The sequence below is a fragment of the Sciurus vulgaris genome, assembly GCF_902686455.1.
Source record: "Sciurus vulgaris genome assembly, chromosome: 5".
NCBI lineage: Eukaryota > Metazoa > Chordata > Mammalia > Rodentia > Sciuridae > Sciurus > Sciurus vulgaris.
This window is the reverse complement of record NC_136465.1, coordinates 78504434-78648612: the sequence shown is the minus strand read 5'-3', so window position 1 is coordinate 78648612 and position 144179 is coordinate 78504434. Positions and strand designations below refer to the sequence as shown.

Below are 144179 nucleotides of genomic sequence, written 5' to 3'. Positions count from 1 at the left end.
GTGTCTCTGGTTTTACAGTCCTTTTGGGAGAACCTTACCCGGCAGGGATGACTCGCCCGGTGGGGCGGTCTCGCTGGTCAGTTCCCCTCCTAGATGTTCTGTTCAATTCACAACTACCGCCTGGGCTGGGCAGCCTTCTTCTGCAATGTTCCCAGGGACCCGGACCTACCTCCTGGGCCTGGAAGCCTCGCCCTTCACAGACGAGTCTCCTTAGGCTGCCTCTCCTCAGAGAAGCTGCCTGCAGTCCTGGAGCCTTCGCTCCGCCCCTCAGTTTGTCTGTGCGGCTCTTCCACCAAGAAGCCGCCTAGGCCCTGGGACCCTGCTCTGCACCTAATCGCCTGGCTATGCGGCCCCTCCTCTGAGCAGCCACCTGGAGCCCCTTACAGTTGCTCCGAGTCCCAGTGACCCGCCACACGCCTTTTCCTCCAGCAGCCACCTGGTGTTCCGTGTGGTCGCTGTAAGTCCTAGTGACCCACCACACACCTCCTTCTCCACCAGGCAGTCACCCAGAGATCTGGTGCGTTTGTCTCGAGTCCCAGGAACTCACTGTGCACCTCCTCGTCCCGACTGCCACCCGTAGCCCTGGTGCAGTCACTTTGAGCCCAAGCACCCCGCCGTGCTCCTCCTCCTTCTCCAGACAACTCCCCTGTGTTTAGGAGCGCTTGCTCTGAGTCCAAACCACTCACCACGCAGCTGCTCCAAGTCCAAGCGACATGCCGAGCCCGTATTTCTCCTTCTCTTCTGGGCAGCCCCCTGTGTTGAGGGGTGGTCGCTTTCAGTCCAAACAGCTCACTGCGCACCCTCTCCTTTGGGCAGCCTCCCAGAGCCCGGGTGGGTTGCTCTGAGTTCCAGCACTCTGCTGAGCGGCCTCCTCTCCGATGCTCCCAGTTGTCCGAGTTCACTGCTCCAGCGGGGGGAGGGGTGTCTCGCTGGGCAGCTCTACTTCACAAAGATCCCTGCATTCGGGGCTACTGCCCCGTCCGGGACGCCTCCCCAATGGGAGAGACTCACCCGGCTGCTTTGAGTTGGTCCCAAGTCTCTCTATATCCCCTCTTTTTGAGTCCTGAGTCCTGGAGCAACACGAAACGCAGCCACCCTCTAGTCCGCCATCTTGAATCCCCCCGGGGAAGATTTTCTTAAACTCATCTTTGGGCTGTGTTCTATTTCACGCTGCTACCATCTCCAATAATTTGATGCTTCTGTAATTATATTTTGTCCTATGTTATTAAAATGTTTTGTTTGAAACACTGTTGTAATATTACTTTAAAAATGTACTTTAATTTCATTCATCTGGTTTATCATCCTAATATGCTCTTGCTTTCATATAATTTCAAATCACTTTCTTGCAGGTCAACCCTGTTCCAGGTACTGTGCTAGGTACTGGTGATTCTAAGAAGATATTGCATTTTATTTTTTGTTGATGTTTACTGCCATGCTTTCTTCATTATACTGAAACATTCTCAAAACCAGAAATTATACCCAAACACCTGTCTTGGCACATATGAGATCCAAAAGGAGGTCAGTGTGGGTAGAGATGATGGGAGTATGGAGAGTCACAGAAAAGGAAGCTAAAGAAGCAAAGACCAGATAATCAGGTAATCATGGATATGTATCTTACATTCAAAGGAAGTCATTAAAAGCTTTTAAGGTGAGGGGAGAAAGAGAAAAATTAAAATTTTAAGAGGATAGTCTGGCTACTCTGTGAAGGCTATATTAGATGAGGGTGAGCAGGTATAATCTGAAATTTCAATATTGTGTGAGGTATTAAAGTGGTTATGAATCTCATACTGTAGGAAAAGTAGGCAATGGCGACCTCATTTGTTAAATAAATATAAAATAAAATGGACTGAAGTTAAAAAAAAACAAAACAAAACACTGTGACTATAGAATGACTCCATCTCCCAGGCTGCTCACTTTTTAAAAAATGACAAGATAATAGGCATTTTTGCTTACTTCACATTTACGAGCTCTAGTTCAAAGCTTTCGGACACTAATATTGTAGGCTTTTTAAGAGTACTAGGAGTCTTTGAAATTCAGTTGATTTCGTGTATCAAGAAGGGAAAAATTAAAGTTGGATCAGTAATATGTTCTACTGTTATTAGAAAATAAGGAAACATTTAAGACAAAGCGTGCTGCTGTCAAATTTAAAAAGATGAATTGGTGCAATTAATGGAAGGATGAAGGATAGTTCTACAGAAGAGTAAAAAGTTATAAGAATAACAAAAAATGAAGTTTAGAAACTATCATATTTAGGATTAAGTATACTCCATTTATGTGTGATTTATCAAAATGCATAAATGCATTCTACGGTCATGACTAACTAAAACAAATAAAATTTTAAAAGTAAGATATTTAATAAATATTGTAATGATTTCTGTGTGTGTGTGTGTGTGTGTGTGTGTGTGTGTCTGTATGTGTGTGTATTTTTGGGGGGCAGGGGCAGAAATTGAACCAAGAGGTGTTTTACCATTCCTAGTCCTTTTTCCTTTTTGTTTTGAGACAGGATGTCACTAAGTTGCTTAGGGCCTTGCTAAATTGGTGAGGCTGGCTCCAACTTGAAATTCTCCTGTATCAGCCTCTTGAGCAGCTGGAATTATAGATGTGGGCCTTTTGCCTGTCTGCTAGGTCCTCTCTAAATTGTTGTGGCTGGCCTTGAAATTGCCATCCTCTTGCCTCAGACTCCCCAGTCACTGGGATTATAGGCTTGCGCCACTGCACCTAGCATACTTGGATGTATTTGTAAATTAACATGCATGAGGTATTCAAAAGAGTTAGTTAAACTAAACCTTGATTGCACTTTTAATTTTGTAGAAGACTTCATTAGAGTTATGGAAATTAATGTTCAAATGTTTGAATATGTTTCAAATTCTTTTAAATAAGGAATTTGTTAGCTATTTCTTTGTAGCAAATTATCCCAAAAGCTATCTCACACCTTTCATGGATCAGGTAGCCAGACAGGACCGAGTTGGGTGATTCTGAATTAGGATTTTTCACAAGGCCATCATGGAATGTGGACGAGGGTTACAGCCATCTAAAAATTCTGTTAGGAGGGATCTGCTTCCAGCCTTGCTGGCGTACTATATTGGCTTTTCTCAGGTCCTCACCAGGCTATTGATGGGAGACATAAGTTCCTTTGCCTTGTCAACCTCTCTCTGGTATTATTTACAATCATGATTGATTGTTTGCTGTGTGATGGGGGAAAAGACAGAGACACACACAGGCTTGTAGGATCAGACTTCTGGGAAGAGGATTAGTAAATATTATTTTGTATTTGCAAAAGATTTTGGTCAAGTTTGTAATGACAAATTTGCTTTTTTGTATCCTCATTAAGCTTTAAAGTCCTTAAGGCCACACACTGAGTTTTCCTTCAACCCTGAATAGAGTATCTACCATATGAACTTGGGGGTGCTCCAGAAATTCAGTTGAATAGATGAATAAGAGTATCACGTGAAACTGTTTGTAAGCTTTATTTCACATGACTTCTGAGAATTTTAAAAAATTCAAATGTGAGGAATATCGTATGTAAACTTTAAAAACCTGGGCTATTTGCTTTAACTTTAAATCATGTTTCCAAAACATCTTTTCTACTTCTGATGTTGTCATTTTGTAGTGTGACCAGCAGATGGCATCACCACATAAACCAAGCTCCTCAAAGCTCTTAAATTTGAAGTCTTAGTGGTCAGAATAAATTAATAAATATATTCTCATAATATATTGTTGGGAATATTAGAAAAGCATTCATTGCACATAAATTTAGAAAAATATATTGGTAGCTTTAAAAATGGTAGTATTTTTTGAGCCAATGATTCTAAAATTTCTAGAAATCTATCTTTAGAAAATACTATATGTGGACAGATGCCACATATTTTTGATGTTTAATTAATAAATTATTTGAATTGCTAAATTCCAGGTTAAATCTTGTGTCCAACAATAGTGGAAGGGTTAAATATATATGGTATGATCCTAACTGAAAATATGAAAACTTTAAAATGACTATTAAGTATTCAGAGATGTGAGAAATACTTCTGATATGATGCTAATTTGCTAATTAAAAATGGAGTCATAAAATAATGTGATATTACTACTGTATACATAAGACTTTTTCCACTAGAACTCAATGTTTCAGCACAATAAAGAGCACATGTGAAGAGGGAGAAGAGCACGTGTACGCAGCTATTTATGAGTGGAGGAAGGAGCTTTAGTAAGTTGCCTTTTGAGATGGTTTTCTTCTTTTTAGAAGCAGATGATTGAATTATGTTGAAAATATGAAATTTGAGAAGCTCTGGGCTAAGGACTTTGTTAGGACTTTGCACTGTGGACTTAGAGGAAGTTTTGGAGAAAATGATATCTCTCTCTCTCTCTCTCTCTCTCTCTCTCTCTCTCTCTACCTCTCTCTTTTAAGATCTCCTTTTTAAATGCTGAATTTATGATGAGGGTCTGGTCCAGAGCTCTCAGCTGGCTAATTATAAAATAATTAGTGCTGACAAGAGGGACATTGAGTAATCATTCTGAAGCTGAAAGGTGAGTGGAAATGCTTCAATGGGGCAATGAGAGTGAACATGCTTCCTTATTTTGGCAGCAAAATGGTGCTAGAGGTTAGTGGATCTCTCTTCATTTTTCATAGGTTTTCCACCAGGAAACTCCCAATCTGCTTAATTTTCAACCCTTATACTGTCTACTACCACTCTCCTCATTCATTTATTGTATCATTCTGGACTCATATTGGCCATCTGAAGGAAAAAATGTGACCTCTTCCTGTATTGTCCCTGTTTCTCATAATTAAATTTTGTGCATGCTATTATCTTGAATGTAAAAGACAAAGTGATTTTATGGAAAGACCACAAAATTAATCTCTTCTGATATTAATTACAGTAAGACAAGAGTCAACACATTATTCACCCTTATTCCTCATCCATAAAAGTATATTTGAGTACCAAAATATACTGCATAAATGCATAGATGTGCATTCGTCACCCCTTTGGGAATCACCTAATATCCCTAAATCTGTTTTTTTTTTAATCTGAAAAATGAGGATATAGGTCTTATGCTCAGTTTATTGAGGATTGGATGAAGTGATTTATGTCAAACAGTAACAATAGCAATGGCACCCCAGCCCCCAAAACAATACTTGGCATATGAATTCTTTACCTATTGGTTTGCCTCAGTTAGTAAGCAATGAAATTCGGATGACAGCAACAAGAACCTGCACTCATTTTTATTTACTATTCTGTTTATTGTTGAATTATAAATGTACATATTAGTAAAATTCATTGTTACATGTTCATATATGCATACAACATAATTTGGTCAGTTTCATTCCTTGGTCTGAACTTACTTGTGAAGAGAGTCAGTAAAGATTAAAGAAGTCATTTATGTTCTCACTTTCAGTATATAAAACAAAGTAAATATCTAACAAAAATCTAGAACCTAAAGTTCCCATGACTATGATAGATTGTAAAAAAATACAGAAACAAAACAAAATAAACTCCCACCACCCTCAAAAAAACAAAACAGAACAGAACAAGTTTTGGAGCTGAGCACTATATTTTAAATCATCAGACCCTTTAGTACAATATCACATTCTCATGTGACTGTTTGTTAGAGGAAACATACTGGACAATCTATATTCAGGAGGCCAAATTTAAAGTAAACCAAGGAGTTAAAGGTAAATCTTGAATCAATGTTATTTCTTAAAATTAAATTTCTCCTTGTTCCTGGCCCTTGGATTCAGGGAGGAAAAAGGGAAGGTCCTTGTCAAAGTGACCCTGTCTAATACAGTGAAATGTTCTCTGCTGGTCTTGTGTTGTACAGTAAGTGAACTCACAGTGAGACTTCCTGTGTGTTTTTAGTTGAGATACCCCAGGTAGCTCCAACCACTTCTCTTCCTCTGCTGGGCTAGATGTGTTGTTAACCTCTCAGGAAGTGCCTGGGTCTATTTTTATGTTTTATTTTTATAGTGCATTGTTTAAAATGTTTTATAATAGATTTCTGATTCTCATGATGGTGGAGGGTTGGGTTGGCATAGGCAAGCAGCGGTACTCTAGAACTCATTCATGTGTTATTTAATTATATTTTATGTTTTACTATCGATTTGAATATACTTTGACAAAACAATATCGATTGTTGGCATTTGCTGAGTTTTAACTAATGAAAGTCCAGTGAAAGTAGGACAAGAATGGTGAGGTGCCAATAGGAAGCTAGTTGGGCATGAAAAAGATGCTATGTAAATCCAGTAGGTCATTGGAACATGTATCATTGAAAAAGAGTTCAGAGCCACACCTCTTTCTAGGCTATGAGCTGACTCCCTCTAGTCCGTGTCCCTACTTGTGGTACTATTACCTTCAGGGTAGGGGTGATGCTCTACTAGCCTAGACCTGGAGATTATCTTTTTCAGGTATCAAAAATTGGGATGAATGTCAGGCACTGTGGCACATGCCTGTAATCCCTGCTGCTCGGGAGGCTGAGGCAGGAGGATCATGAGCTCAGAACCAGTCTCAGAAAATTCGCGAGGCCCTAAACAACTCCATGAGACCCTGTCTCTAAATAAAACATTAATAAGGACTGGGAGTGTGGCTCAGCACCCCTGGGTTCAATCCCTGATACAAAAAATAAAAAAAAAATTGGGGTGAGGGAAGAAACACATACTTCAGTCTGGTTTTCATTCTCTAAAGAAATCCTGCTACTTGTGACAAATGGATGAACCTGGAGGACATTATGCTAAGTAAATCAAGTCAGGCACAGGAAGATACTGCATAATCACCCCATCATCTTACTTATGTGGAATCTAAGGAAGTGAACTCGTGGTATCAGGGAGTAGAGGGTAGGCTATTAGGAGTTGGAGAAAATGGGAGCTGTTGGTCAATGGCTAGAAACTTTTAGTTACAAGATGAATAGGCTCTGGAGACCTAATGTTCAGCATATTGACTAGTTATAATAATGTATTATATACTTGAAATTTGCTAAGAGTAGATTTCATGGGTTTTCATCACTCATATACGTGAGAGCTAAGTGAAGTCATAGATATGTTAGCTTGATTGTGGTGATCACTTCATAACATATATGTATATCGAAACTTGTACATTGTAAATATATAGTTTTTTGTCAATCATACTTTAATAAAGCTGGAAAAACAGTGAGCTATCATGTAAATGAATCAACACATTCCCATTTTGTATTTAGATTAAGAAAGTATTTTACCTCTAGCTACATCCTTATTTCTGAATTGTGGTCAACCTCTGATATTTAAATTGCTAGTTTCTCAATTTTTTATTTGTTCCACAGCAGGGTTTAAAATTGGGATTAATCACAGCTGTGATTCATTTCTTCCAGTGCCCATACCATTGGATTTCAAACTTTAGTTTGCATTAGAAACACCTGTAGAGCTTGTTAAACTACAGATTATTGGGACCCACCTCAGTTTATGATTTAGTGATTTGCATTTTTAATAATTCCAAGATGATGCTTACGCTGCAGGTAATGGAACCACACGTGAAGAATTTCTGGTCTATTTTATTTTCCATTATTTTACACTGAGAGTACAATTAAGATCACCAGTAACTTTGGTCAATCTGAGAATTCCTTTGTTCGAATTGTTTTCTCTGTCATGAGAAAGTGCTGTTAGTTTTCTTAAAGTCCCAGTTGACTTTTTCTTTCAAAATCATAATTTCTGGTCAATTTTTTTTTTCCAGTAAAATCATCTCTCATCCTTCATTAGGGTTCCCCCTTTCTTCTGCAGTAGTGACAGAAGTCTTGTTGTCAGTTTATATAAGAATCCCACACGTGAACAAGGAGTTTCAGTTCAGTTCCATCCTGATCAGGGGCATCACTGTCTTTTTGTGATTTCCAACCCCACCTGGGTGTCCAAGTTTCCTACCATCTCTTGAGTGGAGCTTAAAAATGTGTGGCACTGTTAACTGACACATTGTTCATAGGCGACAGACAGATGGTAGGAAGTACATGACCAGGACAACTGGGCTCTTTCCTGCTCTCTAGAGGTTCTACTGTGTTCAAAGTTTCTCTGTTAGCGTCTACTCCCATTTCACCTCCTATTCTGCTTCTCTGCCTTCCCTTCTGGAGTGTCTGGGTAGAAACGTCTGGTTCAGTAAGTGAGCATCTACTTCAGACTCTGAAAGTAGAAGAGTGCAAATTAATTCCAGTTTCTGAGAGAAAGAGTGCCTTTCTGGGGTATGAGTGGGAGGGAGGGAAAACCCTGAGAAAGAAAACAATCAGAGTGATAGCTCTATTTATATACTAATACATATATATATATATATATATATATATATTAGTTCAATCACAATTCTTTTTGAGCCCTGCCAGTCTTCTGCTAACTGCCCCTTCTCCTCACCCTCCCCCCCACTATTTTTTTGGCAGGGGGCATGCTGGGGATTGCACTCAGGGCTTTGTGCATGCTAGGCTTGCACTTAACCACCATTTTTTGCTTTGGGTATCAGGAATTGAACGCAGGGGTGCTTAATTACTGAATCACTTCTCAGCCTTTTTTATTTTATTTTTTAAATTTCGAGACAGGGTCTCACTAAGTTGTTTAGGGCCTAGCTAAATTGCTGAGGTTGGCTTTCAATTTGTGATCCTCCTGCCTCAGCCTCCTGGGTCACTGGGATTATAGGTGTTTGCCACCATGCCTGGCTAACCACCACTTTTAAAAGAAGATAAATTCTCCTCCCTTTGTAGTATTTTCTAATTGAATTGAAATGATATACATTAAAAGATACATATATATGAAATGTGTATATTCATATTAAACATATATTTAAATGTGGACTAGTGTTTTACTCAGCTTTTTCACTTCTGTGACCAAAAGACCCAACAAGAACAATTTTAGAAGAGGAAAAGTTTATCTGGGGACCCACCGTTTCAGAGGACTCAGTCCATAGACAGCTGGCTCCATTCCTCAGGACTTGAGGTGAGGCAGATCATTATGGAGGGAGAGTGTGGTGGAGGGAAGAGGCTCAAGAGCCCTCTGCTCAACAGGGACAAAATATATACCCCAAAGGCATGCCCCCAGGGGCATGCTCTTCTTCCAGCCCCACCCTACCTGCTTACAGTTACCATCCAGTTAATCCCTAGCAGGGGATTAATGTACTGATAGGTTAAACCTCTTATAACCTGACCATTTTACCGCTAACCCTTCTTACATTGACTTACACATGAGCTTTTGGGGTACACCTGATATCTAAACCATAGCAGACTATTTTAAGATATATGTACTGAGTATGTTTAGCATATATGTCATTTAGGCTTTGTTTTTATTCTCTAATCAAAGATGATATAGTATGAATCCATGATACAAAGGTACACCTTTGAGGAGAGATGGGTTTCACAAAGTGTTTCACAGCATAGGAAGCTGCCACAAAAGTAAGATAAAACTGCTAAAATTTTTAAAAACTCTTTCAGGCTAATTGTGGGTTTTCCAGAGCCACTGAGAGTCCTAACTGCAGCACAAGTCCATGTTCACTCTCAGGGTCTCTTTGACAGGCCTCCAGAGGGACTCGTTAGAAAGGTCAGGGCAGGACAGAGCCCACAGAGGACCCACAGTGACTCAGAGGCTTCAAGCCTCCCTTTCCCAGATCCTTCTCTCACAAGAAGCAAATGCTTTAAGATGCTAAGAGAGGGTCAAGATAGACTCCTGCTCCCAGGAACCAGGCCAAGTTTGAAAGTTTGACTGCTTTGGGGAAGAAGGTAGAAGCAAAAGCTGCCCCCCCCACCCCAGTTTGGATGACGTGGGATAATCCCTCTGTTTTTCTTGGTCTTAGAGAAAATAAAATGATGCTGAGAGAGGGCTAGAAACAAAATCTCTTTGTGACTGAGAAAAGGGGAGGAAACCCACTGTTGCTTCCTCCTCGCACTAGTTACCAACGGTCTATTTCCCAAGGAGGGTCAGAAAACTCTCACCACTGGCCCCAATGTGGACAGCAGGCCGTGCCCTGCTCTGAGTTGCTTCATGATATATACAGCAGTAGTTTTCAGGATGTGCCTAACCTCGAGCCATTCCATTTTGTAAAGCAGCAGTTTTCCACAGGTTGTTCCATTTTGTGTACAAGTGCCAAGGTGGAATGACTGATAACACCTTGTTTGCACAAGAAACAACCACTGTGCTGCCTGGCACAACCATAAGGCATGGTGATAAATCATTGTTAAACAGGACGACTTATCAAACTAAACCAAGGAGTATGTGCTCATGTGGAGATCCCAAATCACATCAGGAACACCCAGCAAATAAGTGTATCAGTGTCACCAGACACAACACCCTCATATAAGACCCATAAAAGGAGGAGCCTACCAAGCCTGGACATGTCAGCACACTGACCCCATCAACTGATCACTCATCACAAGCTTTGCCCAGGAAAATCACCACAGTGACCAACTTCAAATTTCCAGTCCTTTTGGGCACAGTGTGGTTTCTGCTGCCCGTGACGACTATGCAACCCACTTCAAGCTGACACTTCAAGCTGACACTCTACAACGGAAACTGATGACTGTTGAGACCCTCTGCTCTGAGAGTCTTATGGAACTGGTTCATTAAAACCATTATCTGACCACCTACAGTGACTCTTGGACTCTTTGCATTTATCTCTCTCTCTCTTCACCTGTGCTCTTTGCACAGTAACCCTGTGCCACCTTAACCTTTAACCTTAGGTCTTTCTGTGATCTAAATATGTGTGTGTTTATGTATATCACTATCTCTATCTCTATAATTGTGTAAAGTATGTTATGTGACTTTATTGCTAAGATATTAGAAACTGGAATAAAAGAACTTGTGATTGCCCAACTTATGACAATCAGATGACCCACAAGAACTCAGTGAACTGCAGTTAAAGAAAGTGATGTAAATTTATTGTGACTTTATTGCTTCTCAATAAATTTTGACATTGTAGGAAGAGACAGAGGTGTTTTATGTTAATGGCATAGTTCACTTGTGACACCTTGATACAAACCTTCTGTATTGAGTAAAGGGGAAATGAAAAAGATGCTCTCCAATGAAGGAGGGGCAAGAAACCATTGATACAAAGATAGAGATCCCATACTGATCCAAGATAGAGATCTACTATGCCTATGGAAGAGAGATTCTTTCCTGCAGGAGACTCCCCACAGGTACAAGGATGAGTTCAGCTGCGGGGGACATGTGGAGACAGTCCCTCTCCAAAGGTCAAGTCACACAGGGCTGCCCACGACTAAGGAGAGACCAAGGGAACTCAGAATTTCTTGTCCAACACTATCACACTTCATGCAGCAAGTCACAGAAGTGTACCATTGGCAGAGGGGCAAGAGTTTAGGGAGAGAATCCATTCAGAGTGCAGGTGTGCAGGACCTACTAAGTTCAGTGAGTGGAACAAGAGCACGACAGAAAACTCTCCAACTCCCCAGAACCTGCACTGAGTGCAAGGTAGCAGCACATAGCTGGGAGAATTTGAAGTCTGAGGTATACTGAAGGTGACCACAGAAACAAGGAAGTATAGACCAGCTCAAAGTTCCACGCTGAAAGACATACAGAAGAGTTGTGCACTTCTGACTTGACATACAATGTTTGCCATTCAATAAAATGTTATTAGAGAGAAACACAAAAAGCAAGAAAACGATCCAATGTCAAAGTAAAATGGAAGAAACAAAATCAAGTATGTTCAAGATGTTGGAGTTTTAAGTAATATGTTTGAATTTTTAAAATATCTTTTTTTTAATTTGTCAAAAAACTTAGGAAAAATTTTTAAAAAGACATGAACATAAGGTGGAAATTTTCAGAGGTCAAAAACTATATAAAAATAGAAACATTGGGGCTAAAACTATGATATCAGAAATAAAAAATTCCTTCTATGGGCTTATTGGAAAACTAAACAAAGCCTAGGGAAAACAACCCAAGTGAAGAAAGATTAACAGAAATCATCCCAACTATCCCACAATGAATTTAAAAAAGAGTGAAAAGCAATAGGCCATGTAGGAGCTTTACCACTATAAGAATTATGTTCGTCATTATCTAGGCAAACCAGAAGATGATAAGGTGATATCTATGTTGCATCAACTACTGCTAGAGAAATAAAGGATCAATGCAATAAGTGGCGTGCAATTTCAAATGTTTGTACACCTAATAACAGACTGCAATACATATAAAGCCCAAACTGATAGAATTGAAAGGAGAACTAATCAAATTCTTAGCCATAGTTGTACACTTCTACATGCCCTTCTCAGCATTACCAGAATACTTAGACAAAAAAATCAGTAAAGATAGATCAAATTGATCTAATTGACATTCAGAGAGGATACTGCTCAATAAAAGAAGACATTTTGTTCAAGTATACATGGAATATTTACTAGGATAGAACTTAATTTGGGGAAGAAATTCCACAAACCAAATAATTTAAATCAGTTAGAACCTATTCTCTGACCATAGCCAAAGAACATAAATATTAAATAACATATTTAATAAAATATTTAACAGCAGAAGATATCTGAACCCTCCCATATGTGGAAATTAAGTAATATACTTATGAATGACACATGGGTCAGAGAACAAATCATAGTGGAGATTAAAAAAGATTCTAAAATAAATGAAAGTTGAAGCACAACATAGCAGAATTTGTGCCACTAGCTGGGCCAGTGTTTAGAGGAAAATAATAAAATGCTTTTCTTAGAAGAGAGGTCAGAAATCAGTGATCTGAGAATCTATCATTAGAACTAGAAAAATAACAAATCAACCCCAAAGACAGCAAAGAAAGGAAGAAATAAAGACAAGAACAGAAATCAAAAAATTATGAACAGCAAACAGTACAGAAAAGTAACAAAAACTGGTTCTTTTAATATAACAGAGCAGTATTATTCCAAAAGAAGTGAGAAGACACAGATTATCAAAATCAAAATTGATAGTAGGGATGTGAGTACAGATGCTACAGACATTAAAGAGCAAGTGAATATTATTAACAGATTCCTGCTAATAAATATAGCAACATAAAAACTATACAAGTTCCTGAAATACACACTTCTCAAGTCCCCTTAGATGACAATTAACCTCACTAGCTCCATATTAAAGTAATTCAATTTATAGTTGTAAAACCTTACCACAAAGAAAACTCCATACTTCACTGGGAAATTATGACAAATATTTAAGGAAATCGTAACTCCAATTCTACCAGAAATTAGTTGGGGAATACTTTCCAAATATTTTTATGAGGTCAGGATTATTCTGATACAAAAGTTGATACACATTTTAAAAAACCAATACTACAGACCCATATACCCCTAAATAGAGACAATATTTTTTTTTTCATCTGTTGAAAGACACCTAGGTTGGTTGCATAGCTTAGTGATTGTGAACTGAACATTGATTTGGCTGCATCACTACAGTATGCTGATTTTTTTTCCATTTTTTAATTAAAAATCATAAATTTACATAGGACAATGTTGTTTGATTCATTCTGTTATTTTTCCCTTCCCCCACCCCTCCCACCCTCTTTTCCCTCTATACAGTCCTTCCTTCCTCCATTCTTACCACCCTCCATATCCCTAACCCTAAACCTAACCCTAGCCCTAACGCTAACCCCTCCTACCCCCCATTATATGTCCTCATCCACTTATCAGCGAGATCATTTGTCCTTTAGTTTTTTGAGATTGGCTTATCTCACTTAGCATGATATCCTCCAGTTTCATCCATTTGCCTGCAAATGCCATAATTTTATCATTCTTTATGGCTGAGGAATATTCCATTGTATATATATATACCACAGTTTCTTTATCCATTCATCAATTGAAGGACATCTAGGTTGGTTCCACAGTCTGGCTATTGTGAATTAAGCAGCTATGAACATTGATGTGGCTGTATCTCTGTAGTATGCTGATTTTAAGAACTTTGGGAATAGGCCAAGGAGTGGGATAGCTGGGTCAAATGGTGGTTGCATTCCAAGTTTTCTAAGGAATCTCCACACTGCTTTCCAGAGTGGCTGCACTAATTTGCAGCCCCACCAGCAATGTATGAGTGTACCTTTCTCCCCACATCCTCGCCAACACCTGTTGTTGTTTATATTCTTGATAATCACCATTCTAATTGGGGTGAGATGGAATCTTAGGGTGGTTTGATTTGCATTTCTCTTATTACTAGAGATGTTGAACATTTTTCCATATGTTTATTGACTGTTTGTAGATCTTCTTCTGTGAAGTGTCTATTCATTCCCTTAGCCCATTTGTCGACTGGATTATTTGAATTCTTGGAGTAGAGTTTTTTGAGTTCTTTATAGATTCTGGAGATTAGTGCTCTATCTGAAGTATGATTGGCAAAGATATTCTCCCACTCTGTAGGCTCTTTCTTCGCATTGCTGATAGTTTCCTTTGCTGAGAGAAAGCTTTTTAGTTTGAATCTATCCCAGTTATTGGTTCTTGCTTTTATTTCTTGTGCTATGGGAGTCCTGTTAAGGAAGTCTGGTCCTAAGCCAACAAGTTGAAGATCTGGACCTACTTTTTCTTCTATAAGATGCAGGGTCTCTGGTCTGATTCCGAGGTCCTTAATCCATTTTGAGTTTAGTTTTGTGCATGGTGAGAGATATGGGTTTAGTTTCATTCTGTTGCATATGGATTTCCAATACTCCCAGCACCATTTGTTGAAGAGGCTATCTTTTCTCCATTGCATATTTTTGGCCCCTTTGTCTAGTATGAGAAAATTGTATTTATTTGGGTTTGTGTCCATGTCCTCTATTCTGTACCATTGACCTACCTTTCTATTTTGGTACCAATGCCATGCCATTTTGTTACTATTGCTTTGTAGTAGAGTTGAAGATCTGGTATTGCAATACCCGCTGTTTCACTCTTCCTGCTAAGGATTGCTTTAGCTATTCTGGGTTTCTTATTCTTCCAGATGAATTTCATAATTGCTTGCTCTATTTCTGTAAGGTACGTCATTGAGATTTTAATTGGAAGTGCATTGAATTTGTATAGCACTTTAGGTAGTATGGCCATTTTGACAATATTAATTCTTCCAATCCAAGAACATGGAAGATCTTTCCATCTTCTAAGGTGTTCTTTAATTTCTTTCTTTAGTGTTCTGTAGTTCTCATTGTAGAGGTCTTTCACCTCTTTTGTGAGATTGATTCCCAAGTATTTTATTTTTTTCGAGGCTATTGTGAATGGGATAGTTTTCTAATTTCTCTTTCTGAAGATTCATAACTTATGTATAAAAATGCAATAGATTTATGAGCATTGATCTTGTAACCTGCTACTTTACTGAATTCACTTATGAGTTCTAAGAGTTTTCTGGTGGAATTTCCAGGTTCCTCTAAATATATAATCATGTCATCAGCGAACAGGGATAGTTTGAGTTCTTCTTTTCCAATTCGTATCCCTTTAATTTCTTTGGTTTGTCTAATTGCTCTGGCTAGAGTCTCAAGAATGATGTTGAATAGAAGTGGTGAAAGAGGGCATCCCTGCCTTGTTCCAGTTTTTAGGGGGAATGCTTTCAGTTTTTCACCATTTAGAATGGTATTAGCCATGGACTTAGCATAAATGGCCTTTACAATGTTAAGGAATGTTCCCACTATCCCTATTTTTTCTAGTGTTTTGAGCATGAAGGGGTGCTGTATTTTATCAAATGCTTTTTCTGCATCTATTGAAATACTCATGTGCTTCTTTAAGTCTATTGATATGGTGAATGACATTTATTGATTTCTGGATGTTGAACCAACCTTGCATCCCTGGGATGAAACCCACTTGATCATGGTGCACTATCTTTTAAATATGTTTTTGTATGCGATTTGCTAAAATTTTGTTGAGAATTTTTGCGTCGATATTCATTAAGGATATTGGTCTGAAATTTTCTTTCCTTGATGAGTCTGTCTGGTTTAGGTATCAGGGTGATATTGGCTTCATAGAATGAGTTTGGGAGGGTTCCCTCCTCTTCTATTTCATGGAATACTTTGAGAAGTATTGGAATAAGCTCTTCTTTAAAGGTTTTGTAGAACTCAGCTGAGAACCCATCTGGTCCCGGACTTTTCTTTGTTGGTAGGCTTTTGATGACTTCTTCTATTTCAGTACTTGAAATTGGTCTCTTTAAATTGTATATGTCCTCCTTGTTCAGTTTAGGCAATTCATATGGCTCTAGAAACCTGTTGATGTCTTCGAAATTTTCTATTTTGTTGGAGTATAGATTTTCAAAATAGCTTCTAATTATGTTTTGTATTTCAATCCTGTCTGTTGTGATATTTCCTTGTTTATTCCAAATTTTAGTGATTTGGGTTTTCTCTCCTCTTTGTTAGTGTGGCTAAAGGTTTATCAATTTTGTTTATTTTTTTTTGAAGAACCAACTATTCATTTTCTCAATTTTTTGTATTGTTTCTATTGTTTCAATTTCATTGACTTCTGCTCTGAGTTTAACTATTTCCTGTCTTCTACTACTTTTAGTGCTGGTCTGTTCTTCTTTTTCTAGGGCTTTGAGCTGTAGTGTTAGGTCGTTTATTTGTTGAGTTTTACTTCTTTTATTAAGTGCGCGCCATGAAATAAATTTTCCTCTAAGTACTGCTTTCATAGTGTCCCAGAGATTTTGATATGATGTGTCTTTGTTCTCATTTACCTCTAAGAATTTTTTAATTTCCTTCCTAATATCTTCTGTTATCCATTCATCATATAATAGCATATTGTTTAATCTCCAGGTGTTGGAATAGTTTCTGTGTTTTACTCTTTCATTTATTTCTAACTTCAATCCATTATGATCTGATAGAATACAAGGTAGTGTCTCTATCTTCTTGTATTTGCTAACATTAGCTTTGTGGCATAATATATGGTCTATTTTAGAGAAGGATCCATGTGCTGCTGAGAAGAAACTGTATTTGCTCTTGGTTGGATGGTATATTCTATAAATGTCCGTTAAGTCTAAATTATTGATTGTGTTATTGAGATCTATGGTTTCTTTGTTCAATTTTTGTTTGGAAGATCTGTCCAGTGGTGAGAGAGGCGTGTTAAAATCACCTAGTATTATTGTATTATGGTCTATTTGGTTTCTGAAATTGAGAAGGATTTGTTTGACATACATGGATGAGCCACTGTTTGGGGCATAGATGTTTATGATTGTTATATCTTGCTGTTTTATGCTTCCCTTAAGCAGTATGAAATGACCTTCTTTATCCCTTCTGACTAACTTTGGCTTGAAGTCCACATTATCTGAAATGAGGATGGATACCCCAGCTTTTTTGCTGAGTCCATGTGCATGGTATGTTTTTCCCCATCCTTTCACCTTTAGTCTATGGGTATCTTTTTCTATGAGGTGAGTCTCTTGTAGGCAACATATTGTTGGATCTTTCTTTTTAATCCAATCTGCCAGTCTACGTCTTTTGATTGATGAATTCAGGCCATTAACATTCAGGGTTATTATTGAGATATGATTTGGTTTCCCGGTCATTTGGTTCATTTTTTAAATTTTATTTATTTATTTGTTTGACACAACTTGTTTCCTCCTTTATTTGACAATTCCTTTAGGATAATTCGTCCCTTTGCTGATTTGCTTCTTTGTTTTTCATCTCTTCCTCATGGAATATTTTGCTGAGAATGTTCTGTAATGCTGGCTTTCTTTTTGTAAATTCTTTTAGCTTTTGTTTATCATGGAAGGATTTTATTTCATCGCCAAATTTGAAGGTAAGTTTTGCTAGGTATAGGATTCTTGGTTGGCATCCATTTTCTTTCAGGGCTTGAAAAATGTTGTTCCAAGCCCTTGTAGCTTTTAGGGTCTGGATTGAAAAATCTGCTGATATCCGTATTGGTTTCCCCCTGAATGTAATTTGGTTCTTTTCTCTCACAGACTTTAAAATTCTTTCTTCGTTTTGTATGTTAAGTATTTTCATTATAATGTGCCTTGATATGGGTCTGTTGTAGTTTTGTGTATTTGGAGTCCTATAAGCCTCTTGAACTTGATTTTCCATTTCATTCTTCACATTTGGTAAATTTTCTGATATTATTTCATTGAATAGATTGTTCATTCCTTTGGTTTGTTTCTCTAGGCCTTCTTCAATCCCAATAATTCTTAAATTTGGCCTTTTCATGATATCCCATAGTTCTTGTAGATTCTGTTCATGATTTCTTACCATCTTCTCTGTTTGTTCAACTTTGTTTTCCAGGTTAAATATTTTGTCTTCAATGTCTGAGGTTCTGTCTTCTAGGTGTTCTATCCTACTGGATATGCTTTCTATGGAGTTCTTAATTTGGCTTATTGTTTCCTTTATGTCAAGGATTTCTGTTTGTTTTTTTTTTTCAATATCTCTAACTCTTTAATGAAATGATCTTTTGCTTCCTGTATTTACTCTTTTAACTGTCAATTGGTGCGATCATTCAATGCCTGCATTTGCTGTTTCATCTCATCATTCAATGCTTGCATTTGCTCTTTCATCTCATCGTTTGCTTCCCTGATCATTTTAATTATGTACATTCTGAACTCCTTTTCTGTCATTTCTTCTGCCATGCTGTCATTGGATTTTATTGATGTAACATCTAGATTTGTTTGCGGCATTTTCTTTCCTTGTTTTCTTATATTGTTCAGGTATCAGTGGACCGCTGAGATATTGCAGATTTCCTCTGTTGACTTACAATGTCCCTGAAGATTTCTATATATATCCCCTCTTAGCCTTCAGTAGGCTGAAGTCTTGGAGGAAGTTGATAATGCGGTGCTCCACAAGGAAGCTGCCTCTCTAGGAGTGGTTACCTTCAGGTGGGGTATATTCCCTGCTAGTGGGCAGAGGTGCCTCCACTTGTTGACCAATGGTCATCCAAAGGGGAACTAGGCTGCAGGCTGAGGCAAGGCCTGTTTGGGCCTGTGTCTCTGGTTTTACCGTCCAAGTGGGGAAACCTCACCTGGCAGGGAAGACTCACCCGGTGGGGAGGTCTCGCTGGTCAGTTCCCCTCCTAGAGGTTCCCCTCAATTTACAGCTACCGCCTGGGCTGGGCTGCCTTCCTCTGCAAAGTTCCCAGGGGCCCGGTCCTACCTCCTGGGCCTGGGAGCCTCACTGTTCGCAGATGAATCTCCTTAGGCTGCCCCTCCTCAGAGAATCTGCCTGCAGTCCTGGAACCTTCGCTCCGCCCCTAACATGTCTCTGTGCGGCTCTTCCACCAAGAAGCCTCCTGGATCCTGGGACCCTGCTCTGCACCTAATTGCCTGGCTATGCGGCCCCTCCTCTGAGTAGCTCTCTGGGGCCCCGTATAATCGCTCTGAGTCCCAGAGACCCGCCACACGCCTCTTCCTCCAGACAGCCGCCCAGTATTCCGGTGCGGTCACTAGGAGTCCAAGCAACTCACTGCGTGCCTCCTCCTCCCACCAACCGCCTGTAGCCCTGGGCAGTCACTCCAAGTCCAAGTGACCCGCCCTGTTCCTTCTCCCCCTCCAGGTCACCCCCTGGGTGTTCAGGAGCGGTTGCTGTGAGTGGCTCTGAATCCATGTGACCCACTGCACGCCTTCTCTGGGCAGCTGCCCGGAGCTCTGGTGCAGCCACTCGAGACCAAGCGACCCACCGTGCTTCTCCTCCAGGCAGCCCCCCGGTGTTCAGGAGTGGTCACTTTAAGTCCAAACAACTCACCAATCGCCTCCTCCTCTGAGCAGCCGCCTGGAGCTCTAATGTAGTCACTGCGAGTCCAAACGACCCGCCTCGCTCCTCCTACTCCTTCTCCTACTCCTCCGGGCAGGCCCCGGTGTTCAGAAGCAGTCGCTCTGAGTCCAAACAGCTTGCCACGCCGCTCCTCTGGCAACCGCCTGTAGCTCTCGTATAGTCACTCCGAATCCAAGTGTCCACACTCCTCCTCCTCCTCCTCAGGGCAGGCCCCCGTGTTCTGTGTCCACGCAGCTCTCCTCGCCGCTCCTCCCCTGGGCAGCCACTGGAGCCCCAGTGGTTGCTCCGAGTCCCAGCGCTGTGCTGAGCGGCCTCCTTACGATGCTCCCAGTTGTCCGAGTTCACTGCTCCAGCGGGGGGAGGGGTGTCTCGCCGGCAGCTCTACTTCACAAAGTTGCCTGGGTTCCGGGACTACCGCCCCATCCGGGACGCCTTCCCAACGGGAGAGACTCACCCGGCTGCTTTGAGTTGATCCCAAGTCTCTCAATATCTCCTCTTTTGAATCCTGAGTCCTGGAGCAACATGAAATGCAGCCACCCTCTAGTCCGCCATCTTGAAAACCCTCATTTTTGTTTTTTGACATGATTTGGTTTCTCCTTTATTTGGCTATTCCTGTAGGCTAGTTCCTCCTGTTGCTGATTTACATTGTTGTTTTTCATCTCTTCCTCATGGAATATTTTGCTCAGAATGTTCTGTAATGCTGGCTTTCTTTTTGTAAATTCCTTTAGCTTTTGTTTATCATGGAAGGATCTTATCTCATCATCAACTCTGAAAGTAAGTTTTGCTGGGTATAAAATTCTTGGTTGGCATCCATTTTCTTTCAGGGCTTGGTAAATGTTGTTCCAGACCCTTCTAGCTTTTAGGGTCTGGATTGAAAAATCTGCTGATATTCTTATTGGTTTCCCCCTGAATGTAATCTGATTCTTTTCTCTCGCGGCCTTTAAAATTTTGTCTTTATTTTGTATGTTAGGTATTTTCATTATAATGTGCCTTGGTGTAGGTCTGTTGTAATTTTGTATATTTGGAGTCCTATATGCCTCTTTTACTTGGATTTCCATTTCATTCTTCAGATTTGGGAAATTTTCTGATATTATTTTATTGAATAGATTGTTCATTCCTTTGGTTTGTTTCTCTAAGCCTTCCTCAATCCCAATAATTCTTAAATTTGGCCTCTTCATGATATCCCAAAGTTCTTGTAGATTCTGTTCATGATTTCTTACCATCTTTTCTGTTTGGTCAACCTTGTTTTCAAGATTAAATATTTTGTCATCAATATCTGAAGTTCTGTCTTCCAGGTGATCTATCCTTTTGGATATGCTTTCTATGGAGTCTTTAACTTGGTTTATTGTTTCCTTCATTTCAAGGATTTCTGTTTGGTTTTTTTTTTCAGTATCTCTAACTCTTTATTGAAATGCTCTTTTGCTTCCCATATTTTCTCTTTTAACTGTTGATTGGTGCGTTCATTTAATGCCTGCATTTGTTCTTTCATCTCCTCATTTGCTTCCCTGATTGTTTTAATTATGTACATTCTGAACTCCCTTTCTGACATTTCTTCTGCTGTGCTGTCATTGGGTTTTATTGATATAGTATCTAGGTTTGTTTCGGTCATTTTCTTCCCTTGTTTTCTCATATTGGTCAGATGTCAGTGGGACTCTGTGATATTGTAGATTTCCTCTATTGGCTTATAGTGTCCCTGTAGATTTCCAGTGTATCACCTCCCAGCCTTCAGTAGTCTGAATTCTTGTATTAACTTGATAATATAGTGCTTCCGAAGAATGCTGCCCCTAGCCCGGTACTGGTTCCAGGGAGAGAGATCTGGAGAGGTCTCTTGCTGCCCAGCCCTGGTCCCAGAGGCTGCTTCCAGTTCAGAGGTCTCCACTGGCTTGGGGACTTGTAGCTGGCTCTGTGTAGACAGGCTCTCACTGGGTAGTCTGCCCCGAGAAGGTAGCCTAGTGAGGCGCTTCCCGCCGGAGGGGGCTGGGCTGCTTGGAGAAGTCTCTGGCGCCCTGTGCTGGTCTCTGAAGCAACCTGCGGGAGGGCCAGAGCTGGCCTCGCTGCTTCTGTGCAGAAAGGCTCTCACTGGGGGCCTGCACCGCGAGGCTGGAGAATCTGTCCCTGTGGGAGGAGCCCACCGCCAGAGTGCTCAGAGCTGCCTGGGGGAGACTCTATTTGCCCTGTCCTACTCTAATAAGCTGTTCAAATCTGGGCCTGCTGCCCAGCTGAGCTTCACTGGGTGGGGGAGACTCACCCCGTGGTTCTATTTTAGTCTGATTCTCTCAATGCCTCCCCTTTTTGAATCCTGGCTTCTGGAGTGACTGGAGATGCAGTCACCCTCTTTTCCGCCATCTTCGATCGCCCCGTGAAAAAAGCCTGCAGCTGGAGGGGGGCAAGGCTGCCTGGAGAGGTCTCTGGCTGCCCAGCCCTGGTCCCAGAAGCTGCTTGTGGGTTGGAGGTCTCCGCTTTCTTGGGGACTTGTGGCTGGCTCTGCGTCGAAAGGCTCTCCGAGACAATATTCTTTAACAGAATGTTAGTAAATCAAATTCTGCAATATAAAAAATGCTTAATGGTTTATGACCAGTTGAGCTTTTTCCTAGAAATTCTCAGTTGTTTTAATACTTGAAAATTAATTCTCTATTTCAGCATAACAGCAAATCCATATCTTTAACTCTTTACATGTAGAAAAAAATATGTGACTATATTTGACATCCTGTCCTGTTAAAAGCTCCTTAAATCTAAGAATAAAATGTAACTTTCCTCAACCTACTAAAGGGCATCTAAAAAACCTACTTAAAGGTGCAAGATGTTTTACCTCTAAGATTGGGAAGGAGGCAAGGATATGCCAATTTTTTTCAATCTCATACCAAGTGTGTGAGCCAGTATAGTCAATAAAAAATAAGAGAGTGAACACATAGAGTTTAGAAAAGATGAAATATAATTTGTTTTTCCACTGGGGATTGAACCCAGGGTCTCACACCTCTAAGCTACCACTGAGCTACACTCAACCTCAGCCTGGAAATAAAATCTTCTTTATATGCATATAGCCTGTTTATATATAAAGTTTTTACTCGAAGGATCTACAGAAAGCTATGATAAGTAACATGTAATTGTATGAAGTTTATAGGCCCTGTAGTCAAATAAAATTATATTTCTATGACTGCAGTAGGCAGCCTCTGAAACAGCCTCCAGAATTGCTGCCTCTTCCTGTTCTTGTCCTTGTGAAATTCCCCAACCTTAAGTATAGGTTAGATTTAATTTCTGTCTTCTAAGGATAGCCTATAGTCAGAGTAATGGTATTTCACTTCTGTAATTAGGTTTCAAAAAAAGCATGACTTCCATTTTTGATACTCACACTTTAACTTGCTATGAGGAAAGCCAGATGCCATGTGTGAGCTGTCCTGGGGAGAGGCACACATGGAAAGAAATTGATCACATGTTTATATAAATCTCACTTGTAAATAAATGATTTAATAGGTACTTAACCAAAGATGGCAAAATTGTCACAAAAAAATCATGGATTATTAGGGAAATGAAAATTAAAATCACAACAAGTTTGCATACATCCAGTAGAATGGTTAAAATAAAAAAAAAGATAATATCAAGTGCTGGTAGAAAGAATATATGAAAACCCTCACATGAATGTGGAATTGTATAACCATTTTATGAAACCACTGGAAATTTCTTAAGAAGTTCAATATATACGTTCCATATGACACAGGAATCACAGGTATTCATGAAAGAGAAATGAAAACACCCAAAGACCTATAAACATGAATGTTATGGCTTCTTTATTAATAACCACCCAAAGGAATAAGCAACCCAAAGTCCTCTAACCAGTAAGTGAATAGCTATTCATGCAATGGAATAATTCTCAGCTCTAAGGAAATGAACTACTGACACATGATAAATCTCAACTAAGAATTCATAATCAGAAACCTACATGCTGATAGAAGAAAAAGTAGTCCCAAATATTCATCATGTTGGCTTAGAACCAGACTTCCTTAACCACTCCTAGAGTGCAAGAAACCAAAGCAAGAATCAACAAATGAGATGGATTTAAACTAAAAAGCTTTTTCTCAACAAAGGAAACAATCAATAATGTGAAAAGAGAGCCTACAGAACAGGGGAAAATCTTTTCCACATGCACTTCAGATAGAGCACCAATCTCCAAAATTTATAAAGAACTTGAAAAACTTTACAAAGAACCCAATCAATACAAAAATACAAAGAACCCAATCAATACAAAAATATAAAGAACCCAATCAATAAATGGGCTAAGGAACTGGGCAGACACTTCACAGTAGAAGATATATATAAACAATCAACAAATATATGAAAAAGTGTTCAACATCTCTAGTAATTAAAGAAATGCAAATCAAAACATCCTAAGATTTCATCTCACTCCAATTAGAATGGCCATTATCAAGAATATAAGCAATAATAGGTGTTGGTGTGGATGTGGGGGAAAAGGTACACTCATACTTGTTGGTGAAGTTGCGAATTGCAGCCACTTTGGAAAGCAGTATGGAGATTCCTCAGAAAAGGAATTGCCCTTTGACTCAGCTATCCCACTCCTAGGTTTATACCCAAAGGACTTATAATCAGCATACTACATTGATGCAGCCACATCGATGTGTATAGCAGCTCAATTCACAATAGCTAGATTGTGCCTGCCCTTCAATAGACAAATGGATAAAGAAACTGTGGTATATACACACAATGGAATGTTATTCAGTCATAAAGAAGAGTAAAATCATGGCATTTGCAGGTAAATGGATGGAACTAGAGAATATCATGCTAAGTGAAATAAGCTAACCCCCCCAAAAAACGAAAGACCCAATGTTTGATAAGTGGATGATGATACATAATTGGGGGGATGGGTTAAGGGAAGAATGGAGGAAGATTGAATTGTGTAGAGGGAATTGGGTGGGAAGAGGGCGGGAGAATGAAAGATAATGGAATGAGACAAACATCATTACCCTATGTACATGTATGATTACACAAATTGTGTAGAGGGAATTGGGTGGGAAGAGGGCGGGAGAATGAAAGATAATGGAATGAGACAAACATCATTACCCTATGTACATGTATGATTACACAAATTGTGTGACTACATTGTGTACAACCAGAGAAATGAAAAGTTGTACCCCATTTGTGTACAATGAATCAAAAAAAATTTTTTTAAAAACCTACATGCCTTATGAATTCATAAATATGACCTTACAGAGAAGACAAACTTTAGAGAAATAAATAAAGTAAATGGTTTACAGTAGTGGTTCAGGGCAAAGTTGGTGTAAGGAAACCATCTAGAAAGGGGCATGAGATAGCTTTCTGGGAGATAAGTATTCTCTAATCTCAATGACACATGTAAGTATAGAGTATATTTGTTAAAACTCATCAAACTGCTCTCAAAATGGGTAAAATTATTGTATGTAAACTATAGATCAATTAAATATTTCATGTAGGGAGAGCCTTCAATCTTTATATTAAAATCTTTATAACTTTCTAGGCTTAACTTTGATCTAAACTAGGCAAAGATATAAGTTTGACAAGAGACCTATTTCAGGTATAAAGAGCCAAAGACCATGTAGCCCTGTCCACATTTTGCTGTGATGCTGAGTAAACTTTTTAATTTCTCCGAGCTCAAATACAAAATTCTTTGCCAACAAAATTTATAAAACCAAATTGGGAGAATATCATGTTAAGTGAGATAAGCCAATCTCAAAAATCCAAAAGAGGAATGTTCTCACTGATAAGCGGATGATGACACTTAATGGGGGTTGGGAGTGGGACAAGAATGGAGGAAGGAGGGACTGTATAGAGGGAAAAGAGAGGTGGGAGGGGTGGGGGGGAAGGAAAAAATAATGGAATGAATCAAACATCATAAAAAAAAACCAAATTGGTTTTTCATTTATTAGATAGCTCAACATCTATTTATTTAGTGTTCAAAATGTGCCTGATACTATGACTGATAGGGAGCAAGAAATGAGTAAATTAGATCTTAAATCTCATGGGTCATACAATTTAATGGGAACAGTTAGTAATAGTGCTGGTGCATAATATTTTCATGTTAGGAAATATGTGGAATAACAGGGACATATAGCTTAAGAGTATAACCTTGCTTAAGAACCAATGAAAGATTTTTTAAATAAGCAATTGAGTTTTTTAGCTACAACTGGAAAGACAATGAACCAGTTGTAGTTTATGAAGAGAGAAGAAAGAAGAGAGAAAGGGTGGTAAATGGGACAAGAGCTTGGACTTAATTCATGACAGTGGATTCAATTAAAATGAATGCAAAAAAAAAAGTAATGGAAGAAAAAAAAAAAAGGGCCTAGGATAGCTAGAGTTGTAAGTAAGGACCTAACAAATAACTTACAAAATGATATCTAACTCACAGACTTAAAACACTTTGTTATAAACCAGACTACCTACATGTATTTTGATCTATTTCTCTATAATTTTGATTTGTCTTTTACTGTGTATCGGTTTTATTTTTTCTATTGTTTGCAGTACTGGGGATTGAATTCAAGGCCTCACACATGGTAGGGAAGTGCTCTACCACTAAGCCACATCTCCAACCCTTTTTCTTTCTTTTGAGACAGTCATACTAAGTTGCCTGAGCTGGTCTTGAACTCATTATCCTGCTGCCTCAGCCTCCCAAGTAATGGGATTACAGGTGTGCACCACCATGCCTGACTCAAAGTTTTATTTATCGTCTAAATCCTAAGCATATGGGCATTTTCTAAATGTATCTATTAAATTATTACTTATATAGTGAATAGTAAAACATGGTTTCTGCTCTGATGCATATTTGAACTTGTGATCTCCTCTCATATCTTATAATACTATTGAAATGTTTCCTTCCCAAAAAAAACCTTCTACTATTAATTGCATACTCCTTTTCACCATTTTTGGCCAATATATGTCTCCTCTTAGCTTTTATTACAATTTAACATAGCACATGCTTGACTTGTTTATTGTCTTTTATCCTCCTGTAATGTAACCTCCATGAACATAAAGGTATTTACTTGTTATGGATGTTGACTGTTATATCCCTAGCTTCTAGAACATAGGTTGGTGTAAAATTATGCACTCCATAAACACACATTAAATGAATGAATATGTTATGTTCATTAAAAAGAAAAAAAATTTACCTGCTAGAATTTTTTTTGTTTTATGTTGAAAGTCACTTAAAAGTGTACATCTGCATTCTTAAAATTGGCCAAAACACTGAGAAAAATGTAAGATTTTGTACCTTAACTTGTTATACCTGTTTTCATAGCTCAGTACCAATAGGTCATAGATTCAAATGTGCCAGTTGAACACAGGTTTGTGTTATCTGAAGTTGTGTAGACTTTATAGGTTTTGAAGGACAGTACCCTGAATGTGAGTCTGAGAGACTTCCTGTGTAAGGTTTAGCTGCAATTGGATTCTGCTTTCTGTTTTTATGCTTCTTTGCTAGCCATGGGTTGGTTAGACAGACTTCTTGCTCAAGGACTTAATAACAACCCATGAGACATAAACCATGCAGAGGTGAGAAGATCTTAAGATAACTGACTACAAACATAATCTACTAATTTATTTTACCCTCTTGAGAATTGCTTTATTCTATGTGTTTGGTAGTAAACTTAATGTTCCATAAAGTACACATCTTGGGGCAAGGATGAAATTGATAGTAATTGAGAAATGTTTGGGATTCTTCTTTTTGAAGTTTAATGAATTTGTTCCACAAGCTTATTTATATGCATATACTCACACATGCCAGAGACAAACAATGCACAGGAAGTTTTTGAAACAATTCTCCTTATTTGCATTAATCATAAATTTTCTACCAAAAACACATAAATGTATTTATATATCTTGTGCAATATTCTTATTACATGCATTTGTAATTCCTTATACGAATATATAGTTAGGTAGATTTCCTATGCTTTTTTGTGCCTCAATTTCCTCTTCTATGAAATGAGAATGCATAACTTTATAGTTTCTATCATCTGGAGTTGTCATGAGACGTACACAAACTAATGTAGATAAATACTTGGAATAGCGTCTGGTCCATAGTTAACCTGAATGAAATAGGCAGTCACTGATCAGCCTAAAAATGATGGCACTGGGCTGGGGAGATAGCTCAGCTGGTAGAGTGCTTGCCTTGCAATCACAAGGCCCTGAGTTCAAGCCCCAGTAACGCAAAAAAAAAAAAAAAAAATGATGGCGTGACAGAAACCATTAGCTACCAAAATTAGATTAAATGGATGAATGTAAAGACCCTAACGCAATCATAAACCCAGATATTGAATTATTTTATACAATAAATATAAAATAATTTTATTTATTGAGAGATTTTTTTTGGGGGGGGTTATTGTTTAGCTCTCAAGCAATATAGAGAGAGCTGTGTGTTTTGAACAGAATTTTGAGCTTGATGGTGGGCTGACCTTTTCAATTCCTTCATAAATGTTCCCTTACTATGTTCCTAGGTAAATGCAGTTCTAGGGGCTTCCACTTGGCCTTTCCTTCATTCCACCAGCCAGGAAGCTAATGTGATGATTTTCATAAGTCTATTTTTTTGAATTATGCATTAAGGAGCTGGAGAATTAACCACAGGATGGGAAAGGGCTGTGAGACAGAGTTGCTTGAAAACTCCACTGACTACCACAAAGCACTACTCTGATGAACCACAGTGATGTTTTTGGTCTCCTGGAATTAGCGTCAGGTCAGAGCAAGTGTGCTTTAGCCTCCCGCTTCCCCAAAGATCTGATCATTCCTTTTCTCCAATGTAGGTACTTTGGTAAAAGTCAGAAACCCAGTGGTAATAACTGTACAGATTTTTGGCAGTGTGCTGGGATTCAAGGGGATTCAGTTTTCCTTTCATTTAAAGTGTTTTCAATGTGTAAATTGGCTAATGCTGGGAATTTATTAATAAGCTGTGATTTTGTTTTTATGAATAAGGTTAGACTTTTGTTCACTGACCTACAAAATTTCAGTTTCTACAGATCAAGAAAGAGTTCAGCAGGCTTCCTATCTATCTCACTTCCATCTTGTGAACACCATGGTCCATCAGCCCATGTCACAGGTCTGTGCAAGCCAGACTGCTGCTTTGACTCTGCTGTCATTATGCTAGCCATGTCCACCTTACCTGTGGTGAGCGAGTGCTGGCACTTGGCTCCTATTCCATTGCATTTGGGTTTCCCAATTCAGTGCTGGCAGTTCTCATTGTGAAGTTTGGGCTACAGATAAGTTAGAGTGCTTTTTAAGAATGATTGGGATCCACTCAAAAACTTTTTTTCTCACAATAGCAGTGAAAGCCTGGATCCTGGATCTTCCTAGTGTGGTTGAGTATGTCTTTTTAATTTAATTTAATTTAAAATTTTTTTGAGAAAAGAGATAAAGGTTTATTGCTTAGCTAGCAAAGGAGAAACACAAGAATTTCTGTCCCAGAGACTGTGATTCTGCCCGTCAGCAGAAACAGGGGGCTTTTGAAGAGGAATTCAAAGGCTACATTCCATGTGTTCTCTTATAGAGTTGTAATTCATTTGTTAATTTGGGAGAAAGTCATTTCTGAGATCTTCAGGGGCCATCCCCAAAGTCTGGATTACTTCCTTCCTATGGAGGGTGTGTACTCAGGGACAGATAACTCTGCCTAGGATGGGGAAGGTTGAGTGTGCTATAACGACTAACATGCTCTAATATTCCAGTCTCCCTAATCTCCTCATCTACATTATATCCATGCAGATCTAGGCATAACAAATTAAAAATTTAACTATTTTTAATAATTTAATAATGTATCTATTTTTGGAGTATGAGGGATGTTATGATACATTCGGAAATGTTTAAATCAGGCTAATTAATATGCCATCACCTTATGTGTTTATCATTTTTTTTGTAGTGAGAAAAACCTACTCATTTACAGACTTTAAAATATACAATATATTACTATTAGTTATAGTCATCATGCTGTGCAATAGATCCCTAGAACTTATTCTCCTCAGATTTTGTGACTTTTACTAACATTTCCCTTTCTAACCTCCCACCTTGCTTCTTGTCTTCCCCGAGGCTCTGGTCATTGCTATTTTACATTTTGCTTCTGAGTCTGACATTTTTAGATTCTGCCTATGAGTGAGATCATTTGGTATTTTTCTTTCTGGGCCAAATTATTTCACTTAGCATAATGTCATCACATTTATCCATTTGTCACAAATGACAGTATTACATTCTTCTAGCTAAATAATATTCCACTGCCTGTATATAGCATATTTTCTTTGTCCATTCATCTGTTGATAAGTACTTAGGTTGTTTCCATGTCTTCACTATCGTGGATGATGCTGCAATGAACTTTGGAGCACAGATAACTCTTTCACTCCCTTTGGATTGATGCCAAAAAGTGGGATTATATAATTCTGTTTTTACTTTTTTTGAGCAACCTCTATATTGCTTTCCAAAATGCTATAGTGACTTACATTCTCACCAAAGTTTCTCTTTTCTCCATGTATTTACCAACACTTGTCTCTAATTTTTTACATAATAGTAATTCCAGCAAGTGTTAAATGATATCTCATTGTGGACCCTTATCTCATCTTATCTATAAAAAATCAACTCAAATTGGATTAAATACAGACAAAAGACCTGAAACTGTAAAACTACTAGGAAAAGCACAGGAGAAAACTCCATGACATTGGTCTGGGCAATGATTTCTTGGGTATGATCCCAAAAGGACAGGCAAGGAAAGCAAAGATAGACAAGTGGGATTGCATCAAACCAAAAAGCTTATGAACAGAGAACTAAATAACTAACAGAGTGAAAAGACAGCCCATGGACTGGGAAAAAATATTTGTCAATTATGCATCTGTTAAGTGGATAATACCCCAAATATACAAGGAATTTAAAGTGTTCAATAACATATTAAAATGGGCAAAGGACCCAAATAGACATTTCTCAAAATAAGATTTACAAAAGATGAACAAATTAGTGACCATCAGGAAACCCACATTGCTAACCATCAGGAAAATACAATGGTCACAATAAGATATCACTTTGTGGTGTTCTTTGTCTTTGTCTCTATCTTTTAGCCTTCCTGTAAATGGAAGTTAGTTTGAAAAGTCTTAATTAGACTCAGTTTCAATGTTTTTTGGCATGGCAACTTTAGAGCTAACACTGTGAATTTCCTATTGCATTACACTAAGTAATATAGAAATCTGTTCTTTAAATTTTAGTGATATTAAGATTGGCTAGTGGTTTCAGGTGGTGACTACCTAATCTATCATAAATTGGATTTTGATTAGTATTTCATTAGGGGTTCCCTGATGAATTTCTAACCCAGTCATACTTTCGATGGTTATTTGTATTTGTGTGTGTGTGTGTGTGTCTGTGTCTGTGTGTGTTACTGGTTATTGAACCGGGGACCTCACACATATTAGGCAAGCAGTCTACCACTGATTTGCATTTAAATTTTATTTTGAAACAGGGTTTCTTTAAGTTGCCCAATCTGGCCTCCAACTTGTGATCCTCCTGCCTCGGCTGCCCGTCAGTTGTGTGTCTGATCAATTTAGGCTATTTGGTTACTTTGGAATACAGCCAGTACAGGAAAGGAAAGACAGATACTTAATATTTTTACATTGTCACTTTTTAGAGTGAGAAATTGGTGCCTTAATTACTTTTAGTGGTATACTATGAATTGCTTTTATTTTCTTATTTCAAATATAATTTTGAACTCAATCTATGTTACATATTTAATAACCTACAGTCTTTGCCTAATTTTGCTATCCAAACTGATAAGGTTTTTGAGAACTGGATCGTCTGCCTGTTAAATCCTGTGTCTGTATTTTTAGAAGGAAAAGCAAGAAAGCAAGAGTGTTTAGTGACTGAGGGTCACTATTTCTACATGAAGTAGCAGAGAGACCATCTTCTGAGAGGGAGAGTCATGGAGATGCAGAAGGTAACTTAGGAAAATATTAAATACTGGACAGAGCTGTTGAATTGAGGAACAGTTGTGAACGAGTAAGAATGCTATAGTATGCTAAGGAACTAACTAATGATGAAAGCTGTGCGTTTGGAGCAATGTTAGTCTGCATCTGTGAAGTTTTGTGACGCTCATCTTTGTTTCAGAAACTTAGGTGAAAAAGACGAGATAATAAGTACAGAATGTTCCAGAGCTGGCTGTTTTTAGAGTTACATGTGCACAGAGTATGATACAAGATTATTAGATGGTCTTCTAAAATTAGGGTTGCTATGCTGCACTCTTTGGATTTGGATAGGCAATTAGGAAAGGAGAAAGGAGTTGGTCACAAGAAAATGTAATATTTGGAAATGAGAGGTCATTGATGTGTCTTTTACATTCAGAACCTGAACATCACCATTGGAGTAGTTTGCTAAATCCTGGCAATAGTTACATTCATTGTGTTTGTAAAGACTGAAACTATGCAATTGGTGTTAGCTTTTCATAAGTAGGCAATGAATTTGAGTAATGGTGAGTAGGAGCAGAATTGGAAATGAAGAGACTTTGTTGTATAATAAATTCTTGATGGATTTTAAAAATAGTTATACAGTTGGTATTTTTATATTTTTATGCTTTACTTTTTGGAATAGATGGCTATTTCTTGCAAGGAATTTTAGCTTTCCTTTTCACAAGTTTATTAGAAGTGGCTTGTTGAGCTCTTTCATTGTACACATTCAATGAATCCATTATAAATTTGAAGTAAATATAGAAGCAAATCTCTTTAAAGGTAAATGTTAAAGGAATTGCAAACTTAGAAATCATTATTTGAAGTTAGAGGTCATAAACCAATTAATATTTTCTTCTTTTCAGTTCCTATTGTCTGTTTTATAAATGTGGGTTGCTATTTTATGTACTTTTTAAAGTATGTTACAAATTATAAACATTTGTGTTTAAAAATTCCTTTTATTGTCTAGGACTTCAAAACATTTTAACCTTACATTTATCTTATGTACTTTCATTTATTTAGCATCATTGACTTTGTTACTTTGAATTACAGTAAATGATCATAGTAGAGTGATCTCTTAAAGCTGTTATGGTTACCATTTCTTCATTATAGGTAACACATGAGTTTCACTTAGGAAGCCTCTATAATATTGTCATATTGATGTGATTACTTAATGCTTGTGGACTTATTTTCCTCAATAGTGAACCCTGGAGATTAATGTGATTCCCATATATCCATTTTGATGGGTTTCTTTTTGTGGGTACTACTGCTTAATCGTGGAGCAGTTTGTAGCTGAGACAAAAAGATTTGTCAGTGAAGTCTTCACAATGATCCTGGGTCTGATAGTATCTGTGTCCACATATTTATTCCTAGGAATTTGGCAGAAGAGCTCTTCTCAACATTTAGACTTTCAAGATCGAAATAAATCATTTCTCTCTGGTCATTGAATCTGAAGCAATAAGTGAAATATGTCAAAAGTATATGTCTTAAAATGGGATTGGGGATAATGGTGGTTTTTGTTTACAAAAATTAGTCTGGTATATGCCAATGAAAATGGTCCTGCTTGTGGAAAGAACGGTTACTATTTTTCAGAAGAAGAGAATACATGGGACAAGAGATACAAGTTATGCCAAAACCTGGATTCTAGCCTCATTAAGACTGAGAACAAAGAGGAGCAGTATGCTCACAGTGTTAAAGCAGAGTAAGTGCTTCATGAGAAGCACTCAAGGGCAGATGGCTTGATTAGGGTAATTATTTATGCTTTTTTCCAGTCTTTTTCCCATTTGGTAGAAGCATTTGTATGTAATACTACAGGCTTATCTATAGAGGAGACACAGGCATAAAAGAAACATGGAAGAAGCATTTTTTTTAAGCCAAGAAAAGTTGATATGGGTGCCATGGAATGATTTGCAGTCTATGTGGTGTGTGTGTGTGTGTGTGTGTGTGTGTGTGTGTGTGTGTGTATAATTACATATGTTGCATTTTCACATTTTAGCGTACCATAGTCTGTTCAGGATTTAGCTTCTCAGTGTTGATGTAAAGCTAAAAAAAGGAAAACTCTCTTTGATGAAATGCGTAGTCTAAAACAGCTGATTTATTGAGTTCCATTCTTCCACCATCCATGTTTGGGAAAGATCACCCTTCTGGAGGGAAAATGAATACCTTACTATCATTGGCCATGGGTAAAAATCAGATGAAAAGTAAAGAATTAAAGAAATAATAATATGGGTGGAATGGTTCTTTACAAATAAATTTTGGTTGACCTGTGATCCAGAATGACAGAAGCTTTCCTTTTCTTGGTCTATCACATTTATCATCATTTATAAAGTTTGGGAATATAAAATCAGTCCAACTGATTTTGCATTTATTTCCAATGATTCAACTTAGGCATTGAATTCTATTTATAATAGTTAGTCTTAAGAATGTTATTTCTAATAGGGTCCTATGAAGGATGTGTAAAAAAGATTTGTGTTTGCTAGTTTACAAAATATCAATATTGTATGCTACTAATACCCAGCAAAAATATCTAAATTAATGAATTAGTGGGTACTTAATTTGAGCATTTCTTTAGAGACCAAATGCACACTCACACACACACTCACACTCACAATACACACACACTCACACATACATACACACCTACACACACACATGCACACACTCATTCACTCATACACATACACACACATACACATATAAAAACATACACTCAAGCACATACACACACATACATACATACACTAACACACTCAAACCTGAACACAATTAAGCACACATTCATACACACTCACACTCACACACACTCAAATTCACTCACATACACACCCCCAGACACACACACACAAATACAAACTCACATACACTCACACACACACTCACATGCACTTGCACATACACATGCACTCAAACACATACACAAACATACACACATATACATTCACACACTCACATATATACTCACACATACACAGACACACATTAACTCAAATATACACACACACAGTCACACCCACTCACACACACTCAGTCACACACATACACACGCTCACATTCAAACACACACTAACAGACACACACAAATATACTGACTTACACACTCACTCACAAACACACTTGCACACACACATGCTCACATATACACATGGGCTCACACACTCACACCCAGCCATACACCCACAAATGCACACACATTCACTCACTCACATACACACATACACTCACAAACACACACAGTTATCTCTCACACACACATGCATTTTCACACATGCTCACCCACAAACACATGCAAATGCTCACACATACTTGTACACATACTTTCACACAAACTCACACTCATACACATGCACTCACACACTCACATATACACTCATTTAAATGCACTTAAGATACCTAATCTACTGAACTGCATACTTAACATAGTATATTGTAAAGCATTGACTGTTCTTTTGTATTGAATCTAGGGCCTTGTGCATACCAGGCCAGCACTGTACCACTGAGCCACATTCCCAACCCAATAAAGTATATTTTTAACATGCTTCTATAATACTCATACATTTTCTAAGTATTACAGGTTTTCTCTTCTAAAGGTTAAATATAGTGGAAAATGTTGATATGTGTGTGTGTGTGTGTGTGTGTGTGTGAGAGAGAGAGAGAGAGAGAGAGAGCAAGACAGAAAATAAATATGTTTTTTAGGGAAGAAAATAATTCATTGCTTCTTCACATTGTAATCTATATGAAGATATTTGAAGTGAACATGATATGCCACTTGGAATAAGGATTACAAATTATTATAAATATTTTGATGTTTACAATATTTCAGACCTATGCAAGTTTAATATCAGTGCACAAAATCTTCAAAAAAGCATGATTCCCATTTTACAGATAAGGAAAATGCTCAAGGAAGACAATTCACTTGTTTATATATAGAATAAATGACACAATCTAGTTTAAAGTTTGTAGCTCTTGTTTCTTAATTTTCACTGCTATATGAAATTCCATACTATGTATGTATCTTATTTATCCATTCTCTACAGGATGGGAATTTTACTAGTTTGCTGATTAAACGTTCTTAAACATGTATTCTGTGTAAGACTTTTGCATTCTTTCTTATTATCACAAATCACCCTACTAGTAGGATTATTGGGTAGCAGGGTAGGCAAAAATTCAACTTTAAAAAATAATGCCAAATTATTTTTCAATATGATTTTAGCAAAATATTTAAATACATTCTTTTGATCCCTACTTCCTCAAAACTTCTGTTGTCAGTCTTCTTAATTTGTGCCATTTGGTTTAAAATATCTCCTTAGAGACTTGATTTTCATTTACCTAGTTCACTGTCCTTTTTCCATATTTATTGACCACATATATTTATTTATGTGAAATATCTATTATTGATTTTAACCATTTCTTCCTATTGGATAATTTTCCTATTGACCTGTTTATTTGCTTTTTAAACTACATTACTGTTTATATCTCCAAATATGAGGCTTGATTTTTTTTTTTTTTAAATACTGATGCTTTATTTTGGAGGTACAAACCCTAGACATTAGGAGTGAGAAAATGGAAGTGAGGCAGGGATAAATGGGAGGTAATGCAGTGATTACTTCCAAGTTGGGCACTGCTTCATGACAAGCCCTGAAGAGGCCCAGCATGCTTGTGCACTGGCTACTCAGGAATCTCCCTAGAGGCTACACTGTCTGGGAGAAACAATGTCTTATAGTAACTCATAGAAGAGAGAGAAGATAGAATTCATCTGCATGGCTTTCTCCTATCTGCCATTTCCCATTAGTCAAAATTTTCCCTTGTGAGCATTAATTGCCCCACACTTCAAGGTTCCTGTGGCTACATGGGATACCAGACCCCATGTCCTATGGTGGGACATTTCATGAGTCTGGCAGGAAGAGACAAACTCTGAGCATGTGGATGGTAAGTGACAAAGAGAATCTGATGCAGCTGGGTGTGGTGGCACATGCCTGTAATCCCAGAAGCTTGGGAGGCTAAGGAAGGAGGGTCTCAAGTTCAAATATAGCCTCAGCAACTTAGCAAGGTCCTAAGTAACTTAGTGAGACCCTGTCTCAAATTTTAAAACATGAACGAAAAAGGGCTGGGGATGTGGCTCTGTTGGTTATGCATCCTGGGGGTCAATCCCTGGTACAAAAACACCACCAAAAAACAAGCAAAGAACCTGAGAATCTGATGCAATACATATGACATGTCCAATACAGGCCAGTACTGTCTTTCCAGTTTTCCAAAAGGGGAAATAAGGTATAGTGATCACAGATCCTTCCTAAGGTCACATGGCTAGTGAGTGGAAAGTTCATGATTTGAATAGTCTGGCTCTGGAAACTGTGGAAGACCAAACCTTGGATTTTTATATAGCAGCAAAGGAGAGTGACTAAAAGGTTTCCAGCCCTGGAGTGACATGATAAAGAACCTTTAAATAAAGCTCTCAGTCTCTACAGTGCTCATCTTTCTGTCTGGGAAAACTTCAAAAGTAGGTGTCCCCAGAGAGGTGAGGGCATTCTAGACAACCTTTGAGCATTTTGAGGAAACTCTGATGGCGTCCAGAACTTCATCTGGGCTTTGACACTGCCTCTTAACCTTTGTCTTCATCTGGGCCTGCTCCTACGGAGAGATGAGCTGGTTGGAGGCAGGCAGCATCCGGGTAGAAAAGCAAACATGAGAGGAGGAGATGAATCTAAAGACCAGGATCAAGAGGACCATCTGTCTGTCCCCTGCTGGCCTGTGGGTCTGGAGATTCTGGCAGCCACTGATGAATCCTTTGGTGTTGCCTGAGATGGTCAGACCTCATGAACTGTCGGCCACACTGATCACATCCATATGGTCCATACCTGATGTGTATCCGCATATGTCGTCCAAGCTCATCAGAACGAAAAAAAGACCATGTGCAGCCTTCCCAGGTGCATCGATAGGGCTTCTCACCTGTGTGTTTGCGCTGGTGACTCACGAGGTGAGAGCGCTTGGTATAAGCTTTTCCACAGTTCTTATGCTGACAGCAATAAGGCCTTGAAAGTGGGGACTCCCTCCTGGGTGCCCCTTGCTGGACACTAGAGTTCTCTGCTCTCCCTGGAGCCTGGGTTGGCTGCTCAAGTAGGAAGCTGTCTTCCTGGCCATCTGACTGGTTCACAAGAGAGTCATGGGATTCTAAAGTCGGCAAAGACTGGGACTTGTCTGAGGGCATGCCAAGGTCATAGGGATCTCTAGGTGGCAACCTATGAACGATGGAGGGGAGCACAGCCTGGGTCTCAGTGGAGGGCATGTTTGGGGCCCATAACATTTTAGGAGTTAAAGAGGCTCTGATAGAAGGTACTAATTGAGGATCAGAATAAGGCATTGTTGGGGCACTGGTATGGGACACCGAGATGCCACTTGAAGCTGAGACTGGCAGCCCTTTGGGGGGTATCCTTAGATTCTCACTGAAGGTCCTGGCCATTCCTGGAATACTGGGCTCTCCTAAGGGCATCACCATCTGGGGTTCCTTGCACATCATTGTCCCTCATTGTCCCTGGCTGGGAGAGAGACACTCCCTGAGAGTAAGTCTTCTGGGAAGGAATGAAAGTGGCTTGGGGGCAACAGTTCACACAATGCTCAGGTAGTGTCATGCTGAACTGTGGCCCCACTTCACCCATATTCTGCCCAGGTGCCTCAGCAGACACCATAAAGGTCCTCAACATCTCTGTGCCCTGAGGAAAGTGTTGAGTGTCTGGTAGGCCATGGTTCCAAGAGGTGTGTGCTCCACTACTTCTGGAAGGCAGAGACATATCCAAGATGGACGTTGCTTTCTCGTTATCCGGGACCGGCTGGTGCGCAGTCTGCCACTGGCTCAGCTCCTCAGCCTCCTGCTCCATCTCAACCCGGGACCAGCTGCACCCTGGACTATGAGGGATCCAGACTCACTTCAGGCCAGGGCCGAGGCCAGACGCAGCGGCAGGCTGGTGTCCCAGCACCCGCACGCCACAATCGCTTGGTTGAGCGTCTACTTACCCCGCCGCGCCAGGGGGCCGAGGCTTGATTTTTTAAAATTTTTATTTATTTTTATTTTTACAGGTTGAATTTTGATTCATTGTACACAAAGGTACACAACTTTTCAATTCTCTGGTTGTACATGATGTAGAGTCACATCATTCGTGTAATCATACATGTACCTAGGGTAAGGATGTTTGTCTCATTCCACTATCTTTCCTTCCCTCACTCCCTCCGCCCTCATTTCCCTCTACACAATCCAAAGTTCCTCCATTCTTCTCTTACATCCCCCCCACATTTTGTATCAGCATCCACTTATCAATGAAAACATTTGGACTTTGTTTTTTTGGGATTGGTTTGTTTCATTTAGTATGATGTTCTCCAACTCCATCCATTTACCTGCAAATGCCACAATTTTACTTTTCTTTATGGCTGAATCATATTCCATTGCGTATATATACCACAGTTTCTTTATCCATTCATCTATTGAAGGACCTCTATGTTGGTTCCACAATTAAGCTATTGTGAATTGAGCTGTTATAAACATTGATGTGGCTGTGTTACTGTCATATGCTGATTTTAAGTTGAGGCTTATTTTTTTATGTGCTCTTTAAAATGTCTTTGGAAGAAGAGCAATTTTAAATTTAGTGCAGCCATATTTACCTGTTCTTCAGTATTTTTTAAGAGTCCTCTATAAATAAAATGATATCACTGATATTGTGAGTAATATTAGAAGTTCTAATTTCTTCACAGAATTTCATTTGATCACAATTGAAATACGGTTATTGGGTTGGATTATGTAAAAAGAAGGTAAATATCAGCAGGCATGGCAGGATGGCTCAAAACATTCTTGGATCCTGTAAGCTGTGTTTCATATTCTTATTCATTTTTTTTAGTAACTGCTTCATAGATTATAAGCTAAGAATGTAAGTAAAATACTTTAGGACTTGATAATGCCCTTAATTTCATTTGATCTCACTTCTCAGGCAACCAAATGCAAACTTTGGAGTCTCAAATAATCAGACACAAAAAGTATAATTTCTTTCCAGGTCACTTAATGGAGGGCCTATCTAAAAACAATTAAATACATTTTGCCTTTGTGTATCTTTTGTGTAGTGTATTCTCTGATATTAGTTGGGTCGATGGTTTGTTTAGAAAAAAGGGGGAAATATAACCATGAAAGAAAAGTTGTGTCTAAACAATTCCTCCCTGTAAGTGATGTTAGTAATTGTTTACTTGGTGTCATTTAATAATATTAAAAAATCCATTTCCAAGTAAATCATCCACTAATGAACTTTTAATAAATATACTATCTTTCATTCCATTATTTTGCACAAGTTGACATAATTCCTGGTAGTCATCTCTTTGTAATAAGTTAGCATAGATTTGTTGTCCAGAAAGCTCCTCTAGAAAATGATAAGAAAAACTATTAGAAGTATCAGTGGGGAACAATATGAGAGGAATGGTCTTTATAGCACAATTTTTATTGAGTGCCCACTATGTACTATGCACTATTTTAGGTATGGAAGCTACAGCAATTAATAGAAGATACAAACATATCTTGTTCTTATGGATCTCACATTCAAGTGCAGACGCGGTAGCATTGGTTGGGTAGGTGATGATAGACCAAATGAGGCAGGGAAGTTATGTAATATATTAGAAGATGATCGATATTGTGAGATGCTATGAAATCCCTTAATTCCTGCTCTAGCAAAGAGTACCCCTTTGTGTATGGGCATGAGAAGAAGAGATTTCACTGTTTTAAATAAGGTAGTCAGAGAAAAAGTCACTTTGGGCACTGTTTTGACATAGACTTTGTGTTTTGGGGGCAGAGATTGGAATGCAGTGTATAAGATGATAATGGCTTGTTGAGATTAGGTCGGTGAAATATGACCAGAGAATTCAGGAATGATTCCAAGGTGTTCGGTCTAGTAACTGTAAGAATTGTGACACCACTGACTCTCGTAGGGAATATTTGGAGTTCAGTTTTAGATGTGGGTCTGACATCTGTGAGCATGCCACATAGGCATTTGGCATAAGATTATAAAGTTTAAACGAGAGGTGTATTCTAGGGATGGAAACCTAGCATGTGTCAGTGTATAAATGAAGACAATGTGAGCTCCAGGAATTCTGAGGTCTAAGTCCAAATGCTGACGATGACTAAGATAACCAGAACATATTTCTGCAAAAAAATAGGAAGATGGGAGAAATACTATAAAAGATCAATTTAGAATAATGAAATATCTTTAAAAAGAACACTAGAGAGATAACAAGAATTTAAACGGTTGATGACTTCTTGTGAATAATAGTTTTTGATACATAAAAAGATGACTTTCAAATTCATATGTTCTTGGAGGAAAATTAAAATTATGTATGTTTTCTTTTGAATGTTTTAACCTAACCTTAAAAATGCATCTTCCCTGTTCTCATTGCTCAATTCCACAAAATATTAATGCCATACTTGTTGTGCAAGATATTGGGCTCAGAGGGGGCATAAGTATACTTAGGAATGAAGTGCCAGATACCTCTTTTTATGCTGAAAGTGATCATTGCTAACAATTTCACTTTTTTTTTGCACTGAGGATTGAACCCAACAGGTGCTTAACCACTGAGCCACATCCCCAGTCCTTTTTGCCTTTATTTTTAAATTTTGAGACAGGGTCTTGCTAAGTGGCTTAGATCCTCCCTAAGTTACTGAGGCTGGCTCTGAACTTGCAGTCCTCTTGCTCAGACTACTTCACCTTTTTAAAGTACTTAGTTATCAACTTCTTAATAAAGACTGCCTGAGTAACCCTAATCAAACTGCAACCTGTGTATTAGTATCCCCCAAACACCCTGAGTACTCTCAGGCCCTTTGACCTTGTTCTAACTTTTCACAGCAAATGTCACCTTCTTACATTCCATATAGTTTCCACGTATGCTGTTTGTTTTTATGTCCTATATATATGAATTTGGGGATATTGGGAAGAAGTACAGTATTTCTCAACCAGAGAGTTTGGGCCTTTTTTATAGTTTTATGTGTCTGTTGTTAAATTGCTCGCCAGAAACAATGCATTAGAGGACTTTGGCAAAAAACATATAACAAGCTGTTTCATCAGAGTTGAATAATGTTTCAAAGTTTTGATAATTTTAATAGCTAAATATTTTTATTTTGTTTTTTTAATGGATATCACTTTGATGCTAAGGCTGTTTTTCCTATAACCTGTATAAAATCTTTTGCCCATTTCTTCATATTTATCTTTTTTTGGAGTATGAATTTCTTATGTATTAAGCTTGTAACCTCTCTTTCAGGCATGTCTTGCCATTTTTTCTTTGGTAATTTGTCTTTTAGTTTCACTGTTTCCATTAAGCGAGCAAATATTTAACATTTAAATAGTCCAAAATTGTCTTTATTCATTTGAAATTGTGTGAGAGAGAAAGCTGAACTAGCTATGTGTGCATGCATATACAGATGGAGTTCTGTAAATATGTACATTGCAATTAAGTAATCCATTTTCGGAGTATGGTTTAAATGATTCATTTTTCTTTCCCCACTTATTTTCATATTATTTGCATCATACACTAAAAATTAATTCTTAAGCAATTTACATCATTTTATATGTAATTTAAATATTTCATAACCTGTGTAAATAGCTGTGTAAACATACTTGGTTATTTTCCTGAACTTGTATACTATTGCCTTAAGTTATGAATTGAATTTTCCTTTCATGGTAGTCATTTTACTTCCGGGAGTTCTGTTGTTTGATAGTTCTCCTGCCCTTTTAATCTTCCACAGTATTTGGGACACAGAGCCCTCAACATTCCTCTCCTCCCCCTCAGACCATAGTTTGAGAGGCTGCATTGCCCCGTCCTGACAGGAGAGGACACTCTTGCCTAGGAATCCCACAAAGTGCCCCAAATGTCCCAGTTCACAAAAACCTTTTTCATCTGCCTGATGATACTATGGGAACAACACAGAAAATAAGAATCAAAACATTTAATTCCTTAATAAAAAACAACCATGAAACACAAAAAAATGTAAAGCCGCACTACAGACTGACTTATAAGACAAATAGAAATTTAGACACATGGACCAAAAATTCACAAGGAAAAAAAAAAAAAAATTCACAAGGACCAAAGTTCATAAATTAGAAAGAAATGTAACAATTGTTTTTTACACCAATTTTACTCACCTATTATACTTTTTAAATCTAAATAATAGGTTTGAACTCTCTGTATTTCATTTCCTTTTCAGTATCAGTTTTTCCCACATAAATTTTTATTAAATTCATTCTCATCATCAGGCAATTTTTTTCTAAAAGCATGCCACATCAAGTTATTTCCAATCTTAATATATTTTCACTTTCAGAATTTTAAAAATATCTATCATATGAAGTGATGTTTTTGCATCCTTCTAACTATAAGCTCTTTCTAATTTGCTCTTTTTGTATGTGTGATAACAATATTCCTTGTAACCCAGTCCTTCATGCAATTGATTATAGAGGAATCTTTCCTAAAATATTGTAAGTTCTGCTTTTCTGGAATTTACTGGCAAAACACAAAGACTGAGAAAAAAATAAGACCAATGAAACAGTAAATGCTCAAAGTCAGATTGTCAAGATTATACACAACCTGAAAAACAAAGATAGAAACCAACTATGGTCCTGAGATTTGAGGAACTAAGTTTTTATCTTTAATTTTTGAAAGAATTCCTAATACAGTTTCAGTAAAAAGGATTCTGTTTGTTTGCTTTGATAAATAATCATGAAATTTTTGTAGTTTTTCCTTAGATGGATATAATTCTTTAATTTGTCTTTAAAAAAGCATTATCTTGTCTTAAACATAATTTACCAAAATAAAAAATATGATAGGTATATAAATCTATGTTTCCTATTACAACTATTTCTTCTTATGTTCTTTGGCTACATTATAATTATACGTAATAGTGGGGTTCCATACGACCTGTTTGTTACCTGTACTTAATTTGATCAATTTCTTTACCCAGGACTTTCTTTCCCTTCCCCTCTGCCTTCCCTCTGATTCTTTTCTTTTACTACTCTCCCCTTGATTTTATTTTTATTAGTCTATTATAATTATACATAAAAGTGGGATTCATTGTGATATATTTGCACATGCACATAGCATAATTTGGTCAATTACATTACCTAGAAACTTGCTGTTTCTTACCCTCTTCCCTTTCTCCCCCTCAATTCCCTCTCTATTCTACTGGTCTCCCTTCTGTAGAAAATTACTTCTAAGACTGGGTATACTCAATGGGGGAGCACACACTTAGCATGCTTCAGGCTTGAGCTCAATTCCTAGGACTAAAAATAATGCACACATACATATATAAAAATATAATTCAAAATTAACAAAATACATAGAACCTGAGTTCAGTCCTTGGCTAAGAGAGGAAAAAAAGAGAAAATTACTTCTTAGTAATTTTTTTCATACATAATTAAGTATAGAGTGCAAAGAACTTATTATTATTTTACTTGCTTTATTCTCTCATAACTAGTTTCAAGAGATAAGAAAAATCAAAATAAAGAAAATTATTAAAATGAAAAATAATGTTTATTTTCATTTATATGCCGACAAACACTATTTAAAAACTCTTATCTTTACTCAGGAAGAATTATTATTTTTCCTTGGAATTTAAGAAATAGCAAAAGAGAAGAAAATATTGCAGAAAAATAGTTTTCTCCTTAAAATTGATAAAGAATTTCTAATGTAGACTCTTCCACTTAATTTCTCTGTATTATTCCACTCAGGGTATTATCTTTGACTAAAATTCTGTTTTTACCTGTCTATATTCTTTCTTTTAAAAAACCTTTAATTAGCAGGTTTTTAATGTTCTTTGAACATAATTAATGTTATATATTTATTTTGTTGGAGTAGTTATTTAACACAAAACAAGAATCCAAATCTGAGGGGAGAGGAGAAGATGGCAGATTAGAGGAAGGATGCCCTTCCCAGAAATCCCTTAGCACCAGACTTACAAAGCAGGGAGACTGCTCCTCCGCAAGGTGAATAATGAACTCACTGAAACTTAACACTGGAGTGTAAAAGAAACTATGGGGACATAGAAAGTCAGAAGCATTGAACAGAATATAAGAAATAATAAGTTAGAGATGTACCAGATTGGCTGGCAATGGCCACTGAGGGTAGAGGGAAGTGCAGAGACAGAGAGAGAGGAAAGCATGGCAGATGGCAACGAGAGCAACAACAATTAAAAAATGTTTTTGGCTTGGAGGAACCTGTGGATTACAAAGGAAGACTGATCCTAGTGAACACAGAATCACTGGAGAAAGTGGTTCAGTGAAAGCAACCCCAAATTGCTCAGACCCTGGGACAGATAGTTTGGTAGGAACTAAGATCACCGGCCATTGGTGTGACCCAGGGACTATCTTTATAGTTCTATATCTATAGAGCAGAGACAGAAGATCAAGAGCATGTAAAAGAAGTTGCCAGCAGTCCCACATTATAACCTGTAGGGTGTGCCTGAATCAGAGTGACTGAAACAGGCGCTAAAAGAATCATACCTGGCTCATACAGGCTTTGGATACCAAAGCGAGAAAGCTCCATTTGTTGCAGGCCCCCTTAAGAGTTATTCGGAAGATACCTATGGTGGCCACACAGGACCATCTATACCCAGGGTAGATACTGGCAATTCACATTCATAGCAGTGAAGTGAAAACTGTGGAGGGTTAGTTCCTATGCCCTAAGAGTGGATTTCACCAGAGGCTCCACAGTCCAGCCATCCAGCAGAGACCAGCATCTCCCCAGCAAGAGTGGGGAGGTGTGTGGATCAAATCTCAAATACCCATCAATATAGTTCCAAAGCTCACCCACGACTAAACCCAAACTACTGGAACTTCCAATTTAGAACTCCGTATCAGCCCTGCTACAGGATTACACAATTCATCAACACTCCCCAGGCTATCCCCACCTTACATTGGGAGACCGGTCACTGAGAGCTACTGCGCCTGGCTGGTAGCTAGGTGAGGAACACAACATTGTACTTAAAACCCCTCAGCACTGGTTCCAAGGGTTACAGAGCCAAAAAGAAATATAAAGAAAGAAACTTCATCCCTGCCAACTGTTTTGACCACCACAGTGGAAACAAGTCCTTTAATTTTCACTAAGGATTTTTTTCTTCTTTTCTTTCCTTAGTTCTGCTTTTCCCTTCCTATTACCATTTTTAACTTTTTCATTATTTTTTTCTAAATTTTAACTTAAAATTTCTTAAATTTCAACTTAAAATTGTCACACTATATTGTTTTTACTTTTTTCATTATGTGTATGTATGCATGTGTGTGTGAGTTTTCTCAATGTGCACAAAGTTTGAAAAAGATATGTATTCATATAATTAACTTCACATTAATTTCTTTCTTCTGGCTTGTTTATTACTTAGCCTTGGTTTGACTTAGGTGAGGTACATTTCCATGAGTGTTTGAGTTGTTTTGATCTTACATTTGCTATTTGCTCATATGTTGGTTATTGTTCCTCTTATTTGTCCTTATTCACTTCCCTCACAAACAGCCAAACTTTCCTGTTCCCTCTTCCTCCCTTTAGACTATTTTCAGTTAAGTTTTATTCCTTCTTCTTTACAGTGGACATCAGCTACCTATCTCCTGCCTCTCCTCTGATCACTTTTTGAAAAATTTCAAACTTTCTCTTACCTTCTTACCTAATTTTCTCTATACTTAATAAACTATAATAACAATAAATAATAGAATTATATAGTTTATGTATTTCCTACCCCATTCACATTGTAATTATTCATACAGTGGATGAAATAGTAAACATCTGCTGTCAAATTCCTGATACAGTTCACAAGATTTTATTGTTGATACTGATGTTAAATGTTAAATGCTGACCCCACCATTCCTATAGAGGGGGCAATTAGTGTTATAGTTAGTCAGTATGTCTGTTGCTGACATTAATGCTATTCCTGGCTCCCCCTTTCTCTAAGAGGAGCTGAAAAGTTATTAGGATATTAGATATCACAGAGTAGAAATGCTGGTGCTAATAAATACAGCTCAGTCAAGCAACAACAAATCTCACCTCACACATGATTGAGGCCCATCTGAGCCTTAATAATACTTAGATTCAGCAAGGCACAGCGGTACATGCCTGTAATCACAGTGGCTTGGGAGACTGAGGCAGGAGGATCACAAGTTCAAAGCCAGCCTCAGCAAGTTAGTGAGGCCCTAAGTCACTTAGCAAGACCCTGTCTTAAAATAGAAAATAAAAAGGGTTGGGGATATGGCTCAGTGGTTAAGCACCCCTGGGCTGAACTTCCAGTAACACACACACACACACACACATGCACAAATAATACTTTGACTCATAGAATTGGGGAGAGAAACACCCTAAACCAACAACCAAGCCCCAAGGAGGACCAACCTTCTGAAATTCAGAGGATCGCTAGACAATATTTTGAAAATTTATATGCCAATAAACTAGAAAATTTAGAAGACATTGACTGATTTCCAGACACATGATCAGCCTAAATTGATGCAGGAAGATATAGAACACCTAAACAGACCAATATCAAGTAATAAAACTTAAAAAGCAATTAAAATCTTCCAATAAAGAAAAACCAAGGACCTAATAGATTCTTAACTGAGTTCTACTAGACCTTTAAAAAAGAACTAACACCAGTCTCTCAAATTATTGAAAAATATGGGGAAAACAATCCCCAATACATTATCACTCAGCCAGTGTCACTCAGATATCAAAACCAAAGACACATTAAGTAAAGTAAATGTGGTGTATATATACACAATGGAGTATTACTTAGCCGTGAGGAAGAATGACTTTATGACTTTTGAAAGTAAATGGATGAATCTGGAGACTATCTTGCTAAGTGAAATAAGCCAATCCCCCAGAAACAAAGGTAGAATATTTTCTCTGATATGTGAAAACTAACCCACAATAAGGGAGGAGGAGAATAAAATTTCAGTGGAGTAGAGAAAGAATGTAGGGAAGGGAAGAAGGAAGGGAAGAGGAAAGACAGTAGATGAACCTGATATAACTTTTCTATGAACACATATAAATGTACCACGGTTAATTTCATCATCATGTACATCGACAAGAAATTAATTTTAAAAAATCTGTGGGTGCTGAGGGATCCAAGATGGTGAACTAGAGGGAGGCTGCGTTCCTTGTTGTTCCATAACTTAGGTTTCAAGCACAGGAAATTCTGTTTCTCTGTGAGGCAGTCTTTGTGGCTCATAGATCCTCTGCTGTTTACCCCATTTTTCCACTGTGATCACCTGCTCTCTGTCAGCATATCACCTACTTTTGGAGTGCAGATAGCTCACTGACTGCTGCCTATCATCTGCCATTTGCCCATTTGCCTGCCTCTTGCCTGCCCATTGCCTGCCCATTGCCTGCCCATTGCCTGCCCTTCACCTATCCATCACCCCCACCCCTGAGGTCCACTTACTGATGGTCTGCTGGTAGTCTGCAGACTGCTCCCAGACTGCCAGCAGATGGCCTGTGGCCCGCTGTTGCTTGGAAGTCCATTGTCACAGTACCCACAGGTTTGGTTACGCATGGCTGTTGCCATTTTGGGACAACCACCAGGAACTGCAAGACCCTGGCTCAACCAGGACCTCCAGGACCCCTGGCGTGAGCCACCCCACACGGACTTGGCACTCGTGCCCCACACTGCAGCTCCCCATTTGCCAACAGGTTTGGACGTCAGTGTGGCCATCTTGGATTATCCTGCAAGCAGAAGCTGCTGTCTTTAGGTGGGGCAAATCCCATCCTGAGATGCCTGATGGAGACTGGAAGCTCATTGTCAGGTACCTCATATGCATCAGGTTACTGAAGACTGGGAGGTTTGAATAGTATATGACCGTCATAGTGGAGTTTTTCTTTTTTTTTTTTTTTTTTTTCTTTTTTCTCCTTTTTGAAAATTTTAAAATTTTTATTTCTTTATTTTTCTCACTCTATTTTCCTTTCGTTTAACTGTTTCCTCAGTCTCTTTCTCCTTTTCTCATGCTAACAACCAACTTCTTGATTTCTGCTTTCACTCTTCCTATGATCTAGTACTTCTTTTTTATGTTTATTTCTTTTTTTTCAATCTAGTACTTCTATATACTCTTTTCTTATTCCATTAACAGTTACATCCTATGCCCCTCTCCATCCTCTTTGTCCACCACTAGAAACTGTAGACCTCACTGCAAATCTATTGGTTATACTGTAGATAATAATTGAATTCATCCTGTTTATATGACAATGCTGTTAATGTCTTCATAGGGGCTATTTGGCTTAGTGCTGCACATTATCTGTACTGGGTCCTGCTAATATTGATATCCCCCTCAAAGAAGAAGTTTTGGAAACTGTGGGGTCACTATAAACTTATAGGAGGAAACTGCAATACCCCAGGTATGCACTGCTAGAGGGGAAGATACATGAACAACATGAAAAAACAAGGGAAGAAAATGATACAAACAAACCTAGATTCTATATTAATAGAATCCAATGGCAGCATGGTAGAAGAAATGTTAGAAAAAGAGTTCAGAATATACATAATTAAAATGATTCATGAAGTGAAGGATGAGATAAGAGAGCAAATGCAGGCAATGAATGATCCTTCTAATAAGCAGTTGAAAGAGCAACTGCAAGAAGCAAAAGATCATTTCAACAAAGAGTTAGATTCTGAAAAAAACAGAACACAACCCAGAAATCCTTGAAATGAAGGAAATAATAAGTCAAATAAAAAACTCAATGGAAAGCATCACCAGCAGACTAGATCACTCGGAAGACAGAACCTCAGACAATGAAGACAAAATATTTAATCTTGAAAATAAAGTTGACCACACAGAGAAGATGGTAAGAAATCATGAACAGAATCTCCAAGAACTATGGGCCATCATGAAAAGACCACATTTAAGAATTATTGGGATTGAGGAAGGCACAGAGATACAAACCAAAGGAATGAAAAACCAATTCAATGAAATAATATCAGAAAATTTCCCAAACCTGAAGAATAAAATGGAAAATCAACTACAAGAGGCTTACAGAATACCAAATGTACAAAATTACAACAGATCCACACCAAGGCACATTATAATGAAAATGTCTAACATACAAAATAAAGATAGAATTTTAAAGGCTGCAAGAGAAAAGTATCAGATTACATATAGGGGGACACCAATACAGATATGAGCAGATTTCTCAGTCCAGACCCTAAAAGCTAGAAGAGCTTGGAACAACATTTAATATTCTGAAAGAACATGGTTGCTAACCAAGAATCTTATACCCAGCAAAACTAACCTTCAGATTTGAAGACAAAATAAAATCATTCCATGACAAACAAACGTTAAAAGAATTTACAAATAGAAAGCATGTGCTATAGAACATTCTTAGCAAAATATTCAATGAGGAGGAAATGAAAAAAAACAATGAAAGTCAGCAAAGGGAGAAACTGCCCTAAAGGTAAAGCCAATCAAAGGAGAAATTGAGCCAAGTTAAAAACCAAAAATAAGCCAAAATGACCAGGAAAACAAATCATTTCTCAATAATAACCCTGAACATTAATGGCCTAAACTTATCAATCAAAAGATATAGACTGGAAGATTGGATTAAAAAAGAAAGACACAAAAATATCCTGCCTTCAAGAGACTCACCTCATAGAAAAAAAAATCCACAGATTAAAGTTGAAAAGATGGGAAAAAAAAAAATACCATGCACATGGACTCAGTAAAAAAGCAGGGGTTTCCATTCTTATGTATCAGAAGGGATAAAGAAAAACATTTCATACTGCTTAAGGAAACCATAAATCAAGAAGACATAACAATCATAAATATTTATGCCCCAAACAATGGCACATCCATGTATGTCAAACTAATCCTTCTCACTTCCAGGAACCAAATAGACCACAACACAATAATTCTGGGTGACTTTAATACACCACTGTCATCACTGGATAGATCTTCCAAACAAAACTAAACAAAGAAACCATAGAATTCAGTAACACAATCAGTAATTTACACTTAGTAGATATATATAGAATATTCAATCTATTGATGAGCAAATACACTTCCTTCTCAGCAGCACATGGATCTTTCTCTAAGATAGACCATAGATATGCCTCAAAGCAGCCCTTAATAAACACAAAAAAATAGAGATGCTATCAGATCATAATGGAATTAAATTAGGAATCAATGATAAAATAAGAACAAAAACTACTCCAACACCTGGAGACTAAATAATATGCTACAGAATGAAGCATGGATAACAGAAAACATCAGGGAGGAGATAAAAAAATTCTTTGAGGTAAATGAGAATGAGGATATAACATATCAAAATCTCTGGGACACTGAAAGAAAGAGGAAAATTCTTTGCATTGAACTCATTCATTAAAACAATACAAAGTCAACAACTAAATAACCTAACATTACATCTCAAAACCCTAGAAAAACAAGAACAGAACGACACCAAAAGTAAAAGACAGGAAATAATTAAAATCAGCTGAAATGAATGAAATTGAAACAAAAGAAACAATTTAAAAAATTGACAAAAGAAAAATCTGGTTCTTTGACTTCCTACACTTCTTTTATAAATCTTTCAACACAAGGAGATGCTGTTTTTTTAAAATGATACCCATTAAATCTATTAGTGTGACCTCAATAATAGAACCGAAGGCCAAATGCATTTGACATATGCTAGCATAAACACATTAAGCAGGTTTCTTTGCTGTGGGAGTTTCCCGGTCCCTGTGTCCACTGCAATTTCCAAAGGGATAGGATAGAGATTATAGTATATCATTTCCCTCCTAATATGTGTATGCAAAGTTTTTTGTTTGTTTTAACATCTTACAAGATAGTCATTCCATGATGCTAGCCTTTCGAAATCCTGAGGTGGAAATTCCAGACACATTTTACATAATTCACAGTGTTTAGGAATTGAATATTAATTACAATGGACTGTATCTTATTTGGTGGGCAAAGTCCAATACTAACTTGAAGTTGAGAATTGTTTCTTGAGTCAGCAGTATGTGAGCAGAACCCTGAACCTTTCTTTGCTATATGGCCATTTTCTCACTTGGTATTAATGAGGTTTACTTACTGTGAAATGAAGGAGTGGCTTTTCTAAAGTTATCTCATTTACCAGTTGGATTTTAGAAAACTTTGTTGCCTTGTTCTTGTTTTCCATAGCATGCTGATGTTTTCAGATTGTGTATACATATCTATCTGTGATGGACAGTAGTTTTAGAACAAAAATATCTGTATCAAAGTTTTGTCCACATTCATTACCTTTGCGAACTAATTTATCCCTTTCTTTTCTCTTTCAAAGTCACTATTTTATCCTTTTCATGGAGTTGCATTAAAAAATGGCGTGAATCTAAAAAAAAAAAAAAAAATCTATGGGTTCTGGGCATGGTGGTGCACACCTGTAATCCCAGAAGATTGTGAGGCAGAGTCAGGAGGATTTCAGGATCAAAGCCAGCCTCAGCAATTTAGCAAGAGTGTAAGCACCTAGTGAGACCCATCTCAAAATAAAATTAAAATAAATACTGGAGATGTGGTTTAGTGACTGAATACCCCTGGGTTCAATCCCTGGTACCAAAATAAATAACAAGTTCACCAGTCCATCACTGGTGGTCTACAAAATAATTGACTAACAAAGAGCATTATTGAGCTTATGAAGTCATTTTATTCATTCTATCTCCTATACTCTTAATTATTTGGCTTTGTATTTATTCTCTAATATGTAATGTTATAATTATTGATGTTTGCACTGCATGTATCCATCATAATGTCATCAAATTTTGCTGTGGATTCTACCTATTGGAAAAAATGTTTATGGCTTCTTAATTTTAGACATTACTCTCTGAATGCTAAAATATGTCACTGAAAACTCAATTATTAATAGTATACCCTCATGAATAGCATGTTACTATGTTCTCATCTCCACATAGCTTATTTTCTATGGTATCAAAATGTATATACATATATTTTTTCAAAATATATGTATATACATTTTTCAAAATAGATTTCAACTTTAAAAACTTAAATAAATAAATAAGAACAACAACAACAACTATGGCTAAATGAGAGAAAGATCAATGAGGGAAGGGTGCAGGAGTAGGGGGAAGAAAGGGGAAGGAGAGATACTGGGGGCTTAATTAGAACAAGATATATTTCATGTGTTTTTATAATTATGTTAAAATGGATTCTACTTTTGTGTATAACTAAAACAAACCAATAAAAAAAAACTAACCTTTTCCTCCTCTAAAAAACAAAAAAAACTTCAGACCAATAGCTCTGATGAACATAGATGCAAAAATTCTTAATAAAATATTGGCAAGCCATATTAAAAGAAATCAAGCAGAAATCCTTGAATTGAAGGAAACAATAAGCCAAATTAAAATGTCAATGGAAAGTATCACCAACAGACTAGACCACATAGAAGACAGAACCTCAGGCAATGAAGACAAAATATATACTCTTGAAAATAAAGTCCTCTGTCCAGAGAAGATGGTAAAAAACCATGAAGAGAACTTCCAAGAAATATGGGATAACATGAAAATACCAAATATAAGATTTATCAGAATAGATGAAAGCATGGAGACACAAACCAATGGAATGCAAATATTTTCAATGCCATAATACCAGAAAATTTTCTAAACCTAAAGAATAAAATGGAAAATCAAATACAAGAGACTTGCAGGACCCCAAATGTACAAAATTACAGCAGACACACAGGGAGGCACATTATAATAGAATGACTACAATACAGAAGAAGATAAACTTTTAAATGCTGTGAAAGAAAAAAATCAAATTACATATAGGAGCAAATCAATTTGGAGCTCAGGTAATTTCTCAACCCAGACTCTCAATGCCAGGAGGTCCTGGAATAAGACATATCAAGCTCTGAAAGAAAATGGATACCAACCAAGAATTTTATATCCAGCAAAACTAACCTTGAGATTTGAAGATGAAATAAAAACCTTCCAAAATAAACAAAAGTTAAAAGAATTTACAACTAGAAAACTTGCACTACAGAACATTCCCAGCAAAATATTCCATGAGGAAGAAATGAAAAAAAAATAAAAATAAAAATAAAAACCAGCAAAGGGAGGAACTACTCTAAAGGAAAAGCCAATCAAAGAAGAAACCAAGTCAAGTTAAAAACCAAAAATAAATAAAAATACAAATCATATCAAAATAATAACCCTGAAATTCATCAATTAAAAGACATAGTCTGGCAGGTTGGATAAAAAAAAAAAAAAAGACCCAAGGATAGTCTTCAAGACTCACCTCCTAGGAAAAGACATCCACAGACTGAAGGTGAAAAGATGGGACACACATGGACTGCATAAATAATAGGGATTTCCATCCTCTTATTAGATAAAGTGGACTTCAAACCAAAGTTAGAAGGGATAAAGAAGGACATTTCATACTGCTTAAGAGAATCATATATCAACAAAACATAACAATCATAAATATATATGCCCCAAACAATGGAGCATCTACGTACACCAAACAAACCCTTCTCAATTTCAAGAATCAAACAGACTACAACACAATAATACTGGGTGATTTTTAACACACCTCTCTCACCACTGGGAAGATTTTCCAAACAAAATCTTAACAAAGATACCATAGGACTTAATAATACAATCAATAATTTAGACTTACAGACTTATGTAGAGTATTGTATCTATCATTAAGTGAATACAGTTCCTTCTCAGCAGCACATGTATCTTTCTCTAAAACAGACCATATGTTATGCCAAAAAGCAAGTCTTAGCAAATACAAACAAAAAAAATGAGATATTACCCTACATTCTATCAGATCATAACAGAATGAAACTAGAGATCAATGATAAAATAAAAAATAGAAGCTACTCCAACACCTGGAGAGTAAATAATGTGCTATTGAAGGATGAATGGATAGCAGAATACATCAAAAAGGACATAAATAATTTCTTAGAAGTAAATGAGAACTCTGATGAAGATATCAAAATCTCTGGGACACTATGAAAGCAGTTCTAAGAGGAAAGTTCACTGCATTGAGCTCATTCATTAAAAGAATAAAAAGTAAACAAATAAATGATCTAATGTTACATCTCAAAGCCCTAGAAAAAGAAGAAAAATCAAAACCTAGAACAGTTGAATACAGGAAATAATTAAAATCAGGGCTGAAATCAATGAAATTGAAACAAAAAAAAATTCAAGAAATTGACAAAATGAAAAGTTGGTTCTTTGAAAAAATAAAATTGATAAACCCTTAGATACACTAATGAAAAGAAAAACTCAAATTACTAAAATTCATGATGAAAAAGGAAATATCACAATGAACACTACTGAAATACAAATGATAATCATAAAGTATTTTGAAAATTTTATACTCCAATAAAAGAGAAAATCTTGAAGACATTGACAGATTTCTAGAGACATCTGATCTACCCACACTGATTCAGGAGGACATACACAATTTAAACAGATCAATTTTAAGCAATGAAATAGAAGACACCAACAAAAGCCTACCTACAAAGAAAAGTCCAGGACCAGATGGATTCTCAGCTCAGTTCTACAAAACATTCATAGAAGAATTAACATCAATACTCTCAAATTATTCCATGCAATAGAAAAGGAGGGAAACCTTCCAAACTCATTCTATGAGGCTAGTATCACCCTGATACCAAAACCAGACAAAGACACATCAAGTAAATAAAACTTCAGACCGTGTGTATGATGAACATAGATGCAAAAATTCTTTTTTTGCTTTCAAACAACAGAAATTTATTTATTGCTCACAGTTATGGAAGATCAAAGTGTAAGCAGAATGAATTTCTCTTGAAAAAAATTCTTAACAAAAACACTAAAAAGATAATGCAACATGATCAAGTGGGGTTCATCCCAGGGATGCAAGGAAATCAATAAATATAATTCATCACATCAATAGACTTAAAGACAAGAATCATTATTATCTCAATAGATGTGGAAAAGAAAAAAAATCTTTGATAAAATACAGCACCCCTTCATGTTCAAAACACTAGAAAAACTAGGGCTAGTAGGAACATACCTCAACATTGTAAAAGCTATCTATGCTAAGCCCAAGGCCAACATCATTCAAAATGGAGAAATATTGAAAGTATTCCCTCTAAAAACTGGAACAAAACAGGGATGCCCTCTTTCACCAATTCTATTCAACATACTCCTTGAAACACGTGCCAGAGCAATTAGGCAAGAGAAATTAAGGGGATATGAATAGGAAAAGAAGAACTCAAACTATCACTATTTGCCAATGACATGATTATATATTTAGAAATACATTCTATCAGAAAATTTTTAGAACTAATAAGTAAAATCAGCAAAGTAGCAGGATATAAAATGAACACTCATTAATCTAATGCATTTCTATTTGTAAGTGATGAATCCTCTGAAAGAGAAATTGGGAAAACTACCCCATTCACAATGGCCTCAACAAAAATAAAATACTTGGGAATCAATCTAACAAAAGAGGTGAAAGACCTCTGCAATAAAAACAACAGAATGCTAAAGAAGGAAATTGAAGAAGACCTTAGAAGATGGAAAAATCTCCCATGTCTTAGGCAAAATTAACATTGTCAAAATGGCCGTACTACCAAAAGCATTTTACAGGTTTAATGTAATTCCATTTAAAATCCCAATGACATTCCTCATAGAGAGAAAAAGCAATCATGAAATTCATTTGGAAAAATAAGAGACCCAGAATAGTCAAAGCAATCCTTAGCAAGAAGAGTGAAGAAGGAAGCATCACTATACCAGACCATAAGCTATACTATACAACCATAGTATTGGTATTGGCACCAAAACAGACATGAAGACCAATGGAACAGAAGACACAGAGACAAATCCACATAAATACAATTATCTCACACTAGACAAAGACACCAAAAACATATATTGAAGAAAAGAGAGGCTCTTCAACAAATGGTGCTGGAGAAAATGGAAATCCATATGTAGCAAGATGAAATTAAATATCTACCTCTCTTCCTGCACAAAACTCAATTTCAAGTGGATCAAGAGCCTAGGCATTAGTTCAGAGACCCTGCACCTAATAGAAGAAAAAGTAGGCCCAAATTTTCATCATGTTGGATTAGAAACTGACTTCTTTATTAAGACTCTCAAAGCTCAAGTAGTACAATTAAGAATCAATAAATGGGGGATGGATTAAAACTAAAAAGCTTCTTCTGAGTGAAGGAAACAATAAAGAGAAGAGTGTGCCTACAGAATGGGAGAAAATCTTTACAACATGCCCCTCTGATAGAGCACTAATTTCCAGGATCTATAAGGAACTAAAGAATCTTAACACCAACCCTTCCAATAATGCAATCAATAAATGGGTTAAGGAACTGAGCTGATACTTCACAGAAGAAGATATAAAATCATTCAACAAATATATGAAAAAAATGTTCAACATCTCTAGTAATTAGAGAAATGCATATCAAAACTAAGATTTCATCTCACCCCAATTAGAATGTCTGTTATCAAGAATACAAGCACATGTGTTGGCAAGGATGTGGGGCAAAAGGTACACTCATATGTTGCTGGGGGGTGGGTTGCAAATTGATGCAGCCACTCTGGAAAGCAGTATGGAGATTCCTTAGAAAACTTGGAATGGAACCACCATTTGACCCAATTATCCCACTCCTTGGCCTATAACCCAAAATCAGCATACTACAGTGACACAGCCACATCAATTTTCATAGCAGCTCAGTTCACAATAGCTAGATTGTGGAACCAACCTAGATGCTCTTCAATAGATGAATGGATAAATAAACTGTGGTAAATATACACAATAGAATATTACTCAACCCTAAAGAAGAATGAAATTATGGCATTTGCAGGTAAATGGATGGAGTTGGAGAACATTATGCTAAGCAAAATAAGCCAATCCCAAAAACTGAAGGCCAAATGGTTTCTCTGATATTGAATGCTGGTCCATATTGAGGTGTGTGTGGTGGGGGCAAGGGAATGATGGAGGTACTTTAAATTGGGCTGAAGGGAGTCAGAGGAGGTTGGGGGTATGAAGATTCAAATGATGGTGAAATGAGACAGACATTATTACCCTGTGGACATGTATGATTGCATGAATGATGTGACTCTATATCCTGTATAACCCGAGAAATGAAAAGTTGTACTCCATTTGTCTACAATGAGTCAAAATGCGTTTTGCTGCCATTTATAACTAATTGGAACAACAACAAAAAGAATATATATTGAGGTATAACTTTTTTCTGACCAATATTTAGAGATTTCTCATGACCAAAGCAAAGGAATTATTAAGAAAAGTACTGGAAAAAGAAAAAAAAAAAAGTAGGTGGCATGTCTTTTCAGAGTTATTCTGAGACATTATTTAAGAAACTTACCCAAGGATTACATTATTTGGAGGGGAAATGTTTGACTTTGGTGTTTACCACTTGATCAGAATCAAAACACCATAAAGTCACTTGCTATCTTATAAATTTTCTTCTGATAGAAAAGATGACCCTTGTGGTTATTACGGTTTTATCGCTCCATATTCTATTATATGGAATTCTGGTGTCTTCATCATTCATTTGCTAAGGCAGGTAAACTAATTCAAAGCTGTTTGAAAGGTAAATGCCCTTATGTATGGGCCAAATTGCACAGAGGTGAGAAAAGTATTTTGGCATCTCATTTGGATGAGAATAAGGTCACTTTCTATCCTCCTCTGAATACTCATACTCTTCTGCACAACTAAGGAAACAAGAGCATGAAGAGTGTGCCTACAGAATAGGAAAAATCTTTGCCAATTGCTTCTGTGATGGGAGATTAATATCCAGAATATATAAAGGCTGAAAAAACTCAAAGCCAAAAGATAAAAATAACCCAGTCAATTAAAGGGCAAAAAACTAAACAGATAGTCCTCGAAAAAAAAAAAAAAAAAAACAACTACAAATAGTCAACAAATACATACATACATGTATGAGGTTCAACATCTCTAGCAAATCAGGGAAACACAAATCAAAATTACTCTAAGATTTCATCTCATGCCAAACAGAATGGCAATTTTCAAGAACAAAAATAATACATGCTGGTGAAGATGTAGGAAAAAAATACGCTCATACATTGTTGGTGGGACTATAGTCTTGTTCAACCATTCTGGAAAGCAGTATGGAGATTTCTCAAAAAACTAGGTATAGAGCCACCATATGATCAAGCTATCCCACTTCTTGGTATTTATCCAAAAGAAATAAAAGCAGCATTTTATAGCATTTTAGTCAGACTTTTAATTGTTGTGACCAAAAGACCTGACAATAGCAATCAGAGGACGAAAAGTTTATTTAGTGGCTCATGGTTTCAGAGGTCTCACTTCATAGATAGGTGACTCCATTCTTTGGGGTTTGAGGCAGAATATCCTGGCAGAAGAGTGTGGCAGAGGAAAGCAAGTCATGACATGGCCACCAAGAAGCAGAGAGAGAGGTGAACTTAGCTCACAAAGTATATACCCAAAGCCATGCCCCCAGGGATCCATCTCCTTCAGCTACACCCTATCTGCCTACAATTAACACCAAATTAATCCTATCAGGAGATTAATGTTATGATTAGGTTAAACCTCTTATAACCCATCATTTCATGTCTTAACTTTTTTGTATTGTCTCACACATTAGCTGTTGGGGGACACCTAATCTAAACCATAGCATATAGTAATACAGCCACATCAATGTTTATAGAGCACAATTCACAATAGCCTAATTATGGAATCAACCCAGATGCCCATCAATAGATAAATGGTTTACAAAACTGCAGTAAATGTACACAATTGAAATTTATCCAGTCATAAAGAAGAATGAAAGTATGGCATTTGCTGGTAAATAGTTGGAAATGGAGAATATTGTGGTAAGTAAAATAAGTCAGTCTCAAAAATATCAAGGATCAAATGTTTTCTCTAATATATGGGATCTAGAGCTAAATAAGAGAGATAGAAAAAGAAACATTAGACATCATAAAGATATAGGGAAGATCAGTAGAGTAGAAGGAAGAGATTGAGAGGAAGAGAGGAGGAATAGTGAAGGGGAGAAAATTTAGAATTTATTTAAAATATGTTATGTGCATATACAAATAAACCAAAGAGAATTTCATCTTTATGCATAATTAGAAAGAACCAATAAACAATAAATAAGTAGATGAGCAAAGGAAAGATGAGTCGAGTAGAAGAAGGAAAATGGGGGAAGGAAAGATGAGAGGAAAAAAGAAGGGGAAAATGTGAATGGAAATCAAATGCCATGCATGTATGACTTTTCGGGAATGAAGCTAACTACTGTGTATAACTATAATGCTTTAATATGAAAAAGAAAGGAAAAAAAGCCAAATTGAGACAATTAAAATTATTTGGAAGAATTTCTTCTTTAAGGTATGGTGGAGAATCTTACAATAATGTATACTCTTATCAAGAAAATAAATAGATAAGTCAGTTAAAATGTAAAAAGGAAATTCATATTGGAAAAATTAATCAAATGACAAACTAAATCTAGAGGACTTTCAAGTTTTCACATTTTTGCTTCAGAATACTCCTTATGCTTATAGAACTTAGGTGGAAGAAATCTGTAAGTCTAATAAGGAGCAGGAGGAAAGCAGAAACTTAGGGAAGTTGTTTTTTTTTTTTTTTAAGCTATCACAGAAATGAGCCAAAAAAAATTGTTTAATAAATCTACCTGCCTCCTTTGCTGAACACATAACTACACACATGCAGGGACGATCTGAAGGAACCCCAAGGAAAATGGGACAAATGGAGAGAAATGAGTGGAATTCCAGTGGCCCCACAAAGCTGTGGAGAGGGGGAGTTTGACTCCAGTTATGTTAACTGATTCTAATGAGATTCAACCTTCAGAATAGCATAAGAAAATATACATTTTTTGGAACAGATCATACTAATACCCAACTCTGAATTTAAAAAAAAAAATCAATAAACATGTAAGTAAATGTGAAAATAGGAACCAAATTTTAAAAACTATTCTTAAAACCAGGTTCAATGGTGCAGGCCTAGAATCCCAGATACTTGAGAGGCTGAGGCAGGCCTGGGAATCATAGAAAGACACTTTCTTTATATGAAAATAAAAAGGAACATAAATGTATCTCAATGGTAGTGTTCATGAAGTCGTAAAAGATTGCAGATGAAAGCCAAGATCATTATATTAAGCAAAATTATCCTTCAGAGTCAAAGATGAAATAAAAACCTTTAACAATAAGCAGAAACTAAAATAAATAATTGCTAAATCAGCATTATAAATCATAATAAAATATTTCATGCAGAAGAAATGAAAAATAAATATCATAGCCAGTGTGTGGATGAATCTCCCTAGAAGGCTAGTCAATTAAAGGGTAATCAAGTCTACAGTAAACATTAGAAATAAATCAAAATGGCGGGAAATAAAAATCATTTAACACTGAATGTAAATGTGTAAACTCCAATCAAAAGACAGAGTTTGGCTGATTTGGGTTTAATTGATTTTCTCCTTTTACTTTCCACTTTCACTATTTTTTAAAAATTTATGCTTAAAAGTTTCTTTTCTTCTGATTGCTTAGTCTTACATTGTTTTTCTTTCTTTAGTTTCCAAAGACAGAAGATTAGATTTTTCATGCTCTGTTTTTCTATTATATGTAGGTCAGCTAGAATTTTCCTTTCTAAGCACTGCTTTTACTGTACTGTTTTTCCATTAGACTTCTTTGATGGACTTGTTTTCTATTGAATCTCCACATATTTGTGGATACTCCAACTCTCTTTTGTTGATTTCTGCATTTATTTTAAAACAGTCTGGGAAAATGTTTTGCAATGTTTATATTATTTTAAATTTCTTAAGGTCTAGCTTAGGACCCAAAATGTGATCTGTCATGTCAACTAAATACTTAATGATTTTCTTCCTGCTGGATCTGTCAATTACTGACAAAATATGTTGATACCTAAAATTATAATAATTTGCTTCTTCATGCATCTCTATCAGGTTTGCCTCATGTATTTTATGCACTGTTTTTAGTAGTTACACATCAAGAATTTTTATGTCTTCTTGGATACTTGACACCATCATTTTTGCTTGTCCCTATGTATACTTGATAAAGTTCCAAGTTTTGATAATGTTATAAAAAGATCATATCTATATAGTGACAGTGAATTTTATATTTGTTAAATTTGTTTTAAAATATGCTAAATTTTTATTAATTGAAAAAATTAAAAATGGATTGTTTGCAGACTCTACAGTTAAGTTATACTTCACTTTTAGTCCTTCTTAACTGCATTTCTTAATTTGACTGCAATTTGACATCAGCATATTTTAGTTTGGATTGCATAATGCTAAGTCTAGTATTGAGGAGAGCTGCCAGTAAAAGTAAAAATGGTAGAAATTCCAATGCAGTAAATACCTTTTTTCAAATGGTTTATTTTTAAAATATCAGATTCTAATTGTTTATATTTTGTATGCCTTTCATAAAATATTCCTTTGTTCTTTGTGTTATTTAAAAGTTGTGAGAAAGTTATAAAAATTTACCTTAATTGTATCTTAAATATCATTTTGTCTTTTCTATTTGAGGTTGTAGAATAATATAAATTGTATATCATGTTTTTGTTCACTGAAATCACACGTTTGCTTAGGCTATCATGTGACCAGTTACTATGGTAGTCTGAGGATTACAAAATAAGTATGCATAGTCCATCAAGGTACTTGTAATGTATGGAGGGGCAAGACATAGGAATTACAATGCAGAGTAATACAAGATGATAAATGTGAGCCTGGCTGTGACAGGGGCATGAAAAATGGACCTTGTCACAATGAGGAGTCTGTGGAAAGTTGACACTTTTGAAAATAGTTTTTCTAGGATATTTAATATTGAAGCGAATGAAAGTAGTAAAATAATACTTCAGACAAAACAGCATGTTCTAGATATATGATTTTTAGTTTCTATGTTTTTCATATACCCCAGAGAGCAAAAACAAAACAAAACAAAATAAGTAAAATATATTTTGGCTCTTAGAGGCTATTGAAACAGAGAAAGAAGTTGGTATAAATCCCATACTCAGGAAGAAGTGGTAAGTGAAATACAAACAATAATTTGGAATATATACAAAGATGAATGTATATATAGCAGAACAGCAAATAGAAAGATTAATTATGTGAGTGGTTGGGTGCTTGTGGTGGGCATTACTTCTCACACTTGTAGCAAGCACTCTGCTGCTAAAGCTGTGGTGGAATCTGTGACTTTCAGGGGATGTTGTTCAGCCTAGGAGCTCAGCATGGTCAAAGGTGCTACTTACTACATGTATATATGGCTGAAATACTGGCCTGAATTATGTGTGAACTGTTTGATGGAAAGGTGTAAAATCAAGCTGTTTGTGCAAACATATTTCTCAGAACAGAAATGTACAAAGATCTGAGGAAATGGGAAACCTTTCTGGGCAATGAGGTGAATAAGTCACCTGTAGATAAAATGTGATTGATCTAAAGATATGCATAAATTAGAAAAGAAGAAAGAAGAAAGCTGAGCTCATACAAGCACATTTGACCATGAATGTATTATGTGGATGGAACTCCGAATGCTCAGGAATTAAGTTGACATGACTTATATCAAAATTAAATCCATTTCATTAGAAATATTAATATCTATTGATATCATGAATTTATGCATTATCACTGATTACATCTTCTGGTACAATAATACAAATGTAAAATTTGTTATAAAGTGGATTTTCTAGAAAAGAATTTAAATCTGTGATTGTGAGTTAATAACTTAAAAGTGGATTTACAAATCTCTTGCTAATATTTAATATTGTATTCCACTGAAATGTGATGTTTTCTCAAAAATAATTTCCTAATTAAGTATATGGGGTAGATTCAGTGGTCCAAAATACAAATACCTTTGTTTTATAAACACATATGATACTACCATCAGTTCTAGATTAGGAAAAAAAGGTTGTAAATACTGCTGGTGGTGGTGGTCTTTGAAACTTTTGTTTTCCCAAAACTCTCATGTGCAATTTCTGCAGGACACCAGGCCAATTTAATGGAAGTTTATTGTGTCCTCCATGCTGATGTTAGTATAAATGTGACCTATGATCATATTTCTTGTCACATTTTCTGTAATTCAATTCACTGTACAACTTTTGTACATCTTTATAGAACATAAGCACTTAAGAGGACAAAATATAAAATAAAGAAAATTTTCTGTATAGTTTCATGTCATTAATAATGGTTAATTTTGGACTGGGGATATAGCTCAGTTGGCAGAATGCTTGCCTTGCAAGCACAAGGCCCTGGGTTCAATCCCCAGTACCACAAAAAAAAAAAAAAGTTAATTTTAAGGCATTGTTTCTTTCAGTTAAAGCTCAAAAAAAAAAAAAAACATGAAAATGCTTAATCCATAAAAAAGAAATTAGTAAACAATATACTATCATACTATATATATGGAAATACAGAAATGTAATACAGAGAAAAGGAATTGCTTAAAGTAGGTTCAAGAAAATTCAGAAAACTTTGGGGTACTTCACTGCATATTTTTATAGATTATATATGCTGCTTTCATTTGCACCTTCAAATCCTAGGAGCTGGCTTCAGAAAGTTGACACATTTTTAGGACAGAAAAGAGACTGTCTCAGAATTTTGCATTTCTTACCCTATCCATTGGTACTCTGCAGGAGGAAGAGTTGATATTTAAGTCTTGTCCTTTTTTTTATTTATAGTGATTTTAAAAAGTAGAAAAGGCTACCTTTCTTATTCCTGCTTCCTGTCAAATTCAGTAGATATTATTGTGTACACCCGAACTTTGAATACTGAATATTCGATGTCAAAAATTATCCATCATGCTATTCTGTAGGCAGTAGACAACCAAATCTTTCCTTATGTTGTCTTTAATGTCTGTAAAATTAGACTGAGATACTATTAGTTATGTGGGTTGACATTTAACATTAGCACAAAATCATGTATGATGCCCTCAATTTGACAAAATCTTATCAGTGAAACTTTTTCCCTGATGGAAGACTAGTTCCTTGAACTTTTATCTATCGTTTTAGAAAAAAAAAATAGGGTCTTTGGCTCAGAAATGTTTGAATTTCACTGTGTTCAAATTGAGTCAAGACTGGATGGTTTAAAAAGTGTTAGCAGTAAAATTCTGCTGAGCTCTCATCATCTTCTGTGTCTTGAGGTTTTGGTGGTTTGATGGTGGACCTTAGATATTTGCATTTCATAGCAAAATGTGTAAATTAAATATCATTATAAAGGCTGTGAATAGCACAATGATTAAAATGGGGTTTTCACCTGTGGGGGCATTAGCTGAAATGTAAGCTTTCACTAGTGTACATTATGTCATGAATATTTGGGGGTTTAGTACATGTGAACAGTGGAATGATTTCTGTTTAAGGTCTGGCTGTTGACCAAAGAAAACTTCTATAGATCTAAGAATCTTAGAAATGTAATTTTAAATAATTATTTCTTCATGGTCTTTCATGTTTGATTTCAATTTGTTTTTTTCAAAGTGATATTAAAATATTCTGAATGCTATGTTGGCTATTACCAGGGGATCTTGAGTTATAAAAATAATTTTTAATGATTGTGAATTCATAGGTAAACTATTGGGCATGTAAAAGTAAGCAGCAATATAGTAGCTTTGATAATTTGGCTATTAGATTAATATGTATGATAGATGATTAGATTTAAGATAAGTGTTCAAAAGCCTAGGTTATAATAAGTTGATACAATCATTAAGGGTCCTACCTCTGTTGATCTTCGTCTCTTCTCTTCCATGCAGTAAGTATTCTGTGATTGCAAACCCAAGTTGACAGAAGTCATGTGAAAAGGCATAGTCAAGAAATTATAAAGTGATTTGAAAAATGAGTATAGATCACTATAAAGATACCATCCTAAGAAAGTCTGCATAGAAAAAAATTCAAGTTTGTAATTCTGTAACATGAACTTATATGTAACATGAATCTGCATACAATAGCTTCAATATTTCAAGTTAATAGAATCTTCAGGGCACGTGAGACTAAATTGAGATACCCAGTCAGAAAGCTCATTCACTAGAAGGTATAATATAAACTTGGTAGATTGAATCATAGGTCATGTAAAAAACTGAAAAATCAATTAAATGGTTTCTTTGGAAGGTTTGTATATTGTTTGATCAGGAAGACTCGTATGGTAGACAATCTTATTGTATTAGTGGAAATAGTATTTATCTCTTCAGTCCAAGCAGTTTTATCCATAACCTCTGATGCCTCCAGCACTACAATCACTGCAATCATTACCTGCCAGGGGAACATCTTAGCCCAGAGCTTCTGTGTGCTCAGTGCCACTGATCAGTCATTATTTCCCTAACTCTTGGCTGAGGAAGAGAAATGGATGGTGGAGGGCAGTTGCTGATGCTGCAGGTCAAAATGTACTTGGGTGGCATCACTGTTCCCAATCCTAGGCTCCAGCTTGTGTGGCATCTTCTTCCTCAACAACTACATCCTCTGTCTACAACATGCCTTCACCTCCATCACACCTCCCACTCTCTTTCACTATTGCTAACCCTACCATTTTGGGATCAGCCGTTCATCTATTTTTAGCTCAATTTCGGAGACAACTTAAATAAAAACATAAACTTATTAATTAAAAACTGAATTGGGGGGTTGGGGATATAGCTCAATCTGTGGAGTGCTTGCCTTGCAAGCACAAGGCCCTGGGTTCGATCCCCAGCACCGCAAAAAAAAACAAACAAACAAACAAAAAAAAACTGAATTGGGGAAGTGACATGAAGATGACTGAATGACAAATTCCAACCATCACAACTCACACAGAAATACTAACTTGTTATTATTCATGGATTTCAAAAGAGCTCTGAAGTCTAGGTTAGAAGTTATAGCACCTCAGTGGAACACAGAAATAAGAAAAAATGCATTGCCAAAGTAAGAAGAACAATTTCATTTTTCCTACATCACCTCTCCCCCAATCCATTGCAGCACCAAAAAAGTTTCCTTTGATCCAGGAATTTTCTCATGGAGTAAAGGGAGAATGTAATAAACATCCAACTTTGCTGGCGACAGTGGCACCAGGCACATTCTGGTGGACTCAATTCCAAACCCACCCTCATGAACCCTGGCTCCAGTCACATCTACTTATTACCCTGGAACCAGACCCATCCACCTTATGCTAGGTAACTTATCCAGAACCTCTGTCCAGACTAACTAGTGAAATGACCCTGCTGAAGCTAGTTTGGAAGGACTGGAAGAATTGACTACCTGTTCAAGTGTCCAGGTGCCAATACCAAACTGCAAGGATCCTAAAGAATCAGGGAAACATGACAACACTGAAGGACTATAATAAAGATCTGATAACCAACCCCAAATAAAAAGAGATCTGCAAACTACCTGACAAATAATTAAAAATAATTTGTCATCTACAAATGAACCAAAGAAATCAGAAAAATAAAAATGTAAAGTTTTCAGCAGAGGTAAAATCTATAAAATAGAAGAAAACAGAAATACTAGAGCAGAAAAATACAATGACTAAAGTTAAACATTTATTAAAGAGCTTATACAGTAGACATAATTAAGCAGAAAATAAAATCAGTAAACTCAAAGACCATTTGAAATTACCCAAGGAAACAAAAAGAAAAATGAATGAAAAAGAGTATCAGAAGATACATGGTTCAAATAACTGAATCCATATGTGCATTATAGAAATCCTAGAAGGAGAAGATAAAGTCAGAAAGATTATTTAAAGAAATAGTCACTAAAAACTCCCCAAATATGGAGAGGGTTATGAACATGAAACCCAAATGAACCAAAGATGTGAAATCTAAATAGATCTACACTAAAATACATTACAATTGTTAAAAGTCAAAAATAGATTATTTAAAATGTAGCAAGAAAAAGTGATTCACCACATACATGGGCACCTCTGTAAGACTATTAATATATTTCCAGCATAAATCTCACACACCAGAGAAAAGCAGGGTGATATTATCAAAGCGCTGAAAGAAAGCATAGACTGCCAATCTAGAAAAATAATCTTCACAAAACTGTTCATTAAAAATGAGTAAAAGGAAAAGAAGATGCCAGAGTGGATCTGGGCAGCAACTCTTGACTCCTTCATGGCCCAGAAATGGAGCAGTGAAAGAACAGCTGACCAGCAGACCAGATGAGTAGGTAACAGCTTGAGATATTAAGGGACTTGGAATTTGGTTACTGGAACAGAAAATTAGGGAATTCCTTGACCCTAAATCCTGACCAGGGTGGTGTCAGGGATGAAGGATAACAAAGAGAGAAGGATGAAGAGGAAAAGTCCATGGGCTTATTCCTCAACAACTATTGGACAGATAAGCAGACCAAATTAAAACTGTAGAGAAGCATCAAAGGCAGTGAAAGATTGTACAGTTTAGCCCAAAATGTGACAGCTATGTCAGGCAGGGCAGCCACTTTGTAGAGTCCACAGCTATCCAGTTTCCCTAGAAAAAAATTAAATCAATACAGCATATTCCCATGTACCTGTCATAACAAATGAAACCAGAGGAAATGACTTTGAAACAGGGTGTCTCAGTAATCTATCTAGAAGGAAGTTGAAGAGGGATTGTTACTACTGAAAACCTTCTCCCTCACCACAGACAAGAAGAATGGGGTGGAACAAATCACTCCTAGGGAGTTCTGACCCCAATTCAGTGCTCTCCGTAGCATCTACAAGAGCTCAGGTAAAGAGGGGTGAACTGACGACCTACCCCTCTTCATGGTGATGGGTAAAATCCTGGTGATCTCCAGAAACCAGAGTGGAGGCTTCGGTGCAATGGACAGTTCACATAGAGCCTGCACCCACAGGACCCACAGTGCAGTACCCATGGAGAAGTCCCACCGGAGGGGTGCCGTCACTCAGGGATTCACAACCCCCAGTCATAGGAGCTCAGATGAAGGCAGACCAACTGACATTCCACTCTAGTCATGGAGACAGTACCCTGGTGACCTATGTTAACCAGAGTGCAGAACTCTGTGCTACAGACCATCCACAGAGAGCCTTTATTCATGGACCCCACAGTTGCAGAAAGCCATCAAGCTCTATGCCACTACAAGGAAGCCTACTGAGAGCCGCTGCTGTTTTTCAACGGGCTGCTTCAAGCGGCTCCCGTTAGGGAGGAAAACCGCCGCTGCTTTGCCCGGCTTGCTCCAAGCGGTTCCGCGGCAGCTTCTTGCTCTTCTCGCTTACCTAAAACCACCTCTTCTCGCACTTATGGCCCGACCAGCGGGACAGAAGACACATACGCTTCAAAGGTTCATTAAGCAGCTTCCCCTTTATTCAAATAACACCCTCAATATATAAGCAGGCTCATGCATAAGCAATTGTAACCAGATATGTCCATCCAATCCTGTTAAAGGTCAAGCAATCACTCGCTGGAACATACATGTAAAGTATATCTGTCCACGTGCTAGGCAGCTGAACTGATTATAATACAGCCAATTGTAAATGCTTCCTGCCTTTCTCCATGCATAATCAGAACACCGTTTGCTCTCTGCCAGTCGCCATCTTCGGATGCACGTGGCGAAACCCTGGGCCCCAGGTTCTGCCTGCCACAGAAGCCCCTACAGATGGGAGTGGGTGCTCAACATCCCACAGCAATCAGTGACAGCCCTGAGCTCTGCGCCCGTGCCCTGACCTAACAGAAGTAGCCAGCAGACAGCATCCTACAAGCATGCAGACTTGACCCTGTGAGCTGACAAGTGCCATCTGCTGAGAAGACCCTATCAACAAGGAAATATCTCCTGTGCCTTATCACCTCTAGGAGGGTCCACAACTGTAAGTCCCAGAGTGTCCAGTTGATTCAATCTTATTCAGATGCATGGAACCGCAAAAGGAAATTTCTGAGGATGACCCCTACAGCCAACAGAGAACCTTATGCATTAACAATGATGGGGTACACCACAAAGGGACTTACAGAGCAGCATCACAAGACAACAGCCACTACCCAGTGAACCCAGATATGAGTCCATTGACCTGCAACCTGTGTACTCCAGAGGACTCAGCAGACCTACATCCCCATCAAGGGCCACCCAACACATCAAACAGACCATAGTATCTCTCATGTGGTACATCATATAGAGTTAAAATTGTCGTGTTTTCATATATGAGCATAGGAAAGTTATGCTTGATTTAGTCTACTGTTTTTCCCATTCCCATCCCCCCACCATTCCCCTGATTCCCCCCTGTTCAATTCAGTGAATCTTCGTTCCTCCTTCCCCCCTACTTATTGTGAGTCAGTATCCACATATCAGACAGAACATTTGGTCTTTGGTTTTTTTGTGGCTGACTAATTTCACTTAGCATGCTAGTCTCCAGTTCCATCCATTTACTGGCAAATGCCATAATTTCATTCTTCTTTATGGCTGAGTAATATTCCATTGTGTATATATATTACATTTTCTTTATCCATTCATCTGTTGAAGGGCACCTAGGTTGGTTCCATAGTTTAGCTATTGTGAACTGAGTTGCTTATGTACAGTGATGTCCACATCACTGTGGTATGCTGACTTTAAGTCCTTTGGGTATATGCCAAGGAGTGGGATAACTGGGTCAAATAGTGGTTTCATTCCAAATTTTCTGAGGAATCTCCATATTGCTTTCCATGCACAAATTTGAAGTCAGCTGGGTGATTTCAATACACCTCTGTTACCAATAGATAACTCCTCCAGAGATAAGTAAAGACTCTTCGGAATGAAATTATACTATTAACCAAATGAAACTGCAGATATCTATAGAATATTTCATCCATTAACAACCATATTTACTTTCTTCTTAGTGACTCATGCAATATTCTCTAAAATAACTATATTTTAGGACACAAGGAAGTCTTAGCAGATATAATAGTAATAATAATAATAATAGAGATAATTTCTTCTTTGTATCCTATCAGATCACAATGGAATGAAATTAGAAATCAATAACATGATAAAAAATCCATTTTAAAATCTGGAGATTAAATAACACACTTTTGAATGAGAAACATCATAGAAGAAATGAGGGGGAAAATAAAAAAAAAACTTAGGAACAAATAAAACAGATAAATTGCTGGAATATTATGAAGGCAGTCAAAAGAGAAAAGTTTAACCATTGAGTACATGCATAAAAATCAAAAGCAGAAAGATTCCAAATAAATAATCTAATGTTGCTCCTCAAGGCACTAATAAAGGAAGAGCAAACTATTCCCAAAATTTGTAGAAGACAGAAAATAAGAGCTGAAATTAATGGAATTAAAATTAAAAAATACAAAGGATCAGTGCAACAAAGGGTTAGTTCTTCGAAAAGACAAACAAGATGGATAAACCCTTATCTAAACTTAGCAAAAGAAAGAGAGATGACTAAAATAACAAAATTAGAGATGAAAAAGAAGATATTACCACAGACACTTCTACTTTTCAGAAGGTCATTAGAGAATATTTTGAAAATATATACTCCAATAAACTGGAAAGTCTAGAAGATATTGACACATTCATAGACAAATATGATCTCCCTAAGTTGAATGATATGCTTATGGAAGACCTAAGTAGACCAATACTAAACAATGAGATTGAAGCAGAAATTAAAAGTCTCAACAAAGAAAAGCGCAGGATGAGATCTGAAATAGAAAAGGAGAAAATACTCTTGATTCCATTCTTTGAAACCAGCAACACCCTGATCCAAAACCAGACAAAAACATATCAAGGAAGGAGAACTTCAGACTGTTGTCCCTGGCATACACAGATGCAAAGATCCTTAATAAAATATTGACAAACCACATTCAAAAGCATATTAAGATGATAGTACACCATGATCAGCTGGATTTTATTCCAGGGATGCAAGGTTTGTTCAACATATGCAAATCAATAAATGTAATTCTCCATATAGATAGAAATAAGGACAAGAATCACATGATCTTCTCAATAGCAGCCAAAAAGACTTTGACAAAATCCAGAACACATTCATGTTTAAAACACTGGAGAAACAAGGAACATGAAGAATGTAACTTAACAATGTGAAAGCTATATATTACAAACCCAAGGGCAACATCATACTGAAAAGAGAAAAACTGAAAGCATTTCCTCTAAAATCAGGAACAAGACAAGATGTCTACTCCTATTCAACATAGTTCTTGAAACTCTAGCTAGAGCAATCAGGCCAGAGAAGGAAATTAAAGAGACACAAATAGGAAAAGAAGGAAGTCAAATTATCTCTCTTGACTGATGACACGATCCTATATTTAGAACACCCAAACCTCCACCAGAAGACTTCTAGAGCTAATAAAGAAATTCAGCAAGAATCAAGTATCAGTACAAGATTAGCCTTCACAAATCAATACTTCTCCCATACTCCAATAGTGATTCTGCTGAGAAAGAAATCAGGAAAATGAACCCATTCACAACGGCCTTAGAAAATAAAAGGAAGAATAAAAAGAACATAGGAAAAACCAAGGAGATGAAAGACTTCTACAAGGAAAAGTATAGAACACTGAAAAAAGAAATGGAAGACCTTAGCAGATGGAAAGATCTCCAATGTACTTGGATAAGAAGAATTCATATTTTCACAATGCCCACACTACCCAAAGCATTACTAAAAATTCAATGAAATACTGATCAAAGTGTCAACCAATGACATTCTTTACAGAACGAGGAAAAACAGTCCTAAATTCATTTGGAAGAATAAGGGACCCAGAACAGCCAGGTCGATACTGAACAAGAAGAATGATGCTGACACATCACAATACCTGATATCAGAGCAACAGTAACAAAAAAAAAAAAAAAAAAAAGCACGGTACTGGTGTCAAAACAGACAAGAATTCTGGTGGAATAGAAGACACAGATACAAACTCATATAAACTCATATATATAGAATTATGTGATACTTTGAAGTGCCAAAAACATATATTGGAGAAAATATATTCTTTTAAACAAATGAAGCTGATAAAATTGGAAATCCATATATTGAATAATGAAACTAGATCTCTATCTTTCACCATACACAAATGTCAACTCAAAGTGGATCAAAGACTTAGGAATTAAACTAGAAACATTGCAACATCTAGAAAAAACATAGGGCCAACACTTCAGCATATTGGTTAAGGCATTGAATTCCTTAACAGCTCAAGAAATACAATCAAGAATCAATAAGTGGGATGACATAAAATTAAAAAGCACCTGTACAGGACAAGAGACAGGATCATGAAGAGAGAACCTAACGGAATGGGAGAAAATCTTTGCCCGGCACTCTTCTGACAGTGGATTAACATCCAGGCTATATAAAGGACTGAGAAATACTTATTACTGGAAAAACAAACAATCCAATCAGTAAAAGAGCAAAAGAATGAAATAGATATGTTTCTTAAGAAGAAATACTTATGGCTAACAGATATATGAAATGTTATTCAATATCCCTAGCTATCAGGGAAATACAAATCAAAAGTACATTGAGATTTCATCTCACTCCAATCAGAATACAATCAAGAAGAATACAAATAAAAACTGCTTTAAGAATGTGGGTAAATGGTACCTTCATACTTTGTTGGTGAGACTGTAGCATAGCACAGTCATTTTCTAATTAAAAAAAAAAATCTGTTCTTATTGCAGCCAGAACATAAGCAATATAGGGTGTATGTATGTGTGTGTGTATTTGCCATTCAGAACTTGACACTTATCTTAATAATTATATTAAGCAAAAAGTAAAGCAATTAACAAAATAATTTACACTTATTAAAACCAGCACATCAGCATTATGATGGTTTGATTTTTACTGAAACTGAATTTTAGTCTTAATAATCCTATTATAAATAGTCCTTTAATTGCCATAATTTGTCACAGTATTTTCTAGTGGAGAAGAACAAAGCAGAAAAGCCTCACTTCTTGCAATTATATCTTCTAACAATGATGGTGAGTATTGATTTTCTGTCTAATATTTCCTTCTCCCTTAATCTTTAGTCTTACTCCCAAGAGTTAAGTGCTCTTAGCTCTTAAAGCTTTTCCTTACTGCTTGGATATTTAAAAAATAATGTGCTTTTTGTTGAGTTATTTATTTTAGATAATTCGAGTTATTGTTTGAGTTACTGATTAACAAGAACTCAGTGGACATAGCTCTCTTTTCTCCTACTTTGTCCTCCAGGTGTATCATGGTCCTGAGATGACCTCCTATATCTCTGTGGTCCCCGTCTTACATATGGTTTAACCTCTTTCAACTTCAGATTTCTTTTCCCAATCTTCTGTTATGTTTCCTGCATGGATTTCATATTTTCCTTTTTGGCAGGTTTATTGCACTATCACTTTTTTCTTTTATCTACTATTTATTTTAGTTGTCAATGAACCTTTATTTTATTTTATTTTATTTTATTTTATTAATGTGCAGTGCTGAGAAACAAGCCCAGTGCCTCACACATGCTAGGCAAGCACTCTCCCACTGAGCTATGATCCCAGTCCCCTGTCTTTTTGGGGACAAAAATTGAGTGACTTTGTAAAATCGTTCCAAGGGACATGAATTAGAGTCTTGGACTATCTCTTCAATGTTCTCCATTTTGTTCTCCTACTTAATATTGAAAATTCTTGATTAAAATACATTTAATAAAATATTACTTCAGTATTTTCTTGCTTTCAGTATGAATATGGACAAGTGTTTTATTTAAACTTTTGGGGAAGTTTTAAAACTTGCCTTTTAAAAGTTTTCAGCCCAGTGAGAGCCTCTCGACGCAGAGCCAGCCACAAGTCCCCAAGCCAGCGGAGACCTCCGACCCGCATGCAGCTTCTGGGACCAGGGCTGGGCAGCCAGAGACCTCTCCAGGCAGCTTTGCCCCCCTTCAGCTGCAGGCTTTTTCCACGGGGCGATCCAAGATGGCAGACTAGAGGGTGACTGCATCTCCAGTCGCTCCAGAACCCAGGATTCAAGAAGGGGAGGCATTGAGAGACTCGGACTAAAATAGAACCACGGGGTGAGTCTCCCCCACCCAGCGAAGCTCAACTGGGCAGCAGGCCTGGATTCGAGCAGCTTATTAGAGTAGGACAGGGCAGATAGAGTCTACCCCAGGCAGCTCTGTGCACTCTGGCGGTGGGCTCCTCCCACAGGGACAGATTCTCCAGCCTCGTGGAGCATGCCCCCCAGGGAGAGCCTTTCTTGCACAGAAGCAGCGCGGCCAGCTCCCGCCCGCCCCGATCCCAGCTCCGGCCCACCTGCAGGTTGATTCAGAGACCAGCACAGGGCGCCAGGGACTTCCCCAAGCAGCCCAGCCTCCTCCGGCGGGAAGCACATTTCTAGGCTAGCTTCTCAGGGCAGACCGCCCAGTGAGAGCCTCTCGACGCAGAGCCAGCCACAAGTCCCCAAGCCAGTGGAGACCTCCGACCCGCAAGCAGCCTCTGGGACCAGGGCTGGGCAGCCAGAGACCTCTCCAGGTCTCTCTCCCTGGAACCATTAGTGGGCTAGGGGCAGCGTTCTTCGGAAGGACTACATTATCAAGTTAATACAAGACTTCAGGCTACTGAAGGTTGGTAGGTGATACACTGGAAATCTACAGGGACACTATAAGCCAATAGAGGAAATCTACAATATCACAGAGACCCACTGACATCTGACCAATATGAGAAAACAAGGGAAGAAAATGTCCGAAACAAACCTAGATACTATATCAATAAAACCCAATGACAGCACAGCAGAAGAAATGTCAGAACGGGAGTTCAGAATGTACATAATTAAAACAATCAGGGAAGCAAATGAGGAGATGAAAGAACAAATGCAGGCATTAAGTGAACACACCAATCAACAGTTAAAAGAGCAAATACGGGAAGCAAAAGAGCATTTCAATAGAGTTAGAGATATTGAAAAAAAAAACAAACAGAAATCCTTGAAATGAAGGAAACAATAAACCAAGTTAAAACCTCCATAGAAAGCATAACCAATAGGATAGATCATCTGGAAGACAGAACCTCAGATATTGAAGACAAAATATTTAATCTTGAAAACAAGGTTGACCAAACAGAAAAGATGGTAAGAAATCATGAAGAGAATCTACAAGAATTATGGGATATCATGAAGAGGCCCAATTTAAGAATTATTGGGATTGAGGAAGGCTTAGAGAAACAAACCAAAGGAATGAACAATCTATTCAATAAAATAATATCAGAAAATTTCCCAAATCTGAAGAATGAAATGGAAATCCAAGTACAAGAGGCTTATAGGACTCCAAATATACAAAATTACAAAATTACAACAGACCTACACCAAGGCACATTATAATGAAAATACCTAACATACAAAATAAAGACAGAATTTTAAAGGCCGCAAGAGAAAAGAATCAGATTACATTCAGGGGGAAACCAATAAGAATATTAGCAGATTTTTCAATCCAGACCCTAAAAGCTAGAGGAGCCTGGAACAACATTTACCAAGCCCTGAAAGAAAATGGATGCCAACCAAGAATCTTATACCCAGCAAAACTTACTTTCAGATTTGACGATGAGATAAGATCCTTCCATGATAAACAAAAGCTAAAGGAATTTACAAAAAGAAAGCCAGCATTACAAAACATTCTCAGCAAAATATTCCATGAGGAAGAGATGAAAAACAACGATGTAAATCAGCAACGGGAGGAACTAGCCTAAAGGAATAGCCAAATAAAGGAGAAACCAAATCATGTCAAAAAACAAAAATGAGGGTTTTCAAGATGGCGGACTAGAGGGTGGCTGCTTTTCATGTTGCTCCAGGACACATCAATGGCCTGAACTCATCAATCAAAAGACATAGACTGGCAGATTGGATTAAAAAGAAAAATCCAACAATTTGCTGCCTGCAAGAGACTCATCTCATAGAAAGAGATACCCATAGACTAAAGGTGAAAGGATGGGAAAAAACATACCATGCACACGGACACAGCAAAAAAACCGGAGTATCCATCCTCATTTCAGATAATGTGGACTTCAAGCCAAAACTAGTCAGAAGGGAAAAAGAAGGACATTACATTCTGCTTAAGGGAAGCATAAATCAGCAAGACATAACAATCTTAAATATCTATGCCCCGAACATTGGCTCATCCATGTATGTCAAAAATTCCTTGTTAATTCCAGAAATCAAAGAGACCACAACACAATAACACTAGGTGATTTTAACACACCTCTCTCACCACTGGACGGATCTTCCAAACAAAAATTGAACAAAGAAACCATAGATCTCAATAACACAATCAACAATTTAGACTTAACGAACATATATAGAATATACCATCCAACAAAGAACGAATTCACTTTCTTCTCAGCAGCACATGGATCCTTCTCTAAAATAGACCATGTTTTATGCCACAAAGCTACTGTTAGCAAGTACAAGAAGACAGAGATACTACCTTGTACTCTATCAGATCATAATGGACTGAAATTAGAAATAAATGACAGAATAAAAAACAGAAGCTTCTCCAATACTTGGAGATTAAATAATACACTATTATACGATGAATGGATAACAGAAGACATCGGGAGGGAAATTAAAAAATTCTTAGAAGTAAATGAGAACAAAGACACATCATATCAAAATCTCTGGGACACTATGAAAGCAGTACTGAGAGGAAGATTTATTTCATGGGGCACATTCAACAAAAGAAGTAGACATCAACAAATAAACGATTTAACATTACAGCTCAAAGCCGTAGAAAAAGAACAGCAGACCACCACCAAAAGTAGTAGAAGACAGGAAATAGTTAAAATCAGAGCCGAAATCAATGAAATTGAAACAAAAGAGACAATTGGAAAAATTAACAAAATAAATAGTTGGTTCTTTGAAAAAATAAACAAAATTGATAAACCCTTAGCCACACTAACAAAGAGAAAGAGGGAGAAAACTCAAATTACTAAAATTCGGAATGAACAAGGAAATATCACAACAGACACGAGTGAAATACAAAACATAATTAGAAGCTATTTTGAAAATCTATACTCCAACAAAACAGATAACCTCGAAGACATCAACAAGTTTCTAGAGACATATGAATTACCTAAACTGAACGAGGAGGACATACACAACTTAAATAAATCAATTTCAAGCAATGAAATAGAAGAGGTCATCAAAAGCCTACCAAGAAAGAAAAGTCCGGGACCAGATGGATTCTCAACCGAGTTCTACAAAACCTTTAAAGAAGAGCTCATTCCAATACTTCTCAAAGTTTTCCATAAAATAGAAGAGGAGGGAACCCTCCCAAACTCATTCTATGAAGCCAATATCACCCTAATACCTAAACCAGACAGAGATACATCGAGGAAAGAAAATTTCAGACCAATATCCTTAATGAACATCGACACAAAAATTCTCAACAAAATTTTAGCAAATCACATACAAAAATATATTAAAAAGATAGTGCACCTCGATCAAGTGGGTTTCATCCCAGGGATGCAAGGTTGGTTCAACATCCTGAAATCAATAAGTGTCATTCACCATATCAACAGACTAAAAGTTAAGAATCACATGATTATTTCAATAGATGCAGAAAAAGTATTTGATAAAATACAGCACCCCTTCATGCTCAAAACACTAGAAAAAATTGGGGTAGTGGGATCATTCCTTAACATTGTGGAGGCCATCTATGCTAAGCCCATGGCCAATATCATTCTAAATGGTGAAAAACTGAATGCGTTCCCCCTAAAAACTGGAACAAGGCAGGGATGCCCTCTTTCACCACTTCTATTCAACATTGTTCTTGAGACTCTAGCCAGAGCAATTAGACAAACCAAAGAAATTAAAGGGATACGAATAGGAAAAGAAGAACTCAAACTACCCCTGTTCGCTGATGACATGATTATATATTTAGAGGAACCTGGAAATTCCACCAGAAAAACTCAACTCACAATGGATCAAGGACCTCGGAATCAGACCAGAGACCCTGCATCTTATAGAAGAAAAAGTAGGTCCAAACCTTCAACTTGTTGGCTTAGGAGCAGACTTCCTTAACAGGACTCCCATAGCACAAGAAATAAAAGCAAGAATCAACAACTGGGATAGATTCAAACTAAAAAGCTTTCTCTCAGCAAAGGAAACTATCAGTAATGTGAAGAGAGAGCCTCCAGAGTGGGAGAATATCTTTGCCACTCATACTTCAGATAGAGTGCTAATATCCTGAATCTATAAAGAACTCCAAAAACTCTACACCAGGAATACAAATAATCCAATCAACAAATGGGCTAAGGAAATGAACAGACACTTCACAGAAGAAGATGTACAAGCAATCAACAGATATATGAAAAAATGGTCAACATCTCTAGTAATAAGAGAAATGCAAATCAAAAGTACCCTAAGATTTCATCTCACCCCAATTAGAATGGTGATTATCAAGAACATAAGCAACAATAGGTGTTGGCGAGGATGTGGGGAAAAAGGTACACTCATACATTGCTGGTGGGGTTGCAAATTAGTGCAGCCACTCTGGAAAGCAGTATGGAGATTCCTCAGAAAGTTTGGAATGGAACCACCATTTGACCCGGTTATCCCACTCCTTGGCCTATACCCAAAGGACTTAAAATCAGCATACTACAGAGATATAGCCACATCAATGTTCATAGCTGCTCAATTCACTATAGCCAGATTGTGGAACCAACCTTGATGCCCTTCAGTTGATGAATGGATAAAGATACTGTAGCATATATATACAATGGAATATTACTCCACCATGAAGAATGTTAAAATTATGGCATTTGCAGGCAAATGGATTAAATTGGAGGATATCATGCTAAGTGAGATAAGCCAATCTCAAAAAACTAAAGGACGAATGATCTTGCTGATAAGGGGATGAGGACATATAAGCGGGGGTAGTAAGGGTTAGCGTTAGGGTTAGGGTTAGGTTTAGGGTTAGGGATAAGGAGGGTGGTAAGAATGGAGGAAGATAGGACTGTATAGAGGGAAAAGAGGGGTGGGAGGGGTGGGGGGAAGGGAAAAAATAACAGAATGAATCAAACAACATTGCCCTATGTAAATTTATGATTTTTAATTAAAATAATAAAAAAAGTTTTCACCTTATTTTCTTTTTCATTCCTGGTGTTCTGAAACTTCACAATCACACTCTTTGTTGTGGAGTTTATACACACACACACACACACACACACACAAACACATACATATACATGCACTCATACACATATGTATACATATATAAATATATATGAATATATAAATACATATACATACCTAATATATGTCTAGATTATTGTTTTTATCTGTATATAAATAAGTTTACATAGATCTGTATAAATTGATGTATATAATTTATATCTTAATTTACTGGGTATGCATTTTCTTTTAGTGTAAAGTTTCACTCACTTTAATATATTGTGATTTTTAATTGGAATCTTAATTTTTGATGTTTTGATTATTTTACAGTATTTGTCAAATGCTTTAATAGCTAATTACAGTTACTTCTTAAATACCTTGTTATATCTTTTTCTAGTTTTTCCATTTTTCATTTTCAGATCCTTTTCCTTAATGTTATCTGTTGATTCATATTTTCCTGTCTTCTTTTGCCATTTTCTATGCTGTCTTTTAAAATTGTACTTATTTTCAGCATTTTTTCCAAATCTTTTTATTTTAATTATCATATTTTTTCCAGGAGATTGTTTTGGTTTGTCTGTTTTTAGTTTTGGTACCAGAAATTGAACCCAAGGAGGCTCAATCCCTGATATACATCCCCAGCCCTTTTTATATTTTATTTTGAGAAAGGGTCTTACTAAGTTACTTAGAGCCTCATGAAGTTGCTGAGGCTGGCTTTGAACTTGTGATTCTTCTGCCTCAGCCTCCAGCTGCTGGGATTATAGGCGTGTGCCACCACACCTGACTCAGGAGATTGTTCTTACTCTACATAATTTAAAAACAGGGACTCATCTTCTTTGAGGAATCCAAGAGTCTATATTCCAGAAAATTTACCTGGAATGATTTTGTTCTGGGTCTTTATTCTGCCTCCTGTACTTTATTTCATATGGATCCTTTTTTAGTTTTATATTTTGTTTTCCATATTGGGAACTCACATCAAATGTCTTTCAAAACTTGGTTGCTTAGAAACACCTAGAAAGCTGCCTTGGAAGGCTGAGTAGGATTCTGCTTGAGGAAGAAGGCACCTTGTTGAAGGTTATTCAAGTGCCAGGTACCTGTTCTGTTCGTTGGATGAGACAAAGGGAAATGAAGGGAGGGGAGGGGAATGGGAATAGAAAGACAGAATGAATTAGACATAACTTTCCTAGGTTCATATATGAATATACAACCAGTGTAACTCCATATCTCGTTCAACCACAAGAATGGGATCCTAACTGGAGTAAGTTATACTCCATTTATGTATAATATGTCAAAATACACTATTGTCATGCATATCCAAAAAGAACAAATTTAAAAAAAAAGAATTCCCACCCTCTCCCGATCATGACTAAATATTACTTTCTGGAATTGTAACATTCACAGAAGGCTTTTAGTTTACTTTTTATCTAGAAATTATATACTGCTATTTTGGAAAAAGGTCTTGATAGCAGCACCACTCGCTAGTGGGCCTTGTCTTACATTTTCTGTAATTTGACTTTATCCTTTAATTAACTCTATTTCTCTTATAACCTTGAGCCTTGCCCCTGTTAGTTCCAATTCTCTAAAGAATTAAACTGTTTTCTTTGGAGATGAAGAAAATAGAAAGTTAGAATGGAGTAGGAAATACGGTGTTTCTGAATGTCATTTCAATCTGACTGTTCTCCCCAGGGCTGATGCTTTACACGCTGAAGTATTTACTCCTCCAGGTCTGATCTCACTAAGTCTTCTGAAGGCTGAACAGTCTTACTCCCCAACTGCTGGGCATTTATATCATCCTTTCCTTATGTCTGCCACATCAATTTACACTGCCTTAGATTCTTTTTTTCTTCCAGAAATTCAGTTATTTTCTCCACTTATGTTTTTGCTGTCTCTTTGTATCCCTCTTCCTTTTTCTCCTCCTCCCCTTTGTATTTATTTCTTACTCTTTTACTGCTGCAGTTGTAATTCTAGCCTTGATAGTTAGACACACACAAGCTCTACCAGCCTAGGAAAGCAGAACATGCTGTGAGGTTGTGGGAATCACAGCTGCTGCTCCACCCTCTGCGCAAGGGCTGGTGTTTGCCAGCTCAGGCTTCCGTGTGTACACATCACTGAAATCCAGCTTCTCTTTTTCTCCTTTCTAGCTTCAGAGGTATAGATGGGTAATTTTTTAAAAAATTAAATACCTTTTAAGGTTTACATCTAGATTTTTTATTTAAAAAATATCAAAGGCTAAAACTAGATATAGCTTAAAACTAGAGACATGTTCTGACTTCAAAACTACTGTCATCAGAGTTTTAGGGCAAAGGCCTCAGCTCTGAGGGCTGAACACACCAGGCTCAGTCACCCATACCAATATGCCAGTCAAAGACAGGAGCAGTGGTGAAAAACAGGAAAAGAGCTTTAATCAGTGTGGCCACACCAGGAAGAACAGATAAAGCAGTTCAGTGACCAAAGATCTGTCTTCAAGAGGCAAACAGACACACTGAGGTTTTATAGGAAGGGGGAACAAAGCAAAGTTTGGGGGTTTGCATTTCTGGCAGACTAGGTCGTCTTCCGTCATGGTTTGGTTGATCATAATCTCACCACTGGTTCTTCAAAACTTCAGGAAGGACAGCATCTTTGAAGGGGCAAATTGGTTCTCATCATGAGATGATTGCTTCTGTTTAAGGGGAAACCTTGGTTCTGTCTTGGGGCGATTGCTGACACTTACTGGTCAATCTTTTCATGGAGTCATCTGTTCTAGAGGGCTCATCATTGCTCATTGGTAGTATCAATCTTTTGTCAGAAAGATGTAATCAATCAGACCTACAGTCCCTGGAATCTGAGATAATGACAGAAGAGAGTGGCATAGAAGGCAAAAAGTTAAAGAGGCAAATGGAGTTACAGAGGAACAAAATGGAGTTCATTAGGTCAGTAACCAGGCCTTCCTGACGACCATGATATCTTTAGTCTTAATAACTTTACAGCCTGGAATCCAAAGTTGCAAAAGAGATGAAAGTGTAAATTTTTAGTTTAACTTGAGCCTGAGAGTTGAAAATTAGATTATTGTGTAAAGCTTAAGAGATATCAATAAAACATTTTATATAGCAACTCAAGTTTAGTTGGAAATAAATGCTTCTCTGTAATTTCTTGGGCAGACACACTTATATTCACAATAATATTGCCTGTTTATTCCTGGGTTTGTAGCATCCCAGGTCACCACAAAGAAGGCAAAAATGCAGATTATCTATGAAAGGAATGCCAATTTATCTCCAAATGTTTCTTATAAATGAAAATCCATTTAAAATACTAAATGCATAGAGGAGGAAGTAATAAATTCCTTTCTTGAAATAACAAATTAGATGCCAATACATTTAGCTAATGAAAATATCAGATACAGAATAAAACTAAAAGGTTTGCAAATACTAAAAGTGGAATTAACAGTGGATTTAAAGAGATAGAAAAGATTGAAGAATATTTGATTTTTTAGAAAAGGACCATAAACATAAACATAAACATAAATCATGTCTTTGTCTCAGTATTTTAAGAAATTGAGCCTAAGTAAGTAATACATTGAGTAAGTTTTATGTTTGGGAGATGAACTGATCAATGAGGGGAGTGGAGGGGAAGTATAAAAACTGAAGTAACAATGCAGTGTGTCTTGGTGGTCATTATTTCACTGTGAGCAGCAAAAAGTCACAACAAATCACTTAGCAAGTGTGTTTAGCACACTGAAAAGTTTAGGAAAGCCTGCAAATATTCATCCTTTTTCAATTATATAAATCTAGTAGTTATATCAATACTATTGATAGTACTGTTTGCTCATTGAATATATTTACATTTCCTAGAATGTTCTTGTGATCTTAGCTCACACAACTGGATTGGCTTTGGACATTGTACATGTACATAGGGTAATGATATCTGTCTCAGTTCATGATCTTTCCTCCCCCGACCCCTCCCACCTCTATCATGTTCTTTTATTTGCTATTTGATTTATAATTCTATTTACACAAACAGGATAGGAATAGACAGTGCTTAATATTTTCTATTAAACTTACTGTTTTGTAATTAAAGACTATCAGTCAATATGGTATTTTGTTCTTATTTTATTCACTTTTTTATTCTTTTAGGCTTGTATTTGGTTTTGCTAATTTTGTTTGAGATAAATTTTGCATTTTCACATACACACCTTGATTTTTAAAAGTTGTTGTTGTTGTTATTTCTATGGAGCACTACAGCAGCAGAAGAAGAGCCAGAGATGTGCTTATGTGAATGGAAAGTTCATTTATTCTGGTAACTAGGAAAATTTATATCTGTGAGTTTAATATATAGCAACATCTGTTTTACTTACACATATTATTATTAAATCCTAATAAGATACTTACAAACTACATTAGTTATTTGTTGATTTTGTAATTTTTAAACAAGTTGTGGCTGGATAGTATGATAGTAAACTATTATATCAACTGCTCATTTGAGAAAATATAGATTTATGGCTTTAATATTAAAGCAACTTCTGTTTTATACACTAACCAATAAAATATTTATAAAATATATTGGTTATCTAGAGACTTTATGTTTTTAATAATTTATTGCTGAATATTTTACTACATTCAGAATGTTATAGTTAAATTCCTGAAATTTTTATTTGTATTGGCATGAGGAAAACTTACCACCTATATATTTATATATTCGGAGAATTCCAGGGATATATAGATAAGAAAAATTTTTGAATCAGTTAAATTATTTTCTTTTCCTTCCTTCCTCCCTTCTCTCTCTCTCTCTCTCTCTCTCCTTTCCTTCTTTCTTTTTTTTTCTCCTTCTCTCTCTCTTTTTTTCTTTATTTCTCTTCTTAAGACACAAGGTCTCATTATATTGCCCAGGTTGGACCTAAGCTCCTGGGCTCAAGGAATCCTCCTGCCTCAGCCTACCATGTAACTGAGTCTACACGTGTATGTCACTAGGCAAAGCCTCAGTTAGGATTTTGACATGAATCATATAACTTTTGAGATTGATTCAAGAGATTTAGTTAAGTTACTACTTAGAGCAGTGAGGACAAATTTAATAAAGAAAACAATAACAAACACAATTTAAGGTTGAAAAGTTAAGAAACTCAGAAAGCAACAGTGAGTAGCCCTTGCTAGTCAGTGATACACTGAGTTTAGCTTGTATGACTTCCAAGTCTATTTTTCTTTCTTTTTTTTTCCCTGAAAGGTATTTTATTTATATGTTGGTAAGTGAATACATAATTATTTGAAAACACTTTTGTTGACATGACATACAAGTTGGAATATAGAAATTTTATTTTAGTTTTTGGGGTACTGGGAATTAAATTCAGGGGCACTTGACCACTGAGTCCCATCTCCAGCCCTATTTCACGTTTTATTTAGAGACAGGGTCTCACCAAGTTGCCTAGCACCTCACTTTTGCTGAGGCTGGCTTTGAACTCATTATTTTCCTGTCTAAGTCTCCGGAACCACAGAGGTTTTGTTTTTTAAATTCAAGGGGCAATAACAAATACACGATTTTGTTTAATTTCTTAAAAGAAAGAAATCATTATTATCAACATATTGTATCCTTTTTGGTCAAAAAGCCTGTCTTAAGTTTCTGGTATTCTTTCTTTTGCTTTATCTAGTCTACTAACTCAAGAAATTAAAGATAGAAGGAACTTACCTCACCATCCCAAAGGCTATATAAAACAAACCCAAAACCAACATCATACTTCATGGCAAAAAAGTATTTCCACTAAAATCAGGAATAAGACAGAGATGTTCACTTTCACCACTCCTATTCAATATAGTAATTGAAGAAATTTCAACCAGAATAACTAAGCAAGAGAAGAAAATAAAAGTGATACAAATAGGAAAGGAAGAAGTCAGATTCTCATATCTTGATTTCAGATGATATGATCCTAGACCTAGAAGATTAAAAAACTTCACCAAAAGACTTCTAGGATTAAGAAGAAAAATTCAGCAAAGTAGCAGGACACAAAATCAATATACAAAGATCAATAGCTTTCCTATACACCATTAATTAATCCTCTGAAAAAGAATTCAGGAAAACAATCCTATTCATAATTGCCTTTAAGAAAAGCTAGTAATAAATCTAACAAAGGAGGTAAAAGACCTCTAAAATGAAAATTATAGAACAATGAAGAAAAGAATTGAAGAATAAACTAGAAGATGCAAAGACTTCCCATAAAGATAGCCATATGCATAGGTACAATTAATATTGTTAAAATGATCATATTACCAAAAGTGATCAACAGATTCAACGTAATCCCCATTAAAGTACCAAAGACATTCTTTACAGAACTATAAAAAAAAGTTTTAAAATTCATATGGAAGAACAAAAGACCCAGAATAGTCAAAGCAATTCTAAGCAAATAAAGCAATTCTGGAGAAATCATAATATCCAACGTCAAATTTACTATAGAACTATAGTAATAAAACTGCATGGTACTGGCATAAAAATGGACACATAGATTAGTGGAACAGAATAGAAGACATAGAGACAAATCCACACAGATACAGCCATCTGATTCTTGACCAAAATGTCAAAAATAGACATTGGATAAAAGACAGCATTTTTAACAACTGGTGTTGGAACAACTGGATATCCATATGCAGAAGAATGAGAAAAGTCAAATCAAAATGGATCAAAGACCTAGGAATTAGAGCAGAAACTTTGCAACTTTTAAAAGAAAATGCAGGGTCCCCATTCCAACATATAGACACAGGCAATGACTTCCTCAGTAGGACTCCAAAGGTTTAGGAAACAATACCCAGTGTTAATAAATGAGATGACATCAAATTAAAAAGTTTCCACACTGCAAATGAAACAAGAGAATGAAGAAAGAGCACACAGAATGGGAGAAAATCTTTGTCAGCTACTCTTCTGATAGAGGATTAATATCCAGAATATATAAAGGACTCAAAAGACTTCCCATTAAAAAGAAGCCCAATTAATAAGTTGGCAAATGAACTAAACAGACATTTCTCAAAAGAAGAAGTGCAAATAGTCAATATATATTTAAAAAATTCAACATCTCCAGCAATCAGGGAAATGCAAATCAAAACTATACTGAAATTTCATCTCACTCCAGCTAGAATGGCAGTCATCAAGAATAAAAGTAATAATAAATGCTGGTGAGGATGTGGGGAAAAGGAACACATATACTGTTGGTAGGATTGGAAAGGTACTAGGGAAATTAGTAAGGAGATTCCTCAAAAGAGAGGAATGGAACCACTAAGTGACTCAGACAAACATTTATCCTAAAGAATTAAAGTCAGCATACTATAGCTATATATGCATACCCATGTTTATCGTCACGAAATTCACAGTAGTCAAATTTTGGAACCAGTCTAGGTGTCCATCAATTGGTGATTGGATAAAGCAAATGTGGTGTGTATATACAATGGATTTGTTTTTTTGGCCACAAAGAGTAATAAATTACATTATAAAACTGCATTTTGTTAAGCAAAATAAGTTAATCTCAGAAAGTCAAGGGTTGTATGCTTTCTCTCTTATGTGAAAGTTGAAGGAGATAAGGTGGAGAATAAAAAGATTGGGGGGATCTCTTGAATATAGAAGGGAAACCAGTAGAGTAGAGGGAGATGAGCAGTAGGAAGAGTGGAAGGAAAGAAGTTTTGGGGAATGAAATCGACCAAACTATTTTATGAGTATATACAAATATATAACAATGAATACCACTATTATATATAATTATAATGTTCTGACAAAATTTTTTTTTAAATATCATTCTTTGGAATTCTTCATCAGGTATTTCATTTGTATTGGTGTCTTTGGGATCATTAGTACAGTTATGATCTCTAGGATGTGTTATATTACTCTGTCTCTTCATATTTCTTATGTTCCTATGTTGACATTTGTGCACTTGATGGAATGAATATGTTTTCCACTTTTATGGCATAGCCTTCTTTTAAAGTGACTTTTTCCTCAAGATGTGTCTTGGAATATTAGCTAGTTAAGCAATGTTGATTTATTCCCAGCTAGGAACCATAGGCCTGGTATTGGTACCAAAATAGACAGGGAGATCAATGGTACAGAATAGAGGACATGGACACAAACCCAAATAAATACAATTTTCTCATACTAGACAAAGATGCCAAAAATATGCAATGGAGAAAAGATAGCCTCTTCAACAAATGGTGCTGAGAAAACTGGAAATCCGTATGCAGCAGAATGAAACTAAATCCCTATCTCTCACCCTGCACAAAACTCAACTCAAAATGGATCAAGGACCTTGGAATCAGACCACAGACCCTGCATCTTATAAAAGAAAAAGTAGGTCCAAATCTTCAACTTGTTGGCTTAGGATCAGACTTCCTTAACAGGACTCCCATAGTACAAGAAATAAAAGCAAAAATCAACAACTGGGATAGATTCAAACTAAAAAGCTTTCTCTCAGTGAAGGAAACTATCAGTAATGTGAAGAGAGAGCCTACAGAGTGGGAGGAAATCTTTGCCACTCATACTTCAGATAGAGCATGAATTTCCAGAATATATAAAGAACTCAAAAAACTCTACACTAAGAATACAAATAATCCAATCAATAAATGGGCTAAGGAAATGAACAGACACTTCAAAGAAGATCTACAAGCAATCAACAGATATATGAAAAAATGTTCAGCATCTCTAGTAATAAGAGAAATGCAAATTAAAACTACCCTGAGGTTCCATCTCACCCCAATTAGAATGGCGATTATCAAGAATACAAGCAGCAATAAGGGTTGGTGAGGATGTGGGGAGAAAGGTACACTCTACATTGCTGGTGGGACTGCAAATTAGTGCAGCCACTCTGAAAAGCAGTGTGGAGATTCCTCAGAAAGGTTGGAATGGAACCACCATTTGACCCAGGTATCCCACTCCTTGGCCTATACCCAAAGGACTTAAAATCAGCATACTACAGAGATACAGCCACATCAATGTTCATAGCTGCTCAATTCACAATAGCCAGACTGTGGAACCAACCAAATGCCCTTCAGTTGATGAATGGATAAAGAAACTGTGGTATACATATACAATGGAATATTACTCAGCTATAAAGAATAATAAAATCATGGCATTTGCAGGCAAATGGATGAAATTGGAGAATACTATGCTAAGTGAGATAATCCAATCTCAAAAATCCAAAGGACTAATGATCTTGCTGATAAGTAGATGATGACACATAATGGGGGGTGGGAGGGGGGCAAGAATGGAGGAAGGAGGGACTCTATAGAGGAAAAAGAGGGGCGGGAGGGGTGGGAGGAAAACAAAATAAAAAATAAAAGAATCACAAAGGTCTGGGGATGTGGCTCAGTGGTTGAGCATCGTTGGGTTAAATCCCCAGTACCAAAACCAAAAGTGGACATTCTGCCAGTTCAGGCAGGTGTGGTATATAGAGTGTGTGATGTGCACTCTGCGTAGCCACTCTTACAATGGGAGTGGTGGTCCTTATTGGATGATGGAAGTTTCCTTGGCACTGTTGATGTTGACCTCTCTTTATCTGAGAGGGTCTCTGGTATCTGCTGTTCCAGTCATGGTGAACGACTTGAAGCTTTGTCTCCTGGTTAGATACTATTGTGGGTTCTGGGGGCAGGGTGGGGGCAGGGGATGTAATTATGGCATCCTTCTGTGGCACTCAAAAGCCAGTCTTGTTAGTAGTGAGTGATCAGACAAGGTGCAGGGGCAACTGATGGTGGGGACCCACCTAGGTGTGGTAGCAGCAGATTGTTATTCCTCTCTGCTGCTTCTGTGGTCACTGTGCCCTGGTAGTGGGACCTCGAAACCCCCTAGGTGTGCCTGCCTGGGAATGGGGAAGTAGCTGGATTTTTTCCCTTCTCCCTATTCTTTTAGCCATAGTTCACCTAAGGGACTGAGCCCTGGGAGTGAGTTGACCTGGAGCCAAGCATAATTCCTCTCAGCTTAGGTGTCTGTGGGAGCTAGCTAGAGAGGAATACTGCTGGCCAAAGTGTTCCCCTGCATCCCTTTTTAGGCTATGTTCTTCTGGGGCCTGGGCAACAGCTGGAGCTGCAGCAGCATTGCTCCACCCAGCATGCAATGGAATCAGTTCTTTCCCTGCCTCATTAGTAACTGGCACCTATGAATAGTGTTGAAGAATGGCAACGAGAACCACATGAATAACTGCCCTCAGTCCTGGCACCTGTGTAAAATCACACTTGAAGCTTATACCTCTGGTCTCAGAGGACGGCTCCCCAATTCTCCAGTTTTTGAGGGAGTTGCCCTCTGTTCCTTCCTGTGTCATACAACCATTCCTTTCAGCCTAGTGTTTTCAGTGAGTTTGTGAGTCATTCTGCTAACACATGCTTGATCACGAGATGTCTGCTGCTTAGCCAGTGTGGTGGGGTGTCCATAGGGTAAGTGCAGGGGTTTCTACCTCTGGAGCAGTCTAAAATCAGACAGCAGGTACTCTCAGGATGGCTCCTGAGGACAGCACCATGGGAGTTAACTGGGGGAGGAAGTGAATTCCTTTACAAAGACGAGGCTACTGTGTAGAATTCAGATTTCTCATCCATGTAGGAGGGGAGCTGTAAGGGTTGAAAAGTTTTCTAATAGACAAGATTGCCAGAATCTGTACTGGCAGAGCTTGCCGGTTCTTCTCTCTCTCTCTCTCTCTCTCTCTCTCTCTCTCTCTCTCTCTCTCTCTCTCTCTCTCTCTCTCTCTCTCTCTCTCTCTCCCTCCCTCTCCCTCTCTCCCTCTCCCTCTCACTTTTACATATGCAGAAGGCACAGCAAGGCAACAGGCACTGAGTTATTTTGTTTGTCTTCCTATGCTACTGTCCTAGGTCTCCAGATTCTACAAGGTCTCAGTTTTTCCCCTGTTGAATTGTACTCATAATCCCTCTCCTCAATATACAGCTATACATCTCTTGCTTTGGCTCTTCTTTGTGGAGAGGCAGATGAGTGCTAGGTGCCTCTATTCAATCACTTTTCTGATCCAAGCCAGTGTATCTGCTTAGTTCTTATTACAGCCTGGATAAGAGGTGTCCCCCAAAGCTCCTGTGTTAACACAGGAAGTGTAACCCAATGAGTCTGTTAATCCAGTTAATGGATTATCAACATGAATGAATTACTGGGTGGTAACTGGAAGCAGGTGGGCCACAGCTGGAGAAAGTGGGTCACTGAGGGCATACATTGTGGATTATATATTATGTTCCTGGTTCCTCTTGCTCTCTCTCTGCTTCCTGGCTACCACAAACAGAGCAGCTTTCTTTAACCATTTCCTTCCATCACGATGTTCTACCTCTCCTAGGGCTCAGGACAAAGGAATCAGCAGAATGAGGCCTCTGAAATCTCAAGCCAGAATACACTTTTCCTCTTTAAATTGTTCTTGTCAAGAATTTTGGTCAGTGATGCAAAACTGACTAACAGTTCTTAAGTGATGCCAAGTAAACACCTATAAGTTTTACTTATAGAGATGACTGAGTTTAGATAAAGCTGTTCTTTCATCATCACATTTTTCTTTTTTCCTCCAACTTCACTTGTTAACACAAGGGTCTCAGTCCATTTTGTGTGACTACGACAAAATACCTTATACTGGGTAATGTTTAAAGAAATGAAGTTTGTTTTGTTCATAATTAAGGTAGATGAATAGTTCAAATGGCACGATGTCTGGCAAGGGCTTCCCTGACTGCATCACAACATGATGGAAAAGCAGAGAGAAAAATTGCCACTTGCAGAAAAAGTATGTGGTCTTGTGCCATCTATCTTCAAATAACTGTTCTGAAGTGTGATCAAATTTGATTTTTAAGGTCAGATGAAGTTAAAAATTGCATTTTTTTTCTTGCTGTGTTGATTATTGAGTCCATTGCCTCATACATGCTAGAGAAGTGTGATAGCTGCAGATAGTTTTAAGATGAATGAGAAGGATACTACTAAGGAAACACTGAACAATGAAAAAGAAAGATAAGTGAAAATAGCATATGGGTGGAAGTAGTGACTGGATCCAAACATAGATGAAATTGGCTTCATCAAAGAGTAAAAAGAGCCTAGCTTTCTAAGAATACAGAAATATGACAGGAAGCATCAAATAGAAATAGGTAGCTGAGAGATTTTCAGTCTGATAATCTGGTGACTCTTATTTCTCTGTAAATATAGGTCATCTTATGGGAATCAGGGAGAATGTGGAGTAGTCATAAATATATTAAGGTGGAGAATATGTAATAAAATTAACTTCAGAGGTGAAAAGTGGTGACCAGAAAAACATAACAGGATTTCTAATAGTCTTCAAATATGTTCATATTGGTGACAATGAATTTATATTGTTACTGAACTCCTAAGCCAGAGTGCCAACATATCAGGTCTAAAACAAATAGTAATGGTGAAAAGCAGGTAAGGAACTTTAATCAGTATGGTCATTTTGGGAAGACAAAGGGGGCCAGCCTTTCCAATTCTGACTTTGGAAGGTACTGATATGAGTTTCCAAATTACATAGACAAGGGCAATAAATATGCAAAGTCAAGCAGTCTTGGTCAGACTGTGTTCTGTTGATCATTGTCTTAATATCGGTCAGGTGTGCCCTTGTATGTGGTGATAAGAGAGTCTCTGTTCCCCAGGGTAGCGTGGAGTTTCAGTTCATTAGAAGATGTTTATAAATCACAACTCTGTTTCTGGAAAATGTTATGAAAGACAGATTGATATATTATAATAGTAGAGTTGGAGATTAGGCTGGAGGAGCTAATAAAATTACATTTTTATGTTGGAAAGAGATGGAAACCAACAGGTTAGAGATGTGATGTTGTATATTCAGGTGGAAGACACTAATGGAACATTTTCGAGGTGCACCATTTAAGGATTATATCAATTATCATGATATTATCATACCGAATTATGTTGTACTACATTATACACAAAATTTAAAGACTATGTAGACTGTGTGTGTGTGTGTGTGTGTGTGTGTGTGTGTGTGTGTGTGTGTGTGTGGTGTGGAGATCAAACCCACGGACCTGTGCATGCCAGGCAGCCACTCTACCTTTAAGCTACATTCCCAACCCCCATCCAGACTTCAATAAGTCATTTTTGAGAAAAGATTTAAAGGTTAGATTAAAAACTACTCCTGTGGAAGTAGCCGGCTGAGGATGCATGGAGGAGAACATATTTGGAGATAAGAAGGTGAAGAAACTAAGGGATAGGATGGAGGAGGACCATGCCTATGGGAAGTGAGGAATTAAGAGGGTTATGAGTCATCATGGATGAAATAAGAGAATTCTTGGGGAACAGAGGCAACATGAAAAGGGAAATAAATAAAGAGAGAGGTTTCCGGAGAGTGATGTGAACACCATTATTCCAAGTAATCAGATTCAGCCAAAGAGAGCCAAACTTGGAAATGTATGGTAAGGTAATTTCTTTTATATTTAAAACTTAAGACCAGCAAATGTATTAAATTATATCTTGAGGAGAAAGTAGTTTCTACAAAAGTATGACATGTCTTTGTTAGATGAATAATATCAGATATGACTCTAGCCATCTTTTTATTTTGATAATTTAAAATCTTTATTAAAATTATTCTTTTCAAATTATTTTTAATTGATATAATTGATCATTCTATACCAGATTATAATATATCATATTTTACTAAAATAAAGAAAATGCAAACACTTTGGAATGGATTCTGGCATCAACTTCCACTGAGAAGTATTAATTATAAGTTAACTGAAAAGCTACAAAAATAATTTCTATCCTAACAGATCTACACACTACGTATTCTGTGGGACCCTCATTCCATGTACTCTCTAATGCAACTAGTAATTTGGTTGATTTTTATTTTCCTCTGAGGTTGCAGACTTGATAAGGATATTCTTACTTAGCAACATTTTCTCTCCCTCATTTTGTGGCGGTGGTGAGCTACAAATCAACAGTTACAAGAACTTCCTTTTTTTTTTTTTTTAACAGACTGATTCAAAATATCATATGTCATTTTGAGTTTCTTTTTATTTAAATTCTTGCCTACAAATTTTTACACCACATTATCCGTTGTATAGTTTTACTAATTCACTGCAGCTATTTTACACTGAGTATCCCTAAGAGTCTCTTATAAAACATTTAAATTGATTCTACCGGTGGGTAAGTATCATTATTTTTTTACTTGTTTGCTTCTTTCATGTTACAAGTACCTGTCATTCTTGGATATTAATTCAGGTCTCAACAGAGAATGTGTTTAGTGATAGCTTTGGGAGAAAATAATTTCTGTAAGACTATGGCTTGTATTCATTCATAAAAAATAGTTTGAGATATGAATCCAGATCTCCTTTGTGTTTCTTTCATGTTGGAAGTTTCTTTTTATTTTATTTTGTCAACTGCCTTGCCTCTTTATATCAAATTATATTAACTATATAAATTATATTAGTTAACTACATAAACCACCATTTTCTAACTTTTTGAAGGGCTTGTTCAACAGGTGCATGCATTATTTGACTTTTTAGTTACTGACATGTTTCTGTCAAGAAAGGTGGTGACAGAATGTACATTTTCTGGAGGCTAATGTGGATGATGCCTGCTTTCCTGTTCTGCATATTGTCCAGCTTTTGCAATTGTTGTTTTTTATAAATATTTACTGGTGTTATAGTTGAAAATGATATATCATTAATATTTTTGTTTATATTTCTTTGATTAGCAGTGAAATATGTCTTTTCATATGCTTACCTGTGATTAAATTCTATTATAAAAAAGGACATATTTACAGTTCAAATTCTTCCTTCTCTGTGTGTGACTAAGTTATAATTATTTATCTGTACTTTCTTTTCATTCTCTTATGTGTCTTGGCTCACATTTAACATTTTGGTTTATCTAAAGTTCAAGCACATTATATGAAATTAGTAAAGTACATATATAATGTTTCCATTTGGAACCAGTTTTCCATCTGATTCTATCACCATATTCTATATTATTATTTTTTTCTTTTTCCCACACTTTTTTATTGGTGCATTGTAGTTGAACATAATGGTGAGATTTGTTGTTATATATTCATACATGCTTGCAATATAACAATTTAATTGGCCAATATTACTCCCCAGCACTTTCCCTCTCCCTCTCCTCCTAGATTATTTTTTATCTAAGCTATTGACTATGTTCCAGTGGATAGAAGTACCATAACTTATTCAACAACACTTAGTTACTATCACTTCTGTTAATAATCTTTGTATTTTGTTTTGTTTTTCAAAATATCTATTAGAAGAAATAAATAATTGCAAAACCTATGCATTGTATATCTTCAAATACATACTTGACATATTTGTAGGATGAATAATTCAAATTGAAAAGTCAGTACAGTTATTTTTTAAAAATATTGACAATTTTCTACTCATAATCACTGGCTAATTAAAAATTATCAATTAAAATATGTAGTGTTATTAAAGGTGAATATTATTCTATTATTTTAATTTGCACATGTATTTCTAAATGATAATTTCACATATATGTTTTATTTTGTGAGTACCTACAAAATTCCCTTGTTTTTGGTGGTCCATTGAGGTCTTCTCACTAATTTAGGTGATCTGTGTTTCCCTCCGTGAGTGCTAAATAACTGATATACTTGATTTAAAAACTCAGTTAGGCAAGCAACTTGAGAGGTACATGGTTATATTCAAATGTTAATTTGCCAAGTTTCTAAAATAAGTCTGTTTTCTTCCTACTAAAAATAGAATCCACTGAATAATACATTTTTTCAATAATAAGCTTTATATATTCCTGATTTAAAATAAAGTGACTAATTTAAATTTTTAATTTTTCTGATCTTGTTAAGTGAAGGTAAAATTATTCTTCTGAATAAGGAAGACAGGAAGTTCAGAGAGAAATTAAGACTTGTATTTCCTCTTGTTTCACCCTATAGTATTGGATCTAAATTCTTGTAAGTCAGAATGAGTACATTATTCATTGACTTAATGATGCACTTCACTCTTCTTTACATTTTTGTTTCATAGATCTTGAAGAACAAAAGAAGCAAGTTATCAAGATTAGCTGAAGTTATCCAGGTGTTTTCAGATTGCAAAATGCCTCAGAATAAACAAAATGAATGTATACTGAACAAGAAAGAGGTAAATTACACAGAAATAAAATTTTTCAAATGTCAACAGAAGCGAAGAATACCCAAGGAAGAGCAGGGTCCTATAATATCAAGTGAAGAGCCTGTAAACTATGTACAGCTGAAATTCATTGGAACTTCTCACCTCCAACACAAAAAATGCTTTGTTAGAAGAAAAAAAGGTAAAGTACTCTAAGTATTTTGTTTAAAATAGAGATCTTGATTCTTGATTTGGAAGATTACTCCTCTCAAAACCATTATAAAATTTTCACAGTACACTAATTATCTTTTTAGCACCTTCCCTAGCTTTTTCAGGATACTTCATGGAATAGATTCTCTCTTAAATAATCTATGTTCATTTTCTCTAAAACATTGACCCAGATTCCAACAGAATTGTTTTATTTTTAAGAAGTTTATACTTAATAGAATGGAAGTTTTGAAATTCTGTTTATTTCTAGGCTATTTTAAAAATTATTGATGCTAGTTTTTAATTCAATTCAGCCTAAATTCAGCATCATGTATTTATTGAACTTTTACTATTGGCTTGCTCTGGACCGAACATGCAACCTCAAAAGATAAAAGAGTAGTAACTACAAGAATAAAAAAAAACTAACATAAATTATTGTCACAGGATTGAAAGATTATAGAACTTTGAGAATATTTTAAAGATAAAACTTAAAAGACTTCATAATTAATGAGATAATGGAGGTAAAGGGGAGAAATTAGATGTTGTTTCAAAATATTTTAACAAGGTTCTTAGTTTAAGTGATTGGAAGTAATTTTCTATACCATTAGAAAAATAGGCTATCATTAGTGACTAATGTAGTTAAAGTCAGATGATATATGGCATTCCAGTGTCTCTTGGTAGTTCAGAGTAACATGTGCACAAAGAAATTGGATATAAGAATCTCTAGGCAGAGGCTGGGACAGGTGTGAAAGACTAATGTTAGTAGGTAAGATTGCAGATGGATAATATAGGAAGGAAACATCTGTCATAGAGAAGCAACAGGTAAGACTTGAGCATAGGAAAGTTTAAGACATGTGAATACATGACCAGAGGGAGGTATAAAACGAAGTATTCCAAAATAAGAAGAGCAGTCAAATAAAACACAAGTGAAAAATTGTCTCCTTGAATTTAGCCTGTTCTCCTCTACTGCCCTCTGGCTTCCTGAGTTCCAGAATGACTGTAATTTGTTTCCTGGAAGCAAGAAGTCCAAGAGCATTACACACTGCTTCTTTGGGTGGAAATTCCCCCATACTTCCATGCTGCAAAATGTTTCCCCAAAACCCAGTGCAATGTCACATTATCAGAGACTATTTCTAGGTCTCATGTGTCTAGGTGAAACCTGTAAAAAATGTTCCTATATTTCCCATATTTATTTGTTGCCTAAAAAAAACAAAAGAAGAAGAAAAATGTAATTTTTTATTACTTCCCCTTGACTGATATATTGATTGACTGGTTGCTAAATTAATTTTAAAGATCATGTGGGATTTAGAAATCAACATTTTCTTTTCATGGCATGTTTTTATTTGCATGACAGTTGTATTTTCTCTAAGTGTACTTTGTCTTCAAATTTACTAGCAGAGAGAACATGTTTCAGGATTACCCAGAGTTAATAATTTGTAGAACAACAGGTAGAGGAGGCTCTAAGATGTTGGTGATGGTGGATTTCAAACTGGACAAGGGAAAAGTAAATTTTAGAGCCAATAGTCAGGGAGGGAATTTGGAGAGCAAGGGAACTGGGGTTCTTAGAGCAGTGAAAAATTGTTGATTTGATCATGACCCCATTGAAGCATTAGAGAATGTGAAGCTGCCTTCTAAGAGTGAGATGCAATGATCTTTGCTTTTTATATTTGCTGATTTTGAGAAAAGAGAACTTTCAATCATTGTTCTCCTTTCTTTTATTTTTAGATCCTGAATCTGCAGCTTGGAAAGTGATATCCGGCATCCTAGGAGTCTTGTGTATGGTTTTGCTGACAACAGTGGGTGTCTTGCTTTCAAACTGTAAGTAATTAAGTAAATACTATGTTCTTATTGCAACAAGAATACCAACAATAAAATGTATATATATGTATATATATATACACACACATATATATGTATCTGTATCCATATACACATATATTTGCCATTAAGAATGAATTTTACATTATCCTAATAATTATATTTTAAGTGGTATTAATTATTACCATAACTTTTGTCACAGTACTTTCTCGAAGAGAGAAGCAAAACAAAACAATATCCACCCTTTCTTCTAAAAATAATGGTGAGTATTAACTCTGGCCAGGCCACTTCCAATACTTTTGATTATTAGGGCTAAAGATTATGACTTCTCTTCAAATCTAACTTCAATGCATCATGATAGACAAATTCAGATTTATCATATGATCATCCCCTATTTGGGAAATACAAGGTAAAATAAGGAAGATGACACAGAAGAAAGTGAGAAAAACCCTAAATATTATAAATATAAGTATTACTATCTATGGTTTTGTTATTATTAAGAGAAAATGTTAATTTAAATATATATATATATATATATATATATATATATATATAGTATACCAAGTATGAATCATTCATATTGCTGGTGTTTTTTTTTTTTTCAATTCACCTAGTTTGAAAATAAAAACAAAAAATTGAATAGAAAGGAATCCTAGGGAAACATAAATTAAATTAAATCCCAGTGAATTACCACAAGAGAAAAGGTTGACAATGTCAAGTAGGTCAGGATTTGCAGGGCATTGAGTTCTAGCTCACCTCTTTGACATTTGAACAACAAAAATGAAAACTATGTTCACAAGAGACTTGTATACCAATGTTTGTAGATATTTTATTCACAATAACTCCACACTAAACATTTGAAATGTACATTACCAGACAAGTGATTGATTTAGTCAGATAATGATGTTATCAAACAGGGACTCACCACCTGAAGTACATAGAAACCAATAGTATGGCACTAGGTTTTTGCAAAATGAAAAATCTTTATTGTGCAACCAACCAGCAAGTTGCCAGGAGCTCTAAGTTCAGATTGGCCTATCAGGTGAGTTGGTTGTGGAGGGAATTCATAGGAAGGGAGAGAGGACAAGTTGCTTGTTGATTGGAGGTCATTCCTCTTCACAGGTCAAAAGTTTCTTTTGCAGGGAAGAATTCGTGTTTTGCACAAGAAATTATGAACTAGTGACATCTTTGATTGAAAGATCAGGTTTTTTTCTGTTCCTGTCCATTTTTTAAAAGCCAGTTTCAAACTCTACGAGTCATTAAGTGGAAGGCTGGAAGTTTTTTTTTTTTTAATTTTAATTAAAAATCATAAATTTACATAGGGCAATGTTGTTTGATTCATTCTGTTATTTTTTCCCCTTCCCCCCTCCCCTCCCACCCCTATTTTCCCTCTATACATTCCTTTCTTCCTCCATTCTTACCACCCTCCTTATCCCTAACCCTAAACCTAACCCTAAACTTAACACTAACCCCTCCTACCCCCCACCATATGTCCTCATCCGCTTATCAGCGAGATCATTCGTCCTTTAGTTTTTTGAGATTGGCTTATCTCACTTAGCATGATATCCTCCAATTTCATCCATTTGCCTGCAAATGCCATAATTTTAACATTCCTCATGGCGGAGTAATATTCCATTGTATATATGTGCCACAGCTTCTTTATCCACTCATCAACTGAAGGGCATCTGGGTTGGTTCCACAATCTGGCTATAGTGAATTGAGCAGCTATGAACATTGGTGTGGCTGTATCTCTGTAGTATGCTGATTTTAAGTCGTTTGGGTATAGGCCAAGGAGTGGGATAGCTGGGTCAAATGGTGATTCCATTCCAAGCTTTCTGAGGAATCTCCATACTGCTTTCCAGAGTGGCTGCACTAGTTTGCAACCCCACCAGCAATGTATGAGTGTACCTTTTTCCCCACATCCTCGCCAACACCTATTGTTGCTTATGTTCTTGATAATCACCATTCTAATTGGGGTGAGATAAAATCTTAGGGTAGTTTTGATTTGCATTTCTCTTATTACTAGAGATGTTGAACATTTTTTCATATATCTGTTGATTGCTTGTACATCTTCTTCTGTGAAGTGTCTGTTCATTTCCTTAGCCCATTTGTTGATTGGATTATTTGTATTCTTGGTGTAGAGTTTTTTGAGTTCTTTATAGATTCGGGATATTAGCGCTCTATCTGAAGTATGAGTGGCAAAGATATTCTCCCACTCTGGAGGCTCTCTCTTCACATTACTGATAGTTTCCTTTGCTGAGAGAAAGTTTTTAGTTTGAATCTATCCCAGTTGTTGATTCTTGCTTTTATTTCTTGTGCTATGGGAGTCCTGTTAAGGAAGTCTGCTCCTAAGCCAACAAGTTGAAGGTTTGGACCTACTTTTTCTTCTATAAGATGCAGGGTCTCTGGTCTGATTCTGAGGTCCTTGATCCATTGTGAGTTGAGTTTTGTGCAGGGTGAGAGATAGGGGTTTAATTTCATTCTGTTGCATATGGTTTTCCAGTTTTCCCAGCACCATTTGTTGAAGAGGCTATCTTTTCTCCATTGCATATTTTTGGCCCCTTTGTCTAGTATGAGAAAATTGTATTTATTTGGGTTTTTGTCCGTGTCCTCTATTCTGTACCATTGATCTACCTGTCTATTTTGGTACCAATACCATGCCGTTTTTATTACTATTGCTTTGTAATAGAGTTGAAGATCTGGTATTGCGATACCCCCTGCTTCACTCTTTCTACTGAGGATTGCTTTAGCTATTCTGGGTTTCTTATTCTTCCAGATGAATTTCATGATTGCTTGCTCTATTTCTGTAAGGTACGTCATTGGGATTTTAATTGGAATTGCATTGAATCTATATAGCACTTTTGGTAGTATGGACATTTTGACAATATTAATTCATCCTATCCATGAACATGAGAGATTTTTCCATCTTCTAAGGTTTTCTTTAATTTCTTTCTTTAGTGTTCTGTAGTTCTCATTGTAGAGGTCTTTCACCTCTTTTGTGAGATTGATTCCCAAGTATTTTATTTTTTTTGATGCTATTGTGAATGGGGTAGATTTCCTAATTTCTCTTTCTGAAGATTCATCACTTACGTATAGAAATGCATTAGATTTATGAGCATTGATCTTGTAACCTGCTACTTTACTGAATTCACTTATGAGTTCTAAGAGTTTTCTGGGAAAAAGATTTTTATTTTGAATGCATCCCATTTATTGATTCTTGCTTTCATTTCTTGCTCTTTGGGAATCATGTACAGGAAGTCTGGTCCTAAGCTGATATGTTGAAGATTTGGGCCTACTTTCTCTTCTGATTCAGGGTCTCTGTCTAATTCCTAGGTCCTTGATCTATTTTGAGTTGAGTTTTGTACAGGGTGAGAGATAGGGGTTTAATTTCATTTTACTGCATATGGATTTCCAGTATTCCCAGCACCATTTGTTGAAGAGACTATCTTTTCTCCATTGTATGTTTTTGGCACCTCTGTCTAGTATAAGGTGACTGTATTTATGTGGGTTTGTCTCTGTGTTTTCTGTACCACTGGTCTACCTGCCTATTTTGGTATCAATACCAAGCTGTTTTTGTTACTATTGCTCTGTAGTATAGTTTGAGGTCTGGTATTGTGATACCCCCTGCTTCACTCTTCCTGCTAAGGATTGCTTTAGCTATTCTGGGTTTCTTATTCTTGCAGATGAATTTCATAATTGCTTGCTCTATTTCTGTAAGGTACATCAGTGGGATTTTAATTGGAATTGCATTGAATCTGTATAGCACTTTTGGTAGTATGGGCATTTTGACAGTATTAATTCTGCCTATCCAAGAATATGGGAGATCTTTCCATTTTCTAAGGTTTTCTTTAATTTCTTTCTTTAGTGTTCTGTAGTTTTAATTATAGAGGTCTTTCACCTCTTTTGTTAGATTGATTCCCAGAGGTCTTTCACCTAACTTTTGTTAGATTGATTTCCAAGGGTTTTTGTTGTTGTTGTTGTGTTTGTTTGTTTGTTGAGGCTATTGTGAGTTTACTTTTCCTCTAAGAATTATTACCTCAATCTGTGCTGTTTTAGAGAAAAGGTTTGAAGGTAGCTTCACTCACTAGTGGACCTAGACTGAGTCCTGCTGTAATTGGTCTCAGCCCTTCTCACTTGCCCTCTGCTTCCCTCACACACCTGAGTCATCTACCAGTGATTTTGATTTCTTAAATTTCGATTTTTTTGTTTGCACTATAGGTTAAGGGAATGGGAGGTTAACCTGGGATAGGGAACATGGCAACTAGGGTTTCTTAACATGTTTTCAATCTAATTTGTTCTCTCCCATGCCTGATGCTCACCCTCTATAGTATTTTACTACTTTCAGTCTGATCTCCTTAAGACTTCTGAAAAGTGAGTAATCTTGTTTTTTTTTTTTTTGGTACCAGGGATTAAATCCAGGGGTGCTTAACCACTGAGCCACATTTTGTATTTTATTTAGAGACTGGGTCTCACTGAGTTGCTTAGCACCTTGCTTTTGCTGAGGCTGGCTTTGAACTCCTGATCCTCCTGTCTCAGCCACTGGGATTACAGGTGTGCCCCACCACACCTGGTGTAATCTTGTTTCTTAATAGCTGGCCCTTTATGGTTTCATCTCTTTTTATTTCCCTCATGAATTAATACCCTATTAGTTACTTTCTTTCTTATAGAAATTCATTTAAACATTTTGTTGGCTTTTCTCTCTGCTAATGTTCTTTCCAGCCATTCTGTATTATCTTCTCTTTCTCTTCCTCACCTTTGTTTCTCTTCGTTTCTTATTCTGTTACTGCTCTCATTGTACTTCTAATCTTGAGAGTAGTATAAGTCAAGCTCTGAGAGCGTAGGAGAGCAGAGGTTGTCTTGAGGGTTGGAAGCCAGAGTTCCTGCTCCAATCTCTCCCCACGGGCTGGTGTTCTCCAGCTCAGGCATCCGTATTTATATATCAACTATATCAACAAAGTCCAGCTTCCCTTTATCTTCTGCCTAGCTTCAAAGGTCTAGATAGACAAAATTTCTTAAAAATTAAATATCTTTTTGGCTTTCTCTCTAGATTTCTAATTTAAAAAAAGAAAAGTCATCAAGTGTCCAAAATAGCTGTAGCTTAAAATCGGAGAGGTGTTCTGACATCAAAGCTATCACTGTTTGGAAGTATTTTTAATCTTAATAATAGTGCTACCCACGTTCAACGGCTGCAAGATAAAGAATGAGGCTTTAATTTGAGCAAGAGAGTTGAAAATTAGATTATTATATAATACTTGGAGATATTAATAATATTAATTTTTAATTCATTTTCAGCAGGATTAAAAGTGGAATTAAATTCCAGTTGAAAATAAAGACCTCTCTGTCATTTCTTAGTTAGGCATTCTTAGAAGTCACAGTCACATTGCCTGTCTGATTCTGGATTGGTAGTATATCCGAGATGATGAGAATCAATCAGGGCCCAATTCTGTCTCTGGAGAAACACGAAGGCAAGCATAGAAAGCAAAAGTAGAACAGAAATAGACTTCTCTGCAGAGAAGGGGTCCCAGAGCTGGATATCCAAAGAAGTGGGGGTGTCCTGCCCCTTCGAATACTTTTTAGATTTCCTTTGTTCTCATTCCCTCCTTCTTCCCTTGTCTTGTCTACCTGACCAAACTGTGGGCCAAAGGTGGAGTGATCCTGGGCAGGAAGGGAACAGCCCAGGAGGCATTGATTAACAACTCCTGTAGGGAGGAACAATTCCCTGGGGGCAAACAGGTGGAGGGGGTGGGGAAGAGCTTTGGAGATATCAGCATTTGATTTCCTTTCCTTTTGAGCCAGACCCATCTCCCCTTTGCGCCCAATTATTTTTTAATTTACACTGTCTTTTGTCCCCTGCTTAGGCTTCAGTAGTATCCCAATGATGCTAAACACTAAATTGCATGGGGTGAAAAGTCATGAATGTTTCTTAGTTGAAATAACAAGCAAAATAATTAGATGCTAATACATACAGCTAATGTAATAATCAGGGAATAAAACCAGTGATCTTTCAAATATCAACAGTGGGATTAAAAATGGAATTAAAGACACACGAAAAGGCTGAATAGGGAAATATTCTATTTTTAGAAAAAGACCAAGCATGAACTTAGTCTTTGCCTCAGTGTTTTAAGAAATTGAGGGTAAAGCTGGGTTGTTAGGCGGTAAAAGGCACAGTTATGGTTCCTCGCTAGCTCCCAGAAACGTTCCACAGATACAGGTCTCACACAAGGAACCTTTATTTTGTGCAGACGATCACGTCTGCAGCGGGGGAAGGGGAAGAAAGAAAAAAGGGAAACATGGCGCAAGGTTTCTCTCAGACATAGGAATTTCAAGGGCTGAGAGGAACCAATCGTGGAGGAGAATTCTTACAGACTGACTGATGGACCAATGACATATTAGGACTTAACATGGGAGGCAGGAAGATTACAGCAAAGTAAGCCGGAAATTCCTGTAATGTGAGAGGCGGTGGAACGCAGATTGACAGGTGGTGGGGGAAGCCAGATTCCTTACATGGGTGTGATGGCATATGCCTGTAATCCTTGCAGTTTGGGAGCTGAGTGGATCACAGGTTCAAAGTCAGTCTGAGCAACTTAGTGAGGTCCTGTCTCTAAAGAAAATATTAAAAAGGACTGAGGATGTGGCTCAATGGTTAAGTGCCCCTGTGTTCAATTTCCGGTACAAAAAAATTAATTAATTAATTAAGGCTAAAGCAAGAAATACAATGAGTAAGCTATATGTTTGGGACATACACATCCAGGTCAAGGAGGGGAGTGAAGGCAGAACATGAAAATTGCAGTAATAAAGCTTCATGTCCTGGTGCCAATTATTTCACAATAGTAGCAAACTGTCACAACAAATAGCTTAGCAAGTGTTTTTATTCAGCATACTAAAAAGTTTGGGAAAGCCTGCAAGGGGAACTTAGGCATTTAAGTAATCCAAGGGATAGAGAAAGAAAATATGAAAAAGAATAACTTCTCAGGTGAAGATAGAGGCAAAAGATATGAGTGAAATGATCATAAAAGAAAATAGTACAAATATAAATTATTATATGATAGATACTAAGTTCACAGGCAATTATTAATGTTTTTTATTATGTGATAGTTAATAGTGGCCTTATTATATTAGCTTTATTAATCTTGATCTACTTGGTCTACTTTCTCTGACACGTATATTGTTATGGGAATCAGGAAAGAAACCGCCAAGGGCACTCAAGGAGTGGGAGGAATCAAACTTCATTTTATACAGGTGGGACCGAAGGGGAGCCCTTGCCAGTTTCTCATAACATTTATAGGCTATCTAGTGTCATACCTTTTCTAGTCTAAAATGATATATAGTTGTGCATAATGTTTCAAAAAATAATATATGATTGTGTAAGAGTTTTCAAGCAGAAAGCGTGTTTCAGAAACAGAGTGCATTAGGGCTACCGGCTCTCTTACAAGGTCTTTGGTAAATCTCTAGCCTCTGGCCTGGAGCCTTCACAGGGGTGATTGCACTTCAAAGGAAAGTAGTTAGGTCCTAGGGAAAATCCTTTACAATCCAAAAGGAAGGAGTGAATGGCACTAATTAAGTTCCCGGAAAACCATTTGGTGGGAAAGGAGAAGAGAACTCTCTCCCTTTCCCAGGCACTAATTTTTATAGACAGTGTCCTTAGTTTATTTTGTATCCAATCCTGGGTTAATTACCTGCTACAATATTACCTGCAAAAAAAAAAAAAAAAATATATATATATATATATATATGTAAAATGAAAAAGATGTTGGTATTATCTCAATAAATTAACAAAATGTAAGATAATATAATTTGTCTCATTAAATATACATTGCTATTGAAATAAACTTGATGAGATGGATACTGTAATGTACAAAGCTGCTCCCCCTGACCTTTCCGGTGCAGCCATTTTCCCTGCCTCCCAACCACTTGTCAATCTGTGAACATCCTAGCTAGCTATTGGTTCATCAGTTGGCTTGCAAGTATCCTTCTCCGATATTGGTCCCCTGTTAGCCCAGCACAATTCAATTGCTTTACTGTACCTACCCGGCCATCTTTCCTCGTCTTTCTCTCCAACTCACTTTCTCTATCCTCCTGGCTTTCACACTTTCTTGCACGCGCCCTTTCTCGTTCCCTTTCTTTTCCTCTCATTTTCTCTCTTACCCTGCAGGAAGACACTCTGTTTGCTTAATAAACTCCCTTATGTGATTTCCCGTGTCCGGCGTGGTTTCCATGGGATCCCGTACAGATACAAACCAACATCTCAAAGACAGAAGGAAATGCAGTCAATTTTCTAAAGGACAAAAGTAACTTTAAACTGTATTTGATGGTTATAAGAAATTACAAAATGAAGAAGCTATGCAAAAGGATTAATTTATAAATAACTGAAACATCAGTTTCAAAATTTATAGCATTTTATTTTGCATATCCAAAATGATTATTAATAATTTCCAACAGAATTGAAATCATTCAGTAGTTTTTTGTGTTTTTATTGTATATTGTTTAGCATTTAAACATGTACCTCATTTTAATCATGTTAAATATGATTATGATTTGAAATATTTTCCTATAAGCTATATTTTATACTATTGTCATGTGGAAAATTTCAAAACATGCAAAATTGTCTTATTTATTATTTATGGTTAGCTATGGATTGTGCAAAGATTGCTCAGAAATGGTACCCAAGTGCTTACAGCTGGGATGCCGCTCCCTGTAGAGCACTTGCCTAGATGGTGGAGCCATGGGTTCTACCATCAGCACAGTCTAATATTCATCTGTATCACAAACACATGAATCTTATAGCTGTACGATAACAACTGCTACTCTGTTACCCAATTAATATGCTTATATTTCTTAGAATGTTCCTGTGATCTTAGTTTTCACAACTGGATTGGGTTTGGAAATAGTTACTATCATTTTTTCAATGAAGCAAAAACCTGGCCAGAAAGCCGCACTGCCTGTATGGAACTGAATTCTCATCTTCTGAGGATAGAGACCCAAGAAGAGCTGGTAAGGCAGACAATCCTACTTTTCTTTCACATTGTGACCATCTTTGGTTTTGAAGCTTTAGTGAGGAACATTACAATTTAGCAAATTCAGTGTTCTCAAGGATGCACAATACTTTATTTTGAGTTTATTTTCTCAAGGAGAAATTAGAGAAACTATCATTAGAATATGTAATACTGCAAGAAAAGCAAACTAATACAGAAGTACTATCTTGAGGTGGGGCCTATTAATACTATGCGGGTTGTATGCAAGCCTTTGGGAGAACTTTTACCACTTATCACTGAGTCAGGAAGGAACAGATGGTAATATATGCACGTTTCTGGATTATGAAATATTTTTCCAATAGGATGTCTTATCAACATTTGGAATGGTTGGATGGCTAGGTCTCAAAATGAATGAAACGGATGGGTCCTGGTTATGGGAAGATGATACAGAAGTGAAGAAAAGTCTGTAAGTATATTGCTTGGATAAATTGGACTTTTCTTAGAGTAGTGTGTATGTGTGTGCATGACCTGTGTACACCACAGAAATAGCAAAAAAAAAAAACAACCAAAGGAAAGAACTATGAGGACCAATGTATAGGAAATAATTGGGAAAATTTTCCTAGCCCTTTCTAAGTCACTTGACATTTTAGAACATTTACATTTTTAATTTACTAGACTTAGAGAATTTGTGCATAGTTTTAGATAAGTTTAGAAATCTATAAACCTATTTCATGTTCTTTTATTTGTTTGTTTTTGATTCATAATTCTAATTACACAAACAGGATAGGATTAGACAGTGCTTAATATTTTCCATGAGGCTTACTTTTTTGTAAGACTTGTAAAGAATATTAATCAGCATGGTGTTTTTTTCTTATATCAGTTTATTTGTTGTTTTATTTGCTTTTTAAAATTCCTTTAGGCTTGTAATTGTTTTTGCTAAGATTTTGTTGAGATAAAGCTAGTATTTGTACACACCACACCTTGGTTTATAAAAGTTGTTGTTCTTGTTAATTCTACAGAATTCCACTGATGGGAAAGGAAAACGAGAATTGTGCTTATATCCGTGGAAAGTATACTTACTCTGAAAACTGTTCATGTAGGAACATTTTTATCTGTGAGTTTAATACATAGTGACATCTCATTTACTAACACTTGATATTATTAAATCCTAATAAAATATATACAAAATATATTGGATACTTATTGATTTTATAACTTTTAAAATAATTTATGGCTGACCATTTTTAAGGACTCAGAAGATTTTGGTTAAATTTTTGACTTCTTAAATTATACTGCAATTGAGGAAAATTTAACCATCTTGGGGTTAATTATCAAAATTCATGTTCATATTAACTAATTAAACATCAAATAGCAATTTTGTACTAAACAACTTTACAAAATCCAAGGGATATGTTGAGAAGAAAAATTTTTGTATCATTTAGGTTTTTTTTTTTAATTTTTTTTTTATTTTAAGAGACAGGGTCTCATTATGTTGGTCACATAATCCCTAGCAGCTAAGACTATAGGACCATCCCACTATGCCCAGCTATTGGTTTTGACGTGAGATGGACACCTTTTCAGGTTGTTCAAGAGATTCAGTCAGGTACTACTGAGAGTATTAAGGAATGTATAATGGAAAAACAAGAGATTACAAATTCAATTTAATGTTAAAGAAGTTAAGATACTCAGACTAGCCATAGTGGTAAGCCATTATTACCATTGCTAGAGAGCAGGTACTATAAGTACTTTAAAAATTTTAAAAGCAAATGGTAAATCATACCGGAGAAAATAAAACCATGAGAGAAGCAAAACTAAAATCCTAGAGCTAAAAGACTTATAAATGAAATGAAAATTTCAAGTATTTTATGTATTTAAAGAAATAGAGGCTAAATTTTTCTAAATGAAGTTTAAAAAATATAATTGACATAGAAATATGCTTGGCAAACCTCAGGAACTTAAAAAAAGGAAAACCACAACTGGGGACATCAGCATCAAAGTAATTAAAATTAAAAATGAAGAAAATATATTGAATGTTGCCATAGAAAAATCATATTCAGTGTAATAATGATAGGAAATTGACTTTTTTAAAAATCAGAAACAATGGAGATGGATAAGCACTAGAACTTTAAAAGGTAGAAACAAATTCTAAAAAATCTACCAAGTCTTTGATTTCTGGTCCAACATGTAAGGTAGTTAGAATTTGTCATTACCATCCTGATGAGAAAGAAAACCTAAACAAAGTGTAAATCAACAACTTTCCTTAGTTCCTCCAGAAATCTGAGCTCACAGAGCTAACCACAGTTAGAGAAACAGACTTGCACACACAGAATCACATCTTACTGGAGCAGAATTCTAGAAGAATATCACTAAGTAGTAGGACTGAATGTTTATGCTGACATGCGCAGGTTGAAATCCTAATCCCCAGTGTGATTATAAAGGGGTAATTAGGTCATGAGGGCAGAACCTCATTAATTAAATTAATGCCCATTGTAGGGGAAAGATCCCAGAGAACTCTCTGGCCATTTTTCTGGTATGTCAGGATATAAGGAGAAGCCTGCTGTCTGCAGCCCAAAGGAGGCCCCTATCAGAAGCCATCCAGAAACTGGCACCAGTCTGGGCTCAGACTTACAGCATTCACAACCGTAAGAAAGACATTTGGGTGGTTGAGAAGCCACCTGGTTTATGGCATTTTGTCCCTGGGGTAGGAAGACAAACTGTTACTGACATAAAGATACACACTCAATGTGGATAAGCCTAAGACTGAAAACTCAGGGGGACCCACTCTCAATGGCTGTCCACATTTTGATGTATTTTACCTCCAGGATCCTGTTCTTACAGTGACGTTTGGAGAAAAAACCTGGTGGTTCATTTGGCACAGGAGGGAAAACTCACTATTTTGAGAAGCATTCAGAGAATTCTGCTCTTTGTAACAGTCCTGCTATTGACAGAAACTACTTTACAAAACCTAACAGTATATTTTTAACAGCACCAAACCAACCTGGGGAAGGATTAAAATCAAAGTTCAGCCTGCTCTGGTCTTTCAGGAAGGAAGAAAAATACCCAGTGCCAGCCCCCTCTAATCTTCCTTTCTGACTGGTAAGTGGGTAAAGCTCTGAGAAGTACTTGAGAAGGTAAAACCTAATTAAAGGACTGACAGGCAATCACAGGACTATGAAATGCTTCCCCTTTCCCCATACCTTATCTACATGTTACTAGGGCTCCTACGAAATGACAGGAAACCTTGCACATTCAGGCCATATTTTGAAAATCTCTAGGTAAATCAAAAGACACCAGTGAAGATGAAAACAGGGACAACAGAGGAACTAGCTCCCAATATACACAATTCTAGAAAACAGAAAACAGATTCTAACTCCTAAGCTCAGAAGCAAAAAACCTTACACTAAAGGGCTGTTTACCTCAGTTCTTTCATCTGGTGACACATCATTATAAGATAAATTATATGGGATAATTGCAAATTTCAACAAAAAAATTATAAGCATACCAAAAGATAACACAACTTGAAGAAACGAGGTAAGCATCAAAATCAGATCCAGATACATCAGAAATGTTGGGATTATGAGACTAGGAATTACGATACTACATAAATAGAAAAACAAACAAGAATTATTGGATGAAGTAAAAAAAGAGATGTAAAGTGTAAGAGTCAGAAAAAAATTCTGGAAATAAAAAATACTGTACCACAAAGAAGAATGCCTGTAATAGTTTCCATAACAGACTGAAAATGGCTGAGAAAAGAATATGCAAATGGGAAGAAGGGTAAACAAAACCTTCTGAAAAGGGAATGTAGAGAAAGAAAGAATGAAAAAGTTGAAACAAAATCTGAAAGTTATGATATAATTACAAAAGATATGTGCATAATGGGGACTCCTGAAAGAAGAGAAAGGCACCAAAGAAAATATCTGAGGTAATAATGACTGTTTTTGATATTAAATACTTTTATCAGCCCACAGATCTAGGAAGCTCTGAGAATACCTAGCATGATTTAAAGACAGAAAGAAAGAAAAACTCCAACGTTTTAAAAAGATAAATGAAATGACTAATAAGCGATTAACTAGGCTGACTTAGAAAGAGAATAATTTGCAAAATATAAATAGATGGTCCAATTTTAAATTGGCATATACGCTTGAATTTTGCCCCATCTGTGTTAATAAAGTGCAACATGGCAAATGGATTTAGGAGCACTTATGGCATTTAAGTTTGAATTTAAATTCATCACCATTAAATATATTTAGAAACAGTTCTCCAGTTACACCCAAGTTGCTTTTGTTCTCCTTCAGCATACCACAGAATTGAAATCCCCACTAGGAGACGCTAGGAGTGGGTGTCTGTGGTCCAACAACCACATCCCCCTCCAAGGATGCCGGCACCACAGATGCCCATGCTCTTACCCCAATAGTAGAATGCAAATCATTGTCACTGGGTGCTTGGTAGGTTAGGGAAGGGCCCAGTGGTGTCTCACTGCTGTGGTATAGCTGCAGTCCTGTTCTTAGGTGGGAGTTTATCCTTCCCTTCTTCCTTGTGTCAAGCAGACAAACTTACCTTTGTGTTTGTGGCAGATTTTGCACAAGCTGGATTGTGGGGTGTAGAAGAATGTTTCTCACCTCTGTTCTGGTGTGAACCCAATCTTCAGACCTCTGAAACTTTTAGTTCATCAATTTCTGATAAGGGCTTAAGAGCAGTGGTAAGAGCAAAAATTCCTAGCTAGAAACTAAGGTACAGAATTGGTTCCAAACAAGGGAGGTTCTTAAGTACCCTAAAGTGATAACCATGAACTAGTAGGTAGAGATAGCTCCACCACCAATGCAGTGGTCCTTACAAGACAATTTTCATGGAAACTAAACTTAAAAACAAAGAAGGAAGTTGAGCATGGTGGCACACACCTATAATCTCAGTGACTCAGGAGGCTGAGGCAGGAGGATTGCAAGTTTAAAGCCAGCCTTAGCAACTTGGTGAGGCCCTAAGAAACTTAACCAGACCCTGTCACAAAATAAAAAATAAAAAAGACTGGGGATGTGACTCAGTTATTAATCTGTCCTGGGTTCAGTCCCTGGTACCAAAATCAAACAAACAAACAAACAAATAAAAACCCCTCCTGCCCCCAAAAACAAAGGGGGCCCCCAAAAATATAAAAGACAATTTCTAATAGTGAACATAAAAATAAGAACTATTGAACTATCAACTATGCAGGAAAATGTCACTCTTGAATATTAAAGAATGTTTTTTGTGGTTGTTTTTATTTTTTTGTTTTGGTACAGGGGGTAGAACCCAGGGGCATTTAAACACTGAGCCACAGATAGATATTATTACATCACATGCTATTATATAAAGTGCTATTCATGGCAGCGTTTTGTTATAATTGCAAAATTCCATAATAAACCAGAAAATGTTCCTTGAAATAGAACCGGTTAATTAAATTTGTTATATCCAGTAGTGTAACATTTGCAATTGCTTACAAAAAGTGGATTCTTATGTACTAATAGGGAATTATCTACAAGATATACCTTCAAATAAAAAATAAGCAAGCAGGACTATTATATTGAGTCATGTAACTTTTGGTTTTGTCGGTAGCATGCATGTTTCCAAGATTGTCTTTGAAATAATATCTAAGAACCTAGTTTTATATATATATAAAACTTTTTATATATAGAGAGTTTTATATATATATAGAGTTTATATATACTTTTATAAAGTATATATAAAAGTATATATAGAGTTTATATATACTTTTATATATATAAAGTTTTATATATATAAAAAAGTTTTATATATATAAAACTTTATATATATAAAACCTCTGGGAGGGATGATAAAAGAACAAGGTATGAAATGGGAAAAAAATTGTTCACATTTAAAAATTTTGTTTCTGTGAACATTGTAAACAATGTGAATGTATTATTTACCTATTCAAATAAATTTAATTGAATAATTAGAAAAAAATAAATGTAAACTCTTTCACCAAATCAAAACAAGTTTGTTTATTCTCTAATTTATTGATTCTTGACATTTCAAAAAAATAAGTTAATTTTTTGGATTTATTTGACTTTATAGAAAACTTCTTTTATCCTTGCTTAGGCTGGTTTTAAGAGACAATATTTTTTATAAATCAGGCATGGGTAATTGATATGAGCAAAAGTTATTACTTTTACTAATAGCCATTAAGTAATGAAAAATTAAGACTTTGATTTTAGCAATTGTTTGAATTAGTAAGGCAGGTAAATCTCTTTTCAGATGTCATGGAAATATGTAGCATTATTAAAATATGTTGGCTTGAGACACCCATGTTTCCTATTAACTGTAGTTGTCCATTGAAAATCTCTATATCAAAGAATATATTTATTACAGAAAAAGTCATTCCTTAGGCAAAAATTTATTAGTGTAGTTTCAAAGCGTATGTGTGGGATCATTTAGTGAACAAAAAATTTGTGACATATACATAAGCTATTAAGTAATAATTAGTTATTTCTAAAAGTAATGCATGTTTTAGTTGTTTCTAAAACAAATTCATTATTGCTGATAAATGAATAATTAAGAAGAAAGGGTACTAAAATTGGTGTGTAGATAAGAATTAGATTCTTTTTCTTCTGAATCTTCTAAAACTTCTGGGAAGTGACTAAACACAGAAAGCTTCTTATATGACACACATTGTAACTAGAAATAAAAAATATCTTCAGTTTCCTGTGACTCATTAATGTGCAAAGAGCTTGAGGCTTCACTACTATTCTCACTTCCAGTATTTAAAGAGGTGATTGGCATTTTCAACATGAGTTATTCTTTTCTCTCTGAGTCTTGTATGATTCTCCTCTAGTATGTGATTTTTCCTTTTCATTCTTCAGGTTTGGGAAATTTTCTGATATTATTTCATTGAATAGGTTTTTCATTTGTAAAACTAAGCAATGAGAATGGAGAACATGGATCTCAAATTACAATAGATGGAAAAAATATTGTATAATCTTATTTCCCTTCCAATGTACATGAATATAACTGATAGCAAGTAAAAAATTCAACTGCCAAAAAATTTTAGTGGCAAAGTCACCAACTTTAAGTTTATTATTTCATCTTTCATAACAGTATTTTTTGAGATATCTCATCATCTTAAGCTATGCTTTTATCGTTTTCCTCCTATCTTCTTAACTGCTTTTCTCAGAAACCTTTTGTATTTATTGCCATCACCCCAATACCTTACACATTTGGGTGCCCAGAGGGTCAGACCTCAGATATTCCTATGACCACATACCTCATACTATTGCTTGATGATATCAACACACTTGATTTGACCTCTCTTCTGAGCTTCATAATCATACATCCAATGTTGATGTGATGTCCCTGTAGATTTAACAAACTTATCAAACATATCTGAAACTAAACTCATGATATTCCCTATGAGTCAATGGCAACAATAGTCTTCAAAATTGTTGGACCCAAAACTTTGGAAATATCCCTGCTTCTCTTTCACATGTTTTCAAAATATATCCAGAATCTGGCTACACTTTCTCAGCACCAACTCTGCCAACCTTGATCAAGCCACCATCATCTCTTGCCTGGATGATTCCTAAGAGCCTCCTCAGCAGACTCCTGGCATACCTATTTAAACTATCCCCACTGACACACAGTCTAATGTGAACAGAGTATTCAGAGTGACCTTTTAAAATAGGAAACTACCTCTTTTAATTTGCTTGCTAAAAACCCTTAAACAGTGTATCACTATATTCATGCATAAATCACAGTGTCTACAATGACCTCAAATTCCTATCTTTATTTTATATGTTAGGCATTTTCATCATAATGTGCTTTGGTGTTGATCTGTTGTGATTTTGTGCATTTGGTATTCTATAAGCCTCTTGTATTTGATTTTCCTTTTCATTCTTCAGGTTTGGGAAATTTTCTGATATTATTTCATTGAATAGGTTGTTCATTCCTTTGGTTTGTATCTCTGTGCCTTCCTCAATCCCAGTAATTCTTAAATGTGGTCTTTTCATGATGTCCCATAGTTCTTGGAGATTCTGTTCATGATTTCTTACCATCTTCTCTGTTTGGGCAACTTTATTTTCAAGATTAAATATTTTATGTTCATTGTCTGAGGTTCTGTCTTTCACGTGGTCTAGTCTGTTGGTGTTGCTTTCCATTGAGTTTTTTATTTGGTTTATTGCTTCCTTCATTTCAAGGATTTCCATTTGGTTTTTTTCTTTTTTTCTTTTTTGAGAATCTCTATCTCTTTGTTGAAATGATCTTTTGCTTCCTGCACTTGCTCTTTTAACTGCTTATTAGTATTATCATTCATTGCCTGCATTTGCTCTCTTATCTCATCCTTTGCTTCATGAATCATCTAAATCATGTATAATCTGAAGTCCTTTTCTGATATTTCTTCTACCATACTGTCATTGGATTCTATTAATATAGAATCTAGATTTGTTTGAATCATTTTCTTCCCTTGTTTTTTCATGTTGCTAATGTATCTTCCCCTCTAGAAGTGCAGATCTGGGGTATTGCAGATTCCCCCCTATAGTCTTATAGTGGCCCTATAGGTTTCCAAAATCTTTTCTTTAAGGGGAGATCAATATTAGCAGTGCCCAATTCAGACACTGTGCAATCCTAGACCAAATAGCCCCTATGAGGATGATAACAATATTGTCATAATAAACAGAATGAGTTCGAATATTATCTTCAGTATAACAAACAGATTTGCAATAAGGTCTGTAGTTTCTAATGGAGGACAAAGAGGATGCAGAGGGATGTAGGATGTAGCTGTTAATGGGATAAGAAAAGAATACACAGAAGTTCTAGTTAATAGAAAGGGTGAGAGTATAATCAAAAGAAATTGGATGTTAGCATGAAAAAAGGGAGAAAGAGACTCTGAGGGAACAGGTAAACAAAAGGAAAAGAGAGTGAGATAAGTAAAGAAATAAAAACTTAAAATTGTTCAATAAGGAGAAAAAGGAAAATCTGCACTATAACAGTCATATAGTATTCAAACCTCCCAGTCTTCAGTAGCCTGATGCATGAGAGGTACCTGACAATGAACTTCAATGCTCCAGCAGGAGTCTCAGGATGAGTTTTGACCCACCTAAAGATGGGAGATACAGCTTCCAGGATTATTCAAGATGGCCGCTCTGGCTTCCAAATGTGTTGGCAAATGGGGAGCTGCAGCTCAGGGGTGTGGGTGTGGTCGGCTGGAAGTCCTGGAGGTGGGGTGTGATTGGTCAGGAGGGGTCTTGGAGGTCAGGTGTGTTTGGTGTGGTTGTGGGATCCTGGAGGCAGGGTGCAATCAGTTGGTCTTGGGTCTTAGTGATAGAGCTCAGTCAGTCTGGGGGTACTGCGGCAGGGAGCCGTCAGTCGATGTGAGGGCCCTGGAGGCAGGGAGTGATCGGTCAGGCTGAGGGATCCTGGAGACAGGGCTCAGTCAGTCTGGCCAGGGGTCCTATTGGGGCCTGGCTGTTGTCTCAAAATGGCAGCAGCCACGTGCAATCAAACCTGCAGGTACTTTGACAGTGAACTTCCAGGCAACAGCAGGCAGCTGGCTCTCCACTGGTGGTCGGCAATCAGTTTGCTGACTGTCGTTGGACAATCAGGAGGTGAACCTCGTGTGGTGGGTGATGGATAGGTGTAAGGCAGGTGATGGACAGGCAAGAGGCAGGCAAATGGCGGATGATAGGCACCTGACAGTGAGCAATCTGCAGTCAAAAAAGGCATTGATATGCTGGCAGACTGCAGGTCATGACAGTAGACAAGTGGGGTAAACAGCAGGGGATCGATAAGCAGCAAAAACTGCCTCACCAAGAAACAGATATCCTCTGCTTGAAACTGGAGTTACGGAGCAACAAGGAATGTAGCCTCCCTCTAGTCCACCATCTTGGATTTCTTCGAATTCGTGAACCATCTTGCCCTTGTCACCTCTGTGACTTACTTACTTCTCTCCCCCTTGCTCACTTTGCTCCAGCATCACTGGCTGTTTCCTCAGGCATTCTAAATCTCCTACCTCAGGGTTTTGACAACAACTCGTCCATCAGGCCAGCCCACATAGCTTTCCCATCATCTCCCTCAAGTCATTGTACAAATGTCATTCCTTGACCATCCTATTTAAAAGAGTGAAATCTCTGCCCATCACCTCCTTCCCAAACAGGTACTCCCTGACATAGCAGTAAGTAAGGGACTGCCTAACAGTTCATAGTACTCATTGTTCTTAATATACTCTATAACCTCCTGGTCTAATGTGGTCTGTTATCACTCACCCTCCCTAACCACTACCACCCCTATGTTAGAATGTAATTCCCACGAGAACAGGATAAATTTGTGCCTTTTAGTAATTGCTGTGATTCCAACACATAGAATAGTGTATGACACAGAGTGAGAACTCCATAAATACTGAGTTGCATAGCCCATTGCCTTCATGAGATTCCCATGGTAATTGGGTTTACATATATATATAAAACAAATTGGGGGGTCATTTTCTGGACCAGCTGTCTGAACATCAGTCAATAAATCTATGTGGACTTATGGACTTATTAATTATATTGAATTGCTCAAATAAGGTAGAAACTGTGCAAAATAATGTCATAAAAATATTAATGACCAAACTAGAGATATAGGATTATAGAATGATTGATCCAGAAATGGATCCTCTTCAGTTCCCAGGTGTTATCAAGTAAATCTCTGTGAACTTCACTCAGAGGAAAGACTGGGTTTAGATACAGTTATTCTTTCATCAGTATATTTTTCTTTTTTCCTTCAACCTTATCTGAAAAAAAAACAAGCGTCTTAATTCATTTTGTGTTGCTATAATAACTACCTGACACTAGGTAATGTTTAAAGAGACAAGGTTTATTTTATTCATGATTCTGGTGGCTGAGATGAATAAACAATGTGGTGGCTTCAAAGGACCTTCCTGGCTACAGCTCAATATGGTGGAGAAGCAGAGAGGGAAGTGGTCACCTGCAGAAGAGGCAAGTGACCTTTATATCACGTACTTCAAATAATCATTTCAAAATGTGTTCACAACCAGTTTTTTCATTTAGAGTTTAAGGGTCTTGTCACTAAGATTAGTCTAGATTACAATTAATTCTTTTAATATGCCTGAAGTAAGAGCTCATACAGATATTCTAATATGTGAAAAGTAAGTTAAATCTCTCTGTGAGAAATAGGAATATCTTCCAAAAAGTGAAGGATAAAAAATGCAAAAACACAATGTGCATGATTCTGTTAAAAACAATGCCCTCCAATATTTATTTTACAACCTAGTCTCTTCATTTCTGGTTTTGCTCCTACCCAGCAGCAAATTCAATGTCTACTTGGAAAAATCTCACATTGATTCACAGTCCCTGAATGACTTCAACGTAATAATTGTAACTTGCTACAGTTCAGAAATCTACTCCATGGTCTACATTTTGTACTTGAAATAAAGAGACGCATTAAATACATCTGGATTTTTAAATATTACTGTTTCCTTGTGGTTCTTCTCCTCTCCTTATTTCCCACTTAATTCTGTTACATGTCTATTAACACATTTTACTCATTTGTGAAGGTTGTTAATCTTTTTTTAAATTAATCTCTGAGCTCTCAATATATGACTACATATCACATTATGTTAACTACTTTTTTTTTGTTTGTCTAAAAGTGTCAAACACCTTTCAAAGTGCTATTTCATTTTATAATTTTTCTTTTCATAGTTTTCAGACAAAGGCTAATAATGCAGTCTCTTTGTTTTCTCCTTTTGTGGATATTGCTTGTGTTACTGTTTCATTACCAATAAATATTTATTTTCCCCAAAATACAATCAGTTGTTCAAGCAAAATTTATTGAATGCTCTACAACTTATTTTCCAATTCACAAGCTAAGTAATATTTTTTGGTTTTTTTGTTTTTGATTTTGTCTCTAGTATATGTGGAGTCCTAAAATGGCAAGACAGTGGATCTGGAATCTTCCTGTATGGAACTTAGAGTATTTGAAAACAAAAAAAAGTAACTATTAGTCAATAGCCACAGAAATTATTTTTAATTTAAACATTTTACTATTGCTTAAAAGGAAAGGTAAATTTAAAACATGGTGCTATAAAAAAATATAATAGAGCTAATTGACCTAGTTCAGGAGTTCTATGAGAGTTTCCTAAGAGACTGCAGATTGGAATAACGTACTAATAAATTTAATTCTTACAGTTACATTAAAAAAGAGGGAGAGGATTGGGGATGTAGTTCAGTGATAGAGCACTTGCCTAGTGTGCTTGAGGCCTAGGCTCTATCACCAGTACTGCAAAAAAGGAAGAAAAGGAAAGAAAGAAAGGAAGGAAGGAAGGAAGGAAGGAAGGAAGGAAGGAAGGAAGGAAGGAAGGAAGGAAGGAAGGAAGGAAGGAAGGAAGGAAGGAAGGAAGGAAGGAGGGTGAAAAAGTGGGAGGAAGTGTTTCAGGCAAAGACAACAGGACGCTCAAAGTCCTGCTGGTGTTAATAAGAATGGCCCTTTCCTAAGGAGGGTGGTTTGGCAGTAGCATCCAGACAGGGTGGATGTGGTACCTGTGGGGCTGCAGAGACAGCCTGGGTCACAGCAGAGGCAGACAGTTTGAAAATCATCTGCTGTTTAAAACAGACCAGGTCTTGCATTGACATGATGTAGAGAAGGAGGTAAGTAGGACAACTCCAGGTTTCTGTCTTTATCAATAGGTTGAAAAGTGGTGAGCTTTTCTAACATAGGAACATATTTGTAAGGGAGATGTTGTTTATATTCGTTTGGGAATGTCAAGTTGGAGCAGCTAATGTTTGGGACATTAAGAGGAGATGTTAATTGATAAGAAAGTGTATGAGATGACACCTAAAGGACAAAAGTTTTCAGCACACATACAGTGTGAACACCCGTTTATGGTGGTAATTGAAATAGTGAGGATGGGTGAAGATCCCAAGAGAATATAGAACAGGAAAGAGATGCTGAAGAAGAAGGGAGTGATGAATGGTGATGAATATCACCGAGAGTTCAAATGAGAGGAATATACAGGGTCCATTGAGTGAAACAGATCATGTGTGACCTAAAAGATTGCAGGAGGCTTGGAGTCATGGGAATGGAATCAGATTTTAACAGATTGAGTAGTAAGTATAAAATCAAATGCAGACAGAACTTTGGGAACTTTTACCTGTTTAAGAAAGATTGAGAGTGAGATAAGAAGTTTGTTGGGATATGAGATCAAATGAGATTAAAAATAGCATGTAATTTTAAGCTGACAGAAAGGATACTACTATTACAACTGAATATTCAGAAAGAAAGACACATAGTAAACAGAGTGTGAGTCTTTGGTGGCAGGAATAATGGACCCAAATAAAGAGAAAATTAGCCTTATCAAAGAGTAAGAACTCGGTTTTTTAACAAGACACACGTAAGATGAGAAGCATGTAGATATAAGGTGTCAGCTAAGAGATTTTCAGTCTGATTCATGTCTTCCATTTCTCTGTGACCTAGGTTATCTCAACGTAAGAGGAGTTGTGAGAGAATAAGAGATTTTATATGAATGTAAGACATATAATAAAATTACCTTCATAGAATGTGCAAGAGTGGTGACCAGAGTAATGTAACAGGACATTCTGCATCAGTGTCAAAACAGTTTCATGTCGGTGACAATGAATTTGCATCACAGTAAATCTGACCTGTCCTGTAAGTGTTTGGTTCCACAATCATTGACAGAGAGAAACAAATTCATATAGGATCATAATTTTGCTGAACAAGTGGGGTAAAAGGGGTTCAGGGAAGTTTAGTGTGTTGGCAGAAATACCATATGATGGAACCAATCTGAACCTGGAGAAAGGTGAAGGGCACAGACCCACGAGTTAGAAGTAGAGTTGCAGATAAGGCTCGAGATGCTAATGAAATGAAATTATCCTTTTTATAACACAGGAATGGTGTGAACAAATTTGATATTGATGTGTGTGGAAAGTGGACGACTTTAGTAGGACATTTTTGAGATTAACTATTTAAAGGTTACAAGAAAATAAGACATATCATACCATACTGTGCTGCATTGTGTTGTGCTATAATGAGCAAACCGTTAACACCATCAGTAAGGCATTCTTGAGAGGTAACAGTTAAAATTCAAGACTGTGATTAGTGAGCTCCCATGGTAACGATTGGCTGAGACAGTGGAAAAGGTTATTTGGAGGGAGGAAAGCAAAGAGTTCTAGTGGCCAGTATGAATGAGGATCAAGGGTACCAACACCATGGAGAGAAAGGCTGTGCTTCGTCATCAGTGATGAACACAAAGGATGTCTGGGAGGACTTAGGCAGCAATGTGCACAGGGGAAATGAACTCTCATGGGAAAATGAACTTTGTAAGAAAAATGTGTGAGCAAGGCTGAGAGGAATGATGTCTGTAGTGTGGTTCTGAGTCATCAGGTACAAACTACCAAGAAAGCCAAAGTTTGAAATCTAAGTCGGGTAATTTCTTAATGCCCATAAGTTGGTGACCACTGGTGTCTTTCAAGTTATATAGTTATTTGTTATATCACATCAGACTATATTTTCTATATTATGCTAAACAAAATACAAACACTATGCAACATGTTCTGGTATTGACTACCAGTACGAATTGTTAGGTGGAATTTAACAGGTAAGGTAAAAAATTTAATTTTTATTCCAACAAACCTACATGCCTTTTTATGTATTCTATGAGATTCTTCTTCCACGAATCCGCTAATGCGGCTTCATTTTGGCTTATTTTACTTTTTCTTCCTCAGATTTGATATGGTGATGTTCTCATTAATCAATTTTTAATTTTTTTCTCTTTTGGTGCATTTTAGATGTACATAACAGTTGGGTTCATTTCGACATAATAATACAGGTATGAACATTAATTTACTCCTTTTCAGTCCTCTTCCCTTTCCCTCTTCCCTCCCCGCAATCTCCTTCTACTCCACTGACATTCCTTCTATATTTATGATCAGATACCCTCCCTCCGCTTTACTTGATCCTTAATTTTCTGGGTCTGATTTATTACATGTAGCAAGATGCTCTCTACTTCCACCCATTTACCAGCAAATACCATACCATTCTTCTTTATGGCTGAGTAAGACTCCATTGTGTATATACACCATGTTTTCTTAATCAAGTATTGATCAGCATCAGGGCCAGTTCCATAACTTAACTATTGTGAGTTATGTTGCTATAAACATTGATGTGTCTGTATCAGTATAGTTTGCTGATATTAGTTCTTTTGGATAAATATCAAGGAGTGGGATAGCTGGGCCATACAGTGGTTTCTTTCCTAGTTTTTCGAGGGATCTTCATACTGTCTTCCAGAGTGATTTTTTCTGATTTGCTGTCCCACCAGCACAAAGTGAGTGTGCCTTTTTCCCCACATCTTCACCAGTACTTATCACTATTTGTATTTTTGATAATTTCCATTCTGACTACAGTAAGATGAAATCTCAGTGTATTTTTTTTCTTTCATTTCCCTGATTGCTAGGTATGTCGAACAGTTTTTTCATATTTTTTTTTTTTTGGCCATTTGTGTTTCTTCTTTTCATCAAGCTGCTTTTCCATTTAATTCTTTCCTCATTTATTTTATTTTATTTTATTTTCAAGTGTTAAATATCAAACATGACTTTTTAATTTTTATTTGTTCTAATTAGTTGTACATGACAGTAGAATGAATTTTGACACATCATACATAAATGGAGCATAGCCTCTCATTCATCTGGTTGTACATAATGTAGATTTACAACAGTCATGTAAGCATATATTAATATAGGGTAATAGTGTCCAATTCATTCTAATATCATTCTGACCCCCATGCTACCTCCCCTCCATTTATTCCACACTGTATACTCACAATTACCTCTATTCTCCCCTCAACTTATTGTGAATTAGCATCCACGTATCAGAGAAAAATTTTGGTTTTTGGTTCTTTGAGATTGGCTTATTTCACTTAGCATAATTTTCTCCAGTTCCATCCATTTACCTGCAAATGCCATAATTTCATCCTTCTTTAAGACTGAGTAATATTTCATTGTGTATATATACCACACTTTCTTTATCCATTCATCTCCATACTGCTCTCCATAGTGGTTGCACAATCTGCAGTCCCACCAGCAATGAATGAGTATACCTTTTTCTGCACATCCTCGCCAACACCTATCCTTGCTTGTATTCTTGATAATAGCCATTCTAATTGAAGTGAGATGAAATCTTAGGGTGGTTTTGCTTTGCATTTCTCTAATTGCTAGAAATGTTGAATTTCTTTCATATATTTGTTGATTGTATTTTTCTTCTCTGAAGTGTCTGTTTAGTTCCTTTGTCCATTTATCGATTGGGTTTTTTATTTTTTTATTTTGATGTTAAGTTTCTTGAGTTCTTTATACATCCTGGAGATTAAAGCTCTATCTGACGTGCATGTGGTAAAAATTTTCTCCCATTCCATAGACTTTCTTTTCCTGTTATTGATTGTTTCCTTTGCTGAGAAGAAGCTTTTTAATTTGGTTCCATCCCATTTATTGATTCTTGTGCTTTCAAAGTCTTCTTAAGGAAGTTAGTTTCTAAGCCCACATGGTGAAGATTTTGGCCTACTTTTCTTCTATTAGGTGCAGGGTCTCTGTTCTAGTGCCTAAGTCTTTGATGCACTTTGAGTTGATTTTCATGCAAGGTGAGAGATGGGAGCTTAATTTTATTTTGCTACATATGTATTTCCTGTTTTTCCAGCACCATTTGTTGAAGAAGCTATCTTTTCCCCAATGTATGTTTTTGACAGTTTTGTCTAGTATGAGATAACTGTATTTATGTGGGTTTATCTCTGTGTCTTCTATTCTGTTCCACTGGTCTATGTATCTGTTTTAGTGCCAATACCATGCTGGTTTTGTTACTATAGCACCAGTCTAGTTTAAGTTCCGGTATTGTGATGCCTCCTGTTTCATTTTTCTTGCTAAGGATTGCTTTGGCTATTCTGCGTCTCTTATTTTTCCAAATAAATTTCATGATTACTTTTTCCATTTCTATGTAGAATGTCATTGGGATTTTAATAGGAATTGCATTAATCTGTATAACACTTTTGGTGGTACGAACATTTTGACAATATTAATTCTGCCTATCCAAAAACATGGGAAATTTTTCCATCTTCTAAGGCCTTCTTCAGTTTCTTTCTTTAGTGTTCTGTAGTTTTCATTGTAGAGGTCTTTCACTTCTTTTGTTGGATTGATTCCAATTTTTTTTTTTTTCAGGCTACTGTGAATGGGGTAGTTTTCTTAATTTCTTTTGCAGTGGATTCTTCACTGATGTATAGGAACACATTTGATTGATGAGGGTTAATTTTATATCCTGCTGATTTCATCTCAGGTCTAGAATGTTTCTGGTGGAATATTTTGGATCTTTTGTAGAATTATGTCATTGACAAATAGTGATAGTTTGAGTTCTTCTTTTCCTATCTGTATCCCTTTAATTTCTTTCATCTGCCTAATTGCTCTGGCTGCAGTTTGAAGGACAATGTTGAATAGAAGTGGTGAAAGAGGGCATCCCTGCCTTGTTCCAATTTTTATAGGGAATGTTTTCAGTTTTTCTCCATTTAGAATGAGGTTGGCCTTGGGCTTAGCATAGATAAACTTTTACAATGTTGAGGTATATTCCTACTATTCCTAGTTTTTCTAGTGTTTTGAGCATGAAGAGGTGCTGTATTTTGTCAAATGCTTTCTGTGCATCTATTGAGATGATCATATGATTCTTCTCTTTAAGTCTATTGATGTGATGAATTATGTTTATTGATTTCCTGATGTTGAACCAACCTTGCATCCCTGAGATGAACCCTACTTGATCAAGGTGCACTATCTTTTTAATATGTTTTTGTATGTGATTTGCCAAAATTTTATTCAGAATTTTTGCATTTATATTTATCAGGCATATTGGTCTGAAATTTTCTTTCCTTGATGTGTCTTTGTTTGGTTTCCAAATTATAATGATACTAGCTTCATAGAACATGTTTGGAAGAATTCCCTCCTTTTCTACTTCATGGTATAATTTGAGGAGTATTGGTGTTAATTCTTCTTTGGAGGTCTTGTAGATCTTGGCTGAGAATCCATCTGGTTCTGGGCTTTTCTTGGTTGGTAGGCTTTGGTGGCTTCTTCTATTTCATTGCTTGAGATTGATCTGTTAAAATTGCGTATGTCCTCCTGGTTCATTTTGTGTAGGTAATATGTTTCTAGAAATTTGCTGATGTCATCAAGATTTTATATTTTCAAAATAGTTTCTAATTATCTTTTGTGTCCATCATGATATTTCCTTTTTCATCACGAATTTTAGTAATTGGAGTTTTCTCTCTCTTTCTCTTCCTTAGCGTGGCTAAGGGTTTATCAATTTTATTTATTTTTTCAAAGAACCAAATTTTTGTTTTGTCAATTTTTTGAATTATTTCTTTTCTTTCAGTTTCACATTTTAGCTCTGATTTTAATTATTTTCTGTTTTATACTGCTTTTGATGGTGATTTGTTCTTTTTCTAGGGCTCTAAGATGTAATGTCAGGTCTTTTATTCCTTGACTTTCTATTCTTTTAACAAATGAGCTTAATGCAATGAACTTTCCTCTTAGCCCTGCCTTCATGGTGTCCCAGAGATTTTGAAATGTTGTATCACTGCACTCTTTTACTTCTAAATATTTTTTCATCCCTGATTTTTTCTGTTATTCATTCATCATGTTTTATTTAGTTTCCAGATTTTAGAGGAGCTTCTATTTTGTACTCTATCATTGATTCCTAATTTTATTCCATTATGATCTGATAGGACGCAGGGTATTATCTTTAGTTTTTTTACATTTGCTAAGAGTTGCTTTCTGGCATAAGATATCATCTATTTAAGAGAAGGATTCATATGCTGCTGAGAAGAAAGTGTGTTTGTTCATTGATGGGCAAAATATTCTATATATGTCTGGTAAGTCTAAATTATTGATAGTATTGTTTAGTTATGTAGTTTCTTTGTTTAGTTTTTGTTCAGAAGATCTATCCAGTAGTAAGAGGTGTGTTAAAGTCACCCAATATTATTGGGTTGTGATCTACATGATTCTTGAAGTTGAGAAGGGTTTGTTTGATGTTCATAGATGTGCCATTGTTTGGGGCATAAATATTTAAGATATGTTTTATTGATCTCTAATTTCCTTAAGCAGTATAAAATGTCCTACTTTGTCCCTTCTGATTAACTTTGACTTATAGTCCACTTTATCTGACAAGGAGGATAGAAATCCCTGCTTGCTTATGAGATCCATGTGAGTAATATGTTTTTTCCTATTTTTTCACCTTCAGTCTGTGTATGTCTTTTGGAGACAGCATATTGTTGAGTCTTGTTTTTTAATCCAATAGGCCATTCTTTGTATTTTGATTGATGAGTTTAGGCCATTAATGTTCAAGGTTATTATTGAAATATGATTTGTATTCCCAGGCATTTTTGGTTCATTTCTAGTTTTAAATTTGAATTAGTTTCTCCTTTCACTGACTGTTCCTTTAGTGTAATTCCTCCCTTCTCTGGTTTCAGTTTTTTTGTTTCATTCCCTCCTCATGCAATATTTTGGTGAGAATATTCTAAAGTGCAGGCTTTCTGACTATAAATTCTTTTATTTTTTTCTTATCAAGAAGGTTTTTATTTCATCTTCAAATCTGAAGCTTACTTTTGCTGAATATAGGATTCTTGGTTGGCATCCATTTTCTTTCAGAGTTTGATATATGTTGTTCTAGGACCTCCTAACTTTGAGGGTCTGGGTTGAAAAACCAGCTGATATCTGTATTGGTTTCCTCCTATATGTAATCTGATATTTTTCACTTGCAGTCTTATTCTGTGTGCTAGGCATTTTCGTTATAATGTGTCTTGGCGTGGGTCTGTTGTAATTTTGCACGTTGGGGGTCCTGTAAGCCTCTTGTATTTGATTTTCCATTTCATTCTTTAGGTTTGGGAAATTTTCTGATGTAAGATCATTGAAAAGATTGTTTATTCCTTTGGTTTGTATCTCTGTACCTTCATCTATCCTGATAAATCTTAAATTTGGTCTTTGTATGTTGTCCCATAATTTTTGGAAGTTCTGTTCATGGTTTCTTAACATCTTCTCTAACTCTATTTTCAAGATTATTTGTTTTTCCTTTACTGCCTTAGGTTCTGTTTTCCAGGTGATCTAACCCATTGGTGATGCTTTCTATTGAATTTTTAATTTGGTTTATTGTTTCCTTCATTTCAAGGATTTCTGGTTTTTTTTTTTTTTTTCTTTTTTCAGCATCTCTAAACATTTCTTCCATTATTGTTTCGATGGATTCTGTTATTAGAATATCTTGGTTTGCTTGGGGTGATTTGTTCCCTTGCTTTTTCATGTTGTTTGTCTGTCTACCCATTTAACAGTATGGATCTGAGGCAGCAGCATTTCTACCCCATGAACTTCTAGTAACCCTGAATGTTTCTCGTACCTCACTGTTTTGGGGAAGACAAATAATAACAATAACCAACGTAAATAATTTATAACATTAAACCAAATAGTTCCTAATACGACATCTACAATGTTAATTATCACAATAAACAGAAAAGATATGATCAGTTGTTGCCTATAATAAAAACAGTAAGTTTGCAAAAGGGTTTACATTTTCAAATGGTGGACAGGGATAGAAAAGAAGTCATATAGGAGGTGATGATTATGAGGGAGGAGAGAAGACAGAAGTAAAAGATTAAAGGAAGAGTTAAAGAGAGAACAAGCGTTTGTTAGTAGAAGAAAAGAGAAAATCAAGGGATACAGGTAGGATAAAAAATGTATGAAAAGCAAAAATTTTAAAAATAAAAATAAAAGAATACAAAAAAAACTAAATTAGACAAATCAAACATCCTAGTTCACAAAAACTAATCCATGTAAAATAACTGACTTCAAAAATGCTAGGAATGATTCAAAAGGCCACACATTGTGTGATTGCAGGTCTAGAAAGTTAAGGCACAGAAGAGACACTTCCTTAGAGACAGAAAATAGTTTTGAAGTTGCCAGAACTGATGGGAGGGGGATTGAGGAGTGACTGCTAAGGTGTATGGGCTTTGGGGGGTGGTGATAAAAATGTTCTAAAATCAGATTTTAATGATGGTTGCTAAACTTTGTAAATATACAAAAAATCACTGAATTGTATTCTTTAAATGGGTAAATTTTATGGCATGTGACTTACAACTCAATAAAGATGATCTTTAAAAAGAAAAATAATGCTGGAGATGAGAAGAAAAAGAAAGGAAACTGTATAAATGTCCATGTACCATTAAGATCACAATTAAACAGTGGAAAAGAATTTTAAAAAGAAAATTTAAAAATCTTGATGAAAATTTAAAGAACTCTTTCCATTGGAGTTCAAAATATTCTCAGCTTCTCTTCCCAGCAGTTCTAGATGGGGTCATCTGGAGTGTGATGCTCCAAACTCTGGATTGCTGTGGTGAGAGAGGTAATCCTGCAGGTGGTTCTTCAAGGCAGGTTTTAGGTTTAGCTGGGCTCCAGGCTCTTCCCTGAATGCTAATTGGTCTGGAGATTTTTAAATCGGTGCACCTCCAGTGCCCAGTACTTGTGGTCCATACTGGAAGACCAGGAATCTCCCTGGGGTTACACTTGTGTGGTGGGGGAGCCAGTTCTTAGCCCCTTATATCACCTGAAGACCTCATATTTCCTGGTCTCAGGTTCAGAATCCAAATAATTTCTCTCATCCCTACCCTTTCAAGTTCCTGAACAGAGGCATCTCTCCAAGCCGGTCCTGCAAGCAGTCAGATTAGAAGGGCGTGGGTAGAGCCACGTGGGTTTCTGCAACCAGCTGTCCGCTGTATAAACCCCTCTCCACGTTTGATTTTCTACTGGTCACTTAAGCATACTCTATGATGTGCAGCGTGTGTTTACTGGACCTGTATTTCAGGTCAAACTCAGGTTTCCCGGGAATTGTCTTCCTCAGTTGCAGGCCCCCAGTACCACAGCCATAAAATAGTTCCTTCCTTTGTCCTCCACCTGCCACCTGGAGAGATGGCTTCTTCTTTCCCCACATAGGGATACCATGCCACAAGTCCTTCAGGTTTGTTGGGCAATGTCCTTGGTCTCTAAACACTTCATACCCAGACACACCTTGGGCCCCCAAAAATGTAGATTCCATTAATTCCCTTATCCCTCTACTATACTCACAGAGGGACCTCTCTGGCTGGAGATTTCAGCCCAGCTCTGGTTGTGGCTGTGCCATGGGAGATTTTTTCCCTTATTTCATTATATTATATCAACATCAATCAATAAATGGGCCAAGGAACTGAACAGATAGACACTTTACAGAAGAAGATACACAGGTGATTAATAAATATATGAAAAAGTGTTCAACATCTCTAGTAATTAGAGAAATACAAATTAAAACAACTCTAAGATTTCATCTTACTATGATTAGAATGGCTATTATCAAGAACAAACAATAATAGGTGTTGGCGTGGATGTGGGGAAAAAGGCACACTTTACATTGCTGGTAGAGTTGCAAATTGATGTAGCCCCTCTGGAAAGCAGTATGGAGATTACTCAGAAAATTTGAAATAGACCCACATTTTGACCTCTCCTTGTTTTATACCCAAAGGACTTAAAATCAGCATACTACAATAATGCAGCCACATCAATGTTTATAGTAAGTGGCTCAATTCACAATAGCTAGATTGTAGAACCAACAGAGGAATGAATGAAGAAACTGCGGTATATATACATAATGGAATATTACTCAGTCATAAGGAAGAATAATAAATGGATGGAGTTGGAGAATAACATGCTAAGTGAAATAAGCCAATCCAAAAAAACCAAAGGCCAAATGTTTTCCCTAATAAGTGGATGATGATATATAATGGGGTGGGAAGTGAAAGAAGAATGGAGGAACTCTAGAGTATGTAGAAGGAAATGAGAGGGAGGGTGTTGCTGGCTCTTTGCGGTACAAAAATCCGTGGATATTTGTCACCGCCTGCAGCAACAACTTGCATGGATCTTATGGGTGGTGGAGTGGAAACTGAGCTACTTCCATCTTTCTCTTTAGTGCGCTGCTTTCTTGTTTGTTCATAGAGGATAGAGGAAATGAGGCTTACTTGCTTTGAGAGGAGAGAGAGAGAGACTTTGCTTATCAGAGAAAAAGAGAGACTTTGCTTAAGAGAGAGAAACTTTGAGAGAAGGACAGGTTTTGCTTAGAGGAAGAGAGACTTGCTACGCCTCACTTAAGTTCTGCTGCTTCCTGGTGCATCCTGCATCCTGTGAACTAAGGGTGTGTCTACCTAAGGTGCCCTAGTGATGCGTCTCAGTTCTCCGTTCTGCGATCTGCTTTCCGCCGCTGCCCCTACTCACTGCTGCTGCGCGTGTATTTGATGTGTATTTGATCTCACCAGAGGACTGGCATATTTTTCTATACTGTTTCAAGGCCATTTCTAAGTGGAATTCTAACACAGCAGCTGTACCATTGGAGCCAGTGCAGGTTAGAGTACAGATCTAGCCCCAGTGTTTCCCAAGGTTTCCTGTTCTGTTAACTTATCCTGGGTCAATGAGTTAACCTTGTCTATGCAGAATGGTCACACTGCCTGTGACACACTGAAAACTTATGTAGAATACAGTCTCCATGATATATCAGTGACAAGGTCTAAATACCTTTTAAATTTTTTATTTATTGCCAGTTGCTATGATATGTACCTATAATCTCAGAAACTCAGGAGCTGAGATAGGCAGATCATGGTGAGACCACTGTGGGAACTTCAGTGAGACACTGTCTCAAAATAAAATGTATTATTAATTATTAAAATAAATATCATATGTAGTAATTATATATCCTCTTGGTTATCTGTGTATGAAATTTGTGTATTCTCTCTTGATTTGTCCATATGGAGGTCTATCAATTTAGTTGTGGGTTAGCATTAGAAAATTTGGGTTGATTTTTTTTCCACATTTTTATTTTCATTGACATGTTCTCATATCTATATTTCCTCTTTTTTTTTTTCTCCTCTTGACTTTCTTTAAGAAACGTGGATCATTAATTTGAGACTTTCTTCTTCATAGAGTCATTGCTAGAGTCTATAAGTTTTCTTCTAAACAGTGGTTTATTTCTCACAAATTCTCATCTGTTTTCATTTTGTTATATTCAGTTTTGTATTTCCCTCCTAAAATTTTTTTTGTAAAAAACAAATGATTCGTTTTATTTATCTATAACATTAGACTACATTTTGACATAATCACAGAGTTGTGGAATAAAATTTGCTCTAATTCAGTCCCCAGCGCTTCCCTCCTTCTCCCCTCCTCCCTCTCCCTACTTCCTTTCTTCTATTCTCCTCATCTTTCTGCAATTTATTTAGTTTTTAAAAAATTAGTGTCGATATATTTCTTGTTGGTATTATGGCATTTGCTGGTAAATGGATGGAACTGGAGATTATCATGTTAAGTGAAATAAGCCAGTCCCCAAAAGTCAAAGGTTGGTGAAATGTTTTCTCTGACATGTGAAGCAAATCCAAAATGGGGCTGGGGTCAGGGGGAGAAAAAGAGAGAGAAAGGAAAAAAGGAGAAAAAGGGAGAGGGAATTTCATCAAAATAGGGGAAAGATCAGTAGAGCAGATGAAGGGGACTGAGGGGCAGGAAGGGGGGACAGGAAAAGGGAAGAACAGTGAAATGAATCTGACCTTCTGGCCTTATTTTTGGCTACTTGGCTTATATTAAATCTTCAAATATATATATATATATATATATATATATATATTTATTTATTTATTTTTTGTTTTTTTCAGTGCTGGGGATTGAACCCAGGGCCTTGTGCTTGCGAGGCAGGCACTCTACCAACTGAGCCATATCCCCAGCCCACTCAAATATAATTTTTAATACTGATTTTTAATTATATCACATTGTGTTCAAGTAACACACTTTTAATGATCTGAATCCTTTAAAAATTTTGAACTTTGTTTTATGGTCTAGAATATGGTATATCTTGGTGAATGTATATGTGTGTGTGAAAAAAGAAAGTATATTCCTTACTGTGCAATGAAATGTTCCATACATGTCAATTAGGTCAAGGTAGTTATGGTGTTGTTTAAGTCTTCTATATATTTGATACCTTAGTACTTTCCTATATACATGTTTTTTTTTTTTTTTTTTTGAGTACTGAGAATAGAGTTGTAACATTTGGAAATTGTGCATTTTCCTATTTCTCCTTTCAAGTTAAGATTTGTTCCATGTTTTTAAAGCTATTTTTAGTTACATACATATTCGAAATTATGTTTTCTTAGTATGTAATACTGCTCTTTATCTCTGATAATATTCCTGGTTCTGGATTTTACTTTGTCTAATATCAGTGTGGTCAGTGCAGATTTTTTATTGATTAGTGTTTATGGTATTTCCTTTTTGATTCTTTAATTTTAAACTATTTATGCCTTATCTTAAAAACATTTCTTAAAGGCAGCATACAGTTTGGTTGGTTGATTTACTCAGACATTCTGTACCACATATTTGGGTTGATTATTATCATCTTTATTTAATATAATTATTGATATGATTAAAAGAATTAGTTTTTTATTTATTTATAACTGATGAAATTATCTATCTTATATGGCATAATATTTTGAAATATATACTTATACACCCACAAAATACATTGTGGAATGGCTTATTAACATATGTATTACTTCACTAGATGCTCTTTGTGGTGAGAATAATACTCTTAGTGACTTGTAAGTTGCTATGGTTTGAATATTCCCTCCAAAATTTATGTTGAAATTTAATTGCTGTTGGAGCAATAATAAGCTGTGTGATCTTTAAGAGGTGATTCATGGGGGTTCTGCTCATAAGGCGATGTACTCTTATTTGGGAGTGAGTTATTTCAGAAGAGGGTTCAGTCTGATAAAATGGATGAGTTCAGCCCAATTTCCTCTCTCTGAAGGACACATGGACTTTCTGCCATTTTAAGATGCAGCAAGAGAGCCCTCACCTGTTCTGGTCCCTCCACCTTGGACTTTTCAGACTCTGGTACAGCTTCTATGTATAAATTGGTATTGTTTATAGCTTTCCAGTCTATTATAGCAGCAGAAAATAGACAAAGGAACAAGTATACAATTTGTTTTAAATTAGATATCATGTCGTATAATGGATCTTTTCAACTTATTCCTCCTTTCTAAATGAAATTTTTTGCCTTCTCCAACTCTGCCCCCCACAACCCCTAGCAATTCTTCCAGCTTACTGTACTTCTTTAATACAATTAGTTTGAATTCTTAAGCAGTTTATAAATCTTAATTTTTTAATGGTCTGTTCCATTGTTTTACTTAATTTCATTGGTGGTGTCATGTTTCACTGTTTCTTATCCTTGTGGTCATATGTTGGTGTCCATACTTTTGAAGAAGTAGGGATATACTCCAGTCTTAGCAGACTGGGTTTGGTTGGGAAAACCTTCACTAGTCATTCCATCCAGAGAGTCTAGGCAGGCCATCTTGTATGGTGCATGGGTGGAATTGCTGCTGAAATCTTTGGGTAGAATGGCCTGGTGCCTGGGTCTGTGAGGGATGAAGCTTGGGTTCATGCAGGTTGATCTCGTGCTGATGGGGACCTTTAGCCTGAGTTTGTGTAAAAGAACCACAGTGACATCCTCATTCCATTCTAAATAGATGTTATTTGTGCCTTGTGCTTATTCTTCAATAGTCTCACAAGGGATTTACCAATTTTATGAAATCATTTCAATGAAAAATCTCTGGCCTTCAGATTCTCTTTTCTGCAATTTTTATACTGTCATTAACTTTGGTCAATGTTTTCTTCTATGTTGTATATTTTTATTTGATTTGCTTCTCAGTTTAATTTCTTGTGATACATGTTTAGGTATTTTCTTTTTTCTTAAGCATGCATTTGAGTCAACCAATTTTTACAATACAGATATTTGATATATTTTCATTATGATTCTAATAAGAATATGAAGTGCTATATAATCACTCTTTGGCCCATATATTATTTAGCATATTATGACAGTGTTTTTTGTTAGCAATTTTTAATGGTTTATGTTTTATGGTATACTTTTTTGTCTTTTTACTTTTGTCAATCTTTGTACTTATATTGAAAATATGTCTCATTAGAGCAGCAAATGGTTGTTTTAAAAAATAAGTATTTCAGGTGTATGAATTTAAAATTATTCTTTTATATAATTTAATTTTAAATCACTATCATTGAATTTAGATTGAATTCTACCATTTCTTGAAACTCGAATTTTTCATCTTTCATTTATTTATTTATTTTATCAGTTTATAACAGTTATATATAACATTAAGATTCATTTTGACATAATTATAAATTCATGGAATATAATTTGCTCCAATTAAGTCCCTAGTAATTACCCTTACCCTCCTCCTCCTCCTTCCTCCTGTTCCCTTTCCTCCACTCTACTGATCTATTTATTTACATTTTTAAAAATTAGGGTCTTATGAGTATACATATGGTGAGATTCACTGTCATATATTCATATATGAATTGGAAAGTTAGGTCAGATTTATTCCACGGTTTTGCCTTTCTCCCATCCCTCCTTCCTTCCCCCTAAATCCCCTTTTTCTACTCCCCTGATATTTCATTTATTTTGATGTATACCCTCCTATTTTTCTCTCCTCTCTCTCTTCTCTCCCCTAATTTTAGCTTCTTATGATAGCTTTTATTGTTTTCTATTGTTTGTTTATTTGGGTTTATTTTGGTGGTGTTGGAGATCGAACCCAACAAGCGCTCTACCACTGAGTACATACTGAGTGCTATAATGAATATTTTTTCATCCATTTTCTTACATATATCCATTCATTTCATATATGTACATACATATTTAGTTGTAGGTGGACACAATACCTTTTTTTATTTTTATGTGGTGCTGAGGATGGAGACCAGGGCCTCACGGGCCTGTGCTAGGCGAGTGCTCTACCACTGAGCCACAACCCCAGCCCCTTCATTCATTGTCAACTAAAAGAGCTTGCAAATTTAACATGCTTTAACCGTACGTTTATAAATTTCCTGCATTTTAGAGCATATATACTCTTTACTCACCAAAGTCTAACGCATGAGTACTTTTACCTCATCCAAAAAATATCAAAAGACCTAACTACTCAATTTATTTACTGTTTGTATCATATTCACTCTCTTGGATTATAGCAAATTCTATCAATCTACCCATCACTGACATATATTAATCTATAATATTCCTTTAGTTAGCCTAGCTCAAGGTTAGTAAATTTTATTTTTCCAAAAAAACCAACTCTTAGTTTTGTCAACCTCTTCCATCTTTTTTCTGATCTGTAATTTATTTGTCTGCCCTGTTCTTTGCTATTCCCTTCCTTCTGCTAACTTTAGAATTATTTTTTCTTTTTCTGTTCTTTTGGAGTGTAATATTAGGTTATTTTGTGTCTTTCTTCTTTTTAAATGTAGATGTTTATTACTGTGAATTTACCTTTGAGACCTCCTTTGGTTGCATCCCATAAATTTAGCAAGTTCTGTTTCCATTGAAGACACGTTTGACTTTCTTTTAGATTTTTTTCTTTGAATCAATGATTGTTCAAAAGCACGTTATTTAATTGCCATGTATCTGAAATTTTCAGGCTTCCTTCTGCTAGTGATTTCCAGTTTCAAACCACTGACATCAAAAATATATTTTATAGGATTTCATGCTTAAGCTGTTGAGGCTTTTTTATTTCCTTTTTTGCATAACTGATGATCCATCATACAGAACTTTCTGTGTGCTCCAGAGAAGAATGTCTATTCAGCTGCTTTTGGATAGAGTGTTTGGTATATATTTGCTAGGTCCATTTACGTATAGTTCAAGTGCAGTGAGTTTTGCCTGGATGATCTATCCATCGTTGAGAGTGGGATGTCCCCTACTATTTTTGTATTGATATCTCTGTTCCAATCTATTTACTAGTGTTATGTATTTAGGTCCTTTGATGTTGGGTACATATATATCACAGTTTATGAGCTGAAGTGTATTTTATCCAGTATAACTATAGCTGCTCCTGTTCTCCTGTGGTTTGTATTTGCATAGAGTATTATCTTCCACTCTTTTACTTTTAGGCTTTATGTGTCCTTCAGTGAAGTGAGTCTTTTGTAGACAGCATATGATTGAGTCTTGTGTTTATCAACCTCTGTTTTTGATGAGATAAGTAAATCCAATTACATTCAAGATAATTATTCATAGGTATGGAATTACAACTGACAATTTATTGTTTTCTATTTATTTTTTAGATCTTCTTCCTATCCTCTCTTTTCTTTTTTTGGCACTGGGGCACAAACCCAGGGATGTTTAACCTCTGAGCTACATCCCTAGCCCATTTTTATTTTGTTGCTTAGGACCTCACTAAGTTGCTGAGGCTGGCTTTGAATGTGATCCTCCTACCTCAGCCTCCCAAGTCACTGGGATTACATATGTGTGCCACTATGACTGGCCTCTTCCTGTCTTTTCTTGTGATTTCATAATTTTTCTACTGGCATACTTAATTAACTTATTTTTATCTTTTATGGATCTATCATAGGTTATTGCTTTGTAAGTACACGAGCCTCATATATGTTATAAAAGATTATTTTAAGTTGAGAACAAATTCTGTCACATGTAAAACTATATTTTTAACTTTCCCTTCCCTGTTTCATGCTTTTGATATAAAATTTATGTATTTTTACATTATATACCCCTTAACAAATTATTGTAGCTAAAGGTATTTTGAATATATTGGTCAGAGAATATAAATTATTTACACATCAGCATTATGATATAAGAATTCTGAATTTGACTATAGATTTATATTTACTTGTAATTTTTTTACTTTCAAATGTTTTCATGTTAATTAACATACCTTCATTTCAACCTGAGGTACTTACTGCCTTTGATCTTTTTGAGAAGGAATTTCTCCTGGTGATAAATGCTTTTAGCTCACCTTATATTTCCTTTATATGTCCTTCGTTTCTGAAGGACAGTTTGCCAAGTATAATATTCTTGGTTAGCATTTGTTTTCCTCGGCACTTTGAATATGTCATCCCAATAACTCCTGCTTACAAGGTTTCTGTTGAGAAGGCTACTGTTAACCTTATGGAGGTTCAGTTCTTTGGGATGAGTGTCATCTGTTGTTCCTTTCAAGAGTCTCTATTTGACCTAAACTATGAAACTAACCTAGATGCCCTTCAACAGATGAATGGATGAAGAAGTTGTGGTATATATACACAATGGAATATTACTCAGCCTTAAAGAAGAATGAAATTATGGCATTTTCAGGTAAAAGGATGGAGCTGGAGAATAGCATGCTAAGTGAAATAAGCCATTCCCCCAAAACCAAAGGCCAATGTTTTCTCCGATATTTGAATAATAATTCACAATAAGGGACTGGGGACTAAGGAAGAATAGAGGTACTTTGAATTAAGCAGAGGGGAGTAAAGGGAGGGGAAGGGGATGGGGATATGAAGGATAGATAGTAGAATGAATCGAACATTATTACCCTATGAGCATATGTGATTACATGGCTGGTGTGAGTCTACATCATGTACAACCAGAAGAATGAGAAGTTATCCTCCATTTATGTATGATGTATAAATGCATTCTACTGTCATGTATAAAACTAATTAGAACAAATTAAAAAAAGAGATTCTATTTGTCTTTGACTTTTGACAATTTACAATGTGGCTCATAAAATTCTTCAATGGTTTATATCCCTTGGGATCTACTGGACTTCACAAATATGGGTGACCATATTCATCCCAAGATTTGAAACATTTCAAACAGTACTATTTGAAATAATGACTTTTCCTTTATCCTATTTCTCCTTTTCTTAACATCCAGAATCCATACATTCATATTTGGGATGGTATCCCATGAGTCAAAATAGTTCATAGATTACCATCCAGGTACATTATGCTTTTTTCCATATTTTTCATCATTTTTTTCCTTTGTGCTCTACCAATTGGTTAATTTCATGTAACCTGTTTTAGGTTTGCTATTTCTGCATAATTGAGTCAGCTGTAGAAACTCACTATTGAACTTCAAAACTTTTAGTTATGTTTCTGCATTGTTTTCTTGATTTCATTATTTACCTACATGTGTTTTCTTGATCTTCTTTGTAATTCTTTAAGATGAGTCTTTTGAATTCTCTCTTAGGGAATTTGCAGGTCTTCATTTTAGAATTGGTTATTAGAGTTTTGTTAGTTTCCTTTGCTGATATTCTATTTGCCTGATTCTTCATTATCTATATATTCTTTTTTTTTCCTTTTTTTTCTGTAATCAGACCCACCTGCCACCCACCCCATCTCCCCACCTCTAACTCCTGATTATCAATCACTAATCTGCTCTCCATTTCTGTAGTTTTGTCATTGCCAGAATGTTAAATGTGTGGAATCATACAGGATGAAATCTTTTGAGATTGCTTTTCTGGAGATTCATTTCATCTGTGTGGATAAATAGTTTTGTTCATTTGTTTCTTTTATTTTTGATGTTCCAGTGATTTGTTTATGAGGTTATATATGAAGTATTATTTTAATAGCAAAAAATTGGAAATGAACTAAATGTTCTTTGATAGGGGGCTTTTAATTATGGCACTCAAGAAAATGCTAGGTGGCCATTACAAATAATTAGGTGGACCTTTCTGAAATGAATGGTTTAGTCTCCAAGATATATCATTATGTAAAATATGCAAGACAAGAGTAGAGTCCAGGGCATGATGTATTTTTAAATGTGTTCCATTTATTTAAATAAGGGTACACACTCATGTATATGTTTGTTAAAGAAGAAGTTATGAATGTTAGAAAGTCACATCCATGGTGACTTAATCATTTGTGTGTCACTGATAAGGGGAGGAAAAACATCACTGGGTGTAATTGCCCTCCTACCCTCTCACTCCAGGCAACACTAGTAATGTTTGGATCCTTCTTAATTGTTGTTGTTGTGACTGGTAAGGAGAGTGCTACTGGCATCTAGTGAGTACTGGCCAGGGATACTGTAAACATCCTGCAGGGCACAGGACAGACCCCACAACAAAGAATTATCTGATCCTAAGAGTCAATAGTGCTGAAGTTGAGAAATTCTGGATCAGAAGGTCTTGATTAAAAGGTTTCAATGGGGGTTCCTCAGAAGAGGTGAAATGTACGGGTGTATTTAGCTTCATCATGTCAATTGTGTTCTCATTGGTAGCACATAAGCTACAATCCTCAGAGACGCCAACTGCTAGGAAAAGACTGATTGAACGAGAAATTCTCATCTGCTTCCTTCGACCAGTCGTGTTGCTGGTTAGAAAAGATTGGCTATCTTTTAGCAAAAGCCTCATCTGTATTGGAATATATGTTTTGGTTCTAACAAATAATGTGCTTCAACAAATGGAAAAAGAATCCTAAATATTCTTGTACTGGTATCTGTGTTTGAAAGCATAGATACCTCTTTCAGTCTTTATAGCCAGTTTTGACAGCTTAATGACTTACATTATGTTTCTGGGATGATGAAATTATCTCCAAGATAATAGTCAAATAAGGTTGGACCTTCTTGTCTATAGTGGCATCCATGGTTGGTGGGCCTATTACTAGGTCAATAATGGACATGGATTCTGTCCTGTCCCAGACTCTCTCTAGGACATTGGTTTACAAGGCTGGTGATGGGATGAAGTCTGCCTCAGGGTGTACATATGGTGGGTCTTTTACTAGGTGTGTAGACTATACTTTTGAGTCCTTGAGAAGGCCTCCACTGTGTCCCTGGGTGAATTCCTGGGCAGGCAACACTGCCCTGGTCCATAGCTAAAAGGGAATGGAATGGAGTCCCAGGGTTTTGTCAGGGTCTATAGTTGAGACGAAGTTTTCCATGCTTTGGGGTCAGGGACAGTTGTATCATTTGGTGGGTTACTGGCTAGGGAGGATTGCTCTCAAGTCACAGTTGAGAAGGGCTGAATTACAGGGGCATTTCAAGATCCATAGCAGGACCAAATTCAGCAGGTCAAACCTCCAGGTCCCTGAGGGGTGGGACTTCTCCCAAGCTACAGTTCAGGTATGGAACTTTGATTAAGTGCCTTATTAATTATTTGCTACTATGTCAAAATACCTGAGGATGTTTAATATATAAAGTAAAGAGGTTTATTTTGGCCCATAGATCTAGAAGTTAGGAAGGTACCAGCAACTGATCTTCTGATGAAAGACACATGCTGCTCCAGAATGTTTGTATGGAATAAAGGGGTCACATGGTAAGAGAAGAAGCAAAGAGTGAGTCAAAGAAGTAGAACTTACTTTTGGATTTTTTAAAAAAATTTTTTTAGATAATGATAGACCTTTATTTTATTTATTTATTTATTTTTATGTGGTGCTGAGAATCGAACCCAGTGCCTCACACATGGTAGGCAAGCGCTCTACCACTGAGCTATAACTCCAGCCCCTAGGGGAGATTTTTTAAAAAATTACTTTTCTATATTCTAACTTAGATTTTGTCACTTAGAACTAATTATACTTATTAACATAGTTTTGATTGATAATGAGTGAATGAATAATATGAGTAGTTATTTGATATTTTAACCTCAGGCATGCTGATATATCAAATAATATTTTCCCATCTAAATATATTTATTTTTACTAAGGGAATTCTGAAGATTAATGTATTGAAAACATAAACTGGAAAGCGTGGTGCACACCTGAATTGCCTGTAATTGTAGCTACTCAGAGGGCTGAGGCAGGAGGATTGCAAGTTGAAGACCAGCCTGGCCATTCTTTGGGAGACCTTGTCTCAAAAAAACAAAACAAAAGAGTGGAATGTAGCTCAGTGGGAGAGTGCTTGCGTAGAACATGTGAGGCTCTGGGTTCTATCCCCAGTATATCAAAAGGAAAAAAGAAATAATAATAAAATCAAATGCAGAAGTTTAAAGAACTCAAGCAGAGAAAATAAGTTCAGCACTAGCATTTTTTTGTGCCAAATACAGGAAGTTGAAAGTGTAGTAATTGCTTAGAATAATTAGTGAGATATATATATATATATATATACATATATTTATATATTTATGTTGAAAATGTATGTTTTTAAATTTTTTCCATTATAGCATAAATGATATAATAAAGATTTGAGGAAAAGAAGTACATAATGAGGCACATATCCAGTATGGATGAGGTCCTAGGCCCCAGCATCAAAAATCAAAAAGCAATATGAAAACAATCTCTCAAAAACAAAAAATCAAAAACAAATAAACAAAAAAGATAGAATACTAATATTTAGAAACCTAATATTAAAAAAGGAATTAAAATTTAAGATCCTTTTAAGAAAATGTTCGTGATTGAAATGGAAACCAGTTAAGGGCACTAGTGTTCAGACTTCTACCCCTCCAGATTTATAGAATATGTAAACAAGTTTTCAAAGGTTCTTGGATATGGGCAAACGAAATGACACTTAGAAGTCCATATTGTCCTTCAATAGAGGCCCAGAGTGTCCTATGTTCTGGAGGTGTGTGATAAGATAAACTGATTTCAAAATAGCCTGTGTGTGAGAATTTCCTGTTCAACCTTAAGTGACACATTGATGAGAATCTACTTTTTCCATTCTTGACTCACTCTGAGCCTTCACAGGGCAATCTGTGAAGATCATAGATATTGTTTGTTCTTGTCCTGGATTTATGTCATTCAGTCTCACCTTTTCTTACTCAGTTATAGCAGATCTTCTTATGTGAGTAACCAGGTCTTCCCACTAAAGGATGCACGACTTTCTGGCAACAGAAGGTATGTGTTGCTACTCTCCTGTCTCTGCTAGCCCACAGATACAGGGGGACTTCAAATGCTAGACACGCTGCAACTGAGTACAAGTCATAGACAATAAGATCAAAGTATAGCATTGATGTCTTTATTTAAATAAGTTGAGGAAAATTCTTAAAATATGAAAGACATTAGGTTTCTTAAAGGTTTCTAATTATTGCTTGTATCGACTTTGTCAAATGCATCTACACATATTGGTTTTTTTTTTAATTTATATGATTTAAAATGAAATTTAGGGGCATCAAAACAATAGACCATTAATTTTGGGATATTATAATCAGTAAGCTTTGGATATTTGAAAAATAACATATTAATTTATATTTGGCTCAGTCATAGAGTCTTAACAGCAATTTCCTTGAATGTTGAAAGTCAAATGTAAATCATCAGATACTTAGATTGTTAATAAAAGTAGTTTTTGCTTTCAATAAAAATTCAGATGAACTAGATCAAATAAAGTGCTAAACTTAATAAAGACTTCTAATCAATTAATCAATAAATATATATCTAACTGATATACAAGATCTTCTTGTAAAGATTGTTTTACATGGCATGACTGATGCGATTCATAAACAATGACATAGCAATTGTGACTTAAATAATAGTTTAAATAGCCAACATTTATTGAACATTTTAAGTGCCAGGTTAAATGTTGTGTCTTACATGCATTATATTTTATATATTCATATTTGCATTTTAGAAGAGTAGACCTGGTTATTAGTAATTATCAAATACTTTACCTGAATTACTGCACTTACTTATACAACTAAAGTGACCCTCATTAATTTTCATGGTCATAGACTATCTGGAAATTTCAACCTACAATGAGAGTTCTATACTTTATCGTGTCATGATTTTATGGCCAATTATTTCCATAAAATAAGTGTTAAAATTACATTTGTAGTCTTTTCAATATTATTTTGTCATGTGTATGTATATAAGGTCACAGAACATTTTTCAACATATACAGTATTCTTGAATATTTAGAATTTCTTAATAACTTCTCAATTATTCAAAATAAGACTATTAATACCTCTAATCCACTTTAATAAATAAATATAAGCCACTACTTAAAGTAAGTGCAAGAAATTAAGATGTGTCTACTTTTCAATTCTCTGTTTAAACAAGTTTTTAACCTCATTGGATGTCAATTCATCATAAAATCAATGCATAATTTCCTCTATTAAAGCACTGTGAGGGCTGGGGGTATAGCTCAGTTGGTAGAGTGCTTGCTTGCCTTGAGAGTAGTTCAATCCTCAGCACCACACACACACACACACACACACACACACACACACACAGAGCACTGTAATTTTTCATGCCAGTATTATTTTTCATGGTTTTAAATTATTTCTGCAGAAACTAACTTTATTAAAGATATCCTTATTCATGTACATCTTAATTTCTCACTAATTTATTGTTTGTTGTCCTACTAATAATATTTTGTCAATAGCAGAGTATCCTTAAAATATTACCTAATTTACCCTAAGTTTTAATGTTTAATTCTTTAGGGAAATATTTGGATTCTTCAAAAGCACAGTACTCTGTCTCAATACTCGATCCTTGCCCTGCCCATTGACTGCACTAGGGTTATGATCACCACCTATGCCATTTAACTTCTTAAGCACAATTATCAGAGCACAGTCCCTGACATCACTCAGCTGCAGAAATGAGTAACCAAGGAGTGATCTACTCAGAACTGAATCTGGGCAAGAACCCAAAGAAGCAGCAAAGAAAATCTAAGGACATTAAAAACTCCATTTCAGTAACTGAGGAGGAAATAACCTATGCAGATTTAAATCTTCAAAATTCTTCTCAGGAGCATCCAGGGAATGACAAGGATGACCACTGCAAAGGTAAACCATAATCAATCTTCAGTCTAGCTGTTCTAGGATGTGTAATTGGGGTGCAGAGGTGTGGGTAGAAAATAGGGAATAAACTCATATTTTTCATTTGTGAGGATAGGAGCTTTAACTGGAGCTGTTACTGTACTTTAAAATATGAAAACTAGTTTTTGTCACATTGTTGAAGTTTCTAGTCCTTGATCAAGAACTTCTGGAGCATTATGTTCACTGAAAATGTGATGGTGTATTCTAGAGACAGATTACAATTGTAGATGTGGAATTGGGTCCAAGTTAATCTCTACCATTCCCTGTGCTTGGGGTTTCTCTTGTACGAAAACCTGAACAGCTGTCTGCATCCTCCTTTCTCCATGCTACCATTTCTCTTCTGCAGAGTTTCCATCACCTCCAGAGAAGCTCATTGCTGGGATCCTGGGAATCACCTGCTTTGCTTTAATGGTCACTGTGGTGGTGATGATTACAGTTGTTATTCCACGTAAGAATATTTTTGGAAGAGTATAAGGGAAGTTTTCCCTTTAATCATTGGAAGATCCCCTATATATTTCATTTCAGGGAAGAAAACTCTTATTTTAATATGTGTATTTAGACTAAATGTGAAACGGTTATTCTGAATTTGTCAAAAGTATAAGTAAACGAAGAATTGCAGTGAGTCTTTTTAATTATGTTTCTCTATTGTGATTTTGTAACTCAAAGACATACTTTAGGAGACAGGAAAACTTTGCTGAGAAATACAAATTGTGTTCTGAAAGTGATTATGTTAAATATTGTACTGAAAGAGATTGTGATGTTTATTTAGCCCTTTAGGTTTTCATTGAAACAATTTTTTCTTTATTGATTTTCTTGTAAAAATCAATTTGAGTCTACATTCTCATTCTAAATAATAAATAAATTTTAAACTAAGAAACTAAAATGATTATGATTTATTTGAATATTAATTTTTATGAGAATTACTTTAATTTTTCTAGCTACTATAATACAGGAAGAGAACAATTCTTCCCTGATAAGAACCCGGAAAGGTACATAATGATTTTTGAAGTTCTGATATTTGTACATATTTTATTTTTCTCTGTGACTTAAGCCATGCAAAAATGATAATCAATTTCTTGGGGGAAAATATGTCTAGAAAAATTGGCACTATTTATGAGCAGATACGTTAGATTATA

The 144179-nt window shown here is 36.3% G+C and overlaps 2 protein-coding genes and 1 pseudogene across 5 annotated transcripts in view; 2 read left to right on the top strand and 1 right to left on the bottom strand.

Annotated features, from left to right (window-relative positions):
- Positions 1 to 31405: 31405 nt before the first annotated feature.
- On the top strand, positions 31406 to 107716 carry LOC306662846 (killer cell lectin-like receptor subfamily I member 1). Of its 2 annotated transcripts, none has more exons than XM_079143019.1 (7): positions 31406 to 31503; positions 95398 to 95680; positions 97411 to 97503; positions 97706 to 97765; positions 106343 to 106494; positions 106838 to 106941; positions 107495 to 107716. In XM_079143019.1, exons 1-7 carry the CDS (start codon positions 31489 to 31491, stop codon positions 107604 to 107606), a joined length of 819 nt encoding a protein of 272 aa, XP_078999145.1. In that variant the 5' UTR covers positions 31406 to 31488; the 3' UTR covers positions 107607 to 107716. The 2 variants fall into 2 exon arrangements, with proteins under 2 accessions (XP_078999145.1, XP_078999146.1); XM_079143020.1 differs by lacking the exon at positions 31406 to 31503 and adding an exon at positions 93407 to 93541.
- LOC306662227 (Krueppel-like factor 17) lies at positions 37206 to 38376 on the bottom strand (annotated as a pseudogene). The gene has a single exon. The product of its transcript is annotated as a Krueppel-like factor 17 (transcript).
- Positions 107717 to 141037: 33321 nt separating the features above from the next.
- LOC306661193 (NKG2-A/NKG2-B type II integral membrane protein-like) overlaps positions 141038 to 144179 on the top strand; it is a 7112-nt gene continuing 3970 nt past the window's right edge. Inside the window, exons 1-4 of one of the 2 annotated variants that reach the window (XM_079140022.1) lie at positions 141038 to 141124; positions 142666 to 143010; positions 143390 to 143491; positions 143982 to 144032. In XM_079140022.1, coding sequence (XP_078996148.1) covers positions 142824 to 143010; positions 143390 to 143491; positions 143982 to 144032 — 340 coding nt within the window. In that variant the 5' untranslated portion in view covers positions 141038 to 141124; positions 142666 to 142823. The remainder of the gene's footprint in view (positions 141125 to 142665; positions 143011 to 143389; positions 143492 to 143981; positions 144033 to 144179) is intronic. The other variant, XM_079140023.1, reaches the window with a different exon arrangement.

What these genes read in the sequence shown, in the direction of transcription:
- LOC306662846 (XM_079143019.1), top strand. An exon ending in CCTTTCTTCTAAAAATAATG is followed by an intron (nt 97,766 to 106,342) that starts GTGAGTATTAAC and finishes TATATTTCTTAG; the next exon opens with AATGTTCCTGTGATCTTAGT. An exon ending in TAGAGACCCAAGAAGAGCTG is followed by an intron (nt 106,495 to 106,837) that starts GTAAGGCAGACA and finishes TTTTTCCAATAG; the next exon opens with GATGTCTTATCAACATTTGG.